The 144,179-nt window shown below is 42.2% G+C and overlaps 1 protein-coding gene across 2 annotated transcripts; it reads left to right on the top strand.

The window, feature by feature from the left end:
* The first annotated feature begins 25,535 nt into the window (after window positions 1-25,535).
* On the top strand, window positions 25,536-117,836 carry LOC126272569 (UDP-glucosyltransferase 2-like). 2 transcript variants are annotated; one of them, XM_049975490.1, is made up of 6 exons: window positions 25,536-25,604; window positions 36,682-37,085; window positions 59,136-59,391; window positions 80,422-80,628; window positions 96,058-96,289; window positions 115,405-117,836. In XM_049975490.1, the coding sequence occupies exons 1-6, from the start codon at window positions 25,599-25,601 to the stop codon at window positions 115,614-115,616; spliced, it is 1,317 nt and encodes a 438-aa protein (XP_049831447.1). In that variant the 5' UTR covers window positions 25,536-25,598; the 3' UTR covers window positions 115,617-117,836. The 2 variants fall into 2 exon arrangements, with proteins under 2 accessions (XP_049831447.1, XP_049831448.1); XM_049975491.1 differs by lacking the exon at window positions 80,422-80,628 and having other exon boundaries at window positions 25,588-25,604; window positions 115,405-117,820.
* The last annotated feature ends 26,343 nt before the right edge of the window (window positions 117,837-144,179 follow it).

The raw sequence follows: 144,179 nt of genomic DNA, 5'->3' as shown, positions 1-144,179 counted from the left end.
AGAGACATGGTTTGTAATATGAGTACCAAGTTCAATACAGTTAGCGTTAAAACTGTTTTAAACTCATATTACGAAAAAAAAGCAAAATTTTGCTACAACATTTGCTAGCCAATGCTGCATGATATTAAAAAAATGAAAATTATTTTTGTGATGCTAAGATACAATAAATCAATTCTGTCATGCATGAAGTGCCATCTGGCGGTCTTATCTTCTTAAGATTTTTGTGAATAGATTCTAATCACGAGACAAGATACTGTGTGTCTGTACTGCACAGATTCATTCCGCGTTTGGTTACTGATAATGGGATACATCGTCGCCTCATAAAACCCCCATAAGGCACTAAGTAGAAGGGTTGGACCTTGTTTTATTCATGTAAACAATGTTTTATTCATGTAAACAATAAATTCAAATAACAATTATGATGAAAAATTTTTGCCAAATCTGTCGTTACCATATATCTAAACATACACAAGTTTGCTCTTGAGACAATAATTCTGATATACACTAGTGGAAATTGAAATAAGAACACCGTGAATTCATTGTCCCAGGAAGGGGAAACTTTATTGACACATTCCTGGGGTCAGATACATCACATGATCACACTGACAGAACCACAGGCACATAGACACAGGCAACAGAGCATGCACAACGTCGGCACTAGTACAGTGTATATCCACCTTTCGCAGCAATGCAGGCTGCTATTCTCCCATGGAGACGATCGTAGAGATGCTGGATGTAGTCCTGTGGAACGGCTTGCCATGCCATTTCCACCTGGCGCCTCAGTTGGACCAGCGTTCGTGCTGGACGAGCAGACCGCGTGAGACGACGCTTCATCCAGTCCCAAACATGCTCAACGGGGGACAGATCCGGAGATCTTGCTGGCCAGGGTAGTTGACTTACACCTTCTAGAGCACGTTGGGTGGCACGGGATACATGCGGACGTGCATTGTCCTGTTGGAACAGCAAGTTCCCTTGCTGGTCTAGGAATGGTAGAACGATGGGTTCGATGACGGTTTGGATGTACCGTGCACTAGTCAGTGTCCCCTCGACGATCACCAGAGGTGTACGGCCAGTGTAGGAGATCGCTCCCCACACCATGATGCCGGGTGTTGGCCCTGTGTGCCTCGATCGTATGCAGTCCTGATTGTGGCGCTCACCTGCAGGGCGCCAAACACGCATACGACCATCATTGGCACCAAGGCAGAAGCGACTCTCATCGCTGAAGACGACACGTCTCCATTCGTCCCTCCATTCAAGCCTGTCGCGACACCACTGGAGGCGGGCTGCACGATGTTGGGGCGTGAGCGGAAGACGGCCTAACGGTGTGCGGGACCGTAGCCCAGCTTCATGGAGACGGTTGCGAATGGTCCTCGGCGATACCCCAGGAGCAACAGTGTCCGTAATTTGCTGGGAAGTGGCGGTGCGGTCCCCTACGACACTGCGTAGGATCCTACGGTCTTGGCGTGCATCCGTGCGTCGCTGCGGTTCGGTCCCAGGTCGACGGGCACGTGCACCTTCCGCCGACCACTGGCGACAACATCGATGTACTGTGGAGACCTCACGCCCCACGTGTTGAGCAATTCGGCGGTACGTCCATCCGGCCTCCCGCATACCCACTATATGCCCTCGCTCAAAGTCCGTCAAATGCACATACGGTTCACGTCCACGCTGTCGCGGCATGCTACCAGTGTTAAAGACTGCGGTGGAGCTCCGTATGCCACGGCAAACTGGCTGACACTGACGGCGGCGGTGCACAAATAACGAAAAGTGTGAGATGATCCACATGAGTTCCAAAAGAAATCCGTTGGAATTCGATTACTCGATAAATAGTACAATTCTCAAGGCTGTCAATTCAACTAAGTACCTGGGTGTTAAAATTACGAACAACTTCAGTTGGAAGGACCACATAGATAATATTGTCGGGAAAGCGAGCCAAAGGTTGCGTTTCATTGGCAGGACACTCAGAAGATGCAACAAGTCCACTAAAGAGACAGCTTACACTACACTCGTTCGTCCTCTGTTAGAATATTGCTGCGCGGTGTGGGATCCTTACCAGGTGGGATTGACAGAGGACATCGAAAGGGTGCAAAAAAGGGCAGCTCGTTTTGTATTATCGCGTTATAGGGGAGAGAGTGTGGCAGATATGATACACGAGTTGGGATGGAAGTCATTACAGCATAGACGTTTTTCGTCGCGGCGAGACCTTTTTACGAAATTTCAGTCACCAACTTTCTCTTCCGAATGCGAAAATATGTTGTTGAGCCCAACCTACATAGGTATGAATGATCATCAAAATAAAATAAGAGAAATCAGAGCTCGAACAGAAAGGTTTAGGTGTTCGTTTTTCCCGCTCGCTGTTCGGGAGTAGAATAGTAGAGAGATAGTATGATTGTGGTTCGATGAACCCTCTGCCAAGCACTTAAATGTGAATTGCAGAGTAGTCATGTAGATGTAGATGTAGATGCTGCGCAGCTAGCGCCATTCGACGGCCAACACCGCGGTTCCTGGTGTGTCCGCTGTGCCAAGCGTGTGATCCTTGCTTGTACAACCCTCTCGCAGTGTCCGGAGCAAGTATGGTGGGTCTGACACATCGGTGTCAATGTGTTCTTTTTTCCATCTCCAGGAGTGCAGATAGAATCAGTAAAAGCAACAAATTAGGATTAAATAACAATTCCCTGAACAGTTTGTCGTTACAGTGATTACTAGATACACATCAGACGGCAACAGCCGATTTACGCTAATGCAATTGTCGTATGATTATCGTACCATTACTATCAGTAAAATGATAGGGATCAATCCGTGCAGATCAAACGGCAGAAGAGAATTTACGCTAAACCAAATTTTGTGGGTTTGATAGTAGTGCGATTACAATTAAATGCTTTCAGTGTTAAGTATCTCGAGGACTACATTGAAGACAAATAGTGACAAAATTGACTCACAGACAGTAGTGTTTGGTAAATGCATTCTTAATTGAATAAATGGAGTAAGCAGCTTTGAACAAGCAAGTCTTTCATCTGAAAACAGCCAGTTTGTTTTGTACTATTTCGAAACAGTCGACGAAAGGATACGCGAGTAGGTCTCCCAATCATTAAAGGCGTTTCGTTGCGGTGAGGTCTTCTCACGAAGTTGCAATCACTAACTTTCTCCTCCGAACGTAAAATATTTGACACCAACCTATGAAGGAAGAAATTATCATCGTAATGAAGTAAGACAATTTAGAACTAGCAAGGAAAGGTTTCGTTTCTCCCTCGCGCTGTTCGAGAGTAGAGCAGTAGAGAAATACTGTAAAGGGATTGGATAAACCTTCTACCAGGTACTTAAATTGTAGAGCAGATATGTATATGCAGATTTATATTGATCAGCCAGTACACTATGACCACATACAGAATAGCCACTATGTCCACCTCTGGCACGGATAACAGCGACTACACGCCATGGCATGGAAGCTACGAGGCCTTGGTAGGTTGCTGGAGGGAGTTGGCACCTCATTCACATTGGGAAGTCAGATAATTCCCGTTAATTTCGAGGAGAGTGCGATGAACTCTGACGCCACTTTCAGTCTCATCCCAGATATGTTCGACAGCGTTAAGTTCTAGCGAGCTGTGGGGCCAGCACATCAATTGGAATTCGTCACTGTGTTTCTCGAACCACTCCATCACACTCTTAGCGTTGTGAAATAGGGCATTATCTTGTTGAAAACATCCACTGTCACCGAGAAACATGACTATCATGAACTTGTGTACATGGTCTGCAGCCAGTGTACGATACACCTTAGCCGACATGGTGCTTTGAACAAGGTCATGTGGTCCCATGGACGCCCACGGCGTTCCCGAGAGCATTATGGAACTTCCGCCAGGTTGCCTCTGTCCTGCAGTATAGGTGTCAAGGAGCTGTTTCCGTGGAAGACGATGGATTTGCGCTCTCTCATCGTTATGACGCAGAAAGTATTGGGATTCATCGGACCATGCAAGGCTCTGCCACTGCGCCATCGTCGATTATCGATGGTCACGTGCCCATTTCAGTCGTAGCTGCCGATGGCGTCGTCTTGACGTTAGCACATTCATGGGTGTTGGCTGCGGCAGCTAATCGTTGGGAGTGTTCTGGATACTGTGTGTTCAGACACTCTTGTACTCTGCCCAGCATTAAAGTCTGATGTTAGTTCCGCCACAGTTCGTGTCTGATCTGTTTTACAAGGCCACGTAGCCCTCGAAGTACGACATATTTAACGAGGAGTTGCTGCACAACGGCACAGCACCTGGACATGTTTTCACCTTTCTTTAGCCGCGTGTTGAGGATACTTTCCACAGCATTCCTCGAATACCTGACAAATGGTTCAGTTTCTGGGCCAGTACAATCGCTGGTGATTGAAATTTCATGAGAAAATCTCGTCGCAACGAAAAACACCTTTGTTTTAATGATTGATACTCCAATTCACGTATCATGTCTGTGACACTATCTCCCCTCTCTTGCAATAATAGAAAGCTAGCTGTCGTGCTTTGTACTTTTTCGATGCCAGTCCCACCTGATGCGGATCCCACACCGCACACCAGTACTCCAGAGTAGGGCAGACAAGCGTGCTGTAAGCAGTCTCTTTAGTAGACCGGTTGCACCTTCTAAGTGTTCTGCCTTTGAATCGCAGTCTTTGGATTGCTCTACCCACAATATTATCTATATGATTGTTCCAGTTTAGGTTATTTTAATTGTATTCCCTAACTAATTAGCTGAGTTTACAGACTTCAGATTTATGTGACTTACCGCTTAATCGAAATTTAGTGGATTTCTTTTAGTACTCACGTGAATAACTTCACACTTTTCTTTATTCAGGGTCGATTGCCACTTTTCGCACCATACAGGTATCTAAATCATTTTGTACGTCGTTTTGATCATCTGACGAATTTACAAGACTGTAAATGACAGCATTATCTGCAAACAATCTAAGACGGCTACTCAGCTTGTCTCCTATGTCGTTAATATAGATCAGGAACAATAGAGGGCCCAAAACACTTCCTTGGGGAACGCCGGATATTACTCGAGGATTGTCTATTACTACGAAATGTGACCCTTCTGACAGGAAATCACGAAACCAGTCGCACAACTGAGGCAATACTCCGTAGGCACGCAGTTTGGTTAGAAGACGCTTGTGACGAACGGTGTCGAAAGCCTTCTGGAAATCTAAAAATATGGGATCAATTTGACATCCCCTAGCGATAGCACTCATTACTCCATGAGTATAAAAAGCTAGTTGTGTTTCACAAGAACGATATTTTCTTAATCCGTGCTGACTATGTGTCAATAAATAGTTATCTTCGAGGTACTACATAATGTTCGAATATAGTATATGTTCCAAAACCCTACTGCAAATCGACGTTAGTGATATAGGCCTGTAATTCAGCGGAATACTCCTACTTCCCTTTTTGGGGTATTGGTGTGACTGAAGCAATTTTCCAGTCCTTAGATACAGATCTTTCTGTGAGCGAGTGGTTGTATATAATTGCTATTTTCAGCATACTCTGAGTGGAACCTTACTGGTATACAATCTGGATCGGAGGCCTTGCTTTTATTAAGTGATTTAAGCTGCTTTGTTACACCTAGGATATATACTTGTATGTTCCTCATCTTGGTAGTTGTTCTTGATTGGAATTAGGGAATATTTACTTCGTCTTCTTTGGTGAAGGAGTTTCAAAAAACCGTGTATAATAACTCTGCTTTAGTGGTACTGTCGTCAGTGACTTCACCGTTGTTATTGCGCAGTGAAGGTATTCAGTGCATCTTGCCACTGGTGTACTTTATGTATGACCAGTATCTCTTTAGGTTTTCTGATAGATTTCGAGACAGGATTTCGTTGTGGACATTATTAAAAGCATCTCGCATATTTCTAACTTCTGTCAAACTTTGCCAATCTTGGAGATTTTGCTTACTTATAAGTTTTGCATGCTTTTTTCGTTGTATCTGTAACAAAGATCTGACCCGTTTTGTGTAACATGGGGGATCAGTACCATCACTTATTAATTTATGTGCTATATATCTCTCAATTTCTACCGATATTATCTCTTTGAAAACATTCCACAACCTTTCTACACTTACATGATCAGATCGGAAGGAGTGAACTCTCTCTTAAAAAGGCGATAAGATCTTTTTATGAACTTTTTTAAATAGATATACTTTTAGTTTGCTTTTGATGGTTGTAGGTTTTACGGTATTCAGCCTAGCAGCAACATCCTTGTGGTCGCTAATCCTTGTATTCGTCACAATACTCACTATTTCTCCAGGATTATTTGTTGCTAAAAGGTCAAGTATAGTTTCGCAAACAATTACGCTTCAAGTGGGCTCATGAACTAATTGTTCAAAATAATTTTCTGAGAAAGCATTCACTACAAATTTCGGAAGACGTTTTATGCCTGCCGCCGGCTTTAAACGTATAGTTTTTCCAGAATGTAGAGGGTAGATTGAAGTCACCACCGACTAGAATTATATGGTTGGGGTACCTATTTGAAATGGGATTCAAGTTTTCTTTGAACTGTTCAGCAAGTATATCTTCTAAGTCGGGGGGTCGGTAAAACGATCCAATTAATAGTTCAGTTCGATTGTCAGGTATAGCCTCTACCCATACCGTTTCACACGAACTACACTCCTGGAAATGGAAAAAAGAACACATTGACACCGGTGTGTCAGACCCACCATACTTGCTCCGGACACTGCGAGAGGGCTGTACAAGCAATGATCACACGCACGGCACAGCGGACACACCAGGAACCGCGCTGTTGGCCGTCGAATTGCGCTAGCTGCGCAGCATTTGTGCACTGCCGCCGTCAGTGTCAGATAGTTTGCCGTGGCATACGGAGCTCCATCGCAGTCTTTAACACTGGTAGCATGCCGCGACAGCGTGGACGTGAACCGTATGTGCAGTTGACGGACTTTGAGCGAGGGCATATAGTGGGTATGCGGGAGGCCGGATGGACGTACCGCCGAATTGCTCAACACGTGGGGCGTGAGGTCTCCACAGTACATCGATGTTGTCGCCAGTGGTCGGCGGAAGGTGCACGTGCCCGTCGACCTGGGACCGAACCGCAGCGACGCACGGATGCACGCCAAGACCGTAGGATCCTACGCAGTGTCGTAGGGGACCGCACCGCCACTTCCCAGCAAATTACGGACACTGTTGCTCCTGGGGTATTGGCGAGGACCAGTCGCAACCGTCTCCATGAAGCTGGGCTACGGTCCCGCACACCGTTAGGCCGTCTTCCGCTCACGCCCCAACATCGTGCAGCCCGCCTCCAGTGGTGTCGCGACAGGCGTGAATGGAGGGACGAATGGAGACGTGTCGTCTTCAGCGATGAGAGTCGCTTCTGCCTTGGTGCCAATGATGGTCGTATGCGTGTTTGGCACCGTGCAGGTGAGCGCCACAATCAGGACTGCATACGACCGAGGCACACAGGGCCAACACCCGGCATCATGGTGTGGGGAGCGATCTCCTTCACTAGCCGTACACCTCTGGTGATCGTCCAGGGGACACTGAATAGTGCACGGTACATCCAAACCGTCATCGAACCCATCGTTCTACCATTCCTAGACCGGCAAGGGAACTTGCTGTTCCAACAGGACAATGCACGTCCGCATGTATCCCGTGCCACCCAACGTGCTCTAGAAGGTGTAAGTCAACTACCCTGGCCAGCAAGATCTCCGGATCTGTCCCCCATTGAGCATGTTTGGGACTGGATGAAGCGTCGTCTCACGCTGTCTGCACGTCCAGCACGAACGCTGGTCCAACTGAGGCGCCAGGTGGAAATGGCATGGCAAGCCGTTCCACAGGACTACATCCAGCATCTCTACGATCGTCTCCATGGGAGAATAGCAGCCTGCATTGCTGCGAAAGGTGGATATACACTGTACTAGTGCCGACGTTGTGCATGCTCTGTTGCCTGTGTCTATGTGCCTGTGGTTCTGTCAGTGTGATCATGTGATGTATCTGACCCCAGGAATGTGTCAATAAAGTTTCCCCTTCCTGGGACAATGAATTCACGGTGTTCTTATTTCAATTTCCAGGAGTGTATCTACTTCAATTTCGCTACGAGGCGAACTACCTCTGACAGCAATAAATAATCCACCTCCAACCGTATTTAATCTATCCTTTATTGATTGGCGACTCCATGGAGTGTTCTGTGCACCACGACCAGATAATGGATATACTTGGAAGGAGAAACAGCATTGGTCGTATTTTTTATTATTATTATTATTATGGCATAGAGCGATCACATAAACTGAGCTCAGTTTTTATGATCGCTCTAAGCTTGTTGATGCCAGTGTCTACCAATCTACATGGTATATTACAGCACTGAGGATGGTCACTAAGTGACCGAAAATCGATTTTGCGGATAATAAAACAAAAAAATACGACCAATGCTGTTTCTCCTTCCAAGTATAATCTATCCCTTCTTTGTTAGATCGTTTGATAAAATTTATTTCGGGCTTTACCCAGTTCTCTGTATCTACAACTATTTGAGCTTCAGTGTTTTCTATTATGGCTTGGAGCTCTGGTTCTTTCCGAACATAGCTACGACAATTTACAACTACAATACCAATCGTTTCTACAACTACCTTACTGTCTTTTACCTGGCCACTTTCTGATGGACGCCTTTTCTGTGGTTTCCTGAGACCCTCTACCCTAAAAAGCCACTCAGTTCCCTTCCACACAGCTCCCGCTACCCGTGTAGCCGCCTCCTGTGTGTAGTGGTCTCTTGACTTATTAAGCGTAACCCGGAAACCCACCATCCGATGGCGCAAGTCAAGGAATCTGCAGCCTACACGGTCACAGTACCGACTGAGCTTCTGATTCAGACCCTCCAATCGGTTCTGCATCAAACCACAGTCGGTTCTATCGACGATGCTGCAGATGGTCAGCTCCGCCTTAATCTCGGAAGCAAGACTGGCAGTCTTCATCATTTCCGCTAGCCGCCCGAAACCAGACAGAATCTGCTCCGATCCAAAGCGATACAAGTCATTGATACTGACATAAGCCACCACCTACATTTGGCTGCACCCTACTCTTCATGGTATCCGGAAGCACCCTTTCCATATCCGGATTGACTCCCCCCTCGGAATGCACAAGGAGTGCACACTGGCTTCCTTCGCCTCTTTGGCAGCCATGTCCCTAAGGGGCCCCATTACGCGCCCAACGTTGGAGCTCCCAACTACCAGCAAACATACCCTCTGTGAATGCCCAGACCTTGCTGACCGAGAAGCTTCCTCTGGATCAGGGTGGACCACTGAATCTGGCTCAGAGCATCGTCAGCCACAGATAACGCCGAAACCTGTTCGTCAAACGAACTGGGCAGGCCCTCCGATCGGCCCCTCGGAAAGTTTTTCGCTGCCTGACAGACTTTGGAATGATTTCCTACTGTCGGCCGCGGTGGTCTCGCGGTTCTAGGCGCGCAGTCCGGAACTGTGCGACTGCTACGGTCGCAGGTTCGAATCCTGCCTCGGGCATGGATGTGTGTGATGTCCTTTGGTTAGTTAGGTTTAAGTAGTTCTAAGTTCTAGGGGACTGATGACCATAGCAGTTTAGTCCCGTAGTGCTCAGAGCCATTTGAACCATTTTTTTTTATTTCCTACTCGGCCACAGGTGAGGGGTCAACCTCAGTGCAGGCAGTACCTGGCGCGGTCGCAGCAGTGGACTGATCGGAGGGCACACGGGACGTGCTCGACGTCCCTCGCATCACCGCGTTCAATCCCCCACAGTGACGACCCTTGGCAGCAGCCGCAAGCCTGTGTCACGGAAGCCAATGCAGCCTGCAGCTGTGAGCGAAGGGTCGCCAACTCAGCTCGCATCTGTGCACAACAATCACAGTTCCTATCCATTACTGCAGTCGCTACTGTTTGAAGCCAGTAAAAATATACAACAAACGATCGGTGTACTCGAATTATTAGTAGCAGGAAATCGAAGTGCTCTCTCACTGACGGTCTAACCGACACTGAGCTGTTCTAACCAATCTAGCGCTGCACTCATGAACCGCGGGACTGCTATGGTCGCAGGTTCGAATCATGCCTCGGGCATGGATGTGTGTGATGTCCTTCGGTTAGTTAGGTGTAAGTAGTTCTAAGTTCCAGGGGACTGATGACCTAAGATGTTAAGTCCCATAGTGCTCTGAACCATTTTTTGTTGTTGTAACCAAACAAACAAAAGCCTGTACGATACGAGGGTCGATACAACGGTTGATGGTAAGGGCGGTACTGTACACTACACTGTTATTGAAATGAAAAGTTGTACCTAGTAAGCACTCGAACACGCAAGAAATTACAAAAATAAACTAGTAACTACAGAGATAAATGAAAATAAGTTGCTCCTGTTTGAAGCTCGTAAAAGTATCTAACAAGCTAACGGTGTGCTTGCCTTATTAGTAGCAGAAACTAGGGGTGTTCTTTCGCTGATTGTCTAACCACCCGCCAGCGCCAGACTTTACCTGAAAGTTCGCTCACAGGCACAAATTCCGTTCTTGGAAGAAACGATGGCTTGTTAGGTCATTTTTCACAGCCCGTTGGATGTCTGCGATGTCCTGATGAAGCTTTCCTTTCAATCACCTTTTCGCTGACTGGAACAAGAAACAATCGCGAGGTGAGAGATCAAGTGAATATGGCGGATGTGGAACGGAAATAACAGAATGTCTGGCCATATACTTGGTAACAGATAAAGCAGTATAGGGTCTTGCATAATCATGCAGTAAGAACCAGTCCTGAGAATGCCATAAATGAGGCTGGCAAGGACGAATGGTCTGTCTTAAAAGTTTAGGACTTCAATATAAAGAGTTTAGTTCACTGTTTGTGTTCTGGCGTAACCACAAGTGCTGGAATGAAGATGAAGAACGCAAGAGAAGAGAAGGCCTCTGCATGAGGAAAATATAAGCACCGCTACCGTCACCCTCGACCACTCAGTACACAGACAGTATACGGAAAAACCAAGCAGAGAGTGCTACGATGACAGGCGCCGACTCCATGGGCCCCCTAGATGGCCCCAGCCCCCTCAAAAACTGTTTTTTTTGGGAGGGGGGGGGAGTCAGCCTCCCTAACAATTTAAGAAAATTAGTAGTTATATTATGTTTTGTAAAATCACAAAATTATGTTGGAATATTTTATTTTCCTTGTTCCTTGTTTGACGATGGTTACCTTTTAAGATACATTCAGTGATGAGTTAAAGCAAATAATTATTGTAGCAGTAAGCATGTTAGCTGAATACGAGTAGTGTGAATTGTGATAGTGTGTCAGTGTTGCGGCCACACTTAGAACTTGTCCCGGTGCACGAACCTTCAGTTTAAGTCTGGCGTCAGCGGGCCAGCGCTGCAGCCGCGGTGGACTGGAGCAGAAGAGCCTGGAACCATCTGCCTTGCATCGCCTTCACGCTTAGAGACATTACGACGCCGCGGCTATACAGGGTGGTCCACCGATAGTGAGCTGGCCAAATATCTCACGAAATAAGCATCAAACGAAAAAAACTACAAGGAACGAAAATTGTCTAGCTTGAAGGGGTAAACCAGATGGCACTATGGTTGGCCCGCTAGATGGAGCTGCCATAGGTCAAACGCATATCAACTTAGTTTTTTTTTAAATATGAACCCCGTTTTTATTACATATTCGTGTAGTACGTAAAGAAATATGAATGTTTTAGTTGGAAAAACTTTTTTCGCTCTGTGATACATGGCGCTGTAATAGTCACAAACGTATAAGTACGTGATATCACGTAACATTCCGCCAGTGCGGAAGGTACTTGCTTCGTGTTACATTATCAGACCGTTTACCAATTGTGGAAAACGTCGATATCGTGTTGTTGTATGGCTATTGTGACCAAAATGCCCAACGGTCGTGTGCTATGTATGCTGCTCGGTATCCTGGACGACATCATCCAAATGTCCGGACTGTTCTCCAGATAGTTACGTTAATTAAGGAAACAGGTAGTGTTCAGCCACATGTGAAACGTCAACCACGACCTTCAACAAATGCTGATGCCCAAGTAGGTGGTTTAGCTGCTATCGCGGCTAATCCGGACGTCAGTAGCTGACAAATAGCGCGAGAATCTCAAAAACGTCGGTGTTGAGAATGCTGCATCAACATCGACTGCACCCGTATCGTATTTCTGTGCACCAGGAATTACATGGCGACGACTTTGAACGTCGTGTACAGTTCTGCCACTGGGCACAAGAGAAATTACGGGACGATGAGAGGTTTTTCCACGCGTTCTATTTAGCCACGAAGCATCATTAACCAACAGCGGTAACGTAAACCGGCATAATATGCACTATTAGGCAACGGAAAATCCACGATTGCTGCGACAAGTGGAACATCGGCGACCTTGCCGGGTTAATGTACGGTGCGGCATTGTGGGAGAAAGGATAATTGGCCCCCATTTTATCGATGGCAGTCTAAATGGTGCGATGTATGCTAATTACCAACGTAATGCTCTACAGATATTGCTACAAGATATTCCACTGCGTGACAGAATGGCGATGTACTTCCAACATGATGGATGTCCGGCACATAGCTCGCATGCGGTTGAAGCGGTTTTGTATAGCATATTTCATGACAGGTGGATCGGTCGTCGAAGCACGTTCACCGAATCTGACGTCCCCAGATTTCTTTCTGTGGGGAAAGTTGAAGGATATTTGCTATCGTGATCCACCGACAACGCCTGACAACACGCGTCAGAAGATTGTCAACGCATGTGCGAACATTACGGAAGGCGAACTACTCGCTGTTGAGAGGAATGTCGTTACACATATTGCCAAATGCATTGAGGTTGACGGACATCATTTTGAGCATTTATTGCATTAATGCGGCATTTACAGATAATCACCCTGTAACAGCATGCGTTCTCAGAAATGATAAGTTCACAAAGGTACATGTATCACAATGGAACAACCGAAACAAAATGTTCAAACGTACCTACGTTCTGTATTTCAATTTAAAAAAACAAATGTTTGTGACTATTACAGCGCCATCTATCACAAAACGAAAAAAGTGGTTCAACTAAAACATTCATTTATTTACTTACTACACGAATATGTAATAAAAATGGGGGTTCCTACTTAAAAAAAACGCAGTTGATATCCGTTTGACCTATAGCAGCGCCATCTATCGGGCCAACCATATCGACATCTGGTTTCACCCTTCAAGCTAGACAAGTTTTATTCATTGCAGTTTTTTCGTTTGACGCTTATTTCCTGAGATATCTGGCCCGGTCACGATCAATGGACCACCCTGTATAAAGCCCACCCTCCTGTCGTAGTGGTTCAGTGTGGATAGTTTCATTCATTGCATGCTGCAGACGTGTTTAGTGTTCCGACTTTAGTGTTTAGTGGACTATTTTATATGACTATATTTTATTCGTTTACTTTAGTCTTTTAGTGTATTGTGATTTAAGTTCGCAATGGATATACTTGTTACCAAAAAGGTGCGCTTGGAAGTTGTGATACTGCAAGTCAACCTCCAACAATTATTGTGTTGTCTTGCTTCGTTGTCTTCAGGCGAGAATCGGTCACAGCCGAAACAAGGACAATCTGGTAATGGAATATCATTTCAGAAGTCTTGGTTGATCAAATATACATGGCTAGAATATGAATCATCTACCGAAAAAGGGTTTTTGCAAAACTTACAAAGAGGCAGATGCCAAAAATTTACAACAGCTTTCTTCAAAAAAAGAAGATGCATTTATTTCCGAAGGGCTTTCTAACTGGAAAACTTCTTTGGAAAAATTCCATCTTCATGAAAATACATTTACACATGAAGAACGTGTTCTGAAACTAAATTCTGTCACTAACCGAAGTGTGGCCTCCCAGTTGAATGAACAGTTAGATAGTGATATGAAGAAAGGCCATTTAGCTCTCGAGGCAATTTTTACTACCCTGCAATTTCTATGCCAACAAAAACTAACTATGAGAGGGCACGAAGATGTAAACTCAATTTTTTTCAGTTTTTGGAACTCTGAAAGAATGACATACCTGAGTTAAAAGATTGGTTAGGGCGTTTGGGGTATAAGTGGACGTCCCACAATCTTCCGGACGAGATCACGATACATGAACATGTGTCATTTTGTATTCGTACTGTCGATTACTCCTTAATCATCAATGCACAATTTATTGGCTTATATGAGACACCCAACAGTGAATCACAAACTCTGTTTAGTACTTTAAAAGACATTTTTGCTTGTTTTGATTTGTCAATGGATAACTTAAGAGGACAGTGCTATGATGGTGCCTCGAATATGAGAGGTAAGTTCAAAGGACTAAAATAGTTTGTTTTGGATATACAACCGTAAGCGCGTAGTGTGCACTGCACTGCTCACAGTTTAGACTTGGCAGTTGTAGACAGTCTCCGCCATCTTAAGTCTATGAGGGATTTTATGGCTTCAGCCAAAGGCTTGATAAGAACCGTAATGGAATCCAACAAAAGGATGGGATTTTTCAGAAGCATATGCTGTGACAGCGTCATCGACAAAGCTGGTCTACGACCTCTTTGCCCAACTCAGTGGACTATGCTAGCATCTAGTATCTTGTGATTATTGAACTACTTTGAAGAACTTCTAGAGTTTTTTTGAAATATTTGCTGCAGAAGACAAAACTGCAGGCTACCTTGAGTCAATGTTACTATTCAAGACATTTCTTTTTACGTCTTTATTGACATGCAATGAACCCTGTAGAGGATGTAAATGAAAAAATTCAATTCCCTCATCTATGTGTAGCTGATCTGGAAAAAATATGAGGGCTTGACTTCTATATTGAATGGAAGGCGTGATAGTTTTGAACACTTTTCGAAATTGTGTTTAAAATAAAAACCTTCACAAATTGACGATCCTTCGCTTCCTCGGAATCGAAGTATACCGAAGAAGTATGAAAACAATTAAGCCAACTCATTGCACACTTTCAAAACCTCAAAGGAATACTACAAAGCAATTTACTTTGAAATTTGTGAAACGGTGCAATCTTGCATTACTGAGCGTGTTGCCTCAAATTGATTCCCACAGTTCATTACAGTTAAACAAGAGTGCTTGCTTTTAGTAAACAGTTGTGAAACAAATTTGGCAAAATCAACCTAGTTTTTAAAAAATGACCTAGACATTGAAAGACTGTGCTTATACTTGAATGTGTTAGGCAATATCGCTGGTCTTAAAAAACAAGCGTGAAAGTACATTACACAGGAGCCTGCAATTGGAGAAATGTTATGTGAAGTAGTGAAGTGCAGTAAGCTTCTACAAGTAGTTCCAATCACGACAGCAACAGAAGAACGGTCATTTGGCGCCCTTAGAGGTCTGAAGTCATATCTTCGATCAACAATGGGACAGAAGCGATTGAACAACTTGGCTGTTCTTCATGCCCACCGAGATGTTTTGGATGAATTGGATATCCAGCCAGTCATCGACTTCATATTCAGTAATCCAGTCAGTAGGTCAACAATTGCACCTTTCGAAAGACCCTCTAGCCATAATAATGGCACTTAGAGCAATATTAGAAGTATTTTTAAAACAGAGAATTAAGTGCATAAATAATGGTAAATTTTCAGTTTAGAAATATTAGTACTAGTTTAGTACTGTATTACTATATTACTACAGTACTATATTAATTATTTCCCAATACGTAAATATTTTTAGGGTGTTAAGTCCCAATTACAGCCCGCTATTTACATACCTTTTTCCTGAAAGTATTAAGCATACTGTATTAAATTTATTAACTGTATTAAAGCATGTCCTTGAGATATAGTTTTTATTTAATGAACCCTGAGCCTTATTCATAGTAAGCTTAAATTACCTATTTCACTCATAATCAAAGTGCTACTACTGGGCGACAGCAATATTCTATGCTTTATTCTTTTAATGATAGTTTTAGTATTTATTTAAATATAATTTCAGTCTTTTCAGAGCTATATATTCACTACAATGTAATAGTCTATAAGCATAATTAATACTGCAAGTTAAATTAGCTTTTGACGAAAATACTGTGCGTGTTTGTTTTGTTTCTTTTTTCAAAGCCAAAAAATGTGTCAGGTTTGTCAAGTTTCCCGGAGTGTCGAGTTATCGAGAGTCCAGTTTTCGGGGTTCTGATGTTGACCATATGATTATAAAATGTTTAAAAGCCTTTGAAAACGCTCTATTTTTCATCTAAAATTTAGAAAATTTCCCGGGGCAAGACCCCCAGTATGGGCCCCCCAATAAGTTTTATACGTCGGCGCCCCTGGCTACGATAGCAGTTATTAGTGATCCACAAACTGTGTGACGAACTTACATGAACACTATATTTAGCAAAGTTCTCTGACTTGGTTGCATGTTGCCTATCGCTCGCGACACGTTATTGTAATTCCAAAGTTTTGTCAATCGGATTTATTGAAGTAAAACTATTTATGTTACTTGCTTGAATTGTTGTATAGTATTCCGAGAACGCAGCATCTTTTAGGCATCCTATACTAGATTAGTGGTGAGGACCCCACACATGGCGACGGGTAGCCGCCGCATTCAGTGCCTGGCGGCCTCCGAATTTTTGTTTCGGTTTCTTTCCCGGGTGCCTTATTAATTCTCTCTTGTCTTTACTTTGTAGGGGCACTACTTCGATTTAACAGTTTCTTGTCGGTTTTGCTTAACAGTGTTTCCAGTGGGTCGTTGCAGAAAATTTCTTGGCTTTTGCCATTATTTTGTCTGTCTGTTGCATTTGTGTGTTCCATCATGCTCACCCCACCCGTCCCGCCCCCTACTCAGGCGCCGCAGCCGCAAGCGTTGGATGCCACACAGGTAATGCAGATGTTTCAGTTCCAGACGCAGCAGATTTCTGCACTACTCAACAAGGAGCACCAGCTACTGGCCAAGGCTGAACACCCAACGGAACAAGCACCGCCTACTGCAACTGCTACTCTGACTTTTAGACAATTTCGTGACCGAGAAGAGGAATGGCTCGAGATGTTGTCACAGTTTTAAGCCCATACCATTGCCCACAATGTACCAGGTGCTGTGAAACCTCCCTTTCTATTATCAAGGGTAGGAAGTGCAGTGTTCCGCCTCATTCAAACACTTTTTCCTAACGCCACTCTGAATGAACTTAGTTAAGACCAGGTTAGTACTTCGCTAACTATTATGACCAACAAGTAAATGTGGTGGTAGCTAGGTATCAATTCTTTAGCTGCAAAAAACAGAACAAATTTATAGTGAGTGGGTAACAGATTTGCAGGGTATGACAAGGAAATGCCAATTCAGATGTGCTTGAAGTGTTTTATATTCAGATGATACGTTGCGTGCTGCGATCGTGTACAGGGTACCTGTTGTCAAACTCGGAGAACAGTTTTTGAAACTTTTGTATCCCGCCTGGAAGGCGGCGTGTGGGTCTGTTGCTGAAAACTTAAAAGATTGCCGGAATGACGAAAAAAAAAAAAAAAATGGTTCAAATGGCTCTGAGCACTATGGGACTCAACTTCTGTGGTCATCAGTCCCCTAGAACTTAGAACTACTTAAACCTAACTAACCTAAGGACATCACATACATCCATGCTCGCGGCAGGATTCGAACCTGCGACCGTAGCAGTCGCACGGTTCCGGACTGCGCGCCTAGAACCGCGAGACAACGCGGCCGGCGAATGACGAAAGCGAGTAGGAGCAGGTGAGGTAAAACTCTCGGCACTGCAGTGTGAACTAAAATCACCTTTACTTAACTTTGCGTACAAGTAGTGGTTCGCCCACCGCGCAATAGAAACAATGTTGCTAGGCCGTTTCCTCGGAATCAAATGGGCTGAATCCGGTGCGACGCACGTAGAGCTCCACAACGCAGGCTAGAGGGCTCTGTCGTCGGTGTCTCGTAGTGCCAACTTACGAACTTGCACTTACGCCGTGGTATCGTTGCTACTGATACCACAGAAACAGTCCCATCCATCATTTCAGCAGATAGTGGAAATAACGCTTCTTGTGCCTTGATAGCTCATACATTTGAGCCGCCAGCTATTTGTCAGGTTGAATCCCTTGCTTGCGATCGCCCCACTTCTCATTGGCGGTGTGAGTTAGCCACGCCGAGTAAACAATTTCCCACGCCATGTAAGAATTAAGTCTTGCCCTCAATGTTATATACAGCACAAATGCCAAGACTGCCCCTCCCGACAAGCTCAGTGTTAAGATTGTGATAGGAAAGGACATCTGCAATCCGCATGTTTGCAACGGAACGAACATAAGAATTCGGCCCACTCACAAAAATCTAGTCACAAGGTCCATGTCATTAATGCAGTATGCTCAAAGTCTGAAATGGGCGTTAGCAAAACCAGCACTCGTGCAGTCTCTACAGTGTCACACCAGTAAAACAAACTTTTTGTTCATTTGCTTGTTTGCGGGAAAAGCTTGAAATTTCAGTTGGACACGAGTGCCTCTGTCACATTGCTAAATCGTGAGACATATGAACAGCTGGGCTCCCCACGCCATTCTGAAACTAGCACGCAACTGACAGCTTAGAATGGACGAGACATTCCCCTTCTCAGAATATGCACTTTGCCTGCCATATATCGCTCCTATAAACAAACAGTGACTTTTACAGTGCTACAATCACGCGGGTGTGAGAACATATTTGGTCTTGATTCTTTTGATTTATTTGGCTTTCAAATTCAGGACAATGTGTTGCCAGTGTCTGCATTCAGTGCAATAGACAGTGTAGCTAGCTTGCTAAAGGAATTGTCGGAACTCTTTTCTGAAGAGAAAACTGTTCCCGTTTCCTAACTGGACTAAGTTGCTCTGAAGTTAAAGAATCTGCAAGATAGTGGAGCTATTCCGCCTACACAAGCTACTCAACGGGCAGGTCCACTGGTTTTGTTGCCTAAACCTTCAGCAAGCATTCACGTCTGTGTTGACTTTTAAGTCTACGGTCAACCTACAAACTGTGATTGATACTTAACCGTTGCCATGCCCAGACGATCTTATGGACAGATTGGGCGCTTGTCGCTACCTTTCAAAAACTGATTTGTGCGACACGTATCTTCAAATACCACTCGATGAAGAATCTCAAGTGTGTGTGTGTGTAGTCAATACTCCTTGGGGCGTTTGCCTTTTGGTAGCACTTCCGCAACCGCCATTTTTTAACGATATTTAGAACAGCTGACTGCTCAAGCGCCAAAGTGTTCAAACTATTTGGACGATATTCTCGTAGCAGGTTGTACACCTGAAGATCACATTGGTAAGTTGCGTGCTTTGTTTCGTGTGTTGTCTGATAAAAGACTAAAATGTAGACTGGACAAGTGTGATTTGTTTTAAACCTGAGTTGCAGTCAAGCTGTACATACTCTTCAGTCGCATTTGTTAGCCATAGGAGACTTGCCAGTTCCTTGAAATATCACAGAATTGCAGTCAGCATTAGGTAAAATAAACTGCTATATTCGAATGCTGCACAAATCTCAGATGCATTGCATCGTTTGCGTCACAAGAATGTCCCCTTTGTTTGGACAGATAAGTCCCAAGTACCTTGTCGAAAACTTAATGATGCATTGCTCAGCGATCAATGGTTAGTTCACTTTGATCCTAACAAACCAGTTGTATTGCAAACTGCGCTTCCTCTTACGGAATCGGTGCAGTGCTTATGCACAGAATTAGTGATAAAGACAGGCCTATTGATTTCGCATCAAAAGAGTTGCTCAAGGCTCAGTGAAACTATTCACAAGTTGAGGTGGCCGAGCGGTTCTAGGCGCTACAGTCTGGAACTGCGCGACCGCTACGGTCGCAGGTTTGAATCCTGCTTCGGGCATGGATGTGTGTGATGTCCTTATGGTAGTTAGGTTTTAGTAGTTATAAGTTCTAGGGGCTTAATGACCTTAGAAGTTAAGTCCCATAGTCCTCAGAGCCATCTGAACCATTTTTTTAATTAAGCTTTTGACAGTTGTGCACGGTGTCACCAAATTTCACTACTATATGTAAGGTAGAAAATTCTACTTAGTAACGGATCACAAGTCTTTACAGACCTTGTTTCATCCCATGAAGCCGGTTCCGGTACGAACCGCCTCAAAATTTCAGAGATGGGCTTTGCTGTTTTCTCAATACCAGTACGAGATCGTGTATCGTCCGACAGCTCAAGATGGTAATGCGGACGCGGTTTCACGTCTTCCGATTGGCCCTGATACAGACTTTGATGCTTCTGCTCCATCTTGTTGTCACATCGATGCTCAGGAGTCTGAATTACTTCAGTCTTTTCCGCTGAACTATAAGTCAATTGCACAGGACGCGGAAGCTGATCCAGAATTGAACATTTTGCTCAAGTATATTCACACATCTTGGCTTCGTTCCTTGCATTGCATCAAGGACTCCGTAGTGCACCAATACTTTGCACGTCGGAATAGCCTCGCTGTACAGAAGGGTGTGATTCTTATTGAGAATGACAGTGGACAGTCACGTGTATTGGTCTGTAAAGCTTTGCAAAAAGAAATGTTGCAGTTACTTCACCAACGCCTCTGGAGGATTGTTCGTACGAAACACTGTGCTTCACAGGATATGGAAGCCCAAACAGAACAGATGACGTCACAGAGTCACGCATGTGCAGAAAATAAGTCCGCTCTGGCACAAGAATTCTTTGCTTGGCCCAAGTCGCAGTGACCAGGGTAACGCGTGCACATAGACTTTGCGGGAGCCGCGCGGGATTAGCCGAGCGATCGCCGGCACGGTAGCTCAGCATGTTCGGTCAGAGGATTAACTGCCCTATGTAATAAAAAAACTGAGTTAATCGGTCAACAACGAACCTAAACGGACGTCTTACGACGTACGCCCCGAGCAGATGCAACGAACAAAAGCGAACAAAATGAGATTTCAGAAAATGCAGCCTAAGGCGCTGCAGTCATGGACGGTGCGGTTAGTCCCGGCGGAGGTTCGAGGCCTCCCTCGGACATGGGTGTGTGTGTGTGTTTGTCCTTAGGATAATTTAGGTTAAGTAGTGAGTAAGCTTAGGTACTGATGATCCTAGCAGTTAAGTCCCATAAGATTTCACACACATTTGAACATTTTTGAACTTTGTGGGGTCTTTTTAGAACATTTTGCTGTTGATTGTGGTTGACTCGTATAGCAAGTTTCCTTTTGCTGTGAAAATGAACTAGACAACGTCACGTAGCACACTTCAGGTGTTGTCATCGAGTTTTTGCCTCGAAGATGTACCTGAAGTAATAGTGTCAGGCAACGGCCCTCAGTTAACCTCAAAAGAATTTGCAACATTCTATGAACGCAATGGCACACAGCATCTAACTAGTGCACCGTTCCATTCTCAGTCAAATGGCGAAGCGGAAAATTTTGTCAGAATTTTCAAGGAGCAGGCGGTGGAACTTCGCTCCGCACAAACCAGGGATTAAGCATTGGAACTGTTTCTCGCCTCATTGTTCGCACCCGTGAGATAGACCATCGCCAGCGGAAGTGCTTCTCGGTCGGCGCCATCGGTCACAGCTGAACCTGCTCCGCCTTTCTCGGCGTTCGGCGCCGAATGAAGGCCGCAAGTATCTCTTCACGCCGCATGATAATAGTTTTTCTTTTTTTTTTTACATAGTTTTTAGTGGCAGCAGACGGTGGCCCGAGGCGGGATCGTCCGTCGACTTAAGCGCTTGCATGTATCGTCTTTCAGGTCCAGATGGCTTTCAGCGCCACCATCGAACTCAACGTCGCCTCTGTCGTGTAGGCAATCTTTCAATCTCTATTCCCCAAGATTCACGGGTCCAGAGAACAGCGCAGACACAGGAGTCGCCAGAGGGGGTCCTCACGACCCCGTGGGACGACCCTATGGAGACAGAGATTTTGCCTCCTTCGCCTACTCAAGTCCTACCAATGGAGCAGCAGTCGCCGCCTTCTTCATCTGGTTCACGGCAGCAGGAGGTGGACACGTACACTTCTGGTGGTTTTCCAGGGGACGTTTCCGCCAGAGCGCAGGTTCGGATGGTGGGGTGCGGCGGGAAGCTTGACGTCCCCTGTAGCACAGCTGCCTACACTCTTGCCTACCTCGCCGTGGTCGTACTCCCTACACGACGGCGGCCCGTCGCTTTTGCGGCGGGGGGAGGGGGGGGGGGGGATGGAGGTTTCTGGAGTAACTACAAGAGCTGGAACGAGGACGAAGAACGCAATACCAGAGATGGCGGTGAAATGACATCGGCCAATGGTGCGCTGATTAGGACTGCACCACGACAGGAGCGGACTTTGCAAGAGGAGAATATAGGCACCGCTTCTGCCAGCCTCAGCTGCTCAGTACTCGGGCAGTATACGGACAGTCCTAACAGAGAACGCTACAATAGCAGTTATTAGTGATCCACAAATTGAGTGACAAATTTGCATGAACACTGTATATAGCAAAGGACACTGACTTTGTTGCATGTCGCCCATCGCTTGTGACACGTTATTGGAATTCCAAAGTATTGTGAATCTAATTTATTGAAATAAAACTATTAATATTATTTGCTTGCATTGTTGTATAGCACTCCGAGAACGCAGCATCCTACTCGAGACGAGTCAGCAAGGTCCCAAATTTTGACACGGAGAAACATAAGCATCGTGAACTAATTATTTACAATCAAAGGCCACGCGGGATTAGCCGAGCGGTCAAAGGCGCTGCACTCATGGACTGTGCGGCTGATCCCCGCGGAAGATCGAGTCCTCCCTCGGGCATGGGTGTGTGTGTGTTTGTCCTTGGGATAATTTAGGTTAAGTAGTGTGTAAGCTTAGTGACTAATGACTTTGGCAGTTAAGTCCCATAAGATTTCACATACATTTGAACATTTTTTTTACAATCAAAGAATTGTACCAACACTATCTTTGTTCTCCAAGATTGTTATTTGACTTTTTCGAGGTAATCCAGGACTCTGCCATTCAGCACTTTGGCACTTCGTGTGAGGGTCATACTGGTAACACCAGTTTTCATCTAAATCTTCGCATAAAACCAAATGATACACATCATGATATAAATTTTTACTGATATCGCACCCACTGTTGAACGATGGTCTTCTTGCAGTAGCTGCCTTGCACGCTCCACGTTTGCATCGCTATGTGGTGTAACAGGTGGGATCGTTTCGCATTGAATATCTCCTTCACAAACTCTTTTGTGTCACTCGTAAAAACGACTTCCTCTAAGTGCCCCGCATCCATATGCTTGCCTAACCATTGTCCACGATTGACTAGGGGAGTTTACCGCAGAACTCTTTTGCTCTTAATCAGCACCCATTGTGTCACCTAACTAATGCACCTGGAACCCAAACAGTGAGTTGCTAAGCGCTGCCCTGCCAGCTAGTGAATTTGCGCAGAAACATGGCTGAGGTCATTTCAATGACTCACACATACCTAGTAACATAAAAACAAAGTTTGTTTCCCCCGCCGGAGGTTCGAGTCCTCCCTCGAGCATGGGTGTGTGTCTCGTCCTTAGCATAAGTTAGTTAGATTAAGTAGTGCGTAAGCTTAGGGACCGATGTCCTCAGCAGTTTGGTCCCGTAAGACCTGTAACTTAATACTATCTTTACGACGTTTCTCATCGACCCATATACTTTATCATTAGTAGCTGCTTCTCTCACACAAATAATAATAAAAATTCATAAATTCAGGATCGCCACCACCCCAAGCCCTTCCTAACCATTCAGAAAAAAATGGAGCTGGAGAATTATTAGTTTAATTACTTTAATAATTTAATTACAAGTATGCAAATTTCTTTAATAGCACACCATGTCGTGCATGAAGTAACTTTTAATTCAGGATTGGAAACCGTAGTAAGTGGGTAAGATCAACACCACAGAATTTATCTTTCACGTAGATTATTTATTGTATCTAAGTATTTGGTTGCACATCCGAACTACACATAACTGATGCCTGACTAGAAATATGTAAGTAAGAATTACTTGAAAATATAACAGAACAGAATTTAACTACAGCAAGAAGAAACACAGAAAACGTGGGTGTGAGACACTGATACTATCATCTCCTTTGCATTAATACCATCAGTGAGATTGGCATTACGATTCTACGCATGCACTATTCTGGACAGGGGTTTAACCAATGCATGAGGTTGTACGATAATTATTCAACATACTAACTGCGTCTGCTGCTTGCAAACGGCCGAACTAGAGCACGTTGTGCATTCCGAATCAAACTGTTGTGCTGCTTTGTAGAAAGCGCACGAAAGAACAGATGTAATTATAGCTCATTAAACAAACAAGTTGTTAAAATAAAGCCTATTGCGGTGCCGTGGTGGACCAGAAGGATCACTGATTACCAAACACATGGCACAAAATCGACACACAAAGACAAAAGCAACTTCCACAAAATATACGATTAAAAACCATTAAAAACCATACTCACTTCGACACAGTATAACACTCAGTCACGATTGAAGTGATTCTAACCTGCCAGCCGGGGTGGCCGAGCTGTTCTAGGCGCTACAGTCTGTAACCGCGCGACCGATACGGTCTCAGATTCGAATCTTGCCTTGGGCATAGATGTGTGTGATATCCATAGATTAGTTAGGTTTAAGTAGTTCTAAGTTCTAGGGGACTGCTGAACTCAGATGTTGTCCCACAGTGCTCAGAGCCATTTTTTGTATCTGATAAGACGATTGGAAACGTGCTGTACACATGGGGAAATGTAAGTTAATGCAGCTGGGTAGGAAAAACAGTCCTCTGATGTGCAATATCAGTGGTGTACTGAGGTGTAATGTTGCAAAGCGACCCGAATTGGAATGAGCACATAAGATCGGCTGGGACGAAGGCGAATGGTTCATCTATAAAGGAAACAATGTACTTGTGCGACCCATTCGTGAGTGCCACTGGACTGCTTGGGTTCCCTTCCAAGTCGGATAATAGGAACATTCACGGAGGTGCTTCGAAAAGCACGCGAATGGTACTGAGATGCTTCGTAAACTCAAATGGGGATCCCTGCAAGGAAGAAGACCTTTCTGCGAAACGCGATTATGAACGAATGTAGAAGCTGCACTTATAGCAGAATGCGGAATCATCATTCTGCCACCAACCTAGATTTCGCGTAATGACCGTGAAGACAAGATAAGGCCGATAGGGGATCGTTTGTAGACAGTCGTCTCTCTTCTGCTCCATTTGCGACTGGATCAGGAAAGGGAATGATGGATGTGATACAAGGTACCGTTTGCCACTCGGCGTATGATGGCTTGAGGTGTGTGAATGTAGACGCAGGTGTAGATGTAGAATATCTTAACCACTGGCTTCCGATAGAGAGCTTCGATGGAGTAGAGGGGGTGAGGGGGGGGGGGGGGTGTCAGAAGGGAACATTTACATTTGTGCTTTTTAACCTGCCCATTACCTTTACACTGGAGTGTTGCGGCCTCACCAGAAGATAGCGTTTACCCAATGTCAGGTTTGTACTTCTGAAAAGAATTGTACGTAACCTGTCACAGTAAACGTATTATCTGTGACAATTATCTTGCTTATGAGCTTTGCCTGTGAGAATGCAAAGAAAATAATAGTTTGTTGGGACATGTGATTAACTGGTAAAATATGAGGAGGGGTGGGGAAGGGGGGGGGGGGGGAGGGCTTGTGGGGTAATAGCGTGCCGGCACGTGGAGACTACAAACTAGTGCGCGGACGCAATCGTGTCTCTAATGTTTTCAGTGTAGGTGCGCACAGGTTGGCCAGAGGAATGAAGGTAACTCCTACAGCCGTTTTTTCACTTTTAAGCAGTAAAGTGTCTGAGATCTCACTGCTCATTGTAAAGTGTCTGAAATCTCACTGCTCACTGTAGAATACACACGACATTATTTTCCAGTAGTCTCTATTACTGCGGTTGAGTTTACATAATTTTCTTCAGAGTGTTCTCTACAATTAGAAAGAACATATCCAATGTCGTCCAGTTTTTAGAAAGTAAGAAAGAGCCGTATTGCTCCCTGAGAGACGCCTTGGATTTTTTGAGGGCTATTACCAAAGGGTTTGCTTCCTCGAGAGGCAATGGCTACTTCCATCCTGTGCATAAGAGTCGAATCTCAAGAGTATTTGACGAGTGTATTAGACTGTACTATCGAATACATAATGTGGTGTCGCATTTGCGTCGTTTGATGACGAGGAAAGGGGTAGGATGAAACCCGTTCCAAGCACACAGGCTGCTCCTCTCGAAGAATGCTGAAGGCATCGGCGATCTAACAAGGCTTTGCCACGTTCCTAATACCAGTTATCGTCTACTCACCGTAGTTGGCGCAACGTTAGGCATGGCTAGTAGTTGGATGGGTGATCGTCTTGGGGCAAAATGGGTACCATTGGTTTCAGAGACACCCAAGTCGCCGAAGTGGCGTCCAATTGAACACTTCCACGTGGCAGTGGGTGCCACACGACGTCAGCACATACTCTGCAAATCACATTTAAGTGCCTGGGAGAGGGTTCATCGAACCACCTTCACAATTTTCTATTATTCCAATCTCGTATAGCGCGCGGGAAGAATGAACACCTGTATCTTTCAGTAAGAACTCTCATTTCCCTCATTTTATCTCTGTGATCGTTCCTCCCTATGTAAGTCGGTGTCAACAAAATATTTTCCCATTCGGAGGAGAAAGTTGGTGATTGGAATTTCGTGAGAAGATTCCGTCGCTACGAAAAACGCCCTTCTTTTAATGATGCCCATCCCAAATCCTGTATCATTTCTGTGACACTGTAGCCCATATTTCGCGATAATGTAAATCGTGCTGCCTTTCTTTGAACTTTTTCGGTGTACTCAGTCATTCCTATCTGTTAAGGATCTCACATGGAGCAACAGTATTCTAAAAGTGGACGGACAAGCGTAGTGTAGGCAGTCTCCTTAGTAGGTCTGTTACATTTTATAAGTGGCCTGCCAATAAAACGCAGTCTTTGGTTAGCCTTCCCCACAGCATTTTCTGTTTGTTCCTTCCAATTTAAATTATTCTTAATTGTAATATCTAGGTATTTCGTTGATTTTACATTTTTTAGATTAGACTCACGTATTGTGTAACAGAAGTTTAATCGTTCCTTTGAGCACTCATGTGGATGACCTCACACTTTTCGTTATTTAAGGTCAACTGCCACTTTTCGCACCATTCCGTTATTTCTTCTAAATCGTTTTCCAGTTTGTTTTGATCTTCTGATGACTTTATTAGTCGATAAACGGCAGCGTCATTTGCAAACAACCGAAGACGGCTGCTCAGATTGTCTCACAAATCGTTTATACAGATAATGAACAGCAAAGGGCCTATAACACTACCTTGGGGAACGCCAGAAGTCACTTCTGTTTTACTCGATGACTTTCCGTCAATTACAACGAACTGTGACCTCTCTGACAGGAAATCACAGGTCCAGTCACGTAACTAAGACGATATTCCATAAGCACGCAATTTCACTAAGAGCCGCTTGTGTGGTACAGTGTCAAAAGCATTCTGGAATGCCGTGCAAGGAGCCCAGGTTAGATTTACCCAGAGTCGCAGATTTTCTTCACTCGGGAACTGAGTGTTGTGTTGCCTCATCATCATTTCATCCTCATCTGCAATCAAGTCACCGAAGTGGCGTCAACTAAGAAGACTTGCACCAGGGGCAACTGGTCTACTTGATAGGAACTCCTAGCCATGACCACATTTCATTTCATCGGCTGTCTCATAGTTCCCACACCACGGGCGGATGGCCAGCGACAGTGTCGTATGTCCTCGCTCAACGAGACACTGGGCCGAGATTCAGAATTTAAACTAGAAAATTGGCGAAAAGCATTCTGGTCATTCAGTGCAGGTTTTCACGGACGGTATTACTATTCTTACTGATTTTTGTAATGTTGGCATTGGGCTTTTGACTAGTGCATTCAGTGCCTGCTGTTTAGCCCCTTATAATAGAGACATCAACAGAGGCTATAAGGTCTCAGATACTATCTTCAGAGTCAGATTAGCTCAGTAAGACGAACTGTTACCACGTGTCCATGTGTAAGCCTTCTATAAAAATAATAAAAGAAAATACTGAATATTCTTTTCTTTTTTCAAAAACTTTTCCACGTGTGACATGCGCTTAAAATTTTGTATTCAACAGCTGAGCAATACTGACTGTTGTCTGGCCTCGGGTTGCAAATGTGAACAGTGTCGCAAAGCAAAACTTCGAACTTGGCGAAATACTGAATTCGAAATATACCAAATTAAATCCCAGAAGAAAGTAACGGTGTACATAGTGCAAACTGTTTAACTGTAGCGCAATACTCAGGTGCGTTATGAAAGTTGCCTGACATGAAGTGCAAAGTTTGATTTGAAATACCCACGAAGAGAAATACTCCTCAGCTTAATATTGTCTATATTGTTCACTGTAAATTAATCTGCTTAACGAGCAATATACCTGAAAATTCTGTGTACTGTTTGCTAACAAGAATGCAAAGTGAAATCTGCCCAGAAATAAAAGTAACTTTCCACAAGTTCAACATATTGTTTTGTGTTTGATGTAGCGACCACTTGGAAGGATACAGAAATCAGCAAATACAACAACTAAAGGAAAAGTGAACAATTAAGTACAATTTTCTTTTCCTTCTCGAATACAGTGTGTGCCTTGGTGTGGCGTAAGGTGCAATTAAGACACACCAAAAAAAATGCCCTAGAGCTGCACCACAGACAGGCGAACAAGCAAACCGCAAATAAAAGTAAAATCAAGGAACTTATTCAACACTCGCGCATCGCGCTCGGTCACGTTTGTCCCAGTACAGTAAAGGTGAATAATTTACAGCGGCAGGAAACACACGAAAATCTTCAGAGGTAACTGTAGAACTATGACAACGTTTGAACGCTTCCTAAGATGGCAGGCTCGAGCCGACATGTGTTATGGATATATGCACTAACGAGCCAAAACATTATAGTCACCTACCTAATAGCATTTTGGGCTGTCTCTGGAACAAAATACCTAGTGTACGTATCATAGATCCGACAGTTTGTTGGTGGGTTGTGGTGGTACGTGAGACATATTTCTACACATAAGTCATGTAATTCCCGTAAACAACGGGCTGCTGATTCGTTGCCTCGCGGTATTGGGGCCTGATAGCAACCGAGATGGGTACCACAGGATTTCCATCAGTTGAGTCTGGTCTCGCGGTATTGGGGCCTGATAGCAACCGAGATGGGTACCACAGGATTTCCATCAGTTGAGTCTGGTGGCCAAAATGTCAACGTGAGTTTACTATAAAGCTCCTCAAACTAGTATAGCACTACTCTGGATTTGAGGCATGGACAATTATCTTGCTCAAAGGTGACGTCGCCATCGGGGAAGCATGAGCGACGCAGGTGTCAGAAGTGACTGAGTTGCTACAGCAACCACCACAGGCCCCATGCGAGAGCAGCAGAATGTCTCCCATAGCATAATACTGCTCCCACCAGCCTGCGTGCACATTTCGAACAGCCATTCGTGTGGATGCGGAATTTGTGGAGATGATGATCCGACCTGGTGTAGCAAAAATGTGATTCACCCGAAGAGCCGACACGTTTCCGTTGATTTGTGAGCGAATCCCGATGAACCGTGGCCACTGAATTAGTATCTGACGATGTCGTTGTAGGGATCGTCTGCTGTGGAAACACGTGTTCAACTATGTGCAGTGAATGGTGTTCCGCGAAACACTTACGCAATCAGCATTGTGCTCTTCCGGCAGAGATGTCACAGACCACCACCTATTCTGCTCTACGGAGCAGACAAGCTTCCGAAACTCACGTTCTGTGAAGTCGTGGACTTCCACCTACCGCTTAGTGGTTGTTTCACTGTCGTTCTACCACTTTCCGTAGAAGCCCACGACAGTAGCACGTGAACATTCGACCAGCTACGCCTTTTCAGAGTTCACAGGCTTTGGGTAACAATTATATCATCTTTGTCAAAGTCGCTTATGGCAGTAGATATCCCCATTTGCAGTCCATGTTGTCACTAGAATGATTCCCACTTATGTACATTCCTTACCGCAACGCCACCGGGCGACATCCAACATCACTGTGGGCAGTGGTCAAAATGTTTAAGCTTATCAGTGTACAAACTGTTCAGCTTGCTGAGCTTGTTTGACCTTGTTGTTACAGTATGACAATATATACACTATGTGATCAAGAGTATCCAGACACCCCCCAGAATCATACGATTTTGATATTAGGTGCATTTTGGTGCCACCTACTGCCAGGTACTCCATATCAGCGACCTCAGTCGTCAAGAGATCGTGAGAGAGCAGAATAGGGCGCTCCACGTGTAACACGTCGTGGTCTCCTGACCTTCATTGCTTACATATTCCGCCCTCACAGTCATATTCCGCACATCATGACGCTTGATTCGAACCCAAACTCGATAATATAAAGTCAATGTTGTATGAAGTCATGTAAACGATATGCTAATAACTAATAAATCGCAAGTGCACACCGTGGTTGAAATACTCAAGGCTGGTGTACACACACACCTTCAAGACACGTCAGTCACAAAAGCTTTTAGTTCAGGAGAGGCAAACACCACACGCCAGGACGCCGGTCCCTTCAGAGGTTTTCAAAGGGAGCTATCTACGTCCGCCGGCGGCTGCCCGTGGAGCGGACAGCGTTTGCCTGAGAGAAAAGAGGAACGACCCTGTGTTCGGCTTGAAAACAAATTCCGCTACATTGTGTGGGAGTGGCCAGCCTACGCATTCTTTACACGTAGCACGCAGTTTCAGATATTTTCACAAGGAGACAGCAAACGCCAAGCGCCGATGCTACAGATTTCCACATTGGTCGCCTTAAACGAAACGTCATTATCCCGTTTTAGAAGAGCAATGCTGATTGGCAGAAGATATTTCTGACGCCTTGAGCTGAAGGAGTAATGGAAGAGACCTTCACGGCTGGCTGGAGAGGGGCCCTTCTGTTGTCGCTCTTGGAGCGAGAACATGTAACGAGGGTGTGCGCGCTCGTACGTGTACTCAGAGAGTGAGGAACTAGTCTCTCCTCAGTACTTCACTGGGAGAGCACCTCTGTCGAGAGCGAATCAGAGGGCGACTCTATATTTAGTCCTTGCGATTAAGCGTCGTTCACTGTGTTGGCCGCCACACTTACTGTGCGGTGTGAACGGACAGAGTTATAGTTAAAAGCCTGTGAGTGAATTTTTGAGTGGCGTCGCGGTGGACTGGTTATCTGACCGGTGTACCACGCCAATAGTTAGACTAGGGGCGAATAGGAGTCCTTGACTTCATCAATGCTTAGGGAGAGTTTGGTTGGCGAAGGTCAGTCCAGATGGAACGAATCTTATTTGTCAGCAGCGAGTGGCGCAGACAGCAGTCATCGCAGCTTATGGTATTGTGCGCTACTGTTATTGCGAGCCACATATTTCCTCCACAACAGTACCCTTCACTGCATTTCACACGTGACAGCCTCGACTGTACCTAGCAACAATCTAATGGATAATTATTCAAGTTGAGTAGGCACAGCTCTCAGACATTCTGTCAAGTCAATAACAATCTAAAAACTTTGTATAGAAATTTCATTAGCGAATCCTATCCCCTAAGAGGCAAATTCACATTCCGAAAAGAAGCCGGAAATGATGTATTCAGTTCATAACTAAAAGTGCCATTGTGATTTCTCAGAATTTTTGGCAAAATAAACAATAATTTTTGTTAGTTTCATGTTTCTCTTACATTAACTAACACAACTCCAGTACCCAAGTACCCCACTAGTTACATAAGAAATTTTGTGAATATTTGTGTCATTTCCTTACAGCGGACGACTCCAGAAGATATTTATCGCTGAAAGTTTTTCAGGCATTTCTCTTTACAGCGTTAGGAGTGTCAGTCTGACTTCTGCAGTAGTGTGGGGGTGGAAATTGCATCTTGCAGGAGCCACAGGGTGCAGGGTACATCTCAGATTAATATGTTGTGCAGAATGACAAAATAGCACGCACACACACTCACACATGGAACTCACAGACTTCGAATCTGGTCAGGTGATTGGGTACCACTTGTGTAGTACGTCCGTACGAGAGATTTCCACACTCCTAAACATTCCTAGGTCCACTGTTTCCGATGTGGTAGTGAAGGGACACGTACAGCACAAAAGCATACAGGCCGACTTCATCTGTTGACTGACAGAGACTGCCGACAGTTGAAGAGTGTCGTAATGTGTAATAGGCAGATATCTATCCAGATCATCACACCAGACTTCCAAACTGCATCAGAATCCACTACGGCGGCCGGTGTGGCCGAGCGGTTTATGCTCTGCCAAACATGTGCTGAGACACTTCTTCAATAACAGCTGTGAATGGGGGTGGTTAGTGTACAATGTACCACAATGTACATGAAGGCGGCATCCAGTGCCACTGGATGCTGCCTGCCATTGTCATCAGTGATGGTTTGAATCAAGGCCTGGCAAACATGTGCTGAGACACTTCATCAATAACAGCTGTGAATAGGGGTGGTTAGCGTGCAATGTACCATAACTGTGGGCTAGCATCACCATCCGTTCAAGGTGGTGGCATGTGAGGGCAACAATCTGTGCCTTGGTGCAGTTCCCTATTGTACATCTTTCAGGCCGACCATGTGGGCGAGAGGTTCTAGGCGCTTCAGTCTGGAACCGCGCGAAAGCTATGGTCGCAATTTCGAATCCTGCCTCGGGCATGGGTGTGTGTGATGTCCTTAAGTTAGTTAGGTCTAAGTAGTTCTAAGTTCTAAGGGACTGATGACCTCAGATGTTGGTCCCTCAGTGCTCAGAGCCATTTGAACCATTTTTACAATCCACTGCAGATACTATGAAAGTTCGGCAGAGCTGACAAAAATTGGATTTCATGGTCGAGCGGCTGCTCATAAGCCACACATCACGCCAGTAAATGCCAAACGTCGCCTCGCTTGGTGTAAGGAGCGTAAACATTGAACGATTGAACAGTGTAAAAACGTTGTGTGGAGTGACGAATCACAGTACACAATGTGGCGATCAGATGGTAGGGTGTAGGCACGGCGAATGCCCGGTGAATGTCAACCGCCAGCGTATGTAGTGCCAACAGTAAAATTCGGAGGCGGTTGTGTTGTGGCGTGATCGTGTTTTTCAGGGAGGGGCCCTTGTTGTTTTGCGACGAACTATCACCGCCCAGGCCTACATTGATTTTTAAGCACCTTCTTGCTTCCCACTGTTGAAGAGCAATTCTCGGATGGCGATTGCATCTTTCAATACAATCGAGCACCTGTTCATCTCCGTGGCGGAGTGTTTACACGAAATGGCACCCCTGTAATGGACTGTCCTGCACAGAGTCCTGACAGGAATACTGTGGAACACCTCTGGGATGTTTTGGAATGCCGACTTCGTGCCAGGCCTCACCAACCGACATCGATACCTCTCCTCAGTGCAGCGCTCCGTGAAGAATAGGCTGCCATTCCCCATTCTTTCCAACACCTGTTTGGACGTATACCTGCGAGAGTGGAATCTGTTATCGGGGCTAAGGGTGTGCCAACACAGTGTTGAATTCCAACATTACCGATGGAGGTTACCACTAAATGGTAAGTCGTTTTCAGCCAGGTGTCCGGATACTTTTGATCACATACTGTAGCTTGTGATGACCATTGCAGCGCTGGAAACGAAATCTCGTACGCAGATTCAAGGCTTAAACCACGACCTGGTGCCCATGCAGCGAAAATGAACAGGTATGAAAAGTTTCCTGTTCAGTATCTTTACTGAACCTCCTCTGCTTCCATTGCCAGTCGAAGACTGGTGGTGAGAACTTCTTCTAACACTAGACTTCGAAGTCAAGCACTACAGCACAGACGTGGATTAGCAATCTACGTGTGGCTCCATCATACTTTCCTGTAGCGCCACCACATGCTCGCCAGTTGTGTCTACATTAACTCCTGTGTATCTTTCCCCTGCGAATATGTTCTTTGATCTGTCGGCATTCCTGTCAAATGAAAATCCATAACATGTGATGCTGCTTCTCGGCTTCCGATCAAACAAAGACGGCAATTAGATAAAGAAAATAAGTTCTACACCCCCACATATGCGGCATAAAAAATGAAACACCAGCAGGAAATGAAATAAAATATTGATATATTTAATGCTATTTCTTTTCAAAATTTTTCTTCTGCTCCGCCAGCTTTCAAATGAAAAAATAATCTGCTTCTAAATATCCCAGGCATCAATATTGCCACTCTGGATATCGCCGTTCTGGTTAAAGGGGAGTAACACCAACTAATCCATCGATTCCCTGTGTTGTACCTATGTGCTTCTTCGAAGTAGGTTTAATTTAGACCCAGAGAAGTTCCAGCGCTAGAAATTTTCACGTGTGTACTTGTCTCCTAAATTTTCCTGTGTTATCAAAAGCTGTTGAAACAGATAATCTATATAGTTTTCTGGCAATTGTATGTTCTTCTTACAAACATAGGACACGAAATGTCCCAATAATCAAGCATAACTGTTATTTCTTGTGGCTGGGAATGATCTTAAATCTGGGTAGCCTTCTTTCTATCCATCAGAGACTGCGTTTGAGATAATTCTCTTGGTAAATGGTAGTGTGTTCCTCGTCCAATTCCAGATTGGGTGCTGTTCATTGCAAATGAGACGTTGCGCCATTGAATAAATTACCTGTGACTTCTGGCAACAAGAAGTGTCTGCTAAGCATATTTTAAAACTTCTTGCTCGAGTAATGAAACTTCTTTTATGTGGATGTTGCTCGATATATTCTTTCAGCCTCTGCTTTGAAACTTTAGCGACATGGCATGGACAGCGGAAGCAATCGACAGCTGTTCATATATTTGTGCCGTAGTTATTTCGTAAAATTTACTCACTTAAACAATTCGTCCCTAAATAATCTGTAGTGTAATTGCACACAAGACGGCAGTTGACTAGTATCATTATAAATCTCTTTAACATATCTATTTGAATGGAAAGAATTATATTTCTATCGAAAGCATTTACGCAAAATGGAGGTACATGAAAACGAACTGCTATCTAAATAATGCACATATGCAATGGGGTATTTTGTCGTACAGCGTTTGCAAGCAGTAATAGACTGTACAAGGCAAATGTATTCCTCGTAGTTTTTACAGACATAACTGGTGTTCCTACTTTTTTGTTTCTCAGCCCACACACTCTACTCGGGAGGCTGTAGTTAGCTGTTTCTGGTTCAGAACTTCTCATACTAGAAAACTCTTCACTCCTCTCAGTTACTTTTTTTTTCTTTTTGGCGAAGACAACTGCCTCAAGTATTTTGTTCCTCTCAGTTTCCCTCTCTTATTAACACATCTGGATTTATGATACCGTAAAATACAAACACTGAACATCTTGTGTTTCTAGCTACATTATATGATACAGTCATTCCCTCTAACACGTCATCTCCACCCTTAGTGAGTTTATAGAATGTTATGATTTCTGTTTTTTTTTTTTTTTATAATTCTCTGTGTTTTGGTCAATGATGCGTCGTAGACAGAAGTAACAACAGCCTACTTCTTTTCTGGAATGATCAAAGTTTTAGAAAAAATTCCTGTTCCTAGTGACACTTTAAAACATTTGGTGACAACAGCAGGAACAAACTGACGTACACTAATGAGCCAAAACATTATGACCATTTCCTTAATAGCTCGATTGTCCGTCTTTGGAACGAAGTACATCACTGATTCTACATATCACGGATCCGACATTTTGTTGGTAGGTATGTGGCATTAGATGTCAGTGCACAAGTCATGTAATTGGCGTAAATAGCGAGCTTCTGATTTGTGTACGTGATGATGGTGCCCGATCGCCACCCATATGGATTCCATAAGCTTTACATATGCGAATTTGGTTGCCGATACATCAACATGAGTTCTCTATAATGCTCCTGAAACCACTGTAGCACGGTTCTGTTTTCTAGACATGGACAGTTGTACTGCTGACAGACTAGATAGCCTTCAGTGAAGACATCAAACATGAAGGGAGACATATGGTTCGCAGCTGTCAGCGAGTCTTCAATTACCATCATAGTTTTACATGCACAGGAGAACGCCTCCTGTAGCATAATGCTGCTCCTACTCTTTTCTAGTGATAGTTACACTTGACAATATAACAGCAGATCATTGAATTGGGATTTTGGGCACGCCTGAGCCTACTAAAATTGCGAAACACCATGGCAAACGACCTTAGAGCGAAACACACCCGACGACACAGGCAGAAATTGAACGAGACACATCAAGTCAAGAAATTCTCACCGTTAGTCCAGAAGGCAGACAAGCATTCGGCGACAGGTTTCAACCAGCACCAACTCGAGTTATGTCAATCGCCCCAGTTCCACCACAGCAACGAGGACACGACGCGTCAACAGTTGCCACGCCAAGCTTCCTTATCACACAGCCCATCCAGAACGACTGCCTCCGTCCCGAGTACACACGCTCGTAGCAATCACTTGCGTTCACAAGAAGTTATACCACATTTCCCGCAACATTGCGCTTCCACACAACCGGAAACTAAACTCCTTGTCTCACTCCGGTAGCAGCACTCGATACTCTCGTCGTCAGCAGGTCTCTCCCCAGAACGCAGCGCCCTCCGAAATTTAAAAGCAAACGGACCAATCGCGGCAGAGCAAAGCCAAGGCTCCGAAAGACGACACACCACACTTAGGCAAAGATGATGATCCGGTTCAGTCGTAGCGTTTTGGCTGATCAGTGTATGACGGTACACACTGAAGCATAAAATACCGTTCATGAGACTGCAGTTGCCAGGAGTGGCCAAATGATATGAAGAAGTGGCGTAGGCCCGACGAAGCGCACGCAAAGAGCACCAAAACAATGAAAAGGTTTCTTATTGGAGATCTCCTCGTTGCAGGCACATATACGGCTTGTCGCGTTAGTGGTGTGTTTGGCGGTGGGTGCTTGCAACGCAGCCCGCATTCTGGCACTGTTCCACTACCCTGGCGGCAGCCACTTCAACACACTGGGCCGGCTGGTGCGCGAGTTGGCCGCCAGGGGCCACCACCTGACCGTCGTGAGTCACGTCCCCCTGGACAGCCCTCCGGCCAACTACACCGACGTCAGCATCAGGGGGTCCGCTCCGCTCGTCACGGACACGTTCAGTGTCACGAGGCTTTTCTACGCAGCCAAGAAAGACCTTGGTCTTCTCGATCTGGGCATCACAAGAGAAATTGCTTCATACTTATTCAACATTGATTTCAGAAACTGCAAAGTGGCATATGAACATCCTGCCATCGAAGACCTCATAAGAAGCATAAGGTACTAGTATCACTCAACAAATGGATCATTTTAAAACCTATTTATAATTCATATGAAACGTCCCCTTAGAAAAACATATGAACTACTGTGCTGATAAAACTCTTACGCTATTTGATTTTCAAACAGGTGAGCAAAACTGAACGTACTCAGACATTTCGTTCTTTACCTATTCTGATCAGCACTAAACTGACACACAATATTTTTAGCGCAACGCAATCCCTACAAAAGGATGGCCCTGACTAACAATAACCTATACCTTTAATGAATCACTTACCTTACAAAAATCTTCGTTGCTCGAACTACTGCAACACAGCTATATATATATCAGTTCATGACATCCAGGCTTACAATTTACTGTCTCTGTCCAGATCATCCGCTCTCAAAACTCTGCCATCTCACTCCTCACATCCACCACTGCTGGCGGCTTGCCTCCAACTGCACAACGCTACGCGCTTTTAACAGACAACTGCCCAACACTACAACAGCAAAAAACAATGCAAACCAGCCACAGACTGCACACAGAACAGCCAGTGATTTTCATACAGAGCCCTACGTGGCCTTACCAACATAAAAACCTAAACAGCTTACTTACAAATAGTGATGAAAGTAGTAGTTTATGAATAAAAATGGAAATCCACAGAAACGATTAAATTTACGGTTGGATTTCATTGATTTCAGTCATTATAATCCAACGAAGAGCCAAAGAAAGTGGTACAGCAGCCTAATATCGTGTAGCCCCCTCCCTCACGAGGACGCAGAAGTGCCGCAACACGACGTGGCATGGACTCGACTAACGTCTGAAGAAGTGCTGGGAGGAACTGACACAATGGATCCTGCATGGATGTCCATAAATCCGTAACAATACCAGGGGGTGGAGAACTCTTCTGAACAGCACGTTGCAAGGCATCCCAGAAATGCTCAATAACCATTGGTGACCGGCGGAAGTGTTTAAAGTCAGAAGAGTGGTCCTGGAACCACTCTGTAGCGATTCTGGACGAGTGAGGTTGTGCTGGAGGTAACTGACAAAATGAATCCTGCAGGGATGTCCACAAATCCGTAAGAATACGAGGGGGTGGAGAACTCTTCTAAACATCACGTTGCAAGGCATCCCAGAAATGCTCAATAACCATTGGTGGCCAGCGGAAGTGATTAAAATCAGAAGAGTGGTCCTGGAACCACTCTGTAGCGATTCTGGACGTGTGGGGATTTGCACTGTCCTGCTGAAATCGCCCAAGCCCGTCGGAATGCGGAACGCACTTCAATGGATGCAGGTGATCAGACCGGATGCTTAAGCCCGTCTCACACGGAGCAAGATTCGCTGGAAGTTTCCTTGCTGGCTCGCGCAACGGCTACCTCGCGGGCTCCGTCGTCTGCTAGCGGGCTTCCAGGATAGGTCCGGTGCTATTTTTCTTGTAAGTTTCCCCGCGTGCTACCTGCGTTTCGTTTGTGACGTCAGACACGGAAAGCTTGGGCGGGAAGCCTTTGTTGATAGTAGCTTCTCTGCTGTTATCAGGTGCGGTAGGAAGTTGTTGCACTTGCGTTCAGAAGCACTCGAAAGAGCTGCAAGTGACATATACGACGAGCAAGGAGTGCTATAGCAAAATGCACAATTTATGTACTCAATTTAAAGTGGAGTAACCCAAAGTAAAATCATCGAAAAGTCAAACAGTAAGGAAATGGTGATACTTTTCAAACAAAAGTAGGTGTTATGCAAACTAACTTCAACTCTTTATGAAGCATGCAGAGCACAGTTTTCCAGCATTTCTCCTCTTAATCCAGTTTTTCGTCCATTCTTTCTTTCTTCTTCTCTCATTAGCAAGTGTTTCTGCATCGTTTAGCACCAAAACAACTAATAACGCCAGTTTGCTCTGAACATCTGCACCAGAAGCAGCCATCTTCGTTCGACGCAACATGCAGCCGATCACAACACAACTAGCTGCCGAGCTTGCACTGTGGGAGAGCTACGGCATGGAAGATGGCCGGCTCTTTCCCTGCAAGCCGTCAGGCATGCACGCCATCTCGAAAACTTGGGGCGAACCTTGCTCCTTGTGAGACGGGCTTTACGTAAATGTCACCTGTCAGAGTCGTATCTAGACGTGTCAGCGGACCCATATCACTTCACCTGCACACACCCCACACTATTAAAAAGCCTCCATCGGCTTCAACAGTCCCCTGCTACTGTGCAGGGTCCATGGATTCATGAGGTTGTCTCTGTACCCGTACGCGTCCATCCACTCAATACAATTTGAAACAAGACTTGTCCGACCAGGCAACTTGTTTCGGCAACAGTCCAATGTCGGTGTTGACAGGCCCAGGCGAGACGTAAAGCTTTGGGTCTTGCAGTCATCAAGCGTACACGAGTGAGACTTCTGCTCCGAAAGCCCATACCGATGGCGTTTCGTTGAATGGTTCGCGCGCTGACACTTGTTGATGGCCCAGCACTGAAATCTACAGCAAGTTGCGGAATACTTGCTCTTTGTCACATTCAACGATTCCCTTCAGCCGTCGTTCGTCCCGTTCTTGCACTGTCTCTTTCCGGCAGCAGCGATGTCGGATATTTGATGTTTCACCGCATTCCTGATATTCACGGTCCCTTCATGAAATGGTCCTGCGGAAAATCCTCACCTCATCACTACCTCGAAGAGGCTGTGTCCCATCGCTCATGCGGCGATTATAACACCACATTGAAACTCACTTAATTTTTGATAACCTGCCATTGCAGCAGCAGTAACCGATCTATAAACTGCGTCAGACACTTGTCTTACACAGGCGTTGCCGACTACAGCACCGTATTCTGCCGGTTTGCTTATATCTGTATTTGAATACGCATGCCTATACCAGTTTCTTTGACGCTTTACTATAAAATTACGTTACATTACATTCATACTCGTTTCACAGATAAAGAACACGACATTTCGTAATGATGTGAAATCTGTCTGTTTAACATAAGGTTCCTCTACACGGCTTTTCTTTTTGTGCAATTACTATTTCGTATCTAAAAATTCATCTATTAAGTAGAAGGAGTTGTCATTCAGAAAGTCTTTTAGTTTGTTTTTAAATGCTGGTTGGCTAACTGTCTGACTTTTAATGCTGTTGGGTAAATGATCAAGGCTTTTATGGCATTAAAATTCGCACCTTTTTGTGCCAAAGTCAGACTTAATCCAGCATAGTCAAGATCATCCCTTCCTCTAGTATCGTATCAATACAGTGTGCTATCATTTTTTAAAACTTGGATGGGTTATTACTAACAAATTTTATAAGTGAGTGTATGTATTGCGAAGGTATTGTAGTACCCCTGGTTCCTTAAATAAATGTCTTGCAAGGTGATCTTGGATGGACTCAAGCTATTAGTCTGTTTACGTGCTTTTTTGCAATGAATACTTTCCGGTTGATACGCCCAGCTTAACCCGCAGAACAGGACAGGTACTTTAAATTATGGAAAGGGACCAAAATAAGGAGCCGTTAGTTACACTCGAACATACAACTTTATTATTTGATCAAGCATTACAATAGCACAGAATTTTTTTTTAAACCCACAGCTCTAATCTTTGGGGTTCAGTTACCGGCTGAAAGCCACTTTAATTTGCAAATGGCTGAAGGCCAATAACTTAAAACGCAGGCATAATCAGAAATGTACAAGGCAAGCCTTATCTTACAACAGTTCTTTATTTAGGCTGAAGGCCGAAAGAGTCTGAGATTTTCAGAGCAAACAATTTGAATTCAGAATCGGCTGAAAGCCCAACACTTAAGGCTAAACAACATCAAATTTTAAAAAAGCAAAGGCTTCACATAAAATAGTTCTTAATTAGGCAAAACTCAAGCAAAACAGAAATTTAAAAGGCAAAGCCTTATCTTAAAACAGTTCCTTAGATAGGCTGAAGACCCAAAGAATCAGACACTTCAAGAGAAAACAAGTTAAATTCAAATCAGCTCAAGGCCTAACACTTAAAACTCCATAACATTAATTTTTTTTAAATACCAAAGGCCTTACGTGAGACAGTTCTTTACATTAGGCTGAAGGCCTAAAGAATCTTAGGCCTTAAGGGCAAAACAACCTTAATTTTTTTTTAATCGTCTAGAAGCCATACAAGTACAAACAAAAAGAACGAATTAAAAAAGGGCACTACATCCAAGGCCGCTCAGATGTCCGAGGGTCGGCCTGGAATTCAAAGAGTAACGCTCCCTTAGGTGAGACAGGCACACAGGCCAACCATTCACGATCCAACGACAACTAAGCCGACCGACAGTCAACGGATCCACCGACAAGATAACTTCCACTTCACCTGACCAGTGCTCAACAGGGAGTTCAACGGAACAACATAGAAGATATTGGCGACCACAACCAATCATACATGGAGCTGTGAAACTACACACTGTGCTGGACAGCAACAGCACGTTAAGGAAACTACACTGCCTGAAATTTTCGTCAACGGCTAGGGAAGGCAACCGGAAGGTTAACGGCCACAAGGCAGAAGATACCGCTGGTGCACTTCAATTCAAATAACCAAACACAGTGAAACTCCACCGGAGAATTTTGTTGTTGTTGCTCGCGGGAATCTCCCAGCAGCCAACAACGAGAAGCAGACGGCACAGTCTGAACAGTTGACTTGGTGATTAATTAAATCCAAACTCAAATTTCGTCTGCATTGTTGGTGAGCTATGGACCTCGTAGCAATGGGAACAGCCCCACACACTCCGACACCGCGTCGAGACCCCAAGCAGCCCCGGCCAAACTACGTCCGGCGGAGAACAGCTCGCTGCTCCACACCAACCGACCGACTGCCCAGGCCCGGAAGCAGTGAAAGGACCAAGTATACGTCGGCAGATGAGACGACCGACCGAACAAACAACGGACAGTCGTCCCACTCCAATCTCGTTCTATCGGACAGTTCATGTGTGTCGCCAGCGGTCAGCGGGCACTGGCTGTCGGTGCCTCACCGGCGCTCCGCCAACCCCTTCCCCCCCCCCCCCTCCCCCACCCACAACTTCACTGCTGCTGCGTCACGAACTGACTACCAGACACACGACGACCCAGAAATACTATCGGTCGCTCCAGAGATGGTACGACTCTGCACTTATCGATACGCGCTGCTGCTGCCGCTTACGGGCAAGTAATGCAAGAAGTGAGTGACACCAGTAATGGAATTAGAAATCGAGGCAACAGTACGGTAATAGAAAATGACAAAGAATAAATCTGAATAACGCGAGCCATGCACGGCTCAGTCTTAATGACGAATTACTCCAAAATATTGCGCCATATCAATGCAGTGAATGAAAATTGGCATAGTTGGCTACTATATTGAGACGTTTTTCACCAAAATTTGAAGTACTAGTAATATCATAAGTAGCTGATATCATCAATGTGTTTCTTCCAATTTAAGTTCTCAAGAATGCACAGCCAGAAATTTTGCAACAGACTTCTATTCAAACTCTATATTTATCAATATTGTTATGCCACTTACCGCACACAACTGTACATACTTTGTTTTCTCAAAATTTAGTGAGAGTCCATTTGCAGAGAACCAGTTACTAATTTTCTGAAAGGCTTCTTTGCACTTGAAACAAGGGTGGTGCAAAAAATCAATAGGATAAAACTGACAATTCAGAGTCCTGTATTGTTAAAAACTCTTGCAAAGTGGTTTGAGAAAACATGAAACAATATACACTACTCGACAAAAAAAATGAAGCACCAAGAAGGGAAGGAGGAGACGAAACGAAACTCAAAGGTTGACAGGGTATGCAATGTTATTTCCGCGATTATGAAGTGGAGCAACATATACATGTACTTGGCAATACGAGCAAATCTACCAGTATGACGCTGCAAACCTTCTGGCCTTGATGCAGGCGCTGATTCAGTTATGGATCTTGTTATAAGGCCATGGTCCCCGCTCGTGAGACAAACTGGCACACACTGTTCTAAATTGCCTTCGCTATTTACATATTGGTATTAAGAGGGACATCGTGTCTGAGCTAGTCTCACGTATCACGCAGACAGTTCAGACACATGCAAGTTATGGGCGAGAATCGTTATGTTGAATAGGTGCATCACTACAGCCACACAGAAGGTAACACATGAGGACACAGAATATTCGTCACGTTCCACAGTCTCCTCAGTCACTTCTAGCAGGGATCTGACGTCATACTGGACTACTCTCCAAGCCATAACGCCAGTGGAGTCTGCTCTGTCTCTCTGTAGCGACGATATTCATATGGGGTAGTGCAGAACTGCGATTCGTCACTCAACACAGTGTGACACCATTCATCACTAATGCCTACTTCCCAGTCATGGTATCGTTCCAAATGCAGCCGCTTTTGTTGAGGTGTTAACAGCAGCCTATGCCTGGGACCGTAAGTCTGTAGCCTGGTTGCTACTGACCTCCATCCAATGATGCGAGGCTGCAAAGGATGTTAAAGGGAGGCCATTACTTGTTCTCAGATGGCAGGCGAAGATGTGAAGGAATTACGAGATGCTTGGTGCACAATACAGCGATCCTCCACCGTGTTGGTCAGGGATAATGCGTGATCCACTAGAACCTTGACAAGGAGTACGCCTGCCCTCACACTCCCATGGAGTCCATCATTGGGTCGCTGTCTACATCTAAATCTACATGACTACTCTGCAATTCATATTTAAGTTCTTGGCAGAAGGGTTCATCGAACCACAATCATACTATCTCTCTACCATTCCACTCCCGAACAGCGCGCGGGGAAGACGAACACCTAAACCTTTCTGTTCAATCTCTGATTTCTCTTATTTTATTTTGATGATCATTCCTACCTATGCAGGTTGGGCTCAACAAAATATTTTAGCATTCGGAAGAGAAAGTTGGTGACTGAAATTTCGTAAGTAGATCTCGCCGCTACGAAATACGTCTTTGCTTTAATGACTTGCATCCCAACTCGCGTATCATATCTGCCACACTCTCTCCCCTATTACGTGATAATACAAAACGAGCTGTCCTCTTTTTACCCTTTCGATGTCCTCCGTCTGTCCCACCTGATAAGGATCCCACACCGCGCAGCAATATTCTAACAGAGGACGAACGAGTGTAGTGTAAGCTGTCTCTTTAGTGGACTTGTTGCATCTTCTAAGTGTCCTGCCAATGAAACACAACCTTTGGCTCGCCTTCCCCACAATATTATCTATGTGGTCTTTCCAAATGAAGTTGATCGTAATTTTAACACCCAGGTATTTAGTTGAATTGACAGCCTTGAAAATTGCACTATTTATCGAGTAATCGAATTCCAACGGATTTTTTTTTTGAACTCATGTATATTACTTTTCGTTATTTAGTGTCAACTGCCACCTGCCACACCATACAGCAATCTTTTCTAAATCGCTTTTCAACTGATACTGGTCTTAGGATAACCTTACTAGACGGTAAATTGCAGCATCATCTGCGAACAACCTAAGAGAACTGTTCAGATTGTCACCCAGGTCATTTATATAGATCAGGAACAGCAGAGGTCCCAGGACGCTTCCCTGGGGGACACCTGCTATCACTTTAGTTTTACTCGATGATTTGCCGTCTATTACTACGAACTGCGACCTTCCTGACAGAAAATCACGAATCCAGTCGCAAAAATGAGACGATACCCCATAGGCCCGCAGCTTGATTAGAAGTATTCTCTGAATGCACCAAAAATCTGGCTATCACATGTTTCCAACAGCGGCTCAAATGGAGATTCACGACGAAGCCACTTCAGACTCTCTCAGGTTAATTAGTTAGTTAGTGAGTTACACGTTCTATAGGTCATTTGAACGATTTCTTTATCGAAAAGCTATGGAAAGAGTCGTTTTAGAGGATATGTATACATGACTAGTGTTAGCATTAATTATCACATTTTGATGTTATTCCTGCTCATACAATTACAATTGAAGAATGAGCCTTCGTATTAATTTTTTTATTTTTTATTTTATTTATTTATTTTACTGGCTACCAGTTTTTAAGGAGAAATTCGTTTGTGAAGGAGTTACCCAAGAGGAATGATTTCAAATTAGATTTAAATCTTGGTTCCCTACCTGTTAAATGTTTTACGATATTGGGTAAATGATCAAAATTTCATCATTTTTCTCAAATCGTGATTTATTATTTATGACGAATTTCACTAGCGAATATATGTATCTAGACATTGTAGTTAAAACTTCTAGCTCCCTAGAAGAAGTATCTGCATGTTGTCTGTGGGTGAACACAACATATTATTCTTACTGCTCGCTTTTGCACAAGGGGTACTTTCTTCTAAGTGATGTGTTACCGTAGAACATTATTCATAACGACGTTAATGCATGGAAACATTCAGAATACGCCAGGAGGTTGATACGTTTGTTTTCAAAATTATCAGATACATGCAGAACAGATGTAGCTGAACGTAACTGCTTGGAAGCTCAATATTGTAGTTCTTCCAGTTTCCATCAATATGAACACTCCAAAATTTGGAATATTCTACCCAACGTACTAACTACTGCCCATGTGCTACATTAGTCGTTGGTATGACTCGATTTGTTGAACAGAACTGAAAATAGAGTGTTTTCAAAATTTAGGGAGAGTACATTTTCAGGGAATCACTCAAGAATTCCTTCTAAAACATCATTTATTATCTTTTCTGTTGTTTTCTCTCTTATGGGATTTGTTACAACACTAGTATTGTCTACCAAAAGTACCTATTTTACTTGATGAATGTTAAGTGGAAGGTCATTCATGTATATTAGAAATGGACCAAAAATTCAATCCAATTGGACTCCCTTTGCGAATTTACCCCAGTCACTAAAATTTTCTACCTTCCTGACAGTGTTTGGACTGTTCAGCACAACCTTCTGCATTCTGTTTGTCAAGTATGATACAGATCAACTGTCTGTAAAGCCATCAATTCCATAAAACTGAGTTTTTCTAAAAGAGTATCATGATCTACATAATCGAAGGCTTTGGAGAGATCACAGAACATTCCAGTTGGCGATATATTATTGTTTAAGTCTTGTATAATTTGATGAGTGAATGTATGAGTAGCATAATCACTATAACAACCTTTCTAGTATCCAAACTGTGACGTCCTATGTAAATTGTTTCCACTTAAGAGTGCGACTACTGTTCTGTACATTACTTTTTCGAAAATTTTGGGAAACGATGTCAGTAAGGAAATTTGACGATAATTATAGAACTGTATCTTGTCAGCTTTCTTATGAAGTGCTTTAGTAAATACACATTTGAACCTGTCTGGAAAAACTCCCTGTGCTGGTGATGCATTGTGTATATTACTAAGGGCATTACTTATTATGAAGTTGGAGTAACTTTTCTGTTTGTAATACGATCAACGCCGTAAAAGCATTAACTTTTTTGAATTTTTATTAATTTCAGTGAAGGATGTTGGTGCTACTTCTAGTTCCATAAAGTTTTGCAGAATGACATTTTTAATATATTATCTTGGTTCTTTAACTGCCTTATAATCCTATGTTTTCTGCTATATTTGTGATTGTTAAAGGTACTTGTACCTTGTGAATTATCAGTCAGACCTTGTCCGTTAATTCAACTGTCATGGAATCTTGTACACTGACTGGCTTTCCTCTCTTCTGTTTGATGGTGTACCACATAGCTTTCATCTTACTATCTGCATTATTTATTTATTTCAGGATATTTTAATGACATTCCTCAAAATAGTACAGTATTTTTTGTACTAGGTAAGTAATGTTGGGTCTTGATTTACTCTGGTCTTTTACATTTTGATCTTCGTCTTGTATAGGATTTCAATTCCCTTAGTTATCGATGGCCTACTTGTTTTTTATGGATAATTTTTTAGGAAAGAAATTTGCAGTTCTTGAAACAAACTTACTGTGGAATAAATTGAATTTGACATTAGCACCTCTCATATAATTCATCACATGCCACCCCTTTTAGCTTACTCTTCAGACATTGCATCCAGTTTTCATTAATAAGCCTCACTGCTTCATATGTATCTGCCTCTGGGTTGTAAGGTGCCATACAGTTTATTTCCATTAGTTGCTCATCATGATCAGATAGTTCTTTAACTATTGGGTATATATTGTTTCAACATGAAAACTGTCTATACACATGTTATCAATCAGTGTCCTCCTATTCTGCTGCACACGAGTTGGAAACCTGACTACTGAAATTAGATTGAAACACCCAAATAATGATTTTAGTTTTTCCTGTCCGATCTTTTAAGAAATCTATATTGAAATTTTCACAAGTTACGGTTTCTTGTTGTGTGACAAGTAGCCCAATAATGCAACGAGATTCCTCGTAAATAGCTGAAAGTTTCCTGTAGGGAATCTGTAGACTGTTACAATCACCAGAGAAGAATTCTGCAGTAAAAACTCACAAGCACTTGCTTCTAGATTCTGATCAACACAAAGACTAATTGTTTCAGTGTTTTCAATATATTTCATTACATGTGTTACAACTCCTCCTTTTTTCATGTAAACTCTACAAAAATGATGTAAGTCTGTAATGCCTGATGTTTAATTTCTCCATGCCTGAAGCTATATGGTGCTCAGAGAGACACAGAACACGTATCCCTTCATAATTTTCCACCTCTTCTAGGCATACAATAAACTCATCAGTCTTCTGTTGAACCCTCTAATGTTCTGATGAAACTAATTAATTTTTTTTTCAGAAACTGTTACACATATTGTGGCCTTCTACTGCTGCCATTTCTTTCAGTACTCACTGTCTGTAACGTGGCTCTAACCTAAAAAAATGTGACGTTTTGATTCCAGCAATCACAGGGATTTTTTCTTGTGTACTTGTGGTCTCCTTACACTTGCAAAGTGCTCAGATAATCTTACTTTCCCCCTTCAATTTAGGTACAGGCTATGATTAGTGTATCCTCATCTCCAAATTTCAGCAACAAGCACGGCACATGTATTAGACTTTGTTTCAGTCCAAGGAAAGCCGCCCAGCTCTTTGTTCACAGCTACTTGTTCACACAGCTAACAGCCTCGGTGACCCTGGGCTGTTCATTTCGCTACCAGACTTGGAAAAACTCACACGAGTGTATGCTGTTAATGATCATATTTTCTCTATGTCACCTCCAATGCTATAATATAAGTGGTTAGCTAGGCTGCTTCTTGCAACTATGCTGTTTCCAGCTCATCCTACAATAAGTACCTTATCCTCGCCAACAAAGTCTGTACACAATGCCCCTATGTTCTTGCCATCTGGCTAAGCTTGGCGTTAGGTTTCGCCGTCCTTGTGACCTGTAATTCCAAGCCTAGCTTTTCCTGTAATAACTGGCCTACATCTCTCTCGTGATTGCTCCCTAGTAGCAATTCTCTTTTCTTCCTACGTGACTTTTCTTCCGACGTAGTCTTAAAGTCGTTCCTACAAGTTTGCTGCACCCTATTAAGCTCAAACACTGAATGTGAAATGTGCTTTCTGAGGCTCTCTCCTTTTGGCTATTACTTGTAACCTTCTCGCAGCTCACACTGTCTCTTTACCCCTTCAACCTATCGTATTCCAATTATGCCATTTCTAAAACTTCCTGGAGGACAGGAACGTTTTTTCCCTGATTCACTATTTTCTTGTCTCGGCTACGTTATCTATAACTGTATGGAAAAGTCTTCTTCACTTTTCCCGCAGCATTGTCTTGAATGGAACACCAACTCACAGACTTGGAATGTTTCTCCCATACCATTAATCTACCACAACATCCACATTTCTCATACATAAAGTTGCTCTTACAGTCAATTAGAATGTACAATAACACACTCAAACAGCAGTTAAGTATTCAAAAGTAAAACTTATCTATCAATAAATTATGAAGTTATTACAGACTTTAGGCAGACGTAGCAATAATACGATCTAAGTTCCTTGAACGTAGGCAGAATCAGGCAAGAACGAATGAAAACTATAAAAGCAATACATTTTCTAACAACACTCTTAAACCGACGTAATCAGAAAATCATTTTAAGCACTGTAATGGATCCAGGACAACATGTAACGATTTAATGCCGACCTTAACACTGATTTTCGCTTATCTTAGGTGTAAAATCACAGAAGACAGGAAACAAATGAAAACTCTACAAACTGCGATATTTATAACATGATGTAACTAGGCACAAACGGACACTATAATGATCACTGTACTAAATTCGAAACAGCTCGTAACGCTGATAATGCTGCCTCACACGAGCACGCAACGTCTCCATATCCTTCGCAGTGATCTGACCCTGTACACGCCCGGTATGTACCCTACCAGGCTTGGTAACAAAAGAAACACAAACCTTTTGCTAGAGTAAGTAGTTCTTAGACAATGAAGGACGTAATTTAGTTCCAGTATGATGGACGTAGAGGCACGGATTGTAAATCGCGCAGTGGAGAAGTACGCACCAAATAAATGGATTAAGAGTGGAAAGGACCCACAGTTAACAGTGGTTGAATACCAAAATTCTGCAAATGGTGACAAAGCAGAAACTGCTGCATTCCCGGTTCAAAGACGAAACGCATGAAAGACGACAAGCAGAAGTTAATAGAAGTTCGTGGCTCTGTAGAAACATTGATGTACGAAGCATACAACAACCACCATCGTCATACTTTAGCGAAAGCTCTTGCGGAAAACCCGAGAAAATTCTGGTCATTCGGAAAATCACTCAACAGTTCAGAGGTTTCTCTTCAGTCACTCGTTGGCCAGTCTCGTGCTGCACCACCTCATTTGGTAACGGTAGAAGTAGTTACGGTGATAAGAGGAAGTACTGTGTAGGATAAAATTAAGTATTAATGGTATATTGCATAATTTCTATAAGAATCAGTACAGTCTGTGATTACATTATAGGTAACAGGTTGCAAGTGAATGGAATATATAAATGTTCCCTAATGTATTTGAGTAAAAGTCCGAACATCAGGAACTGGACTCGGTCTCCTGAACCCTGCAGAGTGATCCGAAAACATGGACATAGTCTTTGGATGTGCAATCATTGCGAGAAACAGTATCGTGATTTACCAAAAGATCTGAACAGTCTGCGTACCAACATCACTTTATTATGGAACTTAGGCCATACTATCTATCTATCTATATCCGAATCCTGCTCCAGCTACTACCAGGTCTGGGTGCTGATGGGTCGTCTCCACTTGGCTCGGTCCTCCCACCACTTTTCTTCCTCCACTTGCTGCCAGGTCATACCTCTCCTTTCTACAGATATTCTCACTCTCATTTACCGCCGTGTTCTTGGGCACACTCTAGATCTTTTCCCATCCATCTTTAGTTCTTCCATAACTTTGGGAAGTCTCTGCCCATGCATCCTCTTAACATGCCCATACCATCTTAATCTCTTTCTTTCGATTTCTTCTCTCATAGAAGAATGTCTTCTGTTCTCCAGTCATCAGGTATTGTACTATTTCTCCACACACTTGATAGTACTCTATACAGCCACAGCATTCCCATTGGACCTGCTGCTCTTATCATGTCCACTGATACTTCATTCCTATTCACCATCACTGCCACACCATTTCTTCCAGACCTGTTACTCTCACTCCAGTACAGTTTTCCTCCTTCTCTCAAATTCTTCTCACCTTTTCCCTTCCACTTTGTTTCGCTTAATCCCAATATATCTAACTTCCTCTCTGTTAGTACATCTGTCATTTCTTCCATTTTTCCATTGAGCGTTAATATATTAAGGGTGCCCATATTTAGGTTATTTTTTAGCCCAGTTGGTTTCATCTTCTTGAACTGATGAATATCATCAGGTCCCCCATAATTTGCACCAGTACTTGAAGAAGCAGTGGAATCAAATCCTGAGTGGTTCGTTCAGAGGCTCGTCTGTTTTGAAAGCAATATATGAACACTTTTCTACTGGCTTTTTAGGCTAGGATTGTCTGCCTTAGCCTTTGGAGTTTCTCCTCCACCACAAGGCAGTGGTTCCCTTCTCATTTAATGCCCAGATAGGAGAGTTGCCTCATCTGCCAGCGACGCCGTTCCGAAGTCTTCCTTCTCCGCCGTCGCTGCCATTAAGGTCTTCACCCGTCATCCTGGGCATGGGTTCCGTGTCATACCTCACGGGATTGGGTCCCTGCCTGAACTCAGCCATCCTATCACTCCAGCATACTGTAGTGTAGGATGCCCACCCCTGCGACGTGGACGCGCCAGACAGGAATTACCCCAGTGGAGGAATAGGGGAGGGCACCCTACCTCCCTGGAGCCGAGTTAATGATTGTGTATGGTGCTACAATCAAAGGCCATAATGTAGGTTGCAAACCTACGTGCAGTCCTAGGTAATAACATAAACTGTCGAATCAAGGAATCCAGAAGAGGAAAGTGGTTTTTACTCTAGTGCGACATCAGTTCTAGTGCCGCAGCACCTCGGGAGGGAGGTACAACGCTTGGAATGGGTTCTGAGAGACAATGGATGTTCAACGAAGACGTTGTAAGCGTGCCATAGAGAAACATGCACCTAACTGACACATTTAAAAAATAAATTCTAGGCACGGTATTTCTGCCATAAGTCCCCAGGGAGCCAAACACAATCGGTAGTGCATGTCGAAAACAAGGCAGTGGAGATACACATGCAGACGAAAGAAGTTCGGTGACTATTTGAGATTTTCAAAGACGAACGGGACCAACTTGCAACAAAGGGGTCTACTGAATTGGCGGCAGAGTGTATTTCGTAAAACAGACGGATAAACTGTCTGAAGCGGAGCATGAGTCGTGATTTGCAGAACTATTGTACAAATTTCGCTCATATCTGAGTTTTAGCCGGGGACATGAATTTTGAAAACTGTTTGTTCCGAGGAAGGATTCGAGGTCTACAAGTATCTTTCTGTGCAAAGCACCATATGGACCACCTATTTTATTGATACATCCATTTTTGCCTGATTTTTGACGTCTTGAGCTCTAAATTATGCACCGACATTAGTTTGCCGGTCCAAGAATGTGGAACAAATACATTCACGAAGATGTATTCGTGAAAGTGTCAGTAACTACAGATACATCAAGCTTTATACATTTGCATGTCCAAGGTTCATAGTGATATCCATTGGAAAATCAGCAGATACTCTGCCGGGATTCAATTTCTCTATCCTGAACCTCCTCAAGCATGTCTCCTATAGTCGCAGCATAGACTTCGTTCTCAGTTCCGCAGCTATCAAAGTCGGAGATGATGTAGAAGTTATTTCATAAACTATTATATGTAAAAGGGGCGTAATGTCCTGCGCACGACGTGAAGAACCAGTTACCACAGGTTATCGAATGGCCTTAAATCGATAACCTAGGAAAAACCGGACTTCGTCGAGGTGGTTTGGCGGTGCGATATCGTATCTAAAAACTACAAAGTATTCTCATAGAAGTGTAGAAATGAAAAGATGTCCGGCATTTCACAGTACACATACCTGTCGACATATCGTATTTATCCGCCGACACCGGGCAAGCGAGTTTTAAGTAATATGTCTCACCTATACGGGCATATACATAATGGAGTACAGGTTGTAGACGCATATTAAGTTTGGGTCTGGTCATGAGTCGTGTACGAATAGCCAAATGGTAAGGTGATCGTTCGCGATAAGAGGGAAATCTGTGTTCTAGTCCCGATCTGGCACAAATTTTCATTGTTGTCATTCCGTTCTACAGCTGGTGGTTGTCCACATTCGCAATCTCTAATGTATTTACTGTATTTCATTACGGCTGTAGACGCCGCAGTGCCTGTACCGTTGGGCAGATCGGGCAGACCTCACGTGCTGACAAATATTGATGGTCCCGTGGGAAATTGCGGAAGGTGGATGTAGAAGATCGCATAAAATCAGCACGAGGAGTCACTCTTGAATCCCAATGTGCTACCATTAGCTCCAGCTAGTACAGTGACTGTGCGAAGGGGTGAAAAATAATGAGGCATGCCGGCCGGAGTGGACGTGAGGTTCTAGGCGCTACAGTCTGGAGCCGAGCGACCGCTGCTATCGCAGCTTCGAATTCTGCCTCGGGCATGGATGTGTGTGATGTTCTTAGGTTAGTTAGGTTTAATTAGTTCTAGGCGACTGATGACCTCAGAAGTTAAGTCGCATAGTACTCAGAGCCATTTGAACCATAATGGGACATAAACGTCGAGCATCTACTCATAAGGTACACGTTTCTCTAGTCATTGACAAGCGTCGCTTGAGGCTGTGTAAATAGTGATGTCACTGTGTAGTGGGTGACTGGAAACGAGTGATCTGGAGTAATGAATTACTCTGTATCTTGTGCTATGAGGGTGTTTCCCGTAGTTAAGATGTGTTTCCCTTTTCTAGCTTAAGAAAATGCTAAATGCGGAAGGATATGGACACACTTTATAATTTGGCGTCCTGTGAACTGTAGAGGAACAGTTCAGGGACGATGACACTTTGATCCAGCATGACAATGCAGCAGTATCTGTCAGGCGAACGGTTTGTGGACGGTAACATTCCTGGAATGGACTGGCCGGCCTAGGGCACCGACCTGAACCGACGGAAAATCTTTGGGGTGAGTTACATAGGTCGACTCCAGATCACAGCGTCATAGAGGACCACTTTCTCTCTTTCGACCCGTGTGTGCCATTCCTTTACAGGCATTTACATACCTCAAGGGAACTGTCCGTTAGAACAGTTCGTCATAAAGGTGAAGAGGGGACATACGTCATATTAGTTTCCACTAAGGTGTGTCCGGATTCCTTTGATCATATAGTGTGGATGCAGAAGTACACATGATCTCCAAAGATCTTTCGGGATTGTCATTTACAAAAATCAACACTTGTTGTTATTCTGATTGACCTTTATGTGAGGAGATAACTCATCATTGAATATTAAGTTTCCAATAAGTCTGTCGTCTTCTTCCAACCTATTCAACGTCTCAGCAAAACTCGAAACACTACCTCACATGCAGTATGATATCACGTAACGCTCACGGATGCTGTGACTATTTAGTACTGAACAATGGTAGTTAACCATAAGAAATGGGTTGTCTTAAATTTTCATAGTACAGTCATGGTTGACTTTCGTACAAGAAAATCATACTATGCGCAATGCGGAATGGTCATCCCGACACTTAAAATTAAAAATAAAGCAAACAGCTTCTACAATGCCATGATATGTGCTACAAGTTGTGCAACTGTTAAGTAATTCAATCTGGACCGGCTTCGTGACACCACAGGAAAATTAAGTACCACTGTAAAGTCATAAATTGTTTACTTGACAACTGTATTTCCTGACGATGTTTGAGATACATAATCCATTTTCTTAGTGTTTTTGTCATTACGTAGCCTTTCTGGCACCATTGGCAAAATATTCCAACCTTCTGCAGATTCCGCCTTGGCTGTGACAAGTTGTCGATCCTATAAACGGCTCCCAACAATCATGCAATACTGACGATTTTACCGACATATCGTAGTAACATAATGACAGATGGGATTCCACTGTGTTAGTTGATCGAACTTTCCACGGTTGTTTCACAGTGTCCAGCGGGCATAGCATTTCAAACCACGAACTGACCTCCTGGGCTCTCACGACCGACGTACACTGATCAGGCCGAACAAAATGTCCACCGACTTACTATCGATATAAACCACTCCAAGCCATAGAAGCGTCACCTGGAGACGAATGACTCCTAGTCAGACACAAGCACGTTCCAACAAGTATCAGTGAGCGTGCGGCCACTGTGTACATTGGGGAAGGTGCGCGATCTATCTGAGTTTGACCGCTTCAGAGGCGAGGTACGAACATTTCGGAAACTCCACGACTTGCCGGATATTCGAGGAGAGCTGTGGTGAGCGTCTTCAGCACGTGCCGAAACCAAGGTGAAACCATGTCGAGACGTCTTGGTGCTGGACGGCCTCCCCTCGTTACAGATGAGAGACGTCGTAGTATGAGCAGACTGGTAAAGCAGGACAGGCGGCGAGCTGTGGCGGAGCTCACAATGGACTTTAATGTTGGGAAGACTGTAAGTGTGTCTGAACACAGTACAGCGAACACTCCGCTGTCGGCAACCCTTGCATGTGACAATGTCAACACTACGACATCGTCAGCTAAGACTAAACGGTTCTAGGCGCTTCAGTTCGGAACCGCGCGACTGCTACAGTCGCAGGTTCGAATCCTGCCTCGGGATTGGATATGTGTGATGTCCTTAGGTTAGTTAGGTTTAAGTAGTTCTAAGTTCTAGGGCACTGATGACCTCAGATGTTAAGTTCCATAGTGCTCAGAGCCATTTGAACCATTTGCCAACTACAACTGAAATGGGCACGTGACCATAGGCAACGGAGGTTGGTGGAGCGGTTGAGCATTGCACCTTCTTCATTATGCCTATCCCTGGGTGCAAATCTGTCGTCTTCCAGGGGAACAGCTACTTGACACCTATACTGCGGATCGTTGGCAAGCTGGCGTCGGCTGATTATGCTCTGTGGAACATTCACGAGGGCATCCACGGGTCGAGTGCAGCTCGAGCAAGGCGCCATGACGGTTAAAGCATTCTTCGGCAAGATAATGCGCCATGTCACAAGGGCAGGAGAGTGATGGAATGGTTCGAGGAACATAATGGAGAGTTCCAGTTCGTTGTGCTAGCCTCATAACTCGTCAGTTCTGAACCCAATTGGACACATCTAGGAATTTTACTGAACGTGGCGTCAGAGATCATCGCCATCCTCAATGGTATTCACGGGTATTATGTGACGTTTGTGTGGAGATCTGGTGTAAACACGCTCCCAAAGACCTACCAAGACCACATTGCTTCCATGCCATGACGTGTTGCTGATGCTGTTATCCGTGCAAGGGTGGACATAACAGCTATTAGGTAGGTGGTCATAATGTTCTGGCTGGCCAGTGTATAGTACCTTGCTTGGAGACAGCTCCAAACGCCGTCCTTGCCTGAACGCGCTCGTGGGCGCCTGAAGAGGTGACTGTTTCGATGACTGTCGCCAGAGACACCTAATGGGGCACCGCAGCTCAGGCAGCGTGGATGTAGACACTCTACCCACCATGGCTTCCATCCTGTTGCAATTCCTGCGTGTCTTCTCCTTATTTAGTTTCAGTACCCAGGCCCTGCTGAGAATAGAGCTACAGTCCCAGTTAATGACTACTGTAGGTGATTTGATGTCCTCTCTAATGACGCTGCTCCAGTATTTCGACTGTACTCCACTACCACCGACTTCCTTGGATAAAGTAGTCGAGTGTGACCGTGGTGCTCTCAGCAGCGGTTTTCAAGGTGGGAACTATGTGTCGAATAAGTGTCACATGCAAGTCTCCCACAAATCAAGTCATCGTTGATGCTACCCAACAATGCTCTGATTTTATGGGGTGGTTGGAAGTCAGCCACATCGAATGACGAAGGCGACATGTCTGCTCGCCGACATACTGTTCCCTTTGGACCCTATGAACCGGTAGTGCACCCATTAAGTGTTCTATCGTGACAACTTTCAGAACCGACATCTATCACATCTGTGTCTAAGAAGATGATGAGAACAGCGACCTCTGCAGAAGCCCTCTAGCTGCAGTGTATTGATCAAAACCACACACAATCCTTGGAATGTACACCTTTAGATCTTTGCCCACAAAATGGCTTGCCAATCCTCACCTACCACTGGTGGCTATAGCCCCAGCTGGCTCATGTCCAGAACGCCGCCTACCAGAGATCCACGCACTGCCCACCAGAGCCTGTCCCTGGATGTCAGCTACGGAAGGCCTTCACCTGTGAAGTGAACAAGTCCCTAAGGCACCGTCCCCGCTGCCACCATTTATCCGTGACCCCTGGCAGGGAAGATTGCCGCCACTTCAGCTATGTGGAAACCAATTCAGAGGGTGTCGGCGAAAGAACCTGTTTACCACCCACAAGCAACTCTGCTTCCATCAGTCGCAAGTTCGAAGATCGCGGCAAACACGTCACATAACGATGACCAGTTGTAGACTGCAGAAAGATGTGCCGATCCCAGCGATCGGTTACGCTGTTTAAATAAGACAATGATGGACTATCTGGAAGGAGTAAATCAGACATAACTAGAGCAAAGCAACTGTGTTCACTTCCAGGCTCAAGCTCACCAACCACAAGCTCAGAATTGGTAGTACGGAGGTCAATTGTTGTGACTCACTAGTCTGTGACGTCGCACATAATCAGCACAGACAACAGATATTGTGGCCTGTTGTGTCAGTTGTACCCAATCTTCAAGAGTGATGTACCTTCAGGCAATGTGAAACTGACAATCTGATGTGCCATCATACTTCCAGCAACTTTGTCTGGTTTGGACAGGTGGAAACAGATACTCATATGAAACGATTGTACACTCTTCAAAACAAAACGCATCCAGCTTATAATACACGATTCCCGCTATACTCTCAAGACTCACATTACGAAACATTTACGGCAACCATCCATTTATCAAATCATCCATATGAAACCTATCAGATTTTTCACAGAACAATTATTTTGCGCCACAATCTGGAAGCTTCTTAAAAGACCAAAGAAACCTCTCATATGATACTTTACCGAAGGACGTAAAGTTAAACACTACATACGCAGACTCTATCCCTTCATTTTTCTAGTATACTACAAGTTAATCCGAGATGAGACTAGTGCAGCTTCTGGTTTTTGTATGAGCAACAAACATGAGTTGGGTTGACTGTTCGTATCTCGTCAATTATTGTCACAATGATAAGCCAAAGCACTATGGCCACTGCCTACCGCGACGCTGAGTGCCATCTGGTAGCGTTGCCGGCACGTGATGCTGTAACGAAAGAATGTACGCGGAAAAGACATCGGCGGGGGTCACCTAAACGAAGGTATGGGCTGCAAATGGCGAATTCCACTGGGATAGGGTACTTTGAAGAAGGACAGATTATTATTACGCACAGCCTGTGAACGAGTATCTACAAAACAGCGAAGCTGGTTGAATGTTCAAGTGCTACTGTCGTATACATGTACGGAAAGAGGACAATGAAACTGCTACTAGGCTCCAAAACTGTTCACAGAGCGTGGGGCCCGGAGGCATGATTGCTTTGTAAAGTAGAAGATGGTTATCTGTGGCATCTCTCTGACGAAAGAGTACAGTGTTGGTGCTCAAACATTGTTGAACATGGAGCTCCGTGGTAGGCCACCCCTACATGTTCACATGTAGACGCAACGACACCGTTAGTTACTATTGCAGTGGCACAGGATCATCGGGATTCGACCGTCGATCAATGGAAACTTGTCGGCTCATCGGGTGAATCACATTTTTGCTACAAGATGCAGCTGGAGGTCTCCAAGTACACCGTCATCGAGGTGAATGACGGCTCGAAACGTGCAGCGCGCCACTGAAGTTGGCTGGTGGGAGCAGGAGACATTCTCCTGCCCTTGCGTGGGACCTGTGGTAATAATCGAGGATGCATCCCGTCATGCTTGATGTCTTCCTGACAGCAATGTCATCTTTCCGTAGTACAACTGACCGTGACTCGGAGCCAGAAGCGAGCTACAGTGATCTGAGGAGCTTTATGCTGAACTCTCGTCGATGTCTCGGGGACCAAATTCGCCTGATGTAAGTCTTATGGAACCTATCTGGGTCGCCATCGAGCACCATCGCCGCGTACACAAATCAGCGGCCTCTTATTTATGCGTAGACATCTACTGCCACATACCTCCACAAACCTACCAACAAACTCTCGGATAACTGTTACTGAGAATCAGACCGACAAACACGTTATCAAGCAGGTTGTCATAATGCTGTAGCTCATCAGTGTACTTTATGCTGGTGCTTGGACACAAGCCTCACCTCATTTTTGGGCAATGACCTCCATTTTGCAATTCTAATTGTGTGTAACGTCATAAATTCTTTATTTGTGCTCAGAGCCATTTGAACCATTTTTTGGAGAAACCTTATCTTTCTTTGTTTCCGTCCTCGGCAGGATTGCAGCTGAAGCAGACACATCTACTGTCGAGCAAACCCTGCTTTAGAGATCTACTTTCAAATGATGTGTAGCTTATTCCGATTCAGTTTACTTTGCAGGATTTGTAGCCATTTGAAACTGATTCTGTATTTTTGACTTAACCTTTAGTTGTCTGTTAATGCTTGTATCACAGTAATATACTTCCACTGCAGCCACTGTTAAGGGACAACTGACCGATTAAGTTGATGTTCGACAGGAGCGGCCAGAAGCAGTTCGACTTGGTGATCGTACACGCTTTAACGATCGACTGCTTCGACCCTTTCACACACCTGCTCGGTGGAGTGCCGCTGGTTGCCGTTTCCACCAACGTGATGACGCCCTGGTGCAGCGACAGGGTTGCCAACCCACACAACCCCGCCTACGTCGGCACTTACTTCCTCCCATACGAGACCGCCAACATGGGTTTCTATGAACGCTTTCTCAACACCGTCTATCATCTGTTTGTTAAATTTGTAAGTAGAGATTAGTTGTAACGAGTGCTATCCCAGTGCACTACATGTGGCTACTGGACTAAGGTTATCTGCGATTTCCCTAAATCTTTTGATATAAATAATCACACAGTTTAAATCAAAAAGGATAGGGATGATATCTGATCAATGCCTGATACTAATCAGTTTGCTTCACCTATAGTGACTTCCCTCTCGTCTATCAGTAGTAGCAGTAGTAGTAGTACAATTGGTACTAGTACCACCAGTAGTTTTGTTCATATGTGGTTCAGTTTTACAAGGTTATAAAATATAATAAAAACATAATTTAGATACATGGAAATAATGAAATTAATTAATGGCAGATAAGTAAATAGTAAAGATCTGATATGAAACTGGAATTTTTATTACTGTCTCTCATAAAATTTTTCGGCGTGTCGGACAAGCACAATACGCTGAGCTCTCCCTGTAAATGGCTAAAAAATCTTTTCATATTAATTCCACATGAACGAAATAGTATTTCTCTTCTTGTTGATTTATGCTTGCCAATTAATAATACTACATCTGAATGCTGTATCCACCTACAAAATCTTGAACGCATCCTTTATATTGTGGCAATCGGATGCTCGTGATAACTCTGAAGTACACATGGGGGCTTCTTCGTTTTATATATATTGCAATACTACTTGGAATAATGACTCACACAACTTTTCACTAGTAAAATTATACTATATTCTTCCTTCGATACACATCAAAAACAGAGACATTTTAGCTATTCTCACAACCAAAATAGCTACAGCCGATTACGCTCAAAAATAACATGCGTCTTCCTTCCTTAATTAACAGAGAACGAGTCATTCCTTACACTGAGGAACAGGAGCTTCTGTTCTTTTAACATTTTAAAATCAAAAATTCATGACACTATGCTACCGGTTCAAATTTTCTCTTCGCCTTGAAGGAAACGAAAACATACACTCCTGGAAATGGAAAAAAGAACACATTGACACCGGTGTGTCAGACCCACCATACTTGCTCCGGACACTGCGAGAGGGCTGTACAAGCAATGATCACACGCACGGCACAGCGGACACACCAGGAACCGCGGTGTTGGCCGTCGAATGGCGCTAGCTGCGCAGCATTTGTACACCGCCGCCGTCAGTGTCAACCAGTTTGCCGTGGCATACGGAGCTCCATCGCAGTCTTTAACACTGGTAGCATGCCGCGACAGCGTGGACGTGAACCGTATGTGCAGCTGACGGACTTTGAGGGAGGCCGGGTGGACGTACCGCCGAATTGCTCAACACGTGGGGCGTGAGGTCTCCACAGTACATCGATGTTGTCGCCAGTGGTCGGCGGAAGGTGCACGTGCCCGTCGACCTGGGACCAGACCGCAGCGACGCACGGATGCACTCCAAGACCGTAGGATCCTACGCAGTGCCGTAGGCGACCGCACCGCCACTTCCCAGCAAATTAGGGACACTGTTGCTCCTGGGGTATCGGCGAGGACCATTCGCAACCGACTCCATGAAGCTGGGCTACGGTCCCGCACACCGTTAGGCCGTCTTCCGCTCACGCCCCAACATCGTGCAGCCCGCCTCCTGTGGTGTCGTGACGGGCGTGAATGGAGGGACGAATGGAGACGTGTCGTCTTCAGCGATGAGAGTCGCTTCTGCCTTGGTGCCAATGATGGTCGTATGCGTGTTTGGCGCCGTGCAGGTGAGCGCCACAATCAGGACTGCATACGACCGAGGCACACAGGGCCAACACCCGACATCATGGTGTGGGGAGCGATCTCCTACACTGGCCGTACACCTCTGGTGATCGTCGAGGGGACACTGAATAGTGCACGGTACATCCAAACAGTCATCGAACCCATCGTTCTACCATTCCTAGACCGGCAAGGGAACTTGCTGTTCCAACAGGACAATGCACGTCCGCATGTATCCCGTGCCACCCAACGTGCTCTAGAAGGTGTAAGTCAACTACCCTGGCCAACAAGATCTCCGGATCTGTCCCCCATTGAGCATGTTTGGGACTGGATGAAGCGTCGTTTCACGCTGTCTGCATGTCCAGCACGAACGCTGGTCCAACTGAGGCGCCAGGTGGAAATGGCATGACAAGCCCTTCCACAGGACTACATCCAGCATCTCTACGATCGTCTCCATGGGAGAATAACAGCCTGCATTGCTGCGAAAGGTGGATATACACTGTACTAGTGCTGACATTGTGCATGCTCTGTTGCCTGTGTCTATGTGCCAGTGGTTCTGTCAGTGTGATCATGTGATGTATCTGACCCCAGGAATGTGTCAATAAAGTTTCCCCTTCCTGGGACAATGAATTCACGGTGTTCTTATTTCAATTTCCAGGAGTGTAAAAGCAAGAAATGCACATGAAATGGACATGTAATGGTATTGAAACTTTCTGGCAGATTAAAAGGATTTGTCACACCGGAACTGTGGGTCCCAGGTTTGAGTTCCTGCCCGCCAGAAAGATTCTGATCAGTGCACACTCTGCTGCTGAATGAAAATTCATTGTAGATGTCATTCTATAATAGTTTAAAGAGATGGATATCGTGGTAAGTTGCAGAACAGCGCTGTATTGGTTAGGGCTGGACAATATGATCTTGTGTACGAAATCACACGAACTCATATAACTGATGAAAGACATTTACTAGCCTGGAAGTTCGATGTATGGCAGTCTGACTGGGACACTAGAAGCACTGCTGGGCATCTTTACAATACATTCCCAAACATAAGGAACAGTCCATTACTCGAGGTATGGTGCACTTATTTACAGGTCACGCTCCATATACCAAACATTTGCATTGAATGGGACATGATAACACACCAATTTCTGAATGTGCAGAGGTAGGTTCCGCTGACCATACCTATCTCAGATACCCCCTTTTTTAGGTAAAGGCAGACTGTAGTCAGTGTGATTCAGATCTGCAAGCAATTGTAAGTGATCAAAACTTGTGGACTACAGTTAATATGATTGCACATAGAATATAAAAAAAGCAACCGCTTAACTATCGCTCTATAAGATCAAATGGATGTGACAACAGATCAAAAGAAGCGTTTCCTCCATTATAGATAATGATAGGCACATACAAATTTAACTAAGAGAAACATTAAAATACAGATATACATAAATAAGGAATATTTTTAAAAAAGGAAGGAAAGAAAGAATGGTATGGCCACCCGCACATCTATGCATAGACTTGAGGATTTTGAAGGCTTGCACATACCAGTGTGGGCAATGTAGAATAAGTCGCAACATTAGTTTTAGATCTAGGTATACTTGTAGTTAATCGACAAAACTCCAGTTGTTCTGAGGCTGCCAGTAACATATCTAGCGCTGGATGTTTTCATGTGGAACTTGAGTTAATTCCTTATGTTTTATGTTTTTTAATTGATTCTCATTTCCAATTTTCTATTTTATCTTTTCGTTAATATTATAAATGGTTGCTCTTAACATAATTTATTCTACATAGAAATAGAAGTCGTTGTATGTCACCACAATTATTGAATATGTATGACCTGTTTAGAGCTTCCAGATAACAGGTAAACAATTCATGGCAAGAAGGTAACTTCAAAAAAAAGAAAGTTTACGAAAAAACGTAATTCGTACATACAGACAGCTACATCCTTAAAAGTTTGGGAATGGTGAGATGTGTGGTCAGCTGTGTTCTTATTGTTAGGAATATTTCACAATCTGCCTGATCCTATTTAAGAAAACCGTCGAATTCAAGGTCAGTCGATCAACAACACGGCAACCTCGTTCAGTTAATTGCTACAGTAAAATACAGTTTTATTTATACACTCTTGCAAGGAAGTTTTTTCATATGTAAGAAGCCAATAGTACACTGTTCATTCATTTCTTTGCAGTACACCGATAACTGCACAGACTGGATGCTAGTACCCACACTGTCAACTGACATAACTACCTTGGCGATGATGTTTTTGCTTCTGTTTCGTGTATCACAACTTCCAATTATTTTGCCTTAAAAACTGATAGTACACCACTACACAGTTAGCAAGGTACTGCTATGAAGATATCTGGTAAAGGCAATAAGATGTTATTGATATCCAATGAGGAGATGTGATGTTAACTTTTGCAGAAAAATGAACGTTCTAGTGCAGAAATGTGTTGTGGAGAGAAGTAAAAATATACATCGTTTGGTTTCGAAGCTCTATCAATAACTGTGTTTGCAGTCAACATTGCAGTACCTCGAGTCCTGCTGTTATGAAAACATTTGTTGGTGATAAATGACCAAACATTTTTCAGCACCTTTGTGTCATCGTCAGAGGGTGCTTTTATTCAGTTCTGTAAAATGTAAACTGTTTTAGTAATAATGATTCTAACGATGTTAGACTTAAAATCGTTTCTCACTGTTGTTGATATTACCTTAATTTTCGTACATTTGTTCTCATACCAGTTTGGGAATTGATTTTAAACTTGTTTAACTTTTCTCATCCTCTGAATGTGCGAAAAGGTAGTTGAAATTTTGCGCAAAACAGCACTGAGAACAACCGAACATCACCTGGGACTGGACACGCAGATTCAGCATAAAAACTGCGTTTTATAAAGTGAAAAATTATATCTTACGTAAATCTCCCCAAAAACATGTATTGTCGTTGTCTGTGTTTTACCACAACAGCTGAGAATACAAATTATGGCTGAAGATTCGAAATTAAATGTATGAATTCGCAAAATATGGTAGTGAAGTATTTTTTGCACAAGAAAATTAAATTTTTAAGTTAAGTAGCAGAATTTACTCACGATGGCACGAAGGTCCCGCAACATGTAATAAACAATAGTAGTTTGCATAACAGGAGACTTCAAATCAGCAAGAAAATAAAGGTGTTTTATTTTTATTGATTTGTGTTACATTCTTTAATCAAAGCTTTACTCTGTGTGAGCTGAGCAACATTTCACTTTAAGGAATGCACTTCGTAAGAAGTTTTCTTCAATGATCTCTTAAATACCATTAGGCAGTTTATTGTACTATTTTTTCCTCAGTAGTAAGTGCTGTTTCGAGTTTTAGATTTATTCTTTCTCTGTTTATGTAAGTTATGTCTAAATACATGGTCAGTGATGGAGTCATATGTTCAGCTTTGAATGTGCACAAGTACTGATAATCTAATTTGGTATAATGAAAACATATTAACGCATATTCACAGCGATTTACTGATTTTCGTTATTTGCCGATGGTGTTGTTCTTTAGTTTGGAAACTGTATTTTTTTTGTGCATTTGTTACAAAGAAAGAGTGTTGGACATACAGCATTTAACTTGAAGACATGGGACATTACACAGTGATGACAATACTCTTAGGGGACTTCTGTGATGATAGTTTTTGCAAATATCTTTGTACAGCTTCACCACTCCAGTAAACAAATTAGCATTCGTTACATAAGGTATATAGTGGCTTCATATACGTTTATCATTATCATTTTCACTCATCTAACAGAAATTGAAGGTACTTTCTTTCATAAGTGCTAAACCTAAATTTGTAGCATAATGACGTATTGTAAACTTCCTTTATGGTTTTATTTTCTTTGTCTGCAAATAGGTCCCCATTTTTCTTCACAGTGGGTGTCCTATTATGGTCGTTACGAAAAGAAATTTTTCCCTTGTGTCGCAACTATTTAGAAATAATTGATGAAGCTCAGGAATATTGATTGTCCTAATACACTAAACAGCCAGAACATTATGACCCTCGACGTACTATCGATATAAATCCTCCCCTGGCGATAGCAGCGTCACCTGGTGGGGAATGACTTCTAGTCAGACACATGGACAGTGCATGTACTATCAGTGGGGGGGGGGGGGGGGGGGCTGCCCACTTGTAGAATGGGGATGGCGCGTGATCTGTCTTTGTCTGACTGAGGACAGATTGTGATGGCCAAGAGGCTCGGGACGAGCATTTCGGAAACTGCAAGACTTTTCAGATATTCGAGAAATACCATGGTGAGTGTTTTCAACACATGCCGAAAACAAGGTGAAAGCAGTCCAGGGTTGGGCAGCCACCCCTCATGATCGATGTCGGATTCATAAAACAGGAGAGGTGATGAACTGTGGGGGGACTAATATCACACCTTAGCGTTGGGCAGAGTACAAGTGTGTCTGAAAATACACTGCACTGAACACTCCTAAAGATGGGCCTCCGCAGCCGACGAATCGTGCATGTCCCAATGTTATCATCATGACATTGGCTACGACACTGGACGTTGGCGCAATGGCAGTGCTTTTCAGGGTCTCATGAACCCCGCAACCTTCTTCATCATGCAGATGGGAGAGTGCGAATCCGTCGTCTTCCACGAGAACAGTTCCTTGACACCTGTACAGCTGGCGGCGGCTCCATTATATCCTGTGGAACATTCACGTTGATATCCATTGGTACAATGGAGCGCGTGCATTTCATCATAATGCCTAAGGGGTAACCTACACACCATGTACACCCCTTGATGACGATCACGTTTACCCACGGCAATGGAATTTTTCAACAAGATAATGTCCCGTATTACAAGGCAAGGAGTGTGATGGAATAGCCCGAGAAACGCAGTGATGAACTCCAATTTATATGCCGGCCCTCGAACTTTCCAGATTGGGGATCCGATCGAACACATTTGTTGGTGTGATTGAATGTGGTGCTGTAGCTCATGCCCGCCCCCCCTCCGCCCACCCCCCACCCCTGGAATTTATGGGAATTAGTTGTCCTATGTATGCAGCTCCCTCCAATGACCTGCGAAGACTTCCTTGCTTCCATGCCATGATGCGTTGCCACTGTCATCCGAGCCGGCCTTCTGTAGCCAAGCGGTTCTAGGCGCTTCAGTCCGGAACCGCACAGCTGCTACTGTCGCAAGTTCGAATCCTGTGGTCGAAATGTTCTGGTTGATCAGTGTATGCTTATGGAAACTTGTGTTGTCGTATTTTGGTTGTGATAAGTGCTTGACTGTTGTTTGAGATTTGCGGTATCACAGCCCTTTCTGGTAACTATGATCAGAACTATTCGTTAGCTATTCCAGTTGTATTAAAAGCGATTCCTAAACATTCAGCCATAAATTTATGTATTTCCTTCAATAGCCAATTTTCTCGTATATGGTGAATGTATCAACAAAACTGTCAGGCAGCTTTGCTCCAAGGAAAAGTGTTTATATCTATGGATACAGGTATCAAGTGTGGTGGGCAGGTACTGTAGGTCTTCAGTCACCTCTTATTGGTCAAGTACCTGTGCTGACAAAACTGTCCACGATCTGTCATTAAGATCAGTCTCAGGTTACACAAAGTAGTAGCAACAAGGTGAGCCATTCTGGCTTACGTTTGGAATAATTTAGAGTGGCCCATAGAATTTTAAATCTTGGGGACCAGTCGAGGATTTGCTGCCCCTTGGACAGAATTCCTGTCCGCGGCTTATAAACTTCACCCACCTCAATTGATCTTCATCATCTTTAACAGAGCTTTCTCTTACCATGTTATATGCTACTGCAGTAATGTGCGCTGTTGCTAGAGGCAAGTGCAAAGCCGACGCATGGAAACAAGTATAAATGTTAACACATTGAAATCTTCCAAGCTGTAGGGCCGTTAACATGTTGAACATCGGCGAATGTACTGTTGTGCCAAGAACTCGAACCACACAATGTCTCCTGACAAACTCTCTCACACGAAACATATATCAAGACCGACTGACTGTAAATAATCTGTTGTTAATTCCATCATTTCATGGGAGGTCGCCAAACGATATATGACAGCATTCCTGTAGTATTCTGATTTTAAGATTAATTCTGAACGAAATTTGACAAAAAACTTACAAAACTCTGTCTTAGTAAAGTAAAATAGCTAATATTTTCTCTCGTCTTGAATCGGATTCCAACAATAATCTGTCAACCTAATTTTCTACCTCTCTATGATGGATATGTCTTTAAGATATCTTTCAACCTGTTCAAGCGATAAATTATCAAAAATCTAAGTAATCGATCGCTTCTTTGTTGAGAAACAATGCTGCTCTCCGCCAAGGACGCTTCATGTTCACGTAAATTGATTTTTGGTCATGACTATCCCACTCGCAAAGGAAAAATCTGATCTATGAGTAAACTTGTTGCATTGACAATAATGTACCGTTTAATGATTTACTGTACCACAGTGTCGCTCCATGTTTTCTATATGTGTTCACTGTGTTACAATGGATTTAGCACACAGCTCAAGATACTGTAACATATTTTAGTCGAACTGGCTTCGCCAACTAGGTCAGAGAGCATTGTAATCACCTTTCCACTATGGAGTAGAAATGCCTACCTTCTTGTTTTCGACGTACCTGTAGTCTCAAGTCCTGTGTGATGTGCTGAAAATCAGACTTGACTATGATATTAGATTTACTGTTGTAACTGTCCTCAGTAGACAGACAGCTACGACTTCATACGACGAAAGACGAACTCTGACGCCTTCTAACGTTGTTGTCACGTAGCAGTTACGAAGTACAAAGGGCTACTGGCTGTACAGAGGTTACGTGACTGAATGCAACAATCGTCAACAGACCAGTGGAAGAACAATGCCATACAGATTTACACAAAGTAGCATAGCTCACGAAATAGCCGTGCCTATTACATGTCTTTAGTAGTTATACAACAGACTAACCTGATGTCTAGCATTCTTCTGTAGCACAACTTTATTGAACCTGTTATTCTCTTCTTCTTTGTACTCTTTAAAAAGCACTTTTCATTATTACAAAGGCTGCACTCCAAATAAATACTTTCAAAAAATACCTTGTAACAACGAAATTTGTGTTATATCATTATGTTAGAAAATTTCTCTTTTCGGGATAATCTGTTAATGTGCAATTGCTATTGACAAACAGCAATTTATGCATGATTTACGTCGTTTATTAACAGATACTTTGCTGCCCAAATAGTAAAACTTATCTGAACTCAAAAGGTCTACTGCCATCTCTCCATAAAGGGTTAGTATTCACTAAATAGAGGTGTCACAGGATTTGGGTACTGCGATGTTTCCGTACGTCTGGCTAAGGTTAGCCATTTATATGCGCTCATCCGGTGATAGATTGGGTAGAAAATCGAATGAAGGGTAGTGGTTTTTAAGGGCAGAGGTAAGTAAAGTGCCAATGGAAAAAATTCCTCTGCGATAGTTACGTCGGGTAGTAAGAGCAGTAGCGGATGTCTTGCTGACTGCGATAGGTTATGGAATGGTAGGTTATGTTAAAAGCGGGTATCATACAATCGGATACCACATCATACCAAGTCTCATCATAAGAGATCAGTCCTAGACGGTGCTGCAGCACAGAGTGCTGCAATTTGAGTTGGGAGAGCCCCTACCACGCTGTCAGTGATGACATCGCGTGGGCTAGGGCCCAGACTGTCCATCGGTGTCTGGCGGAGTAGTTTAATTTTGTAGGTTCTGGACCACTAGACCAGTCGTATAAAAAATAAAAAATTACTCGTTAACACTGGCAATAATTGATCTAATAATCCAGAACCTACAAAATTTAACTAATTTCCCTTTTACCTAATAAAATAATATAATAATAACTATAACAAAAATTTATTTCACATGCATCCCCCACAGGTGAATGACATACGTATATAACAAATGAAGTATGTAAAATTATTTACTTTCTCCTTTAGGAACCATAAGATTATTATGAGCTGTTGTTTGTAAATCTTTTTTGAAGCAAGATTTATTTACAGTTCTACCACATTCATAAGTAGTGATTAATTAAATTGTATTATTTAACAGAGTAAATTATAGTAAATTATAAATGGACAAGAAAAAATGGACAACAAATTATAATAACCAAACGATTTATCTATATAATAATACTATTTGTAGCACAACGACATGTATTAGTAAACAGAGTAAATTTTAGTAAATTATAAAAGGACAGCAAAAAGTGGACAACAAATTATAATAACCAAACGATTTATCTAAAATACAATACTATTTATCTAAAAAATAATACGATTTGTAACACAAATTACACGTATTAGTTAACAGAAGTAAATTTTAGTAAATTATAAATGGACAACAAATTATAATAAACAAAAGAATATATTTAAAATACAATAAGATTTATCTAAAAAATAATACAATTTATAGCACAACAACAAGTATTAGTTAACAGAAGTAAATTTGAGTAAATTATAAATGGAAAACAAAAAAGGGCAACAATAACAACATAAAAATAAATTAGTTGACACAGATAAATTGCATTGTTACTGTAAGTAAAATGCATTAGTTAACAAAAGACAATTTTAATAAATTATAAATGGTCAAAAAAATCGACAACACTATTATATTTTATATTATTAAATGCAGAGTATAGAGCAAATTCTTTTTTTTTAAAAAGTGTATAAATAATTATCAACTTAATAGATATTATAAAACAATAAAATTAAGAATGATAACACACTGAACCATACAAATGATGTAAAACAGTATACTAGATGTCAAACGAGTGGAAAGTGAAACAGAATATGGAAAATAATTAGGTAAACCTAGATCAATTTGTAAAAAATGTTTAAATGCTGATCATATTAGCAGATATTCTATTAAAATGGGTAATATGCTGAATACTATGGCAGAAATGCAGGACAGAAAACAACAAAATGAACAAAATTGTATGGACAACAACGAATAAAATGAACAAAAGTGTATGGACAACAAAGAACAAAATGAACAAAATTATATGGACAGCAACATATATGCAATTCATGTAATATTAAAAAGAATTTAGATTGTTTTGCAAGAAATCATATATGTAAGAAAATCGCATCGCTATGCTTTCAGGTACCTAGTTTCAGCTACTTTTTTATTTTTATATTTTATTAACAGTTTCCACTTCTAGCTACTTTTTGCAAGTCTAATGTTTATTTATATCCCTAAATGGAAGTGAAAATAAAATATGTGCCACAAATTTAAAAAATATTCCATAACAAAACTCTTGGGAAATAAAGGAAACCCAACTAACGAAAGATTTGGCTTATGGTTACTTACCAACAATTTAAATAATAACAATCTTGTTGCAAATATAGAAGATATAATACGGAACCATTTAGCGATAATATTATGGTAATTAAAATAACACATATTATAGATTAGGATGGAGAAATGAATAACAGCAAATTTCTTGTAAAGAAGGAAGCATGTGGAAATTTTATTTATTTATTTATTTATTTATGCATTTATTTTACCTGGCAAGATTAGGGCCTTCAGGCCCTCTCTTACACCTAACCAGGCATACTCAGATTGAACGAGTTACAGTTACTAAATAACATTAAGAACATTTAACGTATTATGCAGTTTTGATGTCAAATGAAAAAAATTTGAGATTATAACAGTAGTACAATGATAGTTATAACAATAAAAATAATTATAACAATCAACGATAATAATGATAATAATAATGATAATAGTAATAATAATAATAATAATAATAATAATAATAGTGACTAAGTATATGAAAGTAAACATACATTTCTTTTGTGAATGTCAGTTAGTTGGGAATTTTCTCGTTATATTCTTGCAGCTTGTGAGTTATTCTCATCGAGCAGAGCCATAAGACGATAGAATGGGGTGAAAGAGATATATAAGAGGTAGATAGGTTTGAGGAAGAGAAAAAGAATGGTAAAATTCGAAGCCGTGATGGAGAGAAGAAAGAAAGAGATGTTAGGGGCACAACAATGGTGGCTATACCGTCCCTAATATGTAAGTTTTGAGTTCCCTCTTGAATGTTGAGTAGTTCTGGATAAGACGCAGATCACATTTTTTTTAAAAATTAGATTTCCTGCATTTAATTTAGCAAGACATAGAGTTAAAGCAAAAATTCCTTGTTTATTAGAATCCAATATACAAACAATTAAAGGAACCAAATTATTTATTAACAAAGATATAAAAATTATAGAAAAAAGTATAATAATTCTGTTGTTATTCCTTACAAAATAGAACTAGCAGATGTTAAACTAGATACACTTTTAAGAGAACTACCAGAAATATTAGAAGAACTTAAAAAGGAACACTTTAATTATTGTATTTAGACATAACCCAAGATTTTGAAGGAATTTTTAACAAGGAAGAACTGATAGAATACTTATGAAAATTTTAATTTTAGAATGCAAGGACAATATATAGAAAATTGTAATATAATAGTTAGCAACAATAATTCTGTTTGCAAAGGTTGTTTAACATGAATTAATTCTAATTCTAGAGTTAAAATCTATTTGCAAATTAACAAGCCCTGGAGTAAATAAACAACTAAGAAACCACATAATAGAATTTTTAAATTGCCCAGATAAAAGATTAAAAGAAACATTTTCATCCAGTTTAGCTAAAGAAATTGGAATTACAAGATTAGAAGCAACAATTTATAATTACATTATTCCAGATTTCCAAAAAGAACAAGAATTTGATCCATTAACAGATTGTTTAGAACTAATAACTAATAACAGCAAATATTTCGAAAAGTCTCCATTTTATTCTGTTCCACTAACTAAAATTTTGCAAAAATTAACTGATTCGTTAGAAAAAAGTTGTTGCATTATTTTTAATGATCTTATATATTATGTATATTTGTGAAACAGAAATACTAACAACTTAACAGGAATACAAATAAAAATTGAAGCAGATAATAAAGAAGAAAGAGAAAAATTAGTTAAATTTCTTTTATCTGCATTTAGTTTTAACTTGTTACCTATTAACTGCATAAAGATTTTCCAAGAAACAGAAAATGTAAGTTTTGTAAAACAAACATGCTTTATAAAATCTGGAGAAACATATTTTGAAAATGAATGCTTTGTTTTCTGCAATACCCAAAGAAATAAACATCAAAGAATTGGGATTAATGAAGACAAACAATATTATTCCATTTGTATCTAGAAAAATAATAAATGCAACTGATAAACTGTTTCCACATTCCATTAAAGCAATCGAACCAATTAATAAACCATATTTACAATCCACTAAAAACGAGAAGAACTAGAAAATTTAAATATACAAGAATGAAAGCTAGAATATTTAGATAAAACACAATCTTTAAAGGAAGAATACAAAAATACTTCAGAAAAATAACAAAAAATAAGAGCAACAGAAGAAGAAATTAAAAATTATTTTAAACAACAGTGGATACATTTCCGTAAAGTGGAGTTTGTAATATTGATGCTTTTATGGTAAACGATAAAAACAAGTTTACGTATGTTGGCATATTCAGTGAACAAAGTGGCAAAAAATCTGCATATATTGTTAAAAGTTACAATAAAAATACATTTATAGAAATTAAGAAAGATAGGTATATTCTTAAAAAAGAAGGATTCCATATAACAGTCTTTGACAAGAATTAGAAACTTTTTACTATCCAAAGCAAGAATTATTTTCAGAAATAAAAACAGATGGTTTTACTACTTTTAATGGACATTTGTTATCTAAAATAATTTGCTTAAAAACTAAAACTATTTTCGAAGACTAAGATAGTTCATTGTATAAAGAAGAAGATAAAGAATTAATTGAAAATATAAAAATGGGTCAAATACTACGAAATATAAAAATTAAAAATTGTAAACGTTTAGAAGTTCTAGAAGTGGGTTACAACTAATTATTTCCAAGATTAAAATCTAAAAATATCGAGGAAAAGATAGATATATTTTAAATTTGAAAATGTACCAGATTGTTATTGTTCCAATTATTGGTTGGAAGAAGAAATTAAAAATAAAAATAATGATTTAAATTACAAGATTAAAGTTAAACTCGATAGAATTAAAACAACACCAAATTAACATAGGGAATGATTAGAGTTTGCTGTCTAATTGTTATGTGCTATATATTTTATGTAACTCTTTTAATTTTTTCGAATTTATCTGGAATAACTATATTATTCTTTTTAAAAAAGTCTAAAATTAATGGTGGATATTCGTAATTAAGTCCAACTAAAGTTGCTATATATTTACTAATGTAGTATTTTCCATAAGTATAAATAGGATAACTTAGATTTCCATCCTCTGCAGAATAAATATGGTAAACATTTTATCCTATAACTAAATAATAACAGATACCATTCTTTTCCTAAAGTTTTCTTAGTTATGTAAACAAATACATAATTAATTTATCCACTTAATCTAAATAAATTTATTTATAACTTATTAAAAATCTAGTAGTAAATGGAAGAAGACAGAAACGCTCAAATTATAGATCTATGTTTCAAAGTAAAGTGCATTACCAAGAAACAAAAGAAAAATTAAATAATTTATTACATGAAGAATACAAAATAGAATGTTTAGATTAAGTTTTACTTAAAAATGGTTGCTCAAAAATTACAGTTTATGACAAGGAGAAGAATGCTTTTGTAGAATTAATAGATTTAAATAAACGAAATAGAAACAAATATATAAAGATCCTTAAAGGAATTAACAAATGTTACTTGGAAAAAAACGATTTGGATTCTAATGAAGAAAGTGATAAAGATAAAGAAAATTACTATAAAGACGATTATCCAAATAAAGTAGTTGTAAAAGAACACAATGGTGGACGAATTTACAGAAGAGGGTTTTAAATTATTATATATTTTGCCATATTTTAGGTAGTTTGTTATAATTGTTTGTCTATTGACATACATTCTACGCAACAGCAGTCATTGTTCCAATAAATTTTGTAATGATGTTGGAGGAAGATGGATATAAATTAATTATACTTGGAACAAAGATCACTTAAAGTCGAAATGACCGTAAAATAAATAAATGTTAAAGAAATGTGAAACAAATTTTAAACTAATTTTTGAGGTCGCGCTTTGCGCGACTAAAATATTAGCAAAATTAACGTTTTATGTTAACACATGTTTACATGTATATATTTATATGTTAATTTTAATATTAACATTAATATATGTTTACATTTTTATTTTAATGTTAATGTTAATGTTTAACATTTAATGTTTATTTAATGAATGTTGGTTGTTATAATTTATGTTTAGTGTTTGTGTTTAACTTAACATGCAAAATTAGTTTAAAAATAGTTTAAAATTTATTTGTTATGCTGCATTTCAAATTTAATTGATTTTTATTCCATGTTTAATTAATTAATCTTAGTTTAAAGTTTAATTAATTTATCTTTGTTCTAAGGTTAATTAATTTATTCAGAAGGCACAGTAGATTATGCTAAAATTTTTGTCTCGCAATATGTGACCTCAGAAATTAGTTTAAACTCTGTTTAACATTTGTTTAATAATTATTTGTGTTACTGTTATTTGGAATGTAATTGATCTTTGTTACAAATTTATTTAATTTATCTCAGTTTTCCTCCAAATTTACTGGCACAAAGACTCGTATTGCGTAGCATGCATGTAATTGAAAAAGTAATTATAACAAACTACCTATTATACTGTAAAAAAATATCATAATTTTGGTATCAGTAAAACAACTCTAACTAAAAATATTGTAAAATATATAAAAATTAAACCCTTCTGTTGTAAATTAGTCAACCATTGTGTTATTTTACAACTTCTTTATGTGGAAAATCGTCTTTACCTTATTTATCGCTATCTTCTTCTTTGGTTTCTTCGTTAGAATCCAAATCGCTTTCTTCTAAATAAGATTTGTTCGTTGCTTTAAGAATCTTGTTTATATATCTGTTTCAACTTCGTTTATTTAAGTCTTTTAATTCTAAAAAAGCCTCTTTTTGTTTCCTGTAAACTGTAATATTTACACAACCATTTTTAAGTAAAACTAAATCTAAACATTCTCTTTAGTATTCTTCATCTAACAAACTATTTAATTTTTCTCTTGTACCTTGGTAATGCATTTTATTCTTAGAAAATGGATCTATAGTTTTAGCGTTCCTGTCTTCTTCCATTTACTGTAACAGATTTTTATTAAGTTGGATAAAGATTGATTTTGAATTTAAGAATATAATCCAGAATCGTTAATAAAAATTGTGAATTTTTCATCGCCTTTTAATATGTCCAAATTGGATGGACTAAGATTATTAGAGTAATTTCTTATCACCTTCATATTTTACTTTATCGAATATCATCTAGTTAGATTAAATGGATAAATTAATTATTCATAAAGATGTTACTCCTTGGGAAACACATGTGTTTGTTTACATAACTAAGAAAACTAAAGAAAAAGAATGGCATATGTTATTATTTAGTTATTTAGGATATAACGTTTTACCATATCTATTGTCCAGAAGATGGAAATTAAATTCGACATTGCTATATTTTTGGAAATTATTACATTCGCAAATTTAGTCGACTTAATTACTAGTATCCTCCATTAATGTTAGTTTTTCTTATACAGAATATTATAGTTACTCCAGATAAATTCGTAACAATTAAAACAGATACATAAAAATTTATAGTAAATTAGACATTGATCAATAACCAACGATTTGTTATATGCACATAAAAATTGTACAACAAACACTAACCAATCTTTATGTTTACTTGGTGTTGTTTTAACTTTATCTAATTTAACTTTTATCTTGGAACTTAGATCTATGTTTTTATTTTTAGTTTCCTCTACCAACCAATAATTAGCACAATAACAAACTGGTAGATTTTTTGTTTAATTTATTTAATGTTAGTAGCTATTGTATACAATTATTTTGTGTTTACGTCACTAAGGAAACAGATGCATTAGCTTATGTAAATAAGTAAACAGATGCATTTGTTAACAAATATAGTACTTTTTTCATTATAAGTTAAACCTGGCAATTTACTGGGTTTAGATAAATAAAGATTAAACGACAAACATAAGTCTTTCTCCATTATTAATTGGTATTGTTTTAATTTTATCTAGTTTAGCTTTAATCTTGTAATTTAGATCTACATTTTTATTTTTTATTTCTGCTTCAAACCAAAAACAATCTGATGTATCTTCCATGTTTAATTTATTGTTGCTGTATACAATTATCTATGTGTTTTACATAACAAAGGAAACAGATTTATTTGTTTATGTAACTAAGTAAATTAATTATTCTTAGAGATGTATTTTTACATAACTAAGTAAACTGATCTATTTATTTACAAGTATGGTGTTTTTTATTTTTAATACATTTAATTTGTATGCATTTAAATTCGCTAGTAATTTTTTATCATCTTTATAAATATATTTAAAAGCATTATGCATTTGATTACATTCTATAATACCAACAATAATTTTTTTCAAATTTTCATTTTGATATCTTTACATTGGATATGTTCATTTTCTGTTTGACAACTGGGAATTATACCACAAGAAAAAAACCTAGATTTGGGTAATCTGTTTTAGTTTTTTATTTTCTGACCTAGTTAATTTTCTACAATCTCTATAGATCGATAGTATCTTTTCATGATTTCTTGCAAAACAATCTAAATCCTTTTTAATATTACATAAACTGCAAAGTTTAAAACTGTTGCTGTCTATACAATTTTGTACATTTTGATCTTTGTTGTCCATACAATTTTCCCCATTTTGTTCTTTGTTGTCCATACATCCATACAAGTTTGTTCATTTTGTTCTTTGTTGTCCATACTATTTTGTAAATTTTGTTGTTTTCTGTCCTGCATTTCTTCCACACTATTCTGCATATTAGCCATTTTAATAGAATATCTGCGAATACGATCATTATTTAAACATTGTTCACAAATTGATCTAGGTTTACCAAATTTTTTCCCATATTCTGTTACACTTTTTACTGTTTCACATTTAGTATACTTTTTTACATTATTTGTGCTGTTCAATGTGTTATCACACCAAATTTTTTGTTCTAATAATATCTATTAAGTTGATCATTATTTATACACATTTTACAAATCGATCTTGGTTTATCAAACTTTGTTCCATTTGTGTAATGTCTTTAACTATACAGCATTTAGCACATTCTTTTGCTCTGTACTCTCCATTTAATACATATAAAAAATAACAACAGTGTCCATTTTTGTTGCCCATTTATAATTTAATAAAACTGACTTTTGTTAACTAATGCATTTTACTTACAGTAACAATGCAATTTATATGTGTTAACTAATTTATTTTTTCTTTTGTTATTATTGCCCATTTTTTGTTGTTGGTGTATAATTTACTACAATTTACTTCTGTTAACTAATACATGTGATTGTACTATAAACTGTATTATTTTTTACATAAATCATATAGTATTTTAGTTAAATCGTTTGTTTAATATAATTTGTTGTTCATTTATAATTTATCAAAATTTACTTCTGTTAACTAATATATGTTATTGTGCTACAAATCATATTATTTTTAGATAGATAATAATGTATTTTAGATAAATAATTTTTGTATTATAATTTGTTGTCTATTTATATTTTACAAAAATTTACTACTGTTTACTAATACATGTTACTGCGCTTCAATCGTATTATCTTTAGATAAATCATTTTGTATTTTTGATAAATCGTCTCTTTATTATAATTTGTTGTCAATTTTTTGCTGTCAATTTTTTGTTGTCCATTTATAATTCACTAAAATATATGTTTGTTAACTATTACATTTTAATTAATTGTTACTTGTAAATGTGTTGGAACTGTAAATAAGTGTTATCTCAAAAAACATTTACAAACAATAACTCGTAATAATCTTATGGATGCTAAACTGGAAAGGAAATAAGTATATATACTTATTCTTTTGGGGTTAATAAAATGTTATAAAAATGCTTTTTTTAAAAAATGCTTAATTAAATACGACATCTTGGGTTATCAAGTGTTCTGCCGGATGTCAGTGTCGTACTTGCACCCCAAGGAGCAGGTTTGGTGGGCGGACCACAGAGGGAACTCCTAGAACCGCAGCGGACGGAAAACGGAGCAGCAACGCTCCAGCAGGTCGCAGGGAATGGGCGCGGACCACAGAGGAAGCCCCTGCAGCCGTTGGTGGAGGGGGAAGGCCATAGGTATAAATATTGGACCAGGTCCACTCGAGGAGCAGTCTCAGGTCGCACCTGATGAAGGTTATGAGCTACGTGACCGAAATATTGTGCAAGTACGTCGCTGATGTCTGACAGAACACCCGACAACCCAATATGTCATTAGATCGCCGGGAAAGCCTGAAGAGTTACATCTTAATTAACTAATTTATTTATTTACATTACTTTCACCTATGGGAAATGTATGCAAGATAAATTATTTTTATTATAGTTATTATTATATTATATTATAATATTATTAGGTATAAGGGATAGTAAATTAATTAACTAGAAACCGGCCTCGATTGCAAAAAAATACCTTGTGTTAATCTAGGTTTCGGCATAGATAACTACACCTTCTTCAGAACAATAAAACCCACAAGTCCCTAAGAAGACCTTTGTCAATGATTAAAAGAACACCATAGCTATCCATTTATAAACGAAAAAAAGGAAAACACAAACAGTCAATATGTACAAAGCCTAAGCCATTACTTAACTTTATGGTGTAACCTCCACCTCACATAGGCCTATGTTCGATGGGCCATGACGCGCCATAACCTGCAGCTACAAATGGTCGCTCACTTACACGCCCGACCCGGTTTGTGTCGGGCGCGCCAGCGCACTTTCGCATCGTGATGAGTTGGCCACATGCCCCTCGGCTTTGCACCTGAAGCACTGTGGCTTAGGGTCCATGCCCAGGGGGAGAGCTTCGGCTGTCACTGGGAAGCCTAGAAGGTTCCTTAAACCGAAGATGTCGCTGCCGTGCGTCGCAGTACCCACTACGACGATGAACAACGACGGCCTTTTCCTGTTCGTCCGGTTGTGAAGCTTGATAGTTGCACCCGGAATCCTTCTCGTGTCAGCCTTTCCTGGACCCTGTCTCCTCGTCGATAATCCAAGGCAGCCCCCTGATCAGGGCCTCGGATTGCTTCTCGCGCTGTCTTGGCGTCATCGTCTTCTCCACCCTGGGTGGATACACGATGTGGGCGGCCACAGCGCTCTGAAAGCGTGGTGGTCGCCGCCCTCGCTGCCTGCAGTTGAATGGTAGCGCCTGACTCAAGTGACTCGACGCCAACCTCTTCGCTACAGCAGCTGCCTATAACATCATATGTCCACGACCCTCCACTGCACTGAATGTACAGAGGAGGGTTCAAAAACGGCTCTGAGCACTATGGGACTTAACATCTATGGTCATCAGTCCCCTAGAACTTAGAACTACTTCAACCTAACTAACCTAAGGACATCACACAGCACCCAGCCATCACGAGGAAGAGAAAATCCCTGATTCTGCCGGGAATCGAACCGGGGAACCCGGGCGTGGGAAGTGAGAACGCTACCGCACGACCACGAGATGCGGGCATAGAGGGGGGACTGGTACCTAAAGTTCTTCACGATTCTGATCCGCATTCTTAGTGGGTTGCGGCGTCGGCGGCTTCTACTCAACGATTGTCTTCTTCTTCTGTGCGTTTCTGCCCATGCTGTGGCGCTAGATAACACGACAAATTTGCAGAGTCGTAATAACGACACACGACAATTTGCGCTAGCGTTGCGTCACAGTCTGAACACGGCTTCGCAACTCTTCTTCACACCTAGAGCATGTAGCGCGCTTCACCAGAGATGCGCCGCCTCCGCTGCTCAGCTGCAACTGCGTCTCCACTGCTAATAAATAAATAAATAAGTATATAAAAATCCAGTACGGTAGTCTCAGGTAGCACCTGAAGAAGGCAACGAGTTACATGGCCGAAATATTGTGCCAGAGTGACACAAACATCCGGCAATAGACCCGATTCAAATGGTTCAAATGGCTCTGAGCACTATGGGACTCAACTGCTGTGGTCATTAGTCCCCTAGAACTTAGAACTACTTAAACCTAACTAACCTAAGGACATCACATCCATCCATGCCCGAGGCAGGATTCGAACCTGCGACCGTAGCAGTCGCGCGGTTCCGGACTGAGCGCCTGAACCGCTAGACCACGCGCCCGGCTTAGACCCGATTATTCCACATGTTTTAATACTATTGGTTTGAAGATGGTGACACCTGTAATGTAGATATCCTCAACTTTCTGGTCAATGGGTCGCGCGAGACTCCCACGGTACATGTACTCCACTGGACTGACGCCGGTGTGAGCCGTAGCGCGCTTCTGCTTCCGGCAGGTGCGCCACCGCGCCCTCTATGCGGACACAGAGGCGCTACACCGGCGCCACCTGGGTTCGCAGCTGCCGCCACTATGGCAGTCGCTGTCGGCCACGAGCCTCGTGCTGCTCAACACGCACTGGACGATCGGCGGCGCAGTGCCGCTGCTGCCCAACGTCGTAGAGGTCGGCGGACTCCACATCGAGCAGCCGCAGCCCCTGCCGCAGGTACCGTCACGGTGGGACGCCGTGCATTTCATGATCATCATTTATCTGCTATATTAGCTACTCATTTGCCTCTCCATTTTCTGCGATCCATTGCTTCCTTCTTAAGGCTGCTGTACGTTGTACCGTCCATCATGTCATCCAGTATCTGGAATCTCTTCCTTCCTCGTTTGCTTCTCCCTTCCACATAACCTTCTAAAACTGTTTCTATCAGTCCGTCATTCTTTCTTAATGTATGCCCAACCCAATTTCTTTTTCTTCTCTTTATTACATCTAGTAACTATCTTTTCTCTCCTACTCTTCTTAGTACCTCTTCATTTTTTACTCTGTCCATCCAACGTATTCTTTCCATCCTCCACCATGTCCAGATCTCAAAAGCCTCCAGCCTTTCTCTGTCTTTCTTCCTCATAGTCCCTGTTTCAGCGCCATACAGAAGAACAGTCCATACAAGACATTTTATGAGACTCTACCAGAGTTCTCTGTCCAGAACGCAGCAGATAATTCTTTTCTTATAAAACGCCTCTTTTGCCATTGCTATCCTTGTTTTAATTTCTGTGGTGCATTTCCAGTCAGTGTCCATCCTGCTTCCAAGATACTTAAAATTTTGCCCTAATTCTAGTATTTCTCCATTCAGCATAATTTGTATATCCTTATTTCCTCCTAGTGCCAACACTTTTGTTTTATTTGTGTTAATTTTCATTCCATATTTTTCCTTTAGTTTCAATGGTGTCCACCAAACCCTGTAATTCTTTTTCCCCTGTGGCTATAAGGACCTTGTCATCAGCAAACCTCAAACACCCTACTATTCTACCTCCAATTTCTGCGCCTTTGTCATCTAATAAGCATTGGTCAATCATGTTTTCCAAGTAGAGGTTGGACCAGATTTATTCATCCAGAAATATAAAAACTGAAATTAAATTCATAATATTCTTATCTCTTCTATCTCTAGGGGGTTTACCGCCATTTCTTGGATTCCTACCAAAATGAATTGTAATACAATCATTAATAGAAAACAACATAACAACTACTATAGTCGTATTAAGTACAATTACACTTTATTATTACATATGTATTAGATTCTCAGCCTTAATTATGTCATATACAGAAAAATCATGATCTATAATGATAAAGTAGCTGATAGACAGCATGCTTGTCTTACTTCTTTTCCTAGTCTGATCCAGTTTGTACTTTCTCCTCTCATTTTAATTGAAACTTTTTGATTAAGATATAATGAGTTTACAAGTCTTCTGGTTTTCCAGTCCACTCTCTTTTCAATCATTATAATCACCAGCTTGTCCCAAACCACATTGTCAAATGCCTTTTCTAGATCGATGAAGCACATGTATAGGTCTCTTCCTTTTTCAATAAATCTTTCTCCCTAGATTCGTAGGAGCCCTATTGCATCTCTGGTGCCCGTATTCCATCTAAAGCCAAACTGCTCCTCGCCAAGATTCTTCTCCATCACTTTTTCAAGTCTTTTATTAATTATTCTTAACATCACTTTGTCTGCATGTGAAATGTGCCTGATTGTCCTGTGCTCGCTGCATTTTTTGGTTCCTTGTTTTTTCGGTAATGGAATCATTACAGTTGTCAGAAAGTACTCAGGCCATTCACCACTGTCATATACTTTACTACATAATCTCAATATTTCTCTTATCCCATCTTGGTTCAAGCATTTTAATATTTCTCCCGGTATCGTATCTGTACCTACCGCTTTGGCATTTTTCATTGCAGCTATGGCAGAGTTCTTCTATTATGGTGGTTGGTCCTTTCTCGTCATCACTTACACTGTTGCGTGATTCAAGTTCCAGAGTTTCTGGTTTGCTTTTTGTGTCATATAGCTCTTTTAGATATTCTTCCCATCTCTGGAGGACATGGTCACGATCTTTGTACACTACATCTTCATCTATACTTAAAATTTTCAAAACCGTTCACTTACGAGGAATAAACACGACAGGCAGGCCCAGAAAGAATTTGTTTATTAGCATACAACAGTGCGTTAACAAAGCACGTTTCCATTTTGTCCAATATGGCTTCTATCGTGCCTTCTAAATGCGCATAAACAGCAAATAGCACTGCAGTCACTGATGACTGACATATCATGTGTGTGTCGTGACAAGTACAGGGCTATTATAATTAAAGTGCTGCTGCTCACACTGGTCCAGCATGGACTTTATTTCTCGTGAGGCAGCGAAACTTGGTGGAGATATCCTGATGCCTTAATGCGGAACGGATTTCCAATTTTGGTGATCTGGTGCCAATCTAGTGCTGTGGATGCAAGAAAGGGATATAGAAATGTTTCCACATGTAATGGATTGGGAATGGGATATGGGCACAAAAGGTTAAAAAAGTGACAAAATAATGCTGGCTTTATTATTAGCAATCCCTGACACAATCTGTGCAATACGGCCACCAGAGAAAGCGACAAGATGCTGCACCTCTTGTAAGGCAGCAAGATTTTGTCACCACATATTTAATATTCTTGCAGATTTATATTTCTAACAGATCACTCTTTACAATGCTCAATCGCATTACTAATAATTTTATTGGATGAAACTAGCTGGCATGATGTACTAACAATTTCTGTAGTACTGCATGTCTGGGAATTAATTAGGGTTGAGCACTGACAGCACTGAAGCACGCGAGCTTTCCTCAGAAGCCACTATCGGTTACAGAGGGGGTGGAGAGAGTCATAACATGTTCTGCAGGGGCGGACATTTACTGCCCTTGGAGAGGGAGCAGTGTGTGGCGAAGTGTGGTTTGTGATGCTAGAGGCTGCAGGTCCCTTGTACCATGGGCAGAGCAGGCAGGAGGTTGCTCTCTGACAAGACAGAAAAGATTTCAGAATTTCAAATCTGGAGAATGAATTTCAGGGGCGGAAGAAGGCGAAAGGACATCCTTTTATTGTGAAGGAATGCGCGGGGTCACAAACTATGATCGAGAGCTGACCTCTTAAAAGTCTTATCACAGGAAGTGCCGGAGAATGTTTCCCATGTAAAGCAGAGACGCGTTTTCGTTTGGCGGAGTGACAAGGATGTACAAAGGGAAATGGAACCTTACATAAAATATTCTGACAGGAGACTGACAGGCAGATTCGTGACCCATGTAGTGGGACAAAATGTTTTTGAAACGGCCTACGGAATTCGTCTCCTGAACACAAACGCATACGCCGCGAGTCCAGGAGGGAGCTGGAGTGTGACGTGTGCAAGGACTTCCCTGTAAGGAGCAATCTAGAAGACTTCCCTCCAGGGACTGATGCAGCACACATCCCTGCCAAGAGTGATTGAAGACAGATCCCTCTGGCAATCGAGCTACGCTGGCAAGAGCCAGAGCGGAAAATCTGACTTTTAGATTTTGAGGAGCGTTGCTTTTGACACAAGGAGTTCAAATGGCTCTGAGCAGTATGGGACTCAACATCTGAGATCATCACTCCCATAGAACTTAAAACTACTTAAACCTAATTAACCTAAGGACATCACACATATCCATGCCCAAGGCAGGATACGAACCTGCCACCGTAGCGGTTGCGCGGTTCCAGACTGAAGCGCCTAGAACCGCTTGGCCACATGGCCGGCAGAGAGTTGTTAGTTTACACGAGGGAAACTTGTTTAGATCTCTGTAGAGTCTGACTCACACTGAAGCGCTCCTTTACAGGAGAATGCTTGAGTCGAGTTTCTGTTCCTGGCTGGCGAGGAAGCAGAAAGCTTGACCCGTGTTATCTCTTGTGCTGAGGTAATTTCAACCCCCAGGAGTCTGCAGATAGGACACTGAATCCACTGTGTAGGGAGATAATTGCAAATAGGCGACGTACTTCATCTGCACAGCGGGCGACGCTCCGGCGATTAGATCATCGGTGCTGTGCAACTTACTGTCCGTCGTTCAGTAGGTGACATGCGTACTCCGGTTCGGTGGATAAGGAAACACTTAAAATGAAAGTGTTGAATTCCATTTTCTTGTCCAATGAGCGTTTTCTAAAAGTGCCAGTCAGGGTGTAGATCTTCTGTTTCTCACTGAGAACCAGTATCAGCAAACTTCGTGTCCGCTGTCTAATAATGGGGGCGCGCTCTAGAAATAGTCAAATGTGTGTTCTACCAATCTCGAAATAAAGTGTAGGACAGAATCCGATATTGAGTATGTACAATTTGCTGAACTCTGACGTTTCTGAGAACAAATAACTCACGGTGTCCAAGTTGTAAGTCATTGTAGTAGCATCCCGATACGAATCATTGGTTCGATGTGCTAAACTGAAGTAAAAACACAACACGATACCTCGTTGTACGGAAATTTTTATGTGCAGGTTGTCAATGACAGGATCATCTCAATCATTTGTAGCCGTGAATATTCCGTCTCGGAGAGAATAGGCAACTACACATATACACGCTATTTGTTAGAAACACCACGGAGGACTACACAGTAAAAAGACATGATCAGCAGATGCTCGCAGCAGATCCAGTGGAATCTTTTAAGGTGACTATAATTTCGCACCTTACAAGCACTCATCTACATACTTTGCCGTGATCTACAACCACAATTAGGTATCATTTGACAAGTTGTACATCGTATATATGAATAGTTAAAGAAGACTGACATTTTCACGTACACTTCGTAAATAACTGGCTAGCAGAACACAAGCCCAGGAGAGGGGGGGGGGGGGGTGAAGCCCGCACAGGTATTTTGGTCCTGCCTGACACAGGAAGTGATCAGACGGACAGTCTGGACACCTGGGCGCAGAAACACAACACAGCGGCGGTTGGCTGGTATTGTAGCTAGGCCGGAAGGATAACCGGGAACTCTGCAAATCTTGGACACAGCTGTGAGGACCGAGGAAGCTTCATCTTCTAAATCACGCAGGCTGGGTTATTTCCATAGATTTTTACTCAGAAGCGTACCATTGTATGGGTATAGGTATTTCCTCCCAAACTTTCCGTGCTGGACAACAGAAGACTGAAATATGGTTGATCGTCGTTCGGGAGAATCTGCAGAGAGGGAGAATATTCTGTGGTTTCGTGAAGATGATTCGCCTTCTGCAGTTGCGAGGGAGGGGAGCCGAGTCTTGCTGGTGGAGAGGAAGAGGTCTTCCGTTTTTGAGCGCCCGTGTGTGATGGTCGCTCTGTATCAACTTCGTTGGTACAGACGGACTTGCTGTCTTTGCTCTAAGGAGAGTTATAGTGAGAAAGGTTAGGCACTGTATTGTTACGAACTTATACGACTCTGGACTTCGCCTCCGGATTGGAAGTCGTCGTTGAGCACGCAGTGTTCAGTGATTGAGAGCACTTCTTCTGCCTATACTTACGTTGAGACGTTATTTGGACTCCGTCCTTGTGGCTACGAGCTCACGTTTCTCGTCTGTAGAACACAGAGAGGAGAAAACAGTATTAGAGTATATTAGTCAGAGGACCGCCTTCTGCCGTCCTAGTATTTGAAACAGTTTTATTTTGTGGCTGGAGTTCTTCCGTCTTCACAAATGTGTGCGAGAACCTTCACTCTGACGAACCGGACGCAGTGCATACGGGATATTGCTAACTGCTTCGGCTTATTAGGGCTATAAAGCTAAACAGCTGTGATCACGCTAGTTTATTTCCACTGAGGTTCCACACCACTGTAGATCCTCTTTGAAAGTACTGTCTTCTAGTGTTTGGTACGTAGATGATGTCAGTCATTTCGCGTTATTTGTGGTATATCGCGTAGCCATAAAAATGGGGCAGAGTAGGACAACTGATCAGCAATTATTAGTCAGGAACTAAGGACAATTGTAATATAAAGGGTTGTTTTTTAATCTACAAGAAATGTATAATGAGGAACAACGTTTACTACTTAGTAGCATTAGTTGCCTTGATCATTCGTTAATGTTGAGGTTGTAATACATATGTTAAAGAGCATTAAGAGATCCTAAGATCTGCTTCAGGGGCCAAATCATCATTTTAGCTTTCAATATTTTGGTTGCGCACATGAATTATAGCCGCCTGGAGTAGCGTCTTGGAATCTAATCTACACGTTCATGTATGATGGCCTTCAGACCAGTTTGAGACCGCACGTGTCGCTGGTGATCACGTTCCTGTAGATATTCCCAGAGCAAAAAGTCACATAGATTCATACGAAGCGATCATGCAGGAGACGCATCTGGAAGAATTCTGGAGATAACCCGTTGGTGGAAGGTGAAATTAAGTAGGTATTTCACTGGGCGAACGACATGAGGCATGGCCAAATATTGCGCGAAAACAAAGATTGCGCTCTTCCAAAGCTGGAATCACATGCAGTACAATGATGTCTCCATAATGTTAAAATATCACGGTGCACTGTTAGGCTCTCTGGGTGTATCCTCTTCAAAATAACGAACCGGGAATAAAGGTGCTTGTGAACACAAGCCACACAGTCACATACGGTGTGTGCAAGGGCTCTTCGTGCAGTTTAACAGTACCCAAAATTCGCTAGTTCTGTGTATTCGTTGCATCCAGTAGCATAAAATATGCCTCGTCACTCCATAAAATATTGGTTGACCAAATGTCATCAACTTCGACCAGTGGCAGAAAGCGAAGACCAAATGCAGAACGTTGCTGCGCATCTTACGGTTTCTGTTGCTGCGCTTTCTGGTTTTGTACGTACCAGTGTCAAAGAGATTGCAAAACATTCCGCACTGTTAGCTGTGGGATGGACAGCTCTCGCAACACCGCAGCAGAACTAATACTAACACTACCTGGGGCAGTTGCTGCATGATCGGCTACAGCGACAGCAGCAACTTCGTCAGTAACTCCCACAGGGATAGGACGCCTTCGTCTTCCGGGTGCCACATCAAACTCACCAGTGTTCCCGAATTTCATTGTCATCGTCTTTTAACACTTAAATGACATCGGGCCGCTCTTAAGATATTTCATTCGGCTATGCATTCCCAAATGCAGTACTGTTACGCCTGCCGTTCACATAAAACAGTTTTACTAACAGCGCACAGTCTCTCCTCTTGACTGCATACTGTTGACTCGCGTTCTAGCTTGTCAAATGACACCGTAAATATCATACCGTCAAAGAAACAATGTACAGCGCCAGATTTGCACCTGGTGGCCACAAACTGAACTAATTTTTTCCAGCGTAAATGGGTTTCGTGTTAACGCATTAGCATATCTACAAAGTTTCGATAACATACGATAACAACAGCCCCCACTGACCCTGTGTGCGTAGCTGCACTTCAGTTATAGCCGCCCAATATGATGTTTACTAACTGGACCTGATGACTTTACCCGTATACTTGTACAATGATAAGCGAAAAAAATATGCCCATTGTCAGAACACCGCCTTTTGGTGTTGCGGGCACGTGTCGCATTAACGATAGTTGTTGCTGTTGTGGTCTGCAGTCCTGAAACTGGTTTGATGCAGCACTCCATGCTACTCTATCCTGTGCAAGCTTTTTCATCTCCCAGTACCTACTGCAGCCGACGTCCTTCTGAATCTGCTTAGTGTATTCATCTCTTGGCCTCCCTCTACAATTTTTACCATCCACGTTCCTCTCCAATACTGAATTGGTGATCCCTCAATGTCTCAGAACATGTCCTACCAACCGATCAGTTCTTCTAATCAAGTTGTGCCACAAGCTCCTCTCCTCCCCAATCCTGTTCAATACCTCCTCATTAGTTATGTGATCTACCCATCTAATCTTCAGCATTCTTCTGTAGCACCACATTTCGGAAGCTTCTGTTCTCTTCTTGTCTAAACTATTTATCGTCCACGTTTCACTTCCATACATGCCTACACTCCATACAAATACTTCCAGAAACGACTTCCTGACATTTAAATCTACACTAGATGTTAACAAATTTCTCTTCTTCAGAAACGCTTTCCTTGCCATTGCCAATATACAATTTAAATATCATCTCTACTTTGACCGTCATCAGTTATTTTGCTCCCCAAATAGCAAAACTTATTTACTACTTTAAGTATCTCATTTCCTAATCTAATTCCCTCAGCATCACCCGACTTAATGCGACTACATTCCCTTATCCTCGTTTTGCTTTTGTTGATGTCCATCTTATATCCTCCTTTCAAGACACTATCCATTCCGTTCAATTGCTCTTCCAAGTCCTTTGATGTCTCTGACAGAACTACAATGTTATCAGCGAACATCAAAGTTCTTATTCCTTCTCCATAGATTTTTATACCTACTCTCAACTTTTCTTTTGTTTCCTTTATTGCTTGCTCAATATACAGATTGAATAACATCGGGGAGAGGCTACAACCCTGTCTCACTCCTTTCCCAACCACTCCTTCCCTTTCATGCCCCTCGACTCTTATAACTGCCATCTGCTTTCTGTACAATTTGTAAATAGCCTTTCGCTCCCTGTATTTTACCTCTGCCACCTTCAGAATTTGAAAGAGAGTATTCCAATCGACATTGTCAAAAGCTTTTTCAAAGTCTACAAATGCTAGAAACGTAGGTTTGCCTTTCCTTAATCTTTCTTCTAAGATAGGTCGTAGGGTCAGTATTGCCTTACGTCTTCCAACATTTCTACGGAATCCAAACTGATCTTCCCCGAGGTCGGCTTCCATGAGTTTTTCAATTCGTCTATAAAGAATTCGCGTTAGTATTTTGCAGCTCTGACTTATTAAACTGATAGTTCGCTAATTTTCACATCTGTCGACACGTGCTTTCTTTGGGGTTGGAATTATTATATTCTTCTTGAAGTCTGAGGGAATTTCGCCTGTCTCATACATCTTGCTCACCAGATGGGAGAATTTTGTCAGGACTGGCTCTCCCAAGGCTGTCAGTAGTTCTAATGGAATGTTGTCTACTCCGGGGGCCTTGTTTCGACTCAGGTCTTTCAGTTCTCTGTGAAACTCTTCACGCAGTATCATATCTCCCATTTCATCTTCATCTACATCCTCTTCCATTTCCATAATATTGTCCTCAAGTACATCGCCCTTGTATAGACCCTCTATGTACTCCTTCCACCTTTCTGCTTTCCCTTCTTTGCTTAGAACTGGGTTTCCATCTGAGCTCTTGATATTCATACAAGTGGTTCTCTTTCCTCCAAAGGTCTCTTTCATTTTCCTGTAGGCAGTATCTATATTACTCCTAGTGTGATAAGCCTCTACATCCTTACATTTGCCCTCTGCTTGGCCACTTTGCACTTCCTGTCGATCTCATTTTTGAGACGTTTGTTTTCCTTTTTGCCTGATTCATTTACTGCAATTTTATATTTTCTCCTTTGATCAATTAAATGCAATATTTCTTCTGTTATCCAATGGTTTCTACTATTAACGGTAGTACATAACGTTTATGAAATATGTCGTCGGTACTTGGAGTAATAAAGACATATAAAAAATTTTAATGCAGAGTAGTGATGTTCTACGGTAATACTTATTCCATAGTTCGTTGTGAATCATTTTTCGGCGGTTAAAGCCATCCTCAGATAACTTAATACTAAACAGACGGTCCACAAAGTATCACCGAGAGACAGTATTTAGGGGAGCGGAGAGGAATGGTGACTAACAGATCGTATTCATTTTATTTTATTAAGAAAAAGTCTGTTTGTTATCCTGTGCAGAAGTCGCCCATTCAAGGATTATGCCGAATCTTAAATGAATGGGAAATATTACGCCCCAGAACCTCATCTTTACATAATTAAAAAAACGTGTTGGAAACGTAATTGATCTGGCTTGACCATTCAGTGTTGAGCAACATAACTCATATTTTATTAAACATTAGCCTCCATATCGTTCGTCACACATTCTGGCATGGGCTCTTTGTCTTTTGTTAACTGACGAAGTAATTCGCATAGAGGCAACCATTTACCACAGAAAGCTTCTCTCAACATAAAAGACAATAACCTCAACATTAGGGATAACAACGAACTATGGTTCCGCAACCAAACTGACAATGAATAATAAAGAGGAAATGAAGGAAGCTTCAATAGTGCCTGTCTGTAGAAAAGTCCATAAAACAATCAATCTCACCAGAAGAAGGACTAGCACAACTTGAGCATAACTGTTAAAAGTCAGTTAAATAGCCAACGGTTCTACAGAGAAACAAAAGTTACCGATGCACAAGCAAGTTCTCTTCTCAGTAGCTGGGATCATCCAGAACAGGCGGGTAGTGCTAAATGCTAACGGAGAGGAGATCATCTCTCTAACGCAAAGTAACGTCATAACAAAATTCGGACGTCAGCGATATTGCTATTCAGTATTCTTGGAAGAGTGACTTCTATCTAGCAAAATATTTCGTTAACTGATCGGTATACTTGATTCGCAGAATCCGATGAAAGTAGATTATAAAGAAGTAAACCGAGATTACAAGGAACATACGTGTGACTGACAGTCATGAAAACTTCCATATTTACTCTCCGCTATATGAAATACCATTGAATGATCAATGCAAGACACTGTACTTGCAACTTACCACAAGTAAATGCGTTATCACCACATAACCACATAAACAGTTATCGTTAACGGACAAAGACTGAACACAAGATCTGACACTGTTCACAATTTTGTTATCATCAGACACAAATATTATCAAAATATTATCAAAGAACACTCACCCGCCAACAGCTGCTTCACGTCCGCCACTCAAAATCAGTCCATCCTCTGCCTTAATTGCTCTTGATTTTTTTTAAATTTTTTTTTATTTTATTTATTTTTTTTTTTTTTACCAGAAGGGCCTCGACTAGCCAATTGGTACGTAAGAAATAACTGCGGAGGCTTGCTGTTTGCTGCGTGCTTTCTTTCTGGGCGTGCAGAAGGAACGGCGAAGGCTCGAGATTAGCTACGTGTTGCTTTTCAAAGCATTTCTGCAGCCAGTGGAACCTGATGTTAACTGAAACTGGGTATTACAGCAAAATTTTGTGTTACATTTTTATATGAGACGCTTGCACGGAAGATAATTCTTTATCTCGGCATCCGGATTTCCGTCATCCGTTATAATGTAAATACCCCTACACTTCATGGTGTATGAAGGCCTAAAAAATCAGATTTAAGTCCAATTTACTATCCTCCGTGCAATTAGAGATTTATCTGTGAGAGAAAATTATCTGAGGGAAAGAAAGTGCTACGATTTATAGCCTATCTGGAAAAGCTATTATTGTCACGTATGAGTAATGAGGTACATTTCTAGTAGATCCAAAAAAATGGTTCAAATGCCTCTGATCACTATGGGAGTTATCTTCTCAGGTCATCAGTCCCCTAGAACTTAGAACTACTTAAACCTAACTAACCTAAGGACATCAAACACATCCGTGCCCGCGGCAGGATACGAACCTGCCACCGTAGCGGCGACGCGGTTGCAGACTGTAGCACCTAGAAGCGTGCGCCCACTCCGGCCGGCTAGAACCGAAACACATTCGTTATTTAAAACACTGAAAAAATGAGGCAAATTGTACGTTATACGAACATTCACTCTTACCTCACTTGTACTGAAAATTTGTCCTCTCGTTTTTATTGATGCAAACTTGTTGCTCACGCGCTGATTGAAGCTGCGATGTGTGTCACGAGATCTCTGTCAGTGGAAAGCATCGTCAAAGTTGACAATATTTCTTGGCAAAGTTCGAAAGTACCTTTCCGCTTCGACCAGCGTCATGAGAATTGTGAGAATTAGCTTCCACAGTTCAGAGCACTCAGCAACCTAGACACTATGTGACGAGCTTGTTCTGTCTGTCCAAAACATATCAGGTATAAGACTGCATAGAAAACTGAGCTATAAAGAACAAGACAATTTATCACCTGGAAACACCAGAACATACACAGAGAAGGTTCTTAGAAATAGTACTGAGATACGTGATAAAGATGAACATTATGGCTGAGATAACAGTAACAATCGTAGTATCCTAGTCACTTTCCCAAATAGCACAATATCAGAATTAAATTTACAATTAAAAAAAAATACGGTTATGCTGTTAAGAAAACATTTCCTCCAAAAGTCTACGCTCACAACAAATTTGTGAATGAAAAACAGTTACTGTTGTAATATCAATACTGGTAATATTGTGAATAGTAGAATGCTGTACCCTAGTCTCTTGAATAACAAGTTAACCGTTTGGGAGGAAGGACAGCTGGGAGAAGCGTCCTCCATAGAGTAGTGGAACCTGACGAGGCATTCGGAACTGTTTCTACACGGGGAGTCTACACGCCGACTGAAACACTGTGTGACGTCACTGGCGAGTGTGCTACCTGCTGTTACGGACAGGCTTCGACTCGGCCTTGTCGGAGGTGCAACGGGCCGCGCTGTCAGCCAGGGAGTTCGCTTCGATCCCGGCAGCGCTTCTGTATCCATTACGAGGTAGTATGATGTTGGACGGCCAAAGGTAGCTGATTGTAATGTATTTCGTTGCATGTAATAGACTTCTAAACCAAAAACAGTATAAGAAAAGAGGATATATGAAGTGTAAAATTATTGGAACTATTGGAAATTTTACAACGCTGAAACAATACCAGGCACTGCCACCGTTTGGAGCTCAAATTAAGAGAAGCATGAATCTAAAGATCAGTTCCGCTGCTTCAGTATACATGGAAGAACCCTGGAGATACTAGAAGATATCAGATAGATTATATAATGGTAAGACAGAGATTTAGGAACCAGGTTTTAAATTGTAAGACTTTTCCAGGGGCAGATGTGGACTCTGACCACAACCTATTGGTTATGAACTGTAGATTAAAACTGAAGAAACTGCAAAAGGTGGGAATTTGGGGAGTTGGGACCTGGATAAACTGAAGGAACCAGAGGTGGTAGAGAGTTTCAGGAAGAGCATAACGGAACAATTGACAAGAATGGGGGAAAGAAATACAGTAGAAGAAAAATGGATAGCTGTGAGGGATGAAGTGGTATAGGCAGCAGAGGATCAAGTAGGTAAAAAGACGAGGGCTAGTAGAAAACCTTGGGTGACAGGAGGAATACTGAATTTAATTGATGAAAGGAGAAAAATATAAAAATGCAGTAAATGAAGTAGGAAAAAAGGAATGCAAACGTCTCAAAAATGAGATCGACAGGAAGTGCAAATGGCTAAGCAGGCATGGCCAGAGGACAAATGTAAGGATGTAGAGGCTTACCTCACTAGGGGTAAGATAGATACTTCCTACAGGAAAATTAAAGAGACCTTTGGAGAAAAGAGAACCACTTGTATGAATATCAAGGGATCAGACGGAAATCCAGTTCTAAGCAAAGAAGGGAAAGCAGAAAGGTGGAAGGAGTATATAGAGGGACTATACAAGTGCGATGTTCTTGAGGACAATATTACGGAAATTGAAGAGGATGTAGATGAAGATGAAATGTTAGATATGATACTGCGTGAAGAATTTGATAGAGCACTGAAAGACCTGAGTCGAAACAAGGCCCCTGGAGTAGATAACATTCCATTAGAACTACTGACAGCCTTGGGAGAGCCAGTCCTGACAAAACTCTACCATCTGATGAGCAAAATGTATGAGCAAGGCGAAATACCCTCAGACTTCAAGAAAAATATAATGATTCCAATCCCAAAGAAAGCAGGCGTTGACAGATGTGAAAACTACCGAACTGTCAGCTTAATAAGTCACGACTACCAAATACTAACGCGAATTCTGTATAGACGAATGGAAAAACTGATAGAAGCCCACCTCGGGGAAGATCAGTTTGGATTCCGTAGAAATATGGGAACACGTGAGGCAATACTGAGCCTACGACTTATCTTAGAAGAAAGATTAAGAAAAGGCAAACCTACGTTTCTAGCATTTGTAGACTTGGAGAAAGCTTTTGACAATGTTGACTGGAATACTCTCTTTCAAATTCTGATGGTGGCAGGGGTAATATACAGGGAGCGAAAGGCTATTTACAATTTGTACAGAAACCAGATGGCACTCATAAGAGTCGAGGGACATGAAAGGGCAGCAGTGGTTGGGAAGAGAGTGAGACAGGGTTGTAGCCTCTCCCCGATGTTATTAAAACTGTATATTGAGCAAGCAGTAAAGGAAACAAAAGAAAAATTCGGAGTAGTTATTAAAATCCATGGAGAAGAAATAAAAACTTTAACGTTCGCCGATGACATTGTAATTCTGTCAGAGACAGCAAAGAAGAGCAGTTGAACGGAATGGACAGTGTCTTGAAGGGAGTATATAAGATGGACATCAACAAAAGCAAAACGAGAATAATGGAATGTAGCCGAATTAAGTCGGGTGATGCTGAGGGAATTACATTAGAAAATGAGGCACTTAAACTAGTAAATGAGTTTTGCTATTTGGGGAGCAAAGTAACTGATGATGGTCGAAGTAGAGATGATATAAAATGTAGACTGGCAATGGCAAGGAAAGAGTTTCTGAAGAAGAGAAATTTGTTAACATCGAGTATAGATTTAAGTGCCAGGAAGTCATTTTTGAAAGTGTTTGTATGGAGTGTAGCCATGTATGGAACATGGACGATAAATAGTTTGGACAAGAAGAGAATAGAAGTCTTTGAAATGTGGTGCTACAGAAGAATGCTGAAGATTAGATAGGTAAATCGCGTAACTAATGAGGAAGTATTGAATAGAATTGGGGAGAAGAGAAGTTTGTGGTATAACTTGACAATAAGAAGGGATCGGTTGGTAGGACATGTTCTGAGGCATCAAGGGATCCCCAATTTAGTATTGGAGGGCAGTGTGGAGGGTAAAAATTGTAGAGGGAGACCAAGAGATGAATACACTAAACAGATTCAGAAGGATGCAGGCTGCAGTACGTATTGGGAGATGAAGAAGCTTGCACAGGATAGAGTAGCATGGAGAGCTGCATCAAACCAGTCTCAGGGCTGAAGACCACAACAACAACAACTTCAGGGGAAAAATACTTATCTGTGCTGTGTAGCACATTCATAAAAATACTCAATCATGATTTCCACTGAACAGCCGGCCGGAGTGGCCGAGCGGTTCTAGACGCTGTGGTCTGGAACCTTGAGACCGCTACGATCGCAGGTTCGAATTCTGCCTCCGGCATGGATGTGTGTGTTGTACTTAGGTTAGTTAGGTTTAAGTAGTTCTAAGTTCTAGGTGACTGATGACCTCAGACGTCAAGTCCCATAGTGCTCAGAGCCATTTGAACCATTTGAAATGGACAAAGAAGACAAGAAAACTAGCAATGTACACTGGGAAGAGGCTGGTTTCACGTGAAAAAAAATAAAGCAATATATGCCATTGCGGTAGTTTCCCAAGCATCGGCAAGTGTACGAGATAATGAAAAAGAAAGGCGGCTACAAAATCTGTCCACTACGCGTTATGAAGTACACAAAATTACGAAAGATGGGCGAAAAACGTACTTCTTTGACTGTGGGTAGTTATCTAATGCCATATACCTTCAGAAACCTACCAAAAAGTGTCTCATCCACGTCAGTCAGAATGGCTGCTGTATCTCGTGACAAAGGTGGGTCAGCACTCTGTTATGGAGAAGTCACGATACTGTGTAGCCCCTGTGTGGGGGGTGTCTCTGTGAACAGTTATGGTTTGTTAACAGGAGCTGGAGCAGTTCCTGTCTGGGTCTGCACATGGAGCGGTGTACGTGTCGCTTGGCAGCCTGATCGCCTTCCACACGCTACCGCTGGATAAGATGCGCGCCGTCCTGGAGGCGTTGTCCAGCCTGGAGCAGCGCGTGCTGCTGCGCTGCGACGCCTCCCAGCTGCCGGCCGGTGTGCGACTGCCTAGCAACGTGAGAGCCAGCAGGTGGCTGCCTCAGACCGCCATACTGGGTCAGTCGCTCCACTATCTGGATTACTCTCACCTTCCTCTGTTGGACACTGTCTTCACCTACTTACCTAGTCCCACATTCCCTCTCAGCCGCTACATTTTTTGACCTGTTTTGACGCAGACCATCAGAAATTTCTCACCTTCGCCAAAATCTCAGGGTAATACTTGCATCCTACACCCTCAATTGTTTATTTGATCCGTCTCTGTCAGTCCCGAAAGATTTGCTTCTCACTCGAGTATCAAGAAATTATTCGTATGTCTTAACACGCCCTATCATGCTGTCCCTTTTTCTCGTCAGTACTCTCCAAACATTCCTCACCTTAACAATTCTTTAGTGAACCACCTCATTTCTTATCTTGTCAATCCATCAACATCCCTCTCCAGTACCATATCACAAACGAGTCGATTCTCTTTTTTTCCAGCTGTCCCACAGTCCTCGAATCTCTTCCATCAATTCTCTGCTACAAATGTGAATTCTCGGTGATTCTTCCATAAATTAAGGTCGCTGTTAGGTACTAGCAAGCTTCCTTTGGACATGAGTAACCACTTTACCTGTGTTAGTCTGCTTTTTATGTCCACTAGCTGCACTTTGAATTTTCTGCTTACTTCAGTCCACACTCCTACAATATTTCGGAAAAGACCATATGTTTCACCTACATTGTTACTGGGTTGTTTATCTCACAGTCAAGATCTCGGCATATGTGCCATTTACAAACGATAGCTCAAGAGGGGAAGCTTAATACATTTCTTTACTTTTTATTGCAACATAGTCCGTGTGTGCAGTCACGTTCACAAATTTAATATCATCATCTTAACAGGTGATAATATAGAGTGACAATTATTGAACTATGTAAACTAAATCGTCATGACTTCTGAACGGTAGCGTTAGGTTGTTCAAACTGCACCGTTGGCCGCGTGGCATGATGGGAATTAGTATGCACATGCATTGTTTGGTTCAGTGACGAAGTCCCTTTCATTTCGATAGGCTCGTGAGTAATCAGAATTGACGCATTTGGAAGACTGTGAATCAGCATTTTGCGATCGAGAAGCCTCTCCAAGCTCAACGAGTGACTGTTTGTAGTGCAATGTCCAGTCACGGAATAATCAGTGTGATATCATTTGACGGCACAGTGACTGTCGAACGGTACGTGAAAGTTTTGGGAGATGATTTGATGATTATCATCCAAAGTGACCCTGATTTCGATATGATGCGGTTCATGCAAGATGGAGCTCTACCCCATCGAAACAGAAAAGTGTTTGATGTCCTGGAGAAGCATTTTTGGGATTGGGTTCTTGCTCTTGGATATCCAGAGGCCACTGGCATGGGCCTCAATTGGCCGCCATGTTCTCCGGATCGGAACACATGCGATTCCTTTTTGTGGGCCTATATTAAAGACAATGTCTACGGCAATAACCACTAACCCATTGTTGAGCTGGAAACACCCATTCAGGAGGTCATCGACAGTATCGATGTTCCAACACTTTGGTCATGCAGAATTTCGCTGTTCGTGTGCGCCACATCATCTCCAATGATGGCAGACATATCGAACATGTCAGAACCTATATCCGAATATTTGTAGTGATGTTTATATGTTGAATAAAGTGTGTGCAAGCCATAGTTTGTAACTGATTTCCTTTTTTCATATAGTTCTATAACTGTCACCCTGTGTAGTGACACACTTCTTGTTAACACACATGCTGAACTGACGACTGTGAAATAAACCAAACCATTATGGGAATCTGAATAAGAAATTTCCGAGAGATCTGAATTTAATGGAAAGTTAAAAAATGGAAGCTCTCGATATGTAGCGTTACAACGACACTGCTAAGTCCAGAAATGATTAATTGGCCTTCATAATCGTTGAGGAAAGTTGTATGTGGCTACTAACATTGTGGGACATCTGTAGAGACATCAGAACACAGCTTCGCCGCGCGGTGTACCCGCTTTGTCCAAGGCGCCTTGTCACGGTCCGTTTGGCGGCCCCCGTCGGAGGTTCAAGTCCTCCTTCGGGCACGGGTGTGTGTTTTATCCGTAGCATAAGTTAGTTTAAGTTAGATTAAGTAGTGTGCAGGCTTAGGGACCGATGACAAAAAAAAGTGGTTCAAATGGCTCTGAGCACTATGGGACTTAACATCTGAGGTCATCAGTGCCCTAGAACTTAGAACTACTTAAACCTAACTAACCTAACGACATCTCATACATCCATGCCCAAGGCAGGATTCGAACGTGCGAACATAGCAGTCGCGCGGTTCCGGACCTAAGCGCCTAGAACCGATCGGCCACCACGACAGTTTGGTCCTATAAGACCTTACTACAGATTTCCAGATTTTTTCCAGAGCACAGCTTCCATGGTAGTAGAGGAAGTTGCAGAGAGGTAAATTACATAACAAGACAGATTTAGGAATACGTCCAACAGATAACTGAGGTCAGTGGACGTATGTGCTACGTTGAAATGAACAGGCAGCCTAAAACTGCCCAGCATACCAGCGGAAAAGGACTGAAGGTTGCAATTGTTATTGTTTCTGAAAGATATTTTAGTTTGCTTGATATAGGTTACTACATGAGGAACCATCTTATTCTTTGTAAAAATAAAAAAGCAAAAAGGAAATGGGTGGACTGTTGGAGGCCGTGGGGAGTATGGGGCCTGCAGAGGTAGCAGGGCAATGAAAGTATTAGGGGCAGTAGATACGTGGAGGCAGTGGAGTCCTTTGTGGTGGTTGAGGCAGTGAACTGGCATAGGCAGTGGGGGCATTGGATTAGTGGGGGTGGTGGCAGTGGCGATGAGTAGTGGTCAGGGTGAGGAGTATTGCAGAGTGATTGGGGTAGTGAGGTGGGGGTGGGGAGGGTGGTTGGGTGATTGGTGTAGAGAGTGCATAGCGGCACCGGGGACAATGGGGGCAGCAAAGCCATAGAGGGTGGTGCTGGAAAGTCGTGCACTGGGGACATTGAGGGTGGCGGGCAGTTAGAGGCTTTGGAGGTGGCACTCCATTGGTGCTGGAGTGGTGGCAGTAGTAGGGGTGTTGGACAATATGGGGGCAATGGGGTTGATGCGTACAGTGGGGGCACTGAGGTTGGTAGGGGGGACAGTGGATGTGACAGGGGCAGTTGTAGTGGAGAGGCAGTGAGAGTGGTGAGGCTGTGGGTTCGTTAAGGAGGTGGAGGCAGTATGGGTGGTGGGGGAAATGAGGGCAGTGGCTTGGTGAGGAGTGGTGAGGACAGTGGTGGTGGTAGCATAAGTGGAGATCAGTGGAAATGGTGGGGAAGTGGAGGCAGTGAGGGAAGTGGGGGTGGTGTGGCATCTGGGCATTGGCCGTTGACAGGCAGGGGTGGGCAATGAGGTGCCAGAAGATCGGTACCACCTCTGCGACAGCAAGCTGCACCTAGAGACAGGACACACTAACTGTGAAGGAATACGGAATACTAACCACTGTTTTAAAGGCAGAAATGCATATTTACATGTAGTCCTCTCATGATGACCATTTCTTATGCTAATGGAAGTTTTCCTGCTTCATATCTTCAGGTGGGACCTGCACAGGAAGTGATTGTCAGTATTGCAACGAACAAGACTAAGATTGGACGACTGTACAGTTAATGTTGCGAAGAAAAAGAGTCTATTACTTTTAGGTTTCTAATCTAACACAGGTGCAGTTCCTTGAGATGAGGAGTACTGATACTGTTTTCTCCATATTTCCCTGTGATTAATTAGCAGTCAGTGCACTACAGTCTATAGTACAAAATATAAAATTTTTTAACAGTTGTCTTGAACACCACATTGTTCCTATTTCCAGAAACTCTTGTGACAGTTTTCATGACAAAGTTGTTTTAAGCCTGACATACTCTGTCACTTACATTTCTAAAAGAAAAAAAGACGGTTTCATGAGTGACGTGACTGCAAAATATAATGTGAAAGGACGTATGTCATATGCAGTGTCAGTTGTATTCCCAGGGAAGCATCGCAACACAACGCATTACTCTCTTGTCTATATGGTAAGGAATCATGCATATCTACGACACAAAGCAAGGCACAGTAATTAACTGTACACTAAAAGATGCACTGGGATCACAGTGACACACAGGTATGAGGTGTCCCAGAATAGCAGCAGCTAGACAGTCTAACAGTGTCATACAGAATGGCTATCCCAGCCAGTATGTGCTCTTTTGTAAAACTGGGTGCACAGTTGGTTCGCATACAGTGTGTGATTATCAAGTTCCACTGTATACCAGTTCAGAAAAGCTTCCAAAAGCTGCATAAGCACAGTCATATGGTCACCAGTGGTGATGATTTTGGGGCAACAATTATCCAGTCTAGAAGATCAAACACCAAATCAATTCCAGGGAGTGAGAGAACTTAGATGTGTGATGTTCTCTTATTAAACGGTACACAACCACCTCACCAGCACCATGTGATCCAGAGGAATCATTCATGAGGCAGAACCAACAACCATTTGTTCAACAATAAATTTGTATATACCATTTCCTAGGTGTATTTGGCTGCTGTTGTCTGTGTTGATGGAAATCAGTATAGGCTGCATCTGTCACAGTACCTCAAGGATCCACCCACTGACATACAATGTTCACCTTGTTCTTCGACTAACATTTAGTGCTCGTGAAATGGCCTTTTGCAATGTCATGTAGACATATTAACTGTGTCCTCACAATTCCCTACAGCTCGAATAGTGTGTTCCAAATGCGGACAACTTAGTAAAAATTGTAATCTTTGTTTACTTAGAACAAAATCACAACAAGTGGCCTCACATTGACGTACCAAGTATGTACCCCAAAACATATTTCTTCCATCCTAATAGTATCGGAAAGGCAGAACAAATTTTCCTGGTTTTTTGAAGATCCTTTCACTTATGGATTTGATGATCTTGATTACTACAGTGCTTTGTGCTGTTGATGTGCATAACTCAGATAGCTGAATGGCAGCCGGTCTAACGTGAGCCCTGCACGACAGCCCACGACAGTGTGCGCGCCTTCGTCACCCACGGCGGCATGCACAGCGTGCTGGAGGCCATCCACTTTGGCGTCCCGCTCCTGGGCTTCCCGCTTTTCGGCGACCAGAAGCTCACCGTGAACCGCTTGCAGACACTGGGTGTCGCAATTCAGCAGGACTACCTCCACCTGACAGCACAGTCGTTTGGGGTCGCATTGCGATCCCTCATCAACGACACCAGGTGAGGAGCACCTCAGATGTCAAGTGTAGTTTACCAACTTCTCGCTAGCGGTTACAGTACATGATTTACTACGGTCATTCAAAAGGGACGAGCTGGAGGCTGTCAAACGAAATGCACAGGATGGATCGTAATCCATTCGTTATTTGCGGAATCAAGGTGCAATGTGTTTCGCGATAATGAATTAGATCAGCCAGAACATTGTGACCACTGACCTACTATCGATATAAACCTGTCCAGGTGACAGCAGTGCACCTGACCAGGAATCAATGCTAGTCAGACACACACACAGTGTATGTATCATCAGTGTACGTGTGTAGAATGTTGAGTTTGGCCGAGGCCAGATTCTGATGGCACGGACACTCGGCCCGAGCATTTCGGAAACTGCACAGCTTCTCGGGTGTTCGAGGAGTGCTGTGGTGAGCGCCTTCGGAGCGTAGCGAAATCAAGGCGAAACCACGTCCAGACTTCGTGGTGTTGAGGACCACCCCTCATTACAGATGTCGGACGTCGTAGGCTGGGCAGACTGGTAAAACAGGACAGGCGGTGAACTGTGCCGGAACTAACATCAGACTTTAATGGTGAGTACAGTACATGTCCACCGACTCGCCAGATCTGAAGTAGATCGAACACATTTGGGGTGTGATCGAAGGTGGCGACCGCTCATGGCCCCCTCCCGGAAATTACCGGAATTAGGTAACTTTTGGGTGCAGATGTGGTACCAACATCCTCCAGCGACGTACCAGGACCTTATTGTTTCTATGGTATGAACCGTCGCCGCTGTTATCCGTGCCAAAGGTGAGCATATCAAATGGCTCGAAGCACTATGGGACTCAACTGCTATGGTCATTAGTCCCATAGAACTTAGAACTACTTAAACCCAACTAACCTAAAGACATCACACACATCCATGCCCGAGGCAGGATTCGAACCTGCGACCGTAGCAGTCGCACGGTTCCGGACTGCGCGCCTAGAACCGCGAGACCACCGCGGCCGGCGTGGGCATATCAGCTAGTAGGTAAGTGGTCGTAATGTTATGGCTGACCAGAGTGCATACGAATTGAAGAATGTTAAGTGAAAAAAACTGTTATTATCTGCTAAGAAGCAGACTGAAAAGTACCCAATTGGCTGGTTTACATTAAGTCATTAAACCAATAGGATTTTCAGACGTACTTTAAGGCACTTATACTTGCATCCTCAAATGGCATGTATATTGAAAGATCCATCAATAATCTTAGATAATTACACGGGATCAGTGATAGATATTCTAGTTTTGACATAAAAGACAGAGTGGATAAGTGGAAGAATACGAAACTGTGACATCAGAATCCAGTAAATATAATACGGTAGGATGTTACCAGTATTCATCTCCTGATAGTTCTCAGAAATCTCGGCTACGATGAAGAAATGATACCGTGGAGTCGAAACGCAGTCGCTCGCAAGTCATTGCGGAAACCGTCACGGGCCGTAGGTATATCTCAAGTGCTGATAGTCGTAGATACAGGAAGAGGGCATGATGGTTGTATAATACTGTAGTACCATATTTTTCGAAGGTTCGGAGTCATTTTACAAATGAAACTGACGACCGAAGATAAGTTACAAAATAATACGGGCGTTGGTTGTCGCTTGTAGCATTACTAACACTCTAAACACGGTGGGCAAACTCTGGACAGTGTGCTGACTTTTTTCATTTTTGTGCAATTCCCGTTAATTAAAAATTAAATCTGATTAAAATATGAGTAACTAAAATTGGCTTTCGTTCCCAAGAACAACCAGTATAATTGGATTAATGTTTAATATTGCAAAATAAATGAGGAAAATAGCTAAAAGTGAAAGGTCAGTCATGCTACACAATAATGAATAGTAAGGTGAATAAGGACCAAAATCGAAATGCACTGAATACGACATATTGCAGTTGTTATTGTAAGGGGCTGATCGTAAACGAGAGCATAAGCAATCGAAAGAGAGTAGCTCTGCGTCTCAGATCCATCTGGCCGTTCAGCGTTTGGTATGAGTGTAGCCTTACGGAGTGCATAAAATTGAGAGTATTGGCCCTGCTCCCGTTACGTACGATCATTAAATTGGTCATTGCATCTGTAATTGTATGCCTAGTGTCACGAAAATGGTTGGAAATTGCGTATTTACAGCCACTCACGTCCTTGAAACGGATACGAAAACTTCGCCCCATTTGCCGCACAGTCCATTACTGCAGCGCCCTAGACCGCTCGGTTAATCCCGCGCGGGTTGGATGATTCGATGACTGATGAATCACCATATCTGAGGTAGTCGGCCTTCCGTAAATATCGTGAGAAATCTTTGACTCGTTTAACGTTAGTAAAAAATCTAGCCGTTTTCACTATATTGAATAGTGAACTATATATTCGTATTTGAGCAGCTGTGTTTGTCTGAGAAGACATTCGTCGTTCGATCCGATATAGAGGAATAGAATGTAGTCGACATAGCGATACCACTCTACCACTTCAATCATAACTTTCTTAGTCAATTAAATATCTCATTTTCTAAGTCCGTTACGAAAATGTTTGCTTACGATAGGATAACTGGGAGACCGTGGCTAGGTCCTGACTTAATAAGGAAACATTGTCACCAAACCAGAAATAATTGAATTTGTGTATTATGTCAAGTAATTGGATTACCTCATCTATTTCTTCAGTAGAACGATTACTAAAAGAACGTAAAATTTTGTACATAGCTGTAACAGAAATCGTAGGTTTAAATATTCTTGTAGAAATAGTACACAGCCAATCAGTTGCAAAATGGAAGTTTATTAAAATCCCTTTATCATGGTTTCAACATTTACAAAACGTGTTCTTCAGAAGGCAGTATTGACAACTGGATTACTTGCTGTGGCAGAGGTACGTTAAAAAATAGATGAAAGGATTCAGTCAGGTATAAAATTTCACCTCGTTATTAACTGATACATGCACATCATGCTTGTTAGCATATGACATTCCCTCACCTATAAACAGCTAGTGGATTTTTTAATTAACGGGGAGATTAAATTTTGTATTTGAGTTTCACCTATAGGCAATATTTTAACGTACGAGGATGAGTCAAATGAAAACCTTAAATATGTTTTAAAATATTATTTATTGTGCGGAAGTGGTACAAAGCTGTATCACTTTTCAACATAATCTCCCCCACGCAAGTCCTCTAGCGCTTAGAAAATGCATAAATTCCTGTAGAAAAAAATTCGTTTGATAGTCCGCACAACCACTCATGCACCGCGTGGCATACCTCTTCATCAGAACGGAACTGCTTTCCTCCCATTGCGTCTTTGAGTGGTCCAAACATATGGAAATTACTTGCGGCAAGGTCTGGGTTGCTCGCTCCCTTCGTTTCCGGTTGGTGGAAGTGAACCCAGGTTTCGTCCCTAATAAGGATTTTTGCAAGGAAGCCATCTCCTTCTCGTTCAAAGCGTCGAAGAAGTTCTTTACAAGCATCAACATGTCGTTCTCTCATTTCAGGAGTCAGCTGCCGTGCCGCCCATCTTGCAGAGACTTTGTGAAACTGGAGCACATGAAGTACAATGTGGTGTGCTGACACATGACTAATCTGTAAACATACTGCAAGGTCATTCAGTGTCATTCGGCGGCTTTCCTCTAATATTGCTTCAACTGCTGCAATGCTCTGTGGTCACAACTAATTGTGCCTGACCTGGACGAGGAGTATCTTCCACTGAAGGCACAACATTTGAGAACTTCCTACTCCATTCGTAGACTTGCTGCTGTGACAAACATGCATCACCGTACTGAACCTTCATTCTCCGATGAATTTCAGTAGGTTTCACACCTTCACTACGCAAAAACCGAATAACGGAACGCTGTTCTTCCCTGGTGCAAGTTGCAAGTGGGGCGGCCATCATTATACTGATTCTGCGACGGTATGTGTGCATCTGCACTATGCTGCCACTTACAGGCCATTCTGCACGCTGTTTGTGGCACGTTTACCAACTTACCTACTCCATTCGTAGACTTGCTGCTGTGACAAACATGCATCACCGTACTGAACCTTCATTCTTCGATAAATTTCAGTAGGTTTCACACCTTCACTACGCAAAAACCGAATAACAGAACGCTGTTCTTCCGTGGTGCAAGTCGCAAGTGGTGTGGCCATCATTGTACTGATTCTGCGACGGTATGCGTGCATCTGCACTATGCTGCCACTTACAGGCCATTCTGCACGCTGTTTGTAGCACGTTTACCAACTTACAGGATAACGGCGCAAAATTTCGATTTGTTATTACAAATTTAATGTTTTCATTTGACTCACCCTCGTTCCTCTGTCACAACAAATAGACCAGGTGTCAATATTTCCTTGGGAAGAAGACGATTTTATAAACGTTGAAACCATGGTAAAGACGTTTTAATAAACTTTTCATTTTGCAACCGACTCGGTGTGTCTATTTCCACAAAAAGAACGTAAGTTGTTATTTACAGTATTTCAAACCTCGTCCATTGCCACTGAAGTGTTCATATTCGTAATGTCCAAGGAAACTAAACTTGTTGCTGGTGGTAAGGTTAACTGGGATAGGTTTTGAATAAAATGTTCCGTATTGAGAATATTATTTTTGAAAAAATACAGTTTTCGTTAGTTATTGTTCAGTTTTATTGACAACATACTTTTTACAGATATACAGTTGAGTACGAAGGGTCCTGTACTTGTAAATATAAATATGACATTCGTAACGAAAAGTCACATTTACTACTGAGATTTAAATTTGTGGGTTACGTTTAATTGAAAAATTCAGAATAATTACGAAAAGCAGTGTAAGAAATAATCAGAAACAATAAATAATATAAAGCACATGACTAGATAATATTATTTTCAAAATACAGACATAAAGTACCGCTCCTCCCTTGGCATTGGTTCAAATGGCTCTGAGCAGTATAGCACTATCGGAATTAACTTCTGAGGTCATCAGTCTCCTAGAACTTAGAACTACTTAAACCTAACTAACCTAAGGACATCACACACATCCATGCCCGAGGCAGGATTCGAACCTGCGACCGTAGCGGTAGCGCGGTTCCAGACTGTAGCGCCTAGAACCGCTCGGCCACCTCGGCCGGCTCCCTTGGTATTCTGAGGGTTAATTTGTGCACGTAGTTTTGGGGCCAATGGGCACATCGATATCAAGGAAGTTTATTTTTTGGTTGTACTGGGTAAACTTTGTACATTGTTAAAAATGTTGTTAAAAATGTTGAGGTTGGGTGATTCCTGCATTTGACTCTCTGGGTATCGGTAAAAAGTTTTTTGAACCTTACTTTCAGATCGGTCTTCTTTAAATAAAACCAGCCTAAAAAATAACAAAAATGGAGCACGCACAGTTCACACTGAGCTAGATGTCAGGGACAGAAATGGTCGCTTTTGCGCATGAAAAGGAGACCATGACGGCCTCCTACTCATGAAATCATGAATCGAGCCACATTTCATTCATTAACGTTGATGTGGCAGAGAGTACTGAGTACCTCCGTTAGTAGGCTACAGCGTCTTCCAGTACACCTGTATGGCAGCAGACTCCCTGGGACTGCAGTTATGTGTCTAATGCACCTTAAATCCTTAAAGCCGATAGTCCCAGTCTGTTGACAGTTTAGTGTGGTTGCAATCCAATCTTTCAGCAATCGCGAAATACAGCAAAACAACATCGGATGTATCGTTTCTGACATGCATTACGTTTCTAGCAGTTATATTTAGTGCAGTTGCCAAATTTCGCACTATGCGCTAATCACATGTAAAGGCTTATATTCACCACGTGCTGACCAGACAAACACATTTAAACTCCCTCAGCCAATGATTTAACTTCAGTGTCCAAAATCTTCCAGAGTATTGCACGCTTTTATCTAGTAAACGGAGGTGAAAACATTAATAGCGACCGGCTCAGATATGGATACGAGCGTTTTTTAGGATCACACGGACGAACTACATGACGCGGGCGAAGTGACATAATTCGGAGACTATTACGTAGCTCGATGTTAACGATTGGCCTCTGTCAAAACATCGCCCGCTATGTACCAGAACCTCTTGTTCTCACAAAGGCTGAGTGTCAGTGGCAGGATACCATTGTAGATGAACATCGCCCATAGAGAGGCCATCCGAGACGTGTTGAAACGTCAGCTTTTGTGTCATGGTGTGGTTCATCCTGTACGTTTATGACCTGGCACAAAATATTAATGTCATCTTTCATAGATGAGTGGTCAGCATGGCTGACTGCCATGCTGACAGTTGTGTCCAACTTCCTGGTCACCAAGGTGCCTGGTAATAATAGAGTTAGAACACTCTGCATACGTAATACAAAAGTGTAAGTATGAAACTGCACACGTGGACTTGTGCTTCTGAACACTCTAAATGAACCATGATTGCACAGTGTCGACTTGGTGTAAGTTCATGTTTGCGGTACTGTGGCTTCACTGCAGTCACCAGAAATCACATCTGCGTAGAGACTTGTTCACACAGTGATGATAGCGCTGGCGGGTGTGCTCAGTTCACAGGAGTCTCTTCACACTTTGTGCCCCAGTGAGAGGATCCGACCTCGACAAGGACAGCCCTCCTGACCTCTGCAATCGCTATTTCGGGACAGAAACAGCGCGGAGGCACCTCAGAACTATGGGAGGCTTAAATTTGTTAAAAATGTTGATGCTCGGTGATTCCTGCATTTGACTCTCCGGTTCTCGATAAAAACTTTTTCAACCTTTCTTTCACATCCGTCTTCCTTTAGTCAGCCTATTACCTTTGTCGGGGCATCTAATCATAGAATTGTTTGTTTCTAGTTTCTGATTAACACTTTTTACCATGTGATTTTCTGAAACAGCTTTATTGTGAACTACTAGTGTTATGTCCTTCAACGATCCTATTTATTGTGGTCGCAACCACATTTCCATGTGCAGTGGATAGTGGTTCTGCGTCCATTGCAGCAACTGTATAGGTAATTAAAGAAGCCATTTCCTTTTGAGCAAAGACAAACGGGGTTTATACGATAACCCAACACACTTCGCCTTGGTATGTTTACAATTTCTCCTACACCTGCCGATGATTCACCGCCCTAGGTAACTTGAACTTCGGAAAAACTCCAGACAACCGAGGTCACCTGGAAAGTTTCGGTATGACTATGTTAACATGTTCGTATTTGGACAGAACAAGATTGACAGGGTTATAATTTTACAGAAATTGTAACCAAGTACATCTGGCAGTCCAGAAATATGGAAAATTTACATACCTCCAACTTCAGAATTGAGGCAACCTCCGCCATCTGCCCTTTGTATAATGTTACGTCACAAACTTGTGTATAAGGACCCTCGAGTACACCGGATGTCTGCACATCGTAATTAAAAAACCTTATACATAAAACATAAGATGGACCGACTGCCAATGTTCATGGTCGTACCAAAGCTGAATACACTCTACGATCTCAAATAAACACAATACTGCATTGTAAGCCCGCCAGATGGCACTGCAATAGTACAATACAGTGTACAATTTGGTTTCGCGTAAGCGGAGACAAAAATATACAACACTAAGAATTGTTTCCACCCTCATTAAAAAGCCATGCAATATCAAGAATTTTTTAAAACAGTAACTAAAAAGGTATTCAACATAGTCGTCATTCTTTTTCAACGCACATTCCAATCAGCGACTTTCGTGGTACTGACTAGAGAGTTTTATTAAATTATTGCTGTATTATAGGGAGCGCTTAAAACAGTGTTAATAATAAATAAGTGGAACATCCAACCGTTCTGTGACACAATATATTGAGCACTCAAGCTAATAATTTTTCATACTGTGTAACATAGAAATTCTTATTTGCAAAATTTTCTGTGCAAGTCAACATTCAGAGATAGCACCATTAATTACTCAAATTCCATTCATGCTGGCATTATATATTATCACTAATGTATGATACCTAAGTACACTGCACTTTGTTAGTCGATGTCTAGTTAATTCTTGTTTTGCACTAGACATTGAAAAGTATTAACGATATATATTAACATCATGGACACTCCGAAAATTATAATCAGTTAACAAGAAAATTCAGGTAAAATATCTCGTAAAATGCACATTCATCCTGGTACACAAAACATTTATTATCCAAGTCTGTTGTATTATGACATGTCGAAAGATCTATATGTTACTTATAACGTTTGTGGCTAAACAAGCAGTGGATATTTTTTAAGAAATCCTATTTTATTATATCACAGGTACAGGGTGTAACGTTTGTGGCTAAACCAGCAGTGGATATTTTTTAAGAAACCCTATTTTATTATATCACAGGTACAGGGTGCGGTATTCATTATCACACATAGTGCCGGACGCCTGTCCTTCATAACACTTGTTTGAAACAATCTTGGCTGGATGCAGCACCTTCCAGAAGCGCTGATTCGAAGACTTCTTCAGATAGTTTCCTTGTACTAAAGAGAATCGAGACATATAGCCGCTGCGAGCGTAGGCATACCATAATTTTTTCGGGCGCTGTAAAGACATAAAAGATAACTGCACTGTTTGTGTAAAATGTGTATGTATTGCAGTGTAAAGTTAATGTGATTTATGTTGTGGCATGACCAGAGAAGGTGAGCGTGCGTCGTATCATGAGGGATCTATAGATTCAGCACATTGATAAGTAGGACAGAGATTTTTTATGTGGAGAATTATGTGCGCTATAGATACTGAACTCGTTCCAGAACCAGAGCCGTCAAGATGAGATATTACCTCTACATTGATCAGTGTCAGACTGCAGCAGCAATCGTGATATTTAATTGTGGTTACCCTGGTAAATATGTTCCTGGCTGCCAATATTCTTGTGCGTCTTGTATGTATTTCATGATCTGTAGACATCTTTGGCAGGGTTTGACTGTCAGTGCAATTTAGTGACCAGTGCAAAATAATTTTGCCGCTGAAAGACTCGTCTGCAGAAAATTATGGCTGACATTGCTCCCATACCAGCAGCAGTTTGACGGGTAAATTCAGTGAAGAATGGGCTGTCTTGTTAGGATCACGAGGAAGAGAGAAAGTGGCCTGCGCTATTCTGAGGATTGATTCATGTAGCGTCTGTGAGAGTGAGTCGCTGTGCAAAGAGGTCTTCGCTCCCATCTGGTCGCGTCAGCAATAGTGCCTAGGTGAACATGTATTTCAATAGGATTTTCTCAGGTGTCAAGTATGAAAGGAATGTTGCCATGCCAGCCAGTGTGGCCTAGCGGTTCTAGGCTCTTCAGTCCGGATCTGTGCAGCTGCTACAGTCGCAGATTCGAATTCTGCCTTAGGCATGGATGTATGTGATGTCCTTAGTTAGGTTTAAGTAGTTCTAAGTCTAGGGGACTGATGACCTTAGATGTTAAGTCCCATAGTGCTTAGAGCCATTTGAAACATTTTTGATGTCGCCACCTCCTGCTTGCAGGACCCAAACAGGCACGTGTGCATGGCTTGGCAGCTGTCAGTCGTGTCATAGTTTCGCGGGGTCTGCTGGTACATCCCAACTTCTGGGAGTGTATGAAGTAGTGTCCTGTGTGGTCCAGTGGACAGGGGATGGCAGGTGGCACATCTACGCATTGGAGCATTTTTTTACTAACTATGTTTTGTTTAAACTACACTCCTGGAAATTGAAATAAGAACACCGTGAATTCATTGTCCCAGGAAGGGGAAACTTTATTGACACATTCCTGGGGTCAGATACATCACATGATCACACTGACAGAACCACAGGCACATAGACACAGGCAACAGAGCATGCACAATGTCGGCACTAGTACAGTGTATATCCACCTTTCGCAGCAATGCAGGCTGCTATTCTCCCATGGAGACAATCGTAGAGATGCTAGATGTAGTCCTGTGGAACGGCTTGCCATGCCATTTCCACCTGGCGCCTCAGTTGGACCAGCGTTCGGGCTGGACGTGCAGACCGCGTGAGACGACGCTTTATCCAGTCCCAAACATGCTCGATGGGGGACAGATCCGGAGATCTTGCTGGCCAGGGTAGTTGACTTACACCTTCTAGAGCACGTTGGGTGGCACGGGATACATGCGGACGTGCATTGTCCTGTTGGAACAGCAAGTTCCCTTGCCGGTCTAGGAATGGTAGAACGATGGGTTCGATGACGGTTTGGATGTTCCGTGCACTATTCAGTGTCCCCTCGACGATCACCAGAGGTGTACGGCCAGTGTAGGAGATCGCTCCCCACACCATGATGCCGGGTGTTGGCCCTGTGTGCCTCGGTCGTATGCAGTCCTGATTGTGGCGCTCACCTGCACGGCGCCAAACACGCATACGACCATCATTGGCACCAAGGCAGAAGCGACTCTCATCGCTGAAGACGACACGTCTCCATTCGTCCCTCCATTCACGCCTGTAGCGACACCACTGGAGGCGGGCTGCACGATGTTGGGGCGTGAGCGGAAGACTGCCTAACGGTGTGCGGGACCGTAGCCTAGCTTCATGGAGACGGTTGCGAATGATCCTCGCCGATACCCCAGGAGCAACAGTGTCCCTAATTTGCTGGAAAGTGGCGGTGCCGTCCCCTACGGCACTGTGTAGGATCCTACGGTCTTGGCGTGCATCCGTGCATCGCTGCGGTCCGGTCCCAGGTCGACGGGCAGGTGCACCTTCCGCCGACCACTGGCGACAACATCGATGTACTGTGGAGACCTCACGCCCCACGTGTTGAGCAATTCGCTGGTACGTCGACCCAGCCTCCCGCATGCCCACTATACGCCCTCGCTCATAGTCCGTCAACTGCACATACGGTTCACGTCCACGCTGTCGCGGCATGCTACCAGTGTTAAAGACTGCGATGGAGCTCCGTATGCCACGGCAAACTGTCTGACACTGACGGCGGCGGTGCACAAATGCTGCGCAGCCAGCGCCATTCGACGGCCAACACCGCGGTTCCTGGTGTGTCCGCTGTGCCGTGCGTGTGATAATTGCTTGTACAGCCCTCTCGCAGTGTCCGGAGCAAGTATGGTGGGTCTGACACACCGGTGTCAATGTGTTCTTTTTTCCATTTCCAGGAGTGTATATTCCTTCGATTTGACCGACCAATAAGATGATGTGAATTAAAAAAAAAGTACCCCATACATGTGAAGAGTAGTGATTTAATCAATGTGCATAAATTTTTTATATCAACGTGGTGTTAGCGGTACAATACTTAATGTGAGGGTGTGTGTGAGTGGGTGACACGGAGCAGAACAGCATGTTAAGTACAGAACACTACGCTAATTTGCATAATTTTTACGTAAAACGCAGTACAATAGTTTAAGAGTGGTGTGTGACAAAGAAGAATGCACGAGAAATGGCGTTCAGAAGCATGTGAAATTCGAAAAGTGTACCAGAAAATTGTGGGAGGACATAACCGATTATTAATTTGGTATCAAAGAAGGTACAAGGAAATGGGGGTGACATGGAAAACCACTTAACAGATCAACAGGTTAAGTGCTGACAAAGGCCCAAACATTAGGTTAAGACACCCACAGTACAGTGCCAAACATTAGTTTAAGACACCCACAGTACGGTGCCAAACATTAGGTTATGCAGCAAGTTTGCCCCCTTCTTGGAAGACCTACATGTTCCCAAACAGCAGAGAATCATGAGCAAGAGAAATCCAACCCCACATACTTTTTTAAATAAATAAACAATGTATCCGTCAACTTGCTCTCATGACATCCTTCCTCTCCATCAATTTCCATATATTCCATAAACTCCCTTGAATCGTCTAAATTGTTGAAATAAACAATATTTCACACACAACAATCTATTTCCCTCAAAATGACCAATCAACTGAGTATATTCCCGCCAATTTCCAGGAGGGGGTGTGGGAGGAGAGGTGGGTTTACCAGAGGGGAGAGATTAATTAATTGATCAATTTAATTAAGTACTCAAACAAATTGATAAGAGATGAAGGCCTATTCCAATAACTCAGAGTGGGGAGAGGGTCGTGGGAGGGGGAGGGGTGGGGTGGGGGGAACAATAGGTTAAGTGCCTGTCAGTCTAAAGGAAGGATCCTTTTAGCAGAATAAATTAAGTACCTGTCATTCAAAACGAAGAATCCTTTTAGCAGAACCATTGGTTAAGTACCTGTACCTGTCATTCAGAGGAGAACCCCCAAGTGCTTTCCTGCCCCTGATGTCATCAACCTGCACTAACATAATGCGCTGGTGCCCCATTTGTCCCCCTACTTACAGATAACTCTTCATTACATATGAACTAGTAGTATTATGTCTTGGTATCGATTGGTATTGATTGGAAGCACTTCCTTGTGGTATTCCGTTGTAGTAATAGTACTGCCCCACTGGATGACATGCTTAATAATAAGATGTAGCGCTCATGCATGAAATGTGTTTTCAAAAAATCATTTTGATCATAAGGAAAATAAACATCATCATATAAATAAAACTATATAAGTGATAGAAGCCGACCTCGGGGAAGATCAGTTTGGATTCCGTAGAAATATGGGAACACGTGAGGCAATAATGACCCTACGACTTATCTTAGAAGCTAGATTAAGGAAAGGCAAACCTACGTTTCTAGCATTTTCAGACTTAGAGAAAGCTTTTGACAATGTTGACTGGAATACTCTCTTTCATATTCTGAAGGTGGCAGGGGTAAAATACAGGGAGCGAAAGGCTATTTACAATTTGTACAGAAACCAGATGGCAGTTATAAGAGTGGAGGGGTATGAAAGGGAAGCAGTGGTTGGGAAGCGAGTAAGACAGGGTTGTAGCCTATCCCCGATGTTATTCAATCTGTATATTGAGCAAGCAGTAAAGGAAACAAAAGAAAAGTTCAGAGTAGGTATTAAAATTCATGGAGAATAAATAAAAATTTTGAGGTTCGCCGATGGCATTGTAATTCTGTCAGAGACAGCAAAGGACCTTGAAGAGCAGTTGAACGGAATGGACACTGTCTTGAAGGGAGGATATAAGATGAACATCAACAAAATCAAAACGAGGATAAAGGAATGTAGTCGAATTAAGTCGGGTGACGCTGAGGGAATTATGTTAGGAAATGAGCAATTTGGGGAGCAAAATAACTGATGATAGTCGAAATAGTGAGGGTATAAAACGTAGACTGGCAACGGCTAGGAAAGCGTTTCTGAAGAAGAAAAATTTGTTAACGTCTAGTGTACATTTAAATGTCAGGAAGTCGTTTCTGAAAGTATTTTTATGGAGTGTAGCCATGTATGGAAGTGAAACGTGGACGATAAATAGTTTAGACAAGAAAAACATGGAAGCTTTCGAAATGTGGTGCTACACAAGAACGCTGGAGATTAGATGGGTAGATCACATAACTAATGAGGAGGTATTGAATAGAATTGGGGAGAAGGGGAGCTTGTGGCACAACTTCACTAGAAGAGGAGATCGGTTGGTAGGACATGTTCTGAGACATCGAGGGATTATCAATTTAGTATTGGAGGGCAGCGTGGAGGGTAAAAATCATAGAGGGAGACCAAGAGATGACTACACTAAGCAGATTCAGAAGGATGTAGGTTGCAGTAGGTACTTGGAGATGAAGAATCTTGCACAGGATAGAGTAGCATGGAGTGTTGCATCAAACCAGTTTCAGGACTGAAGACCACAACAACAACAACTATCGTTAATGCGACACGTGCCCACAACACCAAAAGGCGGTGTTCTGACAATGGGCATATGTTTTTCGTTTATCATTGTACAAGTAGAGTAGCATGGAGAGCTGCATCAAACTAGTCTCAGGACTGAAGACCACAGCAACAACAACAACATAAATGATAGGGACCAATGACCTCAGTAGTTTGGTCATTTAGGAATTCAAACACATTTGAACATTTGGGAGATATAAATAGTCCCATACCAGCAATGTCAAAATTTTGGGTTGTGAGCAGTGTTACAAGCCTGTCTTCTGAGAGTATTCCCACAGGTATATTCCACGTGAATGACAACGGGAGGTCATTAAGTGATGTTCGTGCAGTTACCGCGAGCGCGCCCAGCAGCTGTCTCGGCTGTTTCGGGACCGCCCCCGGCCGCCGCTGGAGGAGGCGGTGTACTGGGTGGAGTACGTCATCAGGCACCGGGGGGCGCCGCACCTCAGGTCCGCCGCGCTGTACCTGTCCTGGTACCAGTACCTGCTGCTGGACGTCGCTGCCTTCGTGGGACTTGGTGCAGTCTCAGCGGGCACGTTGATCTGTGTGTGTCTCAAGTCAAAATATATGGATTTGGGGTCGACAGTAGATAACGTGAAACGAGAGTGAACCCGTCTCCCTGTCACTCTCTCTTTTTTCATCCGCATTACGGTGTCATTACTAAGTTCCTCCAGGGTTTCAACTGAGAACTACATGACATAGAGATAATGACACGTATCAGTAGATAGAGTAGATAGAGTTCTGTGGTATGGTTACAGTAATGAGCATGCACGTCATAACATGTAGATTTAACCTTCACGTTTTGTTGCACTGAATCAGTTTGCACCTGTAGATAAGCGCCACAGTGAAAAGAATCCCACAGCTGGCGGCTGTGTCACCTCCTCGTGGATTCCATGTCAGCAACTTCGATGAACCTCACGGACGCACTGTCTTTTGCCATGCCATGAACAGTACCCATATTCGATAACTGTAATGTGTGTCAAAAATTTAGAAAAGTACTCCATCCACTGATGTCATGTATACACTGACAGAAAAAAATCGCAACACAATAAATAATTTCGCTAATGTTTATATCAACATAACATATTTAAGTGATTAACATTGCAAGCCCGCAGGGTAATGTAACTGCAACACAAGCCATTGCAAATGTGAAATCCTGGTACATTAGTAACCGGTGTAACCGCTACAATGTTAAAAAGGTGGGCATGCAAACGTGCATACATTGTGTTGTACAGGTGACGAATGTAAATTTGTGCGGATGGAGTTCCGTGGCTGTTCCACTTGGTCAGTAAGTACAGGGACTGTTAATGCTGACTGTGGATGACACTGGTGTTGTCGTTCAATAATGTCCCATATGTGGGCGATTAGAGGCAGAACTGGTGATTGAGCATGCCGAGGCAAAATGTCGACAGTGTGTGGAGCATGTTCGGTTACAACAGCTGTATGTGGGAGAGCGGTATCCTATCCGAAAACACTCCCTGAAATGCTACTCATGAATGGCAGCACAGTAGGTTGAATCACCAGACTGACCCACCAATTTGCCGTCAGGGTTCGTGTGATAACCAGGAAAGCACTCCTGTTCCCGAACCATACGTACAGGTGTAGGTCCATTGTAAATTGTACACGACCTCCTTCTAACCGTCATGTACCCATCACTGGCACTAAGAACCAGCTTTCATCAGGAAACACAGCAGACCTCCACCCTTGCCTCCAATGAACTCCCGCTTCTCACTACTTTAGTCACAACTGGCGGTGGTTTGGGGTCAATGGAATGCACGCTACAGGGCGCCTGGCTCGGAGCTGTTCTTAAAGTGACCGATTTGTAACAGTTCGTTGTGTCACTGTGGTGCCAACCGCTGCTCGAATTCCTGCTGCAGGTTGCGCCAGAGCGATACGCCGAACTCGAAGGTCTCCCCTCCTGCTAACGCCTGGATTCGGTCTTCCTGCGACCATACATACTCATAACCATCACTGACAGCAGTTGCTACATTCCTACCTAGTCTTTTTGCAGTATCGCAGAAGGAACATCCAGCGTCTCGTAGCCCTACTGCATTTCCGACTAACAGCAATTCACCAGGCATAACGTCAAAGTTAACTAAAGGGCTCACAAGCATTACAGCGTGCGTTTAAACCACTCTCATAGTGGAGCTACTAGCGCCACGCTTATGCAACAGGCCCGAAACTTGAACAGACTTTAGGAACACACCTATCAAGATTCGTTTATGTCGTACAACTCCTTGTTGATGTTGCAATTTTTTCCGACCATTGTATACAATTCTTTCTTTTTGTTTAATTAACATCACACGGATTATCTAAATTTGCATTTATTTAAGTGTTGTACACATACTGTTGTATAGAAGCTATGGCAACGTTGATTAACATCACTGTAAAACCAGAGAATCCGGCAGTTTAAAGACAGTGAGACGAGAAAGAGGGTGGGATATTCTGGAGGTCAAATATATGAAAAATGAGGATATGAACTACTCAGCGACTAATAATTATTGAAAATGGTGTATAAAGTAGGAGGAATGAACGTGAGATTCCAGCTGATTAAAGTTCTTGAGACGTCGGAAGTGATTTATGGGCACAGAGGAGCAGATGTATGATCTGTTATTACAACAAATTATTGCTAATTGTATTATGTGTCTTTGTTGTTTAATAAGAGATCACGCTATTACAGTCATATCTGGGCGTTGTAATGAAAATATGACAAAAAATCGTCGACAGCGAGTAAACTGAAAAAAAAAGAAAGTTCCACCAGGATTTTCCTTCATGTATTAATCCGGAATATTTGCACTTTACATAGAACCTGTTCCATTAAAGCCTGTCCATCACACAAGATCTTCAACAGTTAATTTAGTGCACACTTCCATACAATCAAGGCAGGTGGTAGGCCACAATAGCACACTCCCTGAAATGGACAACTGACAACTCATATAAAAAACAACATAATTATTGAATATCTTGTGACACTAAATAATGTTAACACGTATTAAATCCATCTCTTCACGCTCACAGAGACACATCCATAAAAATACAACATTTTTTTACGAGATGACAGACAGTTCTCTTCCTGCAAGGAAAAGAAAATTACTTACACACAGCCACCGTTTTCCTCCTGGCAGAATGGCTAAAGAGTAGAATAAAAAACAGTGGTTCGTACACAAATATGGCATTTACAATCATAAGAAAAACATCTGTATTTCTGTATGCTCCAATCTCTTATGTGCTTCATTCTTCACAGTACTGGTATCTCCTAAAATGATACAAGTCAACCCAAGATCATTATAGAAGTTAGTATTTTTTGAGAATTACATCCAATCTTACTATTCCTCAGCACCCACAGATGGAAACAGTATTAATAAAATTCCCACGTGTAGTGCATGTCCACCTGGTAAACAACGCAAACATTCAGAAAAAATATACCACGCAGCCGACATCTTTTACAAGCAAAGGAAAAGTTTCGCAGCACAGCCTGAATAGTTACGGTATGTAAAACAATCAATGGATGCCTTAACTGAAACATAGTGCAAAATATTCCTTAACACAGCTACAGTACATGTGTACGCAAAATTGGTTGGTTTTTGCTCACCGCCCCTTCGTTTACCAGGTGTAAAAATATGAAACCGAAATTTCCCTATAGATAGTGCCAGCCGTCAGTGTAGGGCAAGTGAAACCGCGTCTGCAGCGCCATCTCCGTCCTATAACGGCTAATGACGAATGTCAGCGCACAGTAACCGAAGTTCCGTACGTTGGTATCCTTTTCAGACCCGTAAACATGCCGAGTTTTGTGCCTACGAACTACAATCTACGGACAGCAGTCCTTTACTGTTATCGTTTGAATGAAACTGCCGCAGAATCGCATCGAATGATTCTCGAAGTTTTCGAGAAAACACACTGGGAAAACACAGTGTTTCGAATGGTTCAAAAAATTCAAAAGTGGTGATTTTGACGTGAGAAACGACGAGTGCGGTAAACAACCGAGTAAGTTCGAAGACAACGAACTGCAGACCTCATTGGATGAAGACGATACCTCTACTCAACAGGAACTCGCGGGAAAATTGAATGTGACTCAGAAAGCCGTTTCTCTTCGGTTGGAAGTTTTCTGGAACGCTGCAGAAAGTGGGAAAACGGGTTCCGCATGAACTGAATGAAAGACAGCAAGCAAATCGAACGACCACTTGTAAAATGCTGCTCGCCAGATACTAAGGAAAGTCGTTTCTCCATCGAATAGTGGCAGGTGATGAAAAATGAATATATTTTGGTATTCCAAAGCCCCTTATATCGTGGATGAATGCAACCAAATTAGAATATTCCGACATCTCACATCTTTCACTTCTGCCCTGGCTCTTTCAAAAATAACACTATATGTGTAGGGCAACCACAGTCGAAGTATTCCATGTTCAACTAGAAGGACCGTTGCTACTGTTAGCAATTTTTGTTCATAGACATGACCGGTTTCGTACTCATGTATTTGTATCATGAGATGTTTATCTGTATGCAAATGTATAAAAAATTGAAAATTTTGGCAATGGCAGGTAATGGAAGATAAAAACCATTAGATTTGTGCCTGATTACAGTCAATCCATAAAAGTGGCCTGCTTAAAAGCTGATAAAAACAAATACCCATCATTCTCATTAGGATATTTATAATTTCTAACTTGCAAATGGGTGAATATCTGTCAATAGAAACATGGCTGCTGAGGCCCTCCTTTAATACAGAAAAGAAGGAACATAGTGGTTGTTAAATTAATCATTTATAAACACATTCTGCAAGAGAACCGCATTTTAAATGGTTTACAGAATATCAACTGTCAGAATAATGTCACATTTTACATCCAACATAGACATCGTGGGGGCGGAAGAGTCGCGTTTGTCAGCTTTAAACAAATCGCAAGCTGCAAGGTAGCCTATGCAGAAAGCGAGCATGCACAGTGTCGCAGACAAGATGTGACTAGGTACCCTGATTGAAATGTTGGGGATGGGCTGTGCAGTTTTAAAAACAAAACTGTAATAATCAGAAACACTCAATCAGAATGTAGTGTTTCAAGTGGACAACGCATCTTTGTTACTTGAATAACATAGCTGATACTACGAAGTTATTTTAAGATTGTCTTAACAGCCTGGCGACTGCATGAAGTGTACCCATGAAGAAAGTCTTGCTCTCAATTTGAGAAAGTGCCTGCTTGTTATCAAAGGAATAAATGCCTTTAGACAAATGATTGACAATCTGCCTTAATAAAGAAACGTAAGAATCAACCCCTTAGCATATAGGTGATGTGATAGGCTTCTTAGGAACATACTCCCAAAACAGACGCTTGTTTCGTAACGCATATACAGGAGAGCGATTTGGTCGCCTAGAAGCAGTGTGAGAGGGAGAGAAATTGCTGTACAATTCAATGCTAGCCGATCCAGGGCTCAAGGCCCGCTGAAGCAGGTCCAACTAGGTAAGCGATACGGGTGAGTCCAGGTGCAAAAGACGAGCAGTGTCGCCAAATGGGTAAATCACAAAGCTGGAAATTTGAACGGATGTTGCTGACATGGTTAATGTGCAGGAGACAATGCCCAAGGAAATGACAGGGTGCCAGAAAAGCTGAAAGACGGCTTCTAACAGATCTTCAAGAATCTGCAATAACGCACAGTTAAATATTGAAGCAAATCTGAATACATCTCCTATCTCAGAAAAATCAGGCGCATCCGTTGACACAGCAATATTTCAATCACATTAAAACAACAGAAGTTAATATTTCACAGCGAATAAAGGTTTTCACAGTGAACCTCTATGTTAACAACATTTAAATATAATGCGATTTCAACATACAGTCTCTCCAAAGATTGCACTGGACTATAGCTATTATCTCTGAAAGATGTGCATCTGGATCCACCTTATTTTTCATTTATTATGTTTTTTAGGTCTTTTCATTACGCAAATGTTTGTCAGAACATCGTGTTCCCCTCAGTTCCCAGCAAATGAATACAAAATGAAAGCTTCACCGTTTGTCACAATTATGTATTTATTTTATGAACAGTTTACTATTTCGACAGTAATATTATATAAATATTAATGACAACTGATAATGCAGAATCATAGTAAGTTAAGAAGTGGTCAGTTTCATGCATTAACTGACACTGCTTTGTAAAAGACTGTCCAAAATCTCTTATGACTGGTAGGCCTAAATAATGGTTTAAACAATATTTAACGACAGTCTGTTGCCATTTATGATGATCGCACTTCCGCAAGAATACTGACTTACTTATTCGTGGACAAACCTTCATTTATATTTACTGTGGGTGTTCTGAGTGTGGCCAAATGTTCATACAATTTCTTTATTTAAATATTGATGTATTATAGTAGTTTAGACCAGTAAGTGGTCAAGATGAGTCAAATTATGTCTGAAGAACTTCAGGATGATGTATTTTTGTGGCGACAGCCTTGAGCCCATGGAAAAGCTGACAGTAGCAGAATACTACAGAAGTGGAGACTGGGACTTCGAGAGTGAAGAGATCAAGGGAGTGACTCTGGACACTTTTGTGGTTGTGCTTAAAGGAGGGAGATGGGCCTGTGTTAGTTGGTATTCAGTTTTGTAGGTGATGATTCTGTCTACCGTATTTTAACATCTGAATAGATGTTATATTTCGAGAGGGCTGAATGTGCTCCAGTGTAGGACTAGAAAGTACTGGTACTGAGGAGAGACAGAACATAAGTTACTATACTTTAGCTCGCATTTGATAATTTGTAAATGATCGTGTTTAACTCTCAACTGTTTTGAGCTGCTGAATATTTCATGTATTGTGATTACGAAATGGACGTAGTTTTTGCATATCTTTCATGACATTCTCGTAAAGCTCTCAGCGTAATTTCACTGCATTGATAAGGGTAATTTCTGTTCTTTTTCTTTTTTTTTAATTGGATATCGTAGAATCACCTCCTGTTTATACGGCGTGTGGAGCAACTTATCGAAACGTATATTGTCCACCTGTGGACAAAATTCAGTTTGAAATAATTTCTGGTGGTACTTTATGTGCTCACATGTCCCACCAATCAGATTGTGTGTATCTGTATATTTTAACATGGAAAAAGCATCTTGAAAACAAACTGTTAAAACAAATCGTATATTGTACACATGATTTGAATGAATCAGAATGTATGATGTCCACTATTTACGTTTCAGTTTGCTTCTGTTTCATTTACTTTGGCAATACCGTCGAGTTTAACGTTCGTCAATGCTTGCGGCTGTTCAAATATTTAGTCGGCATTGTTGCCTTCTGGTATTGTTTACTATCATTGTAGTAAAATCGTTATTGTTAGTACTGCACAACAGCAGTATTCTGATGTGTTTCGTGTGTAGTATGTACAATGAATTTAGAAGAGGAAAGTAAAGAGGAGCGTAAATATCATGGAACAAGAAAAAGAATGAAGAAGAAATCAAAAAGAGAACTGGAAATTGAAATCAAGTATATCTTCTGATTATACCTTCTTATTAGAAAAATAGAACATCTTTCTGTAACATTCATAAGTAAATAATGTCACAATAAACAGCAGTTTCTTATTCTTTTTGCCCCAGATATCGTGATAAAGATCCTTATTAAATTAATACTGATCCTCCCTGCCAACACAGAGAGGGTCGTTTTAATTGCTGCTCTATCCTAGTAAACGTTCTATGTACAACCAAAAGACGTGTCTTCTACACCAAATAAAAGACACGGAGATCGAAACATATCGTATCTTCTGGATGTAAGCAATCCAAAGCGTCGGCACATTCGCAGAGAAAGTGCCAAAGTAAAACCAACGGCTTTCACAGTGAAGTATCACGTAAGTTGAGGATTTAATACAGATCCACATTATTTTTCATTTTAATTTTTCTTCTTACTGAACTGTATGATTGTACCGATACTAAACAGGAAATAATCCAACAGACTGTGGAACTCTTGCAGTTAATGTTCCAATGTGCTAATCTAAACAAAGAACATTATTATTTCACAAAGTTAAGTAAGAAGCTGCCGCATGTTAACATGAGTTTTTGTAAATTGCAGGTGAAATCAGGGGGTGAGAAAATTCCTGTATGTGTTGCTTTTTTTCGAAAACTCTTTGGTACTGGACAAAGCAGATTAAATAGCATTGCGAAAGGAATTGCATCTGGGAGGGACTAACAGATAAAAGACGGTGTCGTCAGAAGGCTGCAAAGTATGAAACTAAAAGAAAGAAAGTTGTAGAATTCTTATCAAAATTGAAAGCCACTGGCAGTCATTACAAAAGAAAAAAAGCCAAAGACTATGTCTCTCTTGTGAATGAAACATAAACAAGCTTTTAAAATTATACAACAACTCAGCTGGAACTGATCACAAACTTAAAAAATGATTCTTCAGCAGAACTTTCAGCTCAAAATTCAATTTGCCAGCGATAGATGCAGTTATTGCCTTACAACGATGCATGAAAGTCAGAGTGCTGTAGATACAAATCAAAAGAAGAAGTCAATGACTAAACTTAGTGCTCATAGGCCGAAAGGTTGAGCTTTTCATAAATTAATGAAGCAGTCGTCACGTGGAAGTAAGGCATTTGCATTTGACTTCCAGCAGGTCCAATTTCTTGTGCCCTCTTCCAGCTTCATCTTCATTCCATACATAGCAAACATATAAGTACATAGAAAACATACATGTTTTCTATGAATTGAATGAAGCTCAAGCAGGAAGAGGCCACAAGAAATTGCATCAGCCATCACAGCTTTTCTCTCTGGGACATCCTATGACCAGACTACCACATCTCTCAGACTCTTTGCTGATGGGTGTGGTGGCCAATATCTAAGTCATGCTATTGCATTCTGGTTTCTGAAAAGTTCTCCATTCCATACACTGGACGTGTATCTATATTTTCCAGTTCGACAGCATTCCTTTTTACCTGCAGGACGACTTGAGAGAATACTGCGCTAACTTCCAGAAATTTAGAATCCAAAGAAGTATGTACAGATCTTTCCAAAGACTGGGAGATTAAGAACTATACATTACTCTCAAACGAATGGAAAAAGATAAATGGTATAAGTGAAATAAAAAGAATAATTTTGAACAAGTCAGAACTGACGAATGTCACTGATTTGATAATAAAATTTGAAACAGAAATTCATTATTACTTCGATGGCCCTTCTAAATCATTCTCGACATTAACAAAACATGGACATAATATGTCCTCTGCTACTGAAAGGCCTATACTGGCTTTGTCAAACATGATAAACGGCCTTGTGTGCTGGTATTGCGAACGGCTGAAACCAAGGGGAAACTACGGCCGTAATCTTTCCCGAGGGCATGCAGCTTTACTGTATGATTAAATGATGATGGCGTCCTCTTGGGTGAAATATTCCGGAGGTAAAATAGTCCCCCATTCGGATCTCCGGGCGGGGACTACTCAAGAGGATGTCGTTATCAGGGGAAAGAAAACTGGCGTTCTACGGATCGGAGCGTGGAATGTCAGATCCCTTAATCGGGCAGGTATGTTAGAAAATTTAAAAAGGGAAATGAATAGGTTAAAGTTAGATATAGTGGGAATTAGTGAAGTGCGGTGGCAGGAGCAACAAGACTTTTGGTCAGGTGACTATAGGGTTATAAACACAAATTTAAATAGGGGTAATGAAGGAGTAGGTTTAATAATGAATGGGAAAATAGGAATGCGGGTACGCTACTACAAACAGCATAGTGAACGCATTATTGTGGCCAAGATAGACACGAATCCCACACCTACTACAGTAGTACAAGTTTATATGGCAACCAGCTCTGCACATGACGAAGAAATTGAAGAAATGTATGATCAAATAAAAGAAATTATTCAGATAGTGAAAGGTGACGAAAATTTAATAGTCATGGGTGACTGGAATTCGGTAGTAGGAAAAGGGAGAGAAGGAAACGTAGTAGGTGAATATGGACTGGGGCAAAGAAATGAAAGAGGTAGCCGCCTGGTAGAATTTTGCACAGAGCACAACTTAATCATAGCTAACACTTGGTTCAAGAACCATAAAAGAAGGCTGTATACATGGAAAAAGCCTGGAGATACTGACAGGTTTCAGATAGATTATATAATGGTAAGACAGAGATTTAGGAACCAGGTTTTAAATTGTAAGACATTTCCAGGGGCAAATGTGGACTCTGTCCACAATCTATTGGTTATGACCAGTAGATTAAAACTAAAGAAATTGCAAAAAGGTGGGAATTTAAGGAGATGGGACCTGGATAAACTAAAAGAACCCGAGGTTGTACAGAGTTTCAGGGAGAGCATAAGGGAGCAATTGACAGGAATGGGGGAAAGAAACACGGTAGAAGAAGAATGGGTAGCTTTGAGGCATGAAGTAGTGAAGGCAGCAGAGGAAAAGTAGGTAGAAAGATGAAGGCTAGTAGAAATACTTGGGTAACAGAAGAAATATTGAATTTAATTGATGAAAGGAGAAAATATAAAAATGCAGTAAATGAAGCAGGCAAAGAGGAATACAGACGTCTCAAAAATGAGATCGACAGGAGTGCAAAATGGCTAAGCATGGATGGCTAGAAGACAAACGTAAGGATATAGAGGCTTATCTCACTAGGGGTAAGATAGATACTGCCTACAGGAAAATTAAAGAGACCTTTGGAGATAAGAGATCCACTTGTATGAACATCAAGAGCTCAGATGGAAACCCAGTTGTAAGCAAAGAAGGGAAAGCAGAAAGGTGGAAGGAGTATATAGAGGGTCTATACAAGGGCGATGTACTTGGGGACAATATTATGGAAATGGAAGAGGATGTAGATGAAGATGAAATGGGAGATACGATAGTGCGTGAAGAGTTTGACAGAGCACTGAAAGACCTGAGTCGAAACAAGGCCCCCGGAGTAGACAACGTTCCATTGGAACTACTGACGGCCTTGGGAGAGCCAGTAGTGACAAAACTCTACCATCTGGTGAGCAAGATGTGTGAGACAAGCGAAATACCCTCAGACTTTAAGAAGAATATAATAATTCCAATCCCAATGAAAGCAGGTGTTGACAGATGTGAAAATTACCGAACTATCAGTTTAATAAGTCACAGCTGCAAAATACGAAAGTGAATTCTTTACAGACGGATGGAAAAACTAGTAGGAGCCGACCTCGGGGAAGATCAGTTTGGATTCCGTAGAAATGTTGGAACACGTGAGGCAATACTGTTCCTACGACGTATCTTAGAAGCTAGATTAAGGAAGGGCAAACCTACGTTTCTAGCATTTGTAGACTTAGAGAAAGCTTTTGACAATGTTGATTGGAATACTCTCTTTCAAATTCTGAAGGTAGCAGGGGTAAAATACAGGGAGCGAATGGCTACTTTTAATTTGTACAGAAACCAGATGACAGTTATAAGAGTCGAGGCACATGAAAGGGAAGCAGTGGTTGGGAAGGGCGTCAGACAGGGTTGCAGTCTCTCCCCGATGTCATTCAATCTGTATATTGAGCAAGCAGTGAAGGAAAGAAAAGAAAAATTGGGGGTAGGTATTCAAATCCATGGAGAAGAAAAAAAAAATGTTGAGGTTCGCCGATGACATCGTAATTCTGTCAGAGACAGCAAAGGACTTAGAAGAGCAGTTGAACGGAATGGATAGTGTCTTGAAAGGAGGATATAAGATGAACATCAACAAAAGCAAAACGAGGATAATGGAATGTAGTCGAATAAAGTCGGGTGATGCTGAGGGAATTAGATTAGGAAATGAGACAATTAAAGTAGTAAAGGAGTTTTGCTATTTGGGGAGCAAAATAATTGATGATGGTCGAAGTAGAGAGGATATAAAATGTAGACTGGCAATGGCAAGGAAAGCGTTTCTGAAGAAGAGAAATTTGTTAACATCGAGTATAGATTTAAGTGTCAGGAAGTCATTTCTGAAAAGTATTTGTATGGAGTGTAGCCATGTATGGAAGTGAAACACGGACGATAAATAGTTTGGACAAGAAGAGAATAGATTTGTTATGAGCAGGTTAGATCGACACGCAAATATTACGGAGATGCTTCGACAACTGAAATGGGAAACCTTGGAGGGAAGCTGACGCCTTTACGCAAGGCACTATTACGCTAATTTAGAGAAACGCCATTTGAGACTGACAACAGAATAAAAGTACAGATGCCAAAATACATTTCGCGTAAGCACCGTGTAGCTAAGAAGCGAGAAATTAGGATTTTTACGGAGGCATATCGACCGTTGTCTTTCTCTCATTCTCTTCATGGGAATAAGAACATGTTCATATTTAAAGGAATACTTTCATTATATATGTCTTTTCAACTTTAGATTAATGACTATGCTCTGTATGTGTCTGTGCAATCCACTATCATGTACTCATGTCATATCTTTCCTGTCCCCACTGTAATCTACTAGAATGAATAGGTGGTTTGGTTGTATTGGCACTTCGGGTTTTCTCAGTTGCCAAGAGGTTTCTTTGAATGTTAAGAGCAGGTCCGCCAATTTTTGTGTAGTACTTTGAATTCGGTTACTATGGGTCAGAGAGGCATTAGTGGCCACTGACCAGTATCCACTGTGAGGTTGGTACAGGTAGAAACCGCTTACACTCACTAAGCCCTTCCGGATTGCTGCGTAGACTCCGGTGACAGCTCTGCTTAGTTTTACTCTTCCCTAGGACGCCGGCGAGAAAGATTCTCTGAGTAGTATCTTTAGGTGCTAAGTTGAAATTCTTAAGATTCAGCTCTGTTTGAGTTTCCGGTAGTCACTTTGCTGCGTGGCACTGATAATCATGCTGCATCAGCTGTTTCAATCAGGGAACGATATTAATTTCGTTAGTATTCAGCTTATTCGACGAGATCTTTTGTGCAACTCCAACTTGACGTGGACGAGCGGTGTTACCAAATGATCGACTGTTTTAGTTAGTTTCGTGTATCAAGTAGGAATGTGTCGTGTGCTTTGTGGAATGCTTGTGTTAAATTTATTTAATTTACCGCCCAAGTTGTGTTTCATTCCCACGGACTTAGTAGCCCGTGTGTAAAGCACGAGCCTCCAATTCGACGTAAACACCTGTCGTGTTCAAACTGGAGCCTCAGTTTCTGGAGCCGCGGAGTAGATGTGATCATGTTTGGTAAATTTACTTACAAAGTTAGTGAGTTGTACGAAATTTGAGAAGTGGCCTTTGTTCCCTGAAATTGTCTGTTAAAGCCAGTCGCTCTTGACCCACTGATCATACATGTGGAGTAGGGAAGCTTTCCTCTAAATTCTATCTTTCGTTGTGTGAGTGATCAGTGTAAACTTGCTCTGTGTGATCATGATAAATCGTAACCAGTAATTTAGCACACTTAACCCACACGTGTCGATCCAGTTGTTGCGTTGTATTATGTACCACGTGGCGAGTTTCAAGCGCCAGCATTCCGACGAACTGTGTTTTAATTTAACGTCTCTGTGTGTGTTTTAATCGTAATGAGGAAATAAATGTTAATTATTGCTAAATTTGTTGCTGTTACATATCACAGTGCCATTCTGCTCCCTAGTCAGTATCCATAATATCAGTCAGTTGGCACCTCCCTTTAGTAATGTTTAAATGAAATTTTGTCATGATTGTTGTATATCCTACATATGAATTAGTATTTTAGTCAATCATCAAATGATCCGTATGGTGGCGCCTTTTTATCCGTTAAATTAATTAATAGTTAAATAAATTTGTCCCGCCAATCAGATATTTTGTGTTTGTTCGAGGCAAGTGAACATAGGCTCTATTTGCATAGTCATCGTTGGAATCAGAAAAGAGATATTTTGTGAAGCTGAACCTACGAGTACCTTGCACTAATAAAATACGACAGGTATCTCTTGCCATCCCAAAGAAGGAGGAAGTTTTGTTTACAAACATCAGTTTAAGCCGCTGATGAAGGCCCCATGCCAGAAGCAAGAAATCAGTAATAAATATAATATTGCAAGATAATAAGGGAATTATAGCTATTTGGCTTTGGAATAATTAAAAGAACTACTCTCCCAAAATTTTGAAAACAAATTCCAGAATGGCCAATACTATAGGGTTACTGAGAGCAGTCTTGATAGCTCCAAAATCGGATTTCTGACTCTCTCCCCCAAGAAGAGTGTTAAGGGGGGCAACAAGTTAGTGACGAACTTCCTAAAGTAATAGGCCATACCGATGAATCTGGTCACCTCTTTTGTATTCGTGCTAGAAAGGACCTTTCTTAAATCGAAAGTACGCTCTTAGTCAATCCTAATAGCATCCTTGGAAACCAGGTGACCCAAAAAAAGAAATCTGTTGCCAAGCGGGAGTAACTTCAGATGGTTTAACCGGTAATCCTGCCGAACGTAGCCTCATCAATGACTGCACCAGATGAGAAAGATGTTGATGGAAGGAGCGACAATAAAGAATAGAATCATCAAAGTAATTATATACTCCGTCTTCAGGCCACGAGTGGCCTACCGGGACCATCCCACCGCCGTGTCATCCTCAGTTGAAGGATGCGGATAGGAGTGGCGTGAAGTCAGCACACCGATCTCCCGGTCGTTATGATGGTATTCTTGACCGAAGCTGCTACAATTCGGCCGAGTAGCTCCTCAATTGGCTTCACGAGGCTGCGTGCACTCCAAAAAATGGCAACAGCGCATGGCGGCCTGGATGGTCACCCATCAAAGTGCTGATCACGCCCGACAGCGCTTAACTTCGGTCATCTCAAGGGAACCGGTTTATCCACTGCTGCAAGGCTGTCGCCAAAGTAATTATATGCATAATTGGCCCGTAGCCAATTCAGTTGGTACCGATTACATTTATACAGGTCCCAATTCATACAAAATGCGGTAACATATTTGGATTTCCTACTCAGTGACATCTGGTGGTAGGCTTGATTGAAACCAAGTACCGAAAAATAGCAAGCACCAGCAGACCAAGAAAAGCAGTCATGAAGATCAGACAAGAAAACTGACTCCAAAAATACTCTCTCATTAAGGACTCTAGAATCAATAACCGGCCTATAATCCTCGCCCTACCCCTTTGATACCAATTGATGGTCTAATAACTCCGTTCCGCAGCATATTGTCAATTTTCTGCCCCAACATTTTCATGTTAGGAGGCGAAAGAAGAAAAGGAGCACGACGCACCGAAATATCATCAACAAAACGTATCCGATATTAAATTTTATAGGTTACAACGAATTCATTAGCGAATACTTTGGTAAAGTGTTCTAAGAAACTCCTTAATTGTCTAGCCTGACCATCATCAAGGTGAGCCAGTTGGAACTCCTACTGATCTGTGCTTAATGAATTAATATTAGTAATGAGATGACAAGACAAAGGAAAATTTTCTGAGACCTGTCCGTTGAATGAAATGACATCTAAATAACAAGGTAATGGCCAAAATTTTTACTATAATTAGCTTAACAGGCCAAGAAAAATTACAGGCGGATAAACTCCCCCAGAAATTCACCCACCAGATGCAACTCTTTCCCGTTCGCGACATGACGTCCCTGAGAGGAAGGGTGTACACAACCTGCGAAACTCGAGATATCAACGATAGTCATGCAAGGAAACTGAACTACCAGACTCCAGAAGCACACTAACGGGTGCTCGGTTGAGACAAGTACAAAGCCGTGGAAAAGACTGCCTATCAAGGCCACAAGTACGTGCACAGTAAGCGGGAGGCTCACTGACAGGAGCTTTACACTGCACCCAGTGGTGGCAGCTGTTATGCTTTGGCCCATATCTGACCGAGCGCCTACCCACCAGGTGGTCATGTGCCCCACACCGAAAAAACTTTTACAACCTATTGAATTAAAGGGTGACTGATGACAATTATCCTTTGAAATAAAAGGAACAGTTTGTAAGACCCTATCCTTCCCCCATTGCTCATCCTCAAATATAAGTGCTTCAATTGAAAAGAGTAACTCACACAAGTCAGAAAAAGTTGTATGTTTGTGGGCAAATATAAAACGCAAAACGCAAACGATCCTCAACTCTCACGCCTTCCAAAATATTCCCAGTAACGTTTATATTCAAGGCGGAAACAGCCGTATGAACTCAATCAATATATTGACTTAATGTCTCATTAGATGTTTGCACCTGCCATTAGTATGCACTCCCAAGCTTGTTATGAATGGATGGTTGTAGTTTTGTTACTTTATCCGACGTCTGAGCTAGCCCAAGATACACCGACTCCTCAAAAAAATGGCTCTAAGCACTATGGGATTAACATCCGAGGTCATCACTCCCCTAGACTTAGAACTACTTAAAGCTAAGTAACCTAAGGACATCACTCACATCCATGCCCGAGGCAAGACTCGAGCCTGCGACCTCAGCAGCACCGCAATTCCCGACTGGAGCGCCTAGAACCTCTCGGCCACAGTGACCGGCCCTAACGCCTCAGTATGTCAGACAACCAACAGTTCAATAGTCCTTTTGACAAAGGATGGAGCAAAGAAAATACCACGGAATGCCAAACTTGAAAAACAATTGCAGGAAGAAGTAACCACAACGCTTCATGAACATGATTTACTTGTTGAACAAACAACTCTGAAATCATGGTTGGGCAACTTGGCAAAGAAATCAGAGACCAACCTACAACTGCCTTGAGTCTCTACACACATAAAACCCTGTGACTGACTAACAGACAAATTGCCCTCTTCCATTCTTCGGACTTCACTATGTAAATGTAAAGACCCTGTACTACTCTGTAAATCACCCTAACAACTAACTGTCTAATGGTCTCCTTTTGCTGTTTAGCAAGTTCGAGGTAATTTAAGTCAGCAAGGCGTCGCTCCAATACAACAAATGCCCTTGCAGTCTACAGATTTGCTAACGGGTAGGTTCACTGCTTTCGAAAAATCCAATATTAAGAGAATGTTCATCCAAAGGTACATAAGCAGTCGTAATAACAGCACCTACCTCGCCGATAGACTGAGACGAAATGTGAAGAGTTCTCCACTGCTCGGCACAGTTTGCTTGCAAGTCCTGTGACACCACCCTCAACACGAGTTATCCTCACCCTGAGTTCATATCCGAGGTGTTCGCGTTTGAGGTAATACAAACCCAAGCAACGTCTGGAATCCATATCAGTATGGTTCTCTGAAACAGTTCAAATTTTGTACAAGAATTCAAAACTTTCAATTGTCCAAGAAAACTGATCCAACAGGACAGTTTTCCCCCTCTTTACACCGAAAGAAAGCAACCAGACTCCGCTTCCACTGAAATCCCCTATATAAGATAGGAAAGGAAAAGGAAACATGGAAGGGCAGACCATCAATAATTACATTATTTCTTCTTTGACAAATCACATTTATTTACAGAACGCACTACGCTAAAAAGCCGAATACAATGTTAACCATGCCAAAGAATGAGAAACAGGACTTTCTTTTTGCAAATAATCGGTTTAACCTGCTTATCAATGGCCCAAATCACTGAGCTTGCCACATCAGTAACAAATATAAAATTGTAAGGTAGTCAGGTAAGACATTTCTTAATTAAAACAATTTTGCCTTGGAATAATTAAAAAATTACTCTCCAAAAATTTTAAAAACAAATCGTCATTTATGGCTCTTAAAAGAGATTTAAAAAAATCAAAAATAATTCCAATATTAATCAGACTAGCCTTTGAAAGGAGCATCGGCAGCTGTGATTGCTAATAACCAAATCACAAGTACAAACATTCAGTTTTCAGAACAGACCTACTCCTTGAAAGTTAAGTGCCAACCGTTACGATCCAACAAGATTTTTTTCTTTGCATGCATAAATGAGTACAATACAGAATTGACCGAAAAATAATTACAAAAGCAACTCAAACGTAGACCACTAGAGAAAGTAAGCTGGAAGTTTCCAAATATTAGCAGAATAAGTACAGACTGAAACAATCCGATTTAGAAAACATGAAGGTTAATCATAAATCGAATAACATTACCCATTTCAGCAGAGTCGTAAAATATTTGGCGGAAAATATTAAAGTACGAGCTTGTAAATAAGAACATGGCCTAAACAAACTTAATAAATACGCAGATGGTGCGAACAACTCCACAAAGGTAATGTCACGCAGCCACAAGCACTCCCACAAAAAACACCCTGCTGGTGCTGAACAGCAACAGGTCCACGTGGCCATGCGCCGCCCCAAACAGCTGACCCGCAACACGTAAAACTAAGAGATGTCTACAAACGCCACTCAGACAAAACATGGCCTAAAAGTAACATGCTAACGAAATATAATTCGGCCTCGCCTTGATATCTTAATGGCATAAAACCTTCAAATCTGCTATAATAATCAAACAGTAGTAACGATATTCGAAACTGCACAGAGCAAACACCGCTTATTTGCATGGAACGGTAAAATTATGGCGAAATAAACGTCTCCCCCGAAAGAACTGAACTGAATAGGGAGAAATCATTAATCTGAAAAAGTTACTGCAAATAGAAAACAGTCCATAAATCAGAAGGGCTACAAAGCAATAGACCTGTTTCCGCCAAACTGAAATTTGTATGAGAAACAGAAACTTACGTCTAGCTGGTGGCACTTAATTGATAACAGGTACAATTATGGCTCTCTTCCATGGCACTTAGGCTTCAGAATTATGTAACACACAGTTTGAATAAAGCACATTATTTCGACAAATTTCCTTAGAATAATTAAAAGATCAAATCATAAATCCAAAAAAAAACTCCCAAGGCGCTATAAACAACCACTTAATAAACCAGGTTTACCACAGAGTTTATGAGGAATTTAACAGCACTAATCCAATTTCACAAAACACTGGACCAACAACAAACGGGGTGACTTGAAAGCCACCAGATATCAAGGTATAAAACAGCTTATGGAGTAAACAAGTAACAATAAGGCAAAACTTGAAGTAGCACCTATAATGGCAAGCAGTCCCGGTTATATGTGCAGAGCAAGCACTAACCATCAATAATATCAGACAGTTGCGCTTAACAACAATTACAGTGGGTGAAAAAATTTTGATATCTATAAAGTGACAGGCACAGAGGCGGGCATGTCACAGCGAGAGCGATACCAACCATAGCTACACCAAGAAGTCGTTATTACATAATTACAGCTCAATGCAAAACACCAGTCAGCATCCAAAAGCGCATAGCGTGTGTATAAGGGAAGATCCTACAACCTAATTGATTCTGCTTCTGTTTGACAACAATCTGCTGTGTCAATAAATACTCGTGGGGTGAGTTGAATTATTGCAGTTACAAGTACAATTTCATTATCATACGAAAAAGGATGCGTTTGTAATTATTTATCGCAACTGATATATGCTAATAGATATGTACACTCCTGGAAATGGAAAAAAGAACACATTGACACCGGTGTGTCAGACCCACCATACTTGCTCCGGACACTGCGAGAGGGCTGTACAAGCAATTATCACACGCACGGCACAGCGGACACACCAGGAACCGCGGTGTTGGCCGTCGAATGGCGCTAGCTGCGCAGCATTTGTGCACCGCCGCCATCAGTGTCAGCCAGTTTGCCGTGGCATACGGAGCTCCATCGCAGTCTTTAACACTGGTAGCATGCCGCGACAGCGTGGACGTGAACCGTATGTGCAGTTGACGGACTATGAGCGAGGGCGTATAGTGGGCATGCGGGAGGCCAGGTGGACGTACCGCCGAATTGCTCAACACGTGGGGCGTGAGGTCTCCACAGTAAATCGACGTTGTCGCCAGTGGTCGGCGGAAGGTGCACGTGCCCGTCGACCTGGGACCGGACCGCAGCGACGCACGGATGCACGCCAAGACCGTAGGATCCTACGCAGTGCCGTAGGGGACCGCACCGCCACTTCCCAGCAAATTAGGGACACTGTTGCTCATAGGGTATCGGCGAGGACCATTCGCAACCGTCTCCATGAAGCTGGGCTACGGTCCCGCACACTGTTAGGCCGTCTTCCGCTCACGCCCCAACATCGTGCAGCCCGCCTCCAGTGGTGTCGCGACAGGCGTGAATGGAGGGACGAATGGCGACGTGTCGTCTTCAGCGATGAGAGTCGCTTCTGCCTTGGTGCCAATGATGGTCGTATGCGTGTTTGGCGCCGTGCAGGTGCCGCGACAATCGGGACTGCATACGACCGAGGCACACAGGGCCAACACCCGGCATCATGGTGTGGGGAGCGATCTCCTACACTGGCCGTACACCTCTGGTGATCGTCGAGGGGACACTAAATAGTGCACGGTACATCCAAACCGTCATCGAACCCATCGTTCTACCATTCCTAGACCGGCAAGGGAACTTGCTGTTCCAACAGGACAATGCACGTCCGCATGTATCCCGTGCCACCCAACGTGCTCTAGAAGGTGTAAGTCAACTACCCTGGCCAGCAAGATCTCCGGATCTGTCCCCCATTGAGCATGTTTGGGACTGGATGAAGCGTCGTCTCACGCGGTCTGCACGTCCAGCACGAAGGCTGGTCCAACTGAGGCGCCAGGTGGAAATGGCATTGCAAGCCGTTCCACAGGACTACATCCAGCATCTCTACAATCGTCTCCATGGGAGAATAGCAGCCTGCATTGCTGCGAAAGGTGGATATACACTGTACTAGTGCCGACATTGTGCATGCTCTTTTGCCTGTGTCTATGTGCCTGTGGTTCTGTCAGTGTGATCATGTGATGTATCTGACCCCAGGAATGTGTCAATAAAGTTTCCCCTTCCTGGGACAATGAATTCACGGTGTTCTTATTTCAATTTCCAGGAGTGTATTTTTAATAAGAAGTGCAAGGGATTAAAGATCGAGCCCTGACTTTTCTGTGTGAGGAGGTTGTAATTACTTTCAGTCATTAAGTAGCTATGTTCCTTTGGCCGTCTTTTCGTAATGTCCATACGCTCGAGATAAATGAAGAAACTCTTAGCAATGAGCGGCAAAAGTGCACTAGTTTTACAGACACTATACGTAATAATTCACGTAATCGTTCATGTACAGCCGGTGCGTATTGTGCTGTAGGCAAACGGAAATATTATAATTTGTACAATTTTTTGTTAGAGTAAAATACCTTTTTCCACGTACATTTTGAAACGTCCCCTTAGAAAAAGTAATTAATTATTGTGCTGATAGACCTCTTACATTATTTGATTTTCAAACAGCTGAGCAAAACTGAATGTACTCAGACATTTCTCTCTTTACTTATTCTGATCATCACTAAACTGACACAATATTTTTAGCGCAACCCAATCTAACTTTCAAAATTTCCCTACAAAAGAATGGCCCCGACTAACATTAACCTATACCTTTCACAAATCACTTACCTCACAAATATCTTCGTTACTCGAACTACTGCAATACAGCGAGTGCCACTACTGCCAGCTAAATAAAAGATTCTAACTACTGAAGGCACTAACTACTGATAGGCATAGATAGCAAGTGAAAGATTTAGATAGAGAAGAAACAATGTATTTACCTTAATAGTGTTCAAAAGTCAATACATACAGTAATTCATGACATCTAGTCTGTGATGGACACACGTCCGGCGGCCGGTGTGGCCGTGCGGTCTGGGCGCTCCGGTCGCAGGTTCGAATCCTGCCTCGGGCATGGATGTGTGTGATGTCCTCAGGTTAGTTAGGTTTAAGTAGTTTTACGTTATAGGGGACTGATGACCACAGATGTTAAGTCCCATAGTGCTCAGAGCCATTTGAACCATTTTTTGACACACATCCAGAACATCTGCTCTCAAAACTCCGACATTTCTCTCCCCAAATCCACCACTGCTAGCGGCTCACCTCTAACTGCACAACGCTACGCGCTGTTAACAGCCAACTGCCCAACACTACAATAGCATATTACAACAATGCCAACCAGCCACAGACTGCACACAGCACATCCAGTGATTTTCATACAGAGCGCTACGTGCATTAGCAATATAAAAACCTAAACAGCCTACTTACAATTTTCATGTAGTTCTATATTACTTCTATATTAATTTCTAATTAACCTAGAGCCGGCAAATACAATGTCTTCGACACTTAGAGAGAAAGATCGTTTCAAGAACTGCGAGAATAGATTCCACACTGCAGATGAAGCACATCTCTACATTCAGTGCTCGTTGAATGTAATGGCGACATCTTAGAGTGGTGGAGCAGAAATGAACAAGATCTACCACGGATGTCTGCATTTACTAGACGTATTTTATATATCCGAGCAACAAACACATCCAGTGCACAGTGCTTTAGTAAAGCCAATTAAAATCAGTTTCGTCCATGCTCTTCTGCTGATCTAGAGTAACTATAAATTTTCTTCAAGTGAAAAGTATGAATAGTTAAAACAGTGAATATATATTTTGCTTCGTATTTTTCTTTATACAGACAACCGTCTACTAGTTTGAGGGATAGTATTTATTTAGTGTATTAGTTTATATGTTAATTGAAGGCAGAGAGGGTAGAGAGGAAAGGAAACGCGAGGCTACCTCTGTCAGCTGCAGCGGGACATTATTCGGAATCGGCGGCGACGAGTGAAAATATGTACCGGATCGGGATTCGAACCGAGGATCTCTTGCTTACTAGGCAGTTTTGTTAACCACTGCTTCATCCGGGCACGGTGTTTATCGCAACTACGCGGACTACTACGTGAATTATCTCGGCCCGCCTGCCGGCCGAACAACATTACGACCTAGCGGCACCTATCCGCCATCCCTGTCTGCGTCCTCCATGAAAACTGCTTGGAGATCCCTACAAGGAGGTCAAACGTAATTGCCGGCCGCGGTGGTCTCGCGGTTCTAGGCGCGCAGTCCGGAACCGTGCGGCTGCTACGGTCGCAGGTTCGAATCCTGCCTCGGGCATGGATGTGTGTGGTGTCCTTAGGTTAGTTAGATTTAAGTAGTTCTAAGTTCTAGGGGACTCATGACCTCAGATGTTAAGTCCCATAGCGCTCAGAGTCATCTGAACCATTTGAACCAGGACTCGAACACCGGTCCTTCTGGACGGAACGCCCAAGAGCACCTGAGCACCCTCCATACATGCAAATTGTGCAGATGGAGACCAGGGAAAATCGTCGTCCCAAAAGATTTCATCAGGAGAGAGACGCGTTAGCTGCACATATTTTCTCCTAGGTGTGTGGCCACGAACCTTTTTCTGACTGATTTGAAGCGGCCCGCCACGAATTCCTCTCCTGTGCCAACCTCTTCACCTCAGAGTGGCACACGCAACCTGCGGCCTCAATTATTTCAGTTATTTGCTGGATGTATGCCAATCTCTGTCATTCTCTACAGTTTTTGTCCTCTACTGCTACCTCTAGTACAATGGAAGTCATTCCCTCAAGTCTTAACAGCCTGTCCTTTCTCCTTCCCTGTGTTTTCCTCATATTCCTTTCCTCTCCGATTCTGCGCTGAACCTCCTCATTCCTTACGTTATCAGTCCTAATTTTCAACATTCGTCTGTAACACCACATCTCAAATGCTTCAATTCTCTTCTGTTCCGGTTTTCCCGTAGTCCATGTTTCGGTACCATACAATGCTGTGCTCGAAACGTACATTCTCAGCAACTTCTTCCTCCAATTAAGGCCTATGGTTGATACTAGTAGATTTCTCTTGGCCGGATCTTTTGTCTGTGCTAGTCTGCTTTTCATGTGCTTCTTGCTCCGTCCATCTTTGGTTACTTCGATGCCTAGGTAGAAATATTCCTTAACTTGATCTACTTTCTGGCCATCAGTCCCGATGTTAAGTTTCTCGCTATCTCATTTCTGCAACTTCTCATTAATTTCGTATTTCTTCGATTTACTCTCAATCCATATACCATATTCATTAGACTGTTCATATTATTCAGTAGATCGTGTAATTCTTCTTCACATTCACTCAGGATAGCAATCTCATCAGTGAATCGTATCACTGATATCCTTTCACTGAGATCTTTAATTCCAAAAAAATGGCTCTGAGCACTATGGGACTTATCATCTGTGGTCATCAGACCCCTGGAACTTAGAACTACTTAAACCTAACTAACCTAAGGACATCACACACATCCATGCCCGATACAGGATTCGAACCTGCGACCGTAGCGGTCTTGCGGTTCCAGACTGAAGCGCCTAGAACTGCACGGCCACACCGGCCCGCTCTTTAATTTCACTCCTGAGCCTAACTTTTTTTTCCATCATTGCTTCTTCGATGGCGACAAGGACTACATCCCTTACACCCTTTTGAATCCGAGGACATCGTTCTTTGTCGTCCACTCCTATATTCTCTCTTGGCTCTTGTACGTATTGTACGAGTCCGTCTTTCTCTGTAGCTTAGCCCAATTTTTCTCAGATTTTCTAACATCTGCACCATTGTACATTCTCGAACTCTTCCTCCAGGTCGACTAACCCTATAAACGTGTCTTGATTTTTCTTTAGTCTTGCTTCCATTATCAACCGCAACGTCAGAATTGCCGATCTTCCGAAAGCAAAACTGATCATCTAACAAATCCTCAATTTTATTTTCCATTCTTCAGTATATTATTGTCAGCAACTCAGATATATGACCTGCTAAGCTGATTGTGCTATAATTTGTCAGCTCTTGCAGTCTTCGGAATTGTGTGGATGATATTTTTCCGAAAGGCGGATGGTATATCGCCAGACTCATACATTCTACACACCAACGTGAATAATCGTTCTGTTGCCATTTCACCCAGTGATTTTAGAAATTCTGATGGAGTGTTATCTATCCCTTCTGTCTTACTTGATCTTAAGTCTTCCAAAGCTCTCTTAAATTCTAGTTCTATTGCTGGATCCCCTATCTCTTGTACATCGACTACTGTTTCTTCTTCTATAACATCAGACAAATCTTCTCCGTTATAGAGGCCTTCAATGTATCCTTTCCACCTATCGTCTGTCTCCTCTGCATTTAACACTGGAATTTTCATTGACCTCTTCATATTACCACCCTTGCTTTTAATTTCACCGATGGTTATTTTGCGTTTCCTATGTGCTAAGTCAGGCCTTCTGACAATAAATTCTCTTTCGATTTCTTCATTTTTGTCAAGCAGCCATTTTATCTTAGCTTCCATGCACTTCTAATTTATTTCATTACTCAGAGACTTGGGTTTCTCTATTTCTGAATTTCCCTGAATATATTTGGACTTCGTTGCTTCATCAATCAACTGAAGTATTTCTTCTGTTACCCATGATTTCTTCGTAGTTACCTTCCTTGTACCTATGATTTTTCTTTTCAGTTTCTGTGATTGCCATTTTTAGATATGTCCATTCCTCTTCAACTGTACTGCCTACTGTGCTATTCCTTATTGTTGCAACTATAGCCTTAGAGAACTGCAAGCGTATCTCGTCATTTCTTACTACTTCCGTATCCCACCTCTGTGATATTCATTCTTCCTCACTAATCTCTTAAACTTTTGCCTCCTCTTCATCACTACTACATTGCGATCTGAGTCTATATCTGCTCCTGGCTACGCCATAAGTATTAGATTTTCATCTGCCTTTATGCAGTGTATTATGCTTTCTTCATCTTCAGCTTGCGATGTTGGCAAGTTGTCAGTGTTGGTTTACTGTCGATACTGACAACAACAGCCCTATCACTGAACTGTGCACAGTAACACACTCTCGCCCTAACTCCCTATTCACTATGAATCCCACTCCCATTATACCAATTTCTGCTGCTGTTGATATTACCCTTTACCTATCTGACCAGAAATCCTTGTCTTCTTTCGATTGCACTTCACTGAAGCCTATTACACCTATATTGAGCTCTTTGCTCTTCCCTTTTCAGATTTTCTAGCTTCCCTACCACGTTCAAGCATCTGGCATTCCACGCCCTGACTCGTAGAACGTTATCCTTTCGTTAGTTATTCAGCCTTTTTCTCATAGTCACCTCCCCATTGGGGAGATCCGAATGGGGGACTATTCCTTAATCTTTTGCCAATGGAGAGTCACGAACGACCGAACATAACGCCACTCTTACCTCCTCTCACCCCCGCCCCCTCCTCTTCGTCCCTCTCCTCACAACGTTCATTAAGCACACAAAATAGCGGAATTAGGATGTTCATGTGCCGTCATCATGGATCGGTAAGAATATAAAAGGAGGTGCAAAGGTGCAGCGGGATGCTTTGGTTTGTTGTTGTTACTGGAGAATCTAGACAATATTGTCATGTCATACAGGTATCGGTAATATAACTTGCATCGTAGACGTTATACTCTTTAGTAGGATGAATTTAAATGTGCTTACAGAACCGTTTTGCGAAGAGTTTTTCACTATTTGCGGGGATTTAGCTCTGTCGAAAATAACGTACAAGAGGTTGAAATAGAGACGTCCTAACTGGTAATATGCATGCATAGTCTCTATATGTATGTGTGTAATGCTGTCAGTGGTGGACAGTTGTGGTTCGAATGCATAATTTGCTAACTGTTCGTCTATAAATTACGCTGCCGGGTGTGTGCACTCGCTAGGTACGGGGAGGGGAAACTCCCATGGTCCAGGATGCTATGTGCATTCGACACACTGTCAACTATCGAACAAATTATTACTAGGATAAGAAAATACTGAAACCTACAGTTTGCAGATGTCCTGACACGGTTGTGGTGAGCTATTAGAGCTGGGCGATGTAAACAAAAGTAGTAAACCGCATATGGTTAGCGATAAGAGTACACACATCTGGTGGAAAAGAATATCGGAGCAACAGCAGAAATCACTCCTGCACATCTGTATACTCCCTGTTGCAGACAGCTACACGGTATATTGGAAATCAGATGACCATGTAGAACTGTGCCAGACTTAGAGTTTGCATCAAATGCATAGCCACATGAGTCTGCAGACAAAGAAAAGCTTCCCCATGAATCGTAGTGGTACATGGAATTGTTTCCATATTTTGAGTTTCATTTAGGTCCTATGTTACTATACTTTCCATGATCATCCTATCCAAAATGCATGTAGATCATCGGGAGGAAGGGAATTCTTAGGATTTTTTAGTAGACACGCAAATATGCTCGTATAAAATCAAGCAACGCATGGGTAGCCCGGCAATATCACCACATACACTTAAGAGCCAAAGAAACTGGTACACTTGCCTAACATCGCGTAGGGCCCCCGCGAGCACGCAGAAGTGCCGCTACACGACGTGGCTTGGAATCGACGAATGTCTGAAGTAGTGTTGGAGGAAAAATGGCTCTGAGCACTATGGAACTTAATATGTCATCAGTCCCCTAGAACTTAGAAGTACTTAAATGTAACTACCCTAAGGACATCACACACGTCCATGCCCGAGGCAAGATTCGAACCTGCGACCGCAGGGGTCGCGCGGTTCCAGACTGAAGAGCTTAGAACCGCTCGACTACAGCGGCCAGCGTTGGAGGGAATTGAGACCATGAATCCTGCAGGGCTCTCCATAAGTCCGTAAGAGTACGACGGGGTGGCGATCTCTTCTGGACAGCACGTGGCAAGGCGTCCCAGATACGCTCAATAATGATCAGGTCGCCAGCGGAAGTGTTCTAACTCAGAAGAGAGTTGATGGTGTCTCTCTGTAGCAATTCTGAATGTGTGGGGTATCGCGTTGTTCTGCTGGAATTGCCCAAGTCCGCCGGAATGCACAATGGGCACGAAGGGATGCAGGTGATCACCTGCTCGAGTCGTGTTTAGATGTATCAGGGGTCCCATGTCATTCCCACTGCACACGTCCTACAGCATTGCAGAGCTTCCACCAATTTCAACAGTCCCCTGCTGACATGTATGACTCCATAGAGCTGTCTCCATACCCGTACACGTCCGTCCGCTCGATACAACTTGAAACGAGAATCGCCCGACCAGGCAACACGTTTCCCGTCATCGACAGACTAATGTCGGTGTTGACGGGCCCAGGCGAGGCTTAAAGCTTTGTGTCGTGCACTCATCAAGAGTACACGAGTGGGGCGTCGGCTCCGAAAGCCCACATCGATGATGTTTCGTTGAATGGTTCACACGCTGACACATGTAAATGTCCCAGCACTGAAGTTTGTAGCAATTTGTGGAAGAGTTCTGTCACGTTGAAGGACTCTCTTCAGTCGTTCTTGGTCCCGTTCTTGCAGGATCTTTTTACGGCCGCAGCGATGTCAGAGATTCCTGATATTCACGGCACACTCGTGAAATGGTCGTGCGGGAAAATCCCCACTTCATCGCTACCTCGGAGATACTGTGCATCGGAGATGCTGCGTCTCATCACTCGTGAAACGACTATAACACCACGTTCGGACTCATTTAAATCTTGATAACCAGCCATTGTAGCAGGAGAAACCGATACAACAAGTGCGCCAGGCACCTGTTCTCTTACATAGGCGTTGCCGATCGCAGCGCCGTATTCCGCCTATTTACATCTCTCTGTATTTGAATGTGCATGCCTATACCAATTTCTTTAGCGCTCCAGTCTACATACGGGGAGCTATCGAAACAAAATTTGAAAAATTACATAAAAGCGGTAAATATCGGCGAAAACGTGGTACAATTGCGACCAATTGAAGATAAATAATTAAAATTGTGGAAACTACGACGAAATATGTAATATAGCGAAAAAACTTGCAAAATTACGTAAATTGACGGAGAATGCATAAAATTAGAGAAAATGAACCATGAAACTCGAAACTAGAGGTGGGTTCAGGGGTACCCGGACACTCAAGACTGAAAAGCTTAAAAATTATGCTCTAGTTGCATTCAGTTTTAACTCTCCCCATCCCTCTGTAAACTATGTGGGTTTTCGTAACACATACTCCATTAGAGGCGATGTAAGTGCTACTCAGAGGACCTATACTGAAGCAGGCGAAACATATGCACCCCAATGCAAAATTGGATTCTCGCACATGCAGTGGAATGCAGTATTGCCGAAATACGGTTGGTTCTCATGGCCAATGTTATTCCTTAAGTATTAAGGAGAAGAATCACTGCGTTTGTAAGACTTCAGCCATTCCCTAGACTGTTCTGTAGGATAGTGGACCTATGTCACACATATTACCTTTAACAGAGCGAGGAGGGTGTACTCGAGAGACTTGATGTTAGATCGAAATTGCTATACGAGTAAAACTATCTAACATCAGACCATGACTTCTGTCTGCAAAAGGAATGCTACCTGGGGCGAGGTGATGCTACTGTAAACAGCAATAAGACTGTTACATCTCCTTTGACGACTGATCATGGTGTTTACTCTTTCTTAAGAAGTAGCAGTTTCTTCGTCAGCATTTTCGTGCAGCAACTATTGAAAACATTCATGTCATTTTCC

This window comes from Schistocerca gregaria, chromosome 5 (assembly GCF_023897955.1).
Source record: "Schistocerca gregaria isolate iqSchGreg1 chromosome 5, iqSchGreg1.2, whole genome shotgun sequence".
NCBI classification, from domain to species: Eukaryota; Metazoa; Arthropoda; class Insecta; order Orthoptera; family Acrididae; genus Schistocerca; species Schistocerca gregaria.
The sequence above is the reverse complement of the archived record's forward strand: the minus strand, read 5'-3'. Positions and strand labels throughout refer to the sequence as shown.

Coding starts and splice junctions, on each gene's coding strand:
- LOC126272569 (XM_049975490.1), top strand. Junction 37,086..59,135: donor GACCTCATAAGAAGCATAAG/GTACTAGTATCA, acceptor GATGTTCGACAG/GAGCGGCCAGAAGCAGTTCG. Junction 80,629..96,057: donor AGCCGCAGCCCCTGCCGCAG/GTACCGTCACGG, acceptor GTTTGTTAACAG/GAGCTGGAGCAGTTCCTGTC.